This window comes from Lathamus discolor, chromosome 1, assembly GCF_037157495.1.
Source record: "Lathamus discolor isolate bLatDis1 chromosome 1, bLatDis1.hap1, whole genome shotgun sequence".
In the NCBI taxonomy this organism is placed as follows: domain Eukaryota; kingdom Metazoa; phylum Chordata; class Aves; order Psittaciformes; family Psittacidae; genus Lathamus; species Lathamus discolor.
Window position 1 is genome coordinate 140,615,790 of NC_088884.1, and position 107,939 is coordinate 140,723,728.

The window sequence follows — 107,939 nt, forward strand, 5'->3', positions numbered from 1 at the left end:
TTCAGGCAACTGCACTGGAAAACTTCACCTGTTCTCATGAAAACCATAATAAAAGGCATAAATAGGAAAAATCTGAAATGATTAATAACTAGTCCAATAAAAGCAAATTCAGCTCTACTGCTGGGTAGGATTTTCTATGCACAGTGAAGTCCGCGTTTACCTTTAACACTTCAGAAACAACAGAGGCAAATCCTGCCCGAGGTCCCCCTTGCTGCTTGATTTACTCAGAGAAATATTTTCTCTGCTGTTTCACACAGCACTAATGAGTTTAAAACCCAGACAGTTCACACAGCTGAGCAGTGGCAAGAGCAAAACCCTGAGCTGTACCCAGCTTCAGACTGCCTGGAGGAGAGGAGGGAAACCCAAAAGCACTTCGTGCACTTGAATGCTTGAAGGAAAGCTGTCTAAGGGGTTGGTTTAAATCACAGCTGCCTTCCTGCACATCAGTGCTCCTGCTGCCAGCTTTCCTGGGCTCTGCTTGCCTGCTGCCTCTGTGCAACAGTGCTTTGCGAGTAAAGCTCACCCCCAGCACAGGAGCACCCCTGACGGAAGGTGCCTGGGTGCCCCCCTAACACAGTCAGCAGGAAGCCTGGAAATAGGTGAATAGATTCCCTTGACCACCACACACATTTTTCAGTGCCTTTTAGAAGGCTGCTTTTGCTGAAAAAAAAGAAAAAAGAAAAAAAGAAACCCAAACAAACAAAATGGCAGTGAAGGAGAGGCAAGACATCAGGAAATGCTTTTGCTGTCTTGGTGTGAAAAAATACTTTCCTTATCCAAAATGGCAGAAGCAGATGAATAAGCCACTTCATCACCTTCCTTCCTTTCCTCTCCTCTCCTCCCTCTCTAGGCCTTCTGCCTCTGCAATAGACATTTTTTCAGCCATTTGACATCCTGTCTGACATATTTATTAATGATATATTCTGTTCCATGGTCAGCTCCTGGGAGCATTCAAAACGGTGGACACCTCTTGGGTAGACTCCTACACTGCACCAGTGGGCACAGCGAAGCCTTCTGCTTGAATCGGTCACACACACACATGGTGGTTACAGGATTTTGCAGTATCACAGAAACAAAAGCTGAAATAGCTACAACTGGGTTTTTTTCTGGGATTCCACGTCTCCCCATTACAGTCTCCTACTGCTTTACAAGCAGTAAATTTGTGGATCTAAGCCCATTATGCTTGAAAGCACTGCATACTGCAAAAATTCTTGCAGGAATTTGAGTGATTTCTGCTAGGAAGTGCCATTCATTGCTCCCATGATCACTCTTACAAACTATGATCCTAATTAAAAAAACAAAACAAAACACAAAAAGTACCTTTGTGTTCAGAATCCTGGCTCTTTGCTAGCATAAATGATTATTTCCTTCCTTTCTCCTCTGGATTTCTTTATTCTTCTAAGCCAACACAGGCAAGGAACAGAGCTGGATCGTTTTCCTGCAATACCATACGTCAAGAGGAGCATCATTCACCTGTACAGCCACCACTCCAAGCACTGTGGGCCCAACATGGTCTCCAGAATCATAATTAACAGTGATGATTAATGAACAAGTGTCTGTCAGAAACAGAATTGGAATAACTGATCATTGCTTTAGGCAGAGGGATGCACAGGATGACCTTTCAAAGTCTCTTCCAGCACTGTGACCCTGTGATAACATGAGGAGAAAAGGACCCTAGCTTGGTTTTTAAGTAGTCAGCAGTTTGCAGGGCTGCAGCTATCAGCTAGGAAATAAAGCATCCTTCCCTCTGCAAGCAGAGTCCATTGATAGGCGTGCAAAATTCTCCTGCCATGGAAAATTTTCAGGAATATTATACTATTCTCTTCCAAGTATTACCACACTTTATGTGTACTATGATGCTACCTGCTAATGGCAGGCTCCCTGTTCAAAAAGATGCTTTTCGTGGTATCTGTGTAATGCATAGGTCTGGAAATGAAACCTGGATTGCAATATTGGCATTGGTATACTATCACTATTTCTTTATTATCTCTGTTTTCTTATCTGCTTCAATGGAAACAGATATATATTAGAGAAGAATGTAAACACCGCATCTCGGAGATTTTTGTAAAGCCATTGTCAGCATGGTTCTTCTTCCTATGTTCCTTCCACAAGAAAACTGAGGACAAGAGCACACTGCCAGAAAAATTTCATTTGTAAATAAATCTCCTTGCTTTGAAAGGGGTTTTTGTGTGGTGTCTGCCTGCAACCTTTCCACAGGTACTCAAAGCCTAGTTCTAGTTTTCTCCACTTGCTCATGCACACTGCCTGTTACTCATCTCTACCCTTCTGGGTAGGGTGTATGACTTTTTGCTACCTGCAAGTTAAACTGGTGAATTTTGAGATAAACTGGGGCTGTATGTCTGGGGAAAAGAGGGGGAAAAAAGAAGTGAAACACAATAAAGATTACAGAAGTAGAAGAAGAACAAATTAGAAGAAATCAGAGTGCTACTCAGGAGGGAAAAAACAAACCAAAACAAAACGCAGAAAGCACCTTGGCCATCACAGTAGAACATGCTGCTACCAACACAGTTGTCAGCATTGGCTAGAGGGGAGGTGCTTCTGACTCAGTGCACCACGTTCCTCTTCATCTCTTCTGCTTAAAACTATTCTCTCTATAATACCAGCAGATATTTTGGCTTTGTCAAGGTTATTACTAACAAACCACTAATTACTAAGCTAATAGTATTAAAAAAAAAAAAAACCAACCCAAAAAACAATTAAGGCCTATAAAATTCATATAAATCCTCTGCTTTTGTAAGAGCAGTCTGGCAGGGGTGGCCGAGTCCATTACACAGCGCTGAAGATGGCTGGCTTCCAGGGATTGTAAGTCATCAGGTCTGTGGCAACTTGTACTTCTCAGCAGAGGTGGGAGGGGATATGGAAAACTGCTTGTTGCAAGATAATAAAAACTAGTTTTGAATTTGTATTTGATTTCCTAGGTGAAGGAATGTTCAAGTATCGATTACTTTGACTAGTAATAACTCTTCATTAATTAAGCTGAAACAATTCCTTCTGATATAGGTTTCTTTCTGGTTAATTTACTTAAAACAAAGAAATGCTCACCTAGTGAATTAACAGATGAGTTAGTACGGGTACTCTCTGAACTTCTAGGTTAAATGTAAAACCCTTGGCATCACCATCTACTCCATGTCTGCTTCCTGCCACCGCTCTTTACTCCACTCTGCTTCAGGTTAATTATCCCATTTGCCTTCTCAGCTGGGCAGGATGCAGCTTCACAACCCATTTGCATTCCTCATTTCCTTCTTTTTTACCTTCCTGTTTAAAGCTTTATTTTCAATACAGACCAGACCTCAGTGGAAGCAGCACTGAGACATCACCCCCATGGCTTCTAGCCATCACTGACAATGATGTCCCTCTAGTATGGCCAGGACCTGGAGGGTAATGTATGAAATAACACTTCTAAGTGTCAAAGCAGCACTGCATTTGTTGGTAAGAGGCTATTTTAGGGCACACAGATATATTTGGCTTTCCCTTACTAAAACCAGCCATTAGTGTTTTCTTCTAGTGAACCCTATGAAATCAGCTTGCCAAATATTTCATCAGTGTTCCTGATGAGAAAACCCATGGAGGATCTAATGGTTTTTATGATCACTAATAGAGCTTATCTTATCTTATCATAGGGCTGGAGGGACTTGGTCTTGAGTCAGGACCTTGTTACGCCAAACATGGCTCACATTGCATGTTTTTCCCCACAGAACTTATCACGTGAATAGACTTTGTCTTCCTCAGCAGAGAGTACATCTAGACTAGAAATATTACACAAGAATTACCTTTTTTGTTATTATTTATACTTATTCAAAAGTCAAACCAACTGTAGCCATGACCCTGTTTGTGACTGGGTCACAAATTTTTCCACTTACCATGTACGTATGTATAATCAAAGTCCTAGTTCTATTTTTGTCTTGTCCTTATTCTGTATGAATCAATATATGTGATGCTAAATATTGCTTCTAGGTTGATTTCTTATGGAACAACGAATTGCTGAGACTATTGCAACTAAACCTTAAATAATGCATGAATATTAATGCACTATGTCCTTTGTGCATGTATGTACAGTCTGCAGTTCTCGCATAGGCTGGGTAAATGTCACTTTTATTCTATACTTTTTAAGGAATTTTCAGAGAGAGAAGCTCTTTAGAACTGTCTTGTTTGAACCCTCAGATTAAGCTGAAAAAATGCAGTGAACTTCCGAAAAGAGGAAAAACCAGGAGCATACAGATGTTCATCATTAGCCAACCATGGGACACTACAAGGAAGTTAATTGAACTGGGAAATATGGGTTTTGTATAACATCACAAATCAATGTTCTTCTTCATCTTGCTGCCACAAATATCCAGGGGCTGGTAGGTGTAGGGGCCCCCTTCAAATACTGGAACAAGACACGCTGTACTGCTGGTATGCAATTACCATGAGCATTGTCTTGCATCCTCTGTTGTAAAATTATTATCATAGAAATGATCAAATCAGGACCTTGGTGCTCCTCAGAGTGTTCCTGCATGAGCAGGTCCCTCTCTCTAGGTTTCAGGCAGGCTTGACAGCCAAGCAGTGTTTTTAACTTTCCCATATGTGATTTCACTTACACGCTTATTCTGAGTAAATCCAACTCTCATAATGACTTGTGGTACAGTTTGTTCTTCAATGCAAGATGTATTCATTTTGTGGTCCTTGGCTCTTTTTAAAAAACAAAAGAGAAAATACTGTGACCTTGAGAAATTCCCTGTCTCATCGCTTCTGTCCCTGCTTAAGAGCAAGGTGTGGATATTTTGTAATGTTTAATTACTCCTTCCATCCCCATTGCTGATACTTGACCCTCTTAGTAGTCTGCAACTTACTCTTCCTTTTTGCATCACCAGTTATTGATTTCAGCATCCTTTTGGAGAGAGACAGGCAGCCAGGTGCTGGTGCTTGTGCAGCCTTGACGTTTGGGAGTTCCTCACCGGTGGGGGACACCTGGGATGAGGAAACATGAGTTATGTTTGACCAAAGGTAGTCAAGGGCCCAGTATTACTTTTCTTTTTGCCTTATCATGGCCCCATGTAAATATTTTAAGGAATTACTTCAAAAATTAGTTAGATCTCATGGAAGTTGGTTTGTGACATCTGCCACTTGCCACTGAAAGTAGTTGTTAGAGGCCTTCAAGGTCCTGTACCAGAGTGGGTCTTAGAAACAAGAAGAGTTTCCAAAATACCGACATAGAGCTTTGCTGAAAGCCAAGGCAAAATCAAAGATAACCATAATAGCCTGCTGAAATTCATCTTTGGGCATATGTCCTTCTAGGATTAGAAGTTCAAGAGCATTACTTTTGGGTGAGTGGGTAGACCGGAGACAACTAAGGGCTCAGAAGCTGCAAGCTAATGCACAGAACAGGGAAGAAGCTGGACATTGTACAGCAGTGCAGGTAGACAGCCTACCAAAAGCATGTAGAAGGGCTTTCTGGTTTAGTGTCATCTGTTCCTGCAAATAAACTATTTAATGATTATGTATTGTCTCCTGTGTCCAAGAAATCACACGCTTAAGTATTTTTGCAAGTAGTCTGAACTACAATGAATGTCCCTGGTTTTGTTGCAAATTGCTAATTAAAAAATTAGAAGACACTTATTTTCACCTACTTATTCTGGTCAAAAGCAGTTTCAGTGTTTATGAACATAAGGCTCTTGTGGGACAGAGATCCCGCTGACCTGGGTAGCCTTCCTGTTAGATGGGTTCCTTTTAATGTGTTCCAGTCCCACGGCCTGTGTCCCGTGTCCTCCTGGAGTACTTCTGTCCATTGGAGAGTGGAGGGGTTCAGCTCCCACCACTATTTTCAAGTCACCGAATCATTGGAGTACAATTTTTTTTTCCTGCTAACCACCCATGACTATTATGGGATGTGAGTGAACACCCCCTTCCTCCCACAAGCACAAACCTTCCTAATTGTTCCCCTGACCTCCGCACAAGCTTACACCCAGCCAAGCAAGCGTCTACATGTGCTGCAGTGATATCTGATGTTGTCTTGGGGGCCTCTCAGTCCTTCCTTCTTCTGTACGCTGAGAGACAGAAACTGTGAATTTAGGCAACTCATTTTGTTTTCTTTTCCCCTTCTACAAGGATTGATAAATGGGTGAATTCTACTTGGCTTGATTTTTGTTCTGTTCTTAGAGCTTGTTTCAGTACATAATGACAGTTTCCTGCTGAACTGCTTCTGCTGCACTCTGCCTGTTTCACTTCCCTTCCAAGAGAAGTCACTTCAGAGTAAATACCAGACCAGCACTCAGTGTGTCTCCTAGCCAGGGTTAAATCTGACCACACAGCCTTGTGATTTTACCCAGCTTCTGATTTCACCAGCAGTGATGGCTTCCAGTTTTGACCTACAGAAATGTATGTTTGCTATGAATAGAGCACCCAACTTTTCACCTGTAAATTCTCAACCATCCACAAAGCAGAAGATGTCTCCAAGATCCCCTGTGAAAACTCTCAAGTCTTCTAAGCTGAGAAATTAAGAGAGAGTTTAAAGCATGACAGAAAGAAGAGCAATAATACAATACAAGAGTTTTACCCTAGCATTTTCAGATCCTCATTTTATTACGAGGACTGGAAAACCACTTTGCATATGTATCATGCTCAGCATAATAGAAGAAATGACATTACTATTATTATTTCTGTTCTGGAGGAGGTGCTGCCTGTGGCTATGTGAAAGGGCAGAGCTCTCTTCCCTCCAGAGCTTGAACAAAACCAAGAGGGAAGGAGAGCAGCAGTTTGTTGCAACACCCTGTGAGCTGTGGGTTTGCTTGGAGGAGCAGTAAGGGTTATCTAAGAGCATGTTCACATGCAGCCGAGGTACATTATGCAGACACCCCTGAACTAAAACACCCCAATGTACCTCTCTGGCTCCAGGAGCCCCCAAGGTGTATTTGCTGGCTGAATGCAGCAGGAGCACACAGCATACCAAGCATGCCCGCTCCTCCATGTAATGGACTTACCTCAAAGGTAAAATAAGAGCCACTGCTATCCAAGACAGGTGTTGATGCGACATCCCCACACTAGGGCTTGCTGGGGGCAGAGGGAGCCCGTGGACCTGCTGTGGCTGCACCTCTGTAGACAGGAGCTCCAAGATGCAGTGAATACAAACCTCGAAATCAAAAGACTGCTTCATACCCAAGGAGACAGAGGTTATGCAATTAGGCTGCACGGAGCTATCAGACAGAAAACAGTGCAAGTGAGAAAATATGAGAGGACAAGAGGATGGGGGAAATCATGTCAGCTGCTACAATTTCTTAGTAATTCAAATTATAATATTTATACTTTGGATTATCAAGAATAATTCACGATGTTCCGTTGAACTGCATTCAATGTGATGAGATTTTTTTCACAGCCGCTTAAGAAGAGGAGGCAAGATTCTTCCTCTACCTATAAAATATTGCTGAGCACATTCTTATGTAAAGTCTATGATGCCTGTCGTGTGTCTGGATTTGATCTTTGAAAGGAAATTCATTCTCTTAAATTACACTCTTTTGGTGTTGGTGGAAACTTATCTCAAACCGAGCCAATTTTGTCAGTAAAAGGCATTTTATCCAAGCCACAGGATCTCTGTGTGCATCCTAAGTGATAGGTTTTAGTTTAATAATTCTGGACTGGTACACTAGCAAAATATATGTAAATATGTTCTGACGAGAAGTGGAGTGTGTACAATGCAGCTTTGTTGGTAAGAGGCATTTAAACCTCTAGCCAGAGCCAGCTCTGACACTTTCAGCTGTGCTGACAAAGGGAAGATTTTTTCATCCTGATGCTACATTGGCCTCCGCCGGCTCCCAGGAGATTGGATGGGACGGAAAACAGGGTGGTCCTGGGAGACTGAATCATAGAATAGTTTGGGTTGGAAGGGACTTTAAAGCTCATCTAGTTCCAACTCCCCTGCCATGGGCAGGGACACCTCACAATAGACCATGTCGGTCAGGGCTCTGTCCAGCCTGGCTTTGAACACTGACGGGGATGGAGCATTCACAGCTTCCTTGGGCAACCCATTCCAGTGCCTCACCGCCCTCATAGTAAAGAACTTCTTCCTTGTATCTAACCTGAACTTCCCCTGTTTAAGTTTAAACCCACCACGCCTTGTCCTGTCACTACAGTCCCTAATGAAGAGTCTGTTTCCAGCATCCTCATAGGCCCCCTTCAGACACTGGAAAGCTGCTATGAGGTCTCCACGTAGCTTGTCTTCTCCAGGGTGAACAGCCCCAGTTTGCTAAAGATGTAAGGGTTTTGTTGAGGCTCTTTCATTCTGCTATCCTCCTCATCAGCTGCCCTTATCTGTCTCCTAATAAATGGGTCCCAGATCTGCTCCCCGTAAGACACCTCTGGAGGATAAGGTACTATGTCACACAGATTAAGCATACTGAGATCTTTTAGGTAGGAAATGACAGTATTTCACAGGCCACTATGAGAAATGTTCATTCTCCAACCTTCAAATTTAGCTGGTAATATATCACATACCATAAGATGACTGAGTTAATTGCAGACTGTCTTTGCTTATTGAATTGTATCCAAATATTTAACCCGTACTAGGAAACATTGTGTGTTAGAAAGCTTAAACAAAAAATTAGAGTTGAAATAGCGGCTATTAAACTTATTCTTTTTACAGAAGTAACAAATATTCTACTTCTCCAATTAGTTTTCTGATATTTAGAAATTTTACTCCTGAGTAATACCCCTTCTCACTTGTGTTTTTCATAGCTTCCCAATTGGAGGGGAGAAGGTTTTCATAATCTCCTGAATGAAATGCAATTGCCAAACCTTCAACATGCAGTTTCTTGCTGCAGTAAAGTCAGCTCTTGGCAATAGTGATAAACTGTACAATAGGTATTACACAATTGATACCACAATAAGCCATATTCAGCAGGAAGCGTTACAAACTGGGAAACACCCTCCCTCCAAAAAAGAAGCCAAGCCCCCAACGCTGAATGTCCATAGATAGACAACTTTTATCACAATTTTAAGATCACTTCTGGAGGACGCCTTCCTCAATCAAATGCTCTTGCTGTTAAAGATTAGTGTTCACCGCCTAATCATGCTGCACTTACCTTAATTTGCTTTGTTACGGACTCATTAAAGTCTTTTGGTCAGAAACCCTACCAGGGCTTGGCAGAGGAACAGGAAATCTCTGCTCCCTGCTACAGGCTTGTGACTGCTCTTTCATTTTAACCCACAGACTGGAGGATGCTGCAGCAAACTGCAGCTGGGGCACTCTTTCCTTCCTCTGTAAAGAACTTAAATGCTCTTCCAAGCACTTTGTCAGCTGAACAATTGGGACCTACAGAGGGAGCAGAATTATTCTGATGTAAAAAATGGCTCAGACTGCCAGTAGATCAATTAGATATGATGTTTAATTTTAGATGACCTGAACCTTTAACAGCAACAATCCCTGTAACTGATCACAAATTTCTGAGGATGCTTTCATCCCATCTCAGCTTGTGGTAGATCCAGCATTTGGTGGTCAATAAAAGGCTTCCCTCAGTTGCTACTGTCATCTGCATGGCTGCTGTACACTGAGAAAGGAAAGTGCACTTCAGGAACAACCTGGCAACATTTATGTTATTTGAACTGGAATTCGTGAATCAGAGTTCAGCATGAAATACTCTATTTAATGTCACAAGCAACAGATGGTAGGGATTTTGCACCACTGTTTTTTTGACAGCTGTGCAGTGTAGAAATTGCTTGCCCTTGCCAAAGTTTGGAAATCCATTGAAGAGCTGTGAGCAGCTGTGTCACAACCATCCCTATACCTGCAGGGGTGTGCAGGCAGATGTGGTACCTTGCAGTCTCACCTGGGCCCATGGCAAGTGTCGTGTCACAGACAGTGAGCACACATGACAGTAACAGGTATTGTAATTGCTAGATTGAGCTATTGCCTGGCGTTAGCTCTGACTAGACTCCCCACATGCTGTAACACTCTTCATCTGCAGCTGAACTGCCCTAAGGAAAATGGTGAACTCTTTCCTATCTCTAACATCTTCAAAGCAAACCTGTTTGAATCGTCCATCAGAAAGACATGAATTGGCTCTCAGGGAGGATGTTGAATTCAGTCTGACCAACACTGATAAGGATTGTCTTGTGGTAGGATAACTGGCATGGTTGTTACAATAAGAGGAATTTTTTGTTTTGCAGAGATGTCAGTCAGAGGTGAGACTGGCAAGCACATGTGAAGAGTCAGTAAAACAGGCAGAGCTACACTTTCAACAGCATACCTTAAAACAGCTTTACTACACTGGTGCAACCACAGCTCTTGGTAGTATAGCAGCGTCATGGACAGGACAGTACATTCATATCTCTTCCCATTGTCTACACTAGTATTACAGAGACTCTCATTTAGAAGAAGTAGTCTGTACATGTCAGCAAAGAAGTACTTCTGCCAGTAATGCCAATTTTGCTCCTTTAAAAGGAGCAAGTGGAGCATAAGCTCTCTCTGTGTGAGATGGATTTCCTGGGGACTTTATTGGCAAATTTATCAGATGAAGACACTATTGAAAAGACTCTCTTTGGACAAATGGGCCATAGATGATGCTAGAATACTTAAGAGATATTTGTACCACTGAGACCTTCATTAGTTACTTTTCTGAGCTATTTTTCTTTAAAGAATTTAACTGTATGGAATGGTTGCAGCTGATGCTGAATTCTCATTTTAATTCAAGTATCTGATGACAAATTTCTCCATGATTATTTGCTCATTAATGCTGGTAAGTTCTGAAGGATTTTTATTTATTTGTTTATCGATTGTGCTTGATGCATTTGCTAAAACTGAAATCACACCCTTTTATAAAATTTTGGATGCAACAGTCTGAAGAGAAACATGGCTAACTTGAACTTTGCAGCATCTGGCTGTGTGGTTTTACCTGCTATCCCAATAGTAGTTTCATTCATTGGTTACTGCCTGAAGCAGAATTCTTTAAAGGAGTCAGAGTGGATTTGCTTAGGTAAAACCTGTGGGATGAATACAATTGGAGAAATACATGTTTAGAGAACAAACTGCTTTCAAAAATCACAGGTAATAGGACAGTAGCAAAGTGGTGTAGTGTGTAGTCAACTCTGAATATTTGTTCTAAAAATAAGAAGAATTAAGAACTCTCATTTAAGAATTAATTCGTAAGCATTAATTAAGTATAATTATTTTAAAAGTTAGGAAGAATTATGAAGAATTAATTTCTGCCACTATCTTTAACCTCCAATATTATTTATTCTTGTAAGATTTAACTTGCAGGACTGCTAATCTACTGTTTGCTGGGGGCTTGCTTTGTTCTGCTATCCTAGATGAAGATCCTCCATCAATTACAGCTGTTAAGGGGAGGAACGAATCAGTTGCAGGAACGTCCTGCACAGGGAAACAAATAGATGAGTAACATCTTCAGATCGCTACTGGTGGTAAATGTTATGCTGTTAGGTATTTGCATATGCGTGATGAAACGTTGACTGTATTAAACTTTTCAAAAAAGAAAGAACTGCATTTGAACAAAAGTGACTGAAGGGAGAAGCTGAAACCTGTTTTTTTGGGGTTTTTTTACTTTTTTTTTTTCTCTGTTGCATGACAATGCGAGCAGGAATTACTACTTACAGCAAAAGAAAATATCTGCTGGTGTGTGCTTCCTGTTCCAGTTTGTTTAGTCACAAGTCTGAATTAGATCTCTCTGTTGGTTGGCTTCATTTACTATAAACAGGTCTGGTGCTTTGTTTCAATACATCAAAGCCCATAGCCAGGCACAGACAGGTAATGGAAAAGGGGGTGAGAAAGTTTACAGTCTTGCTTCGTTGTTTCTTTAAGAGTTCCAGACAACGGTCAGAGGGATCACTCGGAGGTTAAAACAAGGATTGGCTGCTCCTTATTTTTGGGGGGGTTGGTTTTGGGTTTTGGTGTTTGGGTTTTTTTTTTTTGTTTTTTTTTTTTTTTGTTTTTTTAATAAACTGGTTTCTCTTTTGTTCCTTTTTTAGAAACCACATGTAACTTTAGGTCAGAAGAGTAAAATGTGGCACTTCTTTAACCAGCAGTACCTCTGCTTTGGGGTGGCCGGATCAGGCAAATGTGTAGCCTTCTCTCCCTGCTATGCTGATGCTGTCCTTCAGGTGAGTACCAGCGGTTTATTTCCTTTTCGAATCTCCACTCACCTGGAGGATACAGACGGCTGATGACTGACACTGCCAAAAAGACTCATCAAAAGCTAAGGGTGGTTAAAGGTTTAGCCTTTTGGCGATAAAAGGGAATCATTCGCTCTCATAGCATTTTTAGTAAAGCTGTTCTAAAAGTTTGCTTCCTCACAGCCTTTGCATCTCTCCAGGTTTCCTTCTCTCTTTTCTTCCTTTCGTCCTTTTTTTTTTTTTTTATCTGCCCTCTTAAAACAACAGGAATGCTGCGCTGGCCCGCAGCCAGCCGAGGCTCAGTGAGCAGGGTAAAATTTCAGTTCAGATTTACGGGAAGGTGTCGGGAGTAAAAATCTGGTTTGGTGAGTTTAAGGCGGGGAGTAGACAAGAGACAACCTTGCTACTGTGAGTGAGGAGAGAAAGGGAGGAGGAAGGGGAGGGGGCTTAGGAAAAAACCACCCAGGCTGGGGATTACAGACCAATTTTCCCCCTGTCCGAGTTTCAGAGCGTGTTCTTGAGCTCCTGCAGCCTTATCGAGTTTGTAGGCAGAAAGTCGGGTTTAGGAGTAGAAGAGCAGCGCGGTGCCGGCGAGGAGCTCAGCGCCCTGGAATGTCGACTTAGGGCAGGGGCTTTAGCTTAGCTGGTGCTAATTGCAGGTTTCAGTGGTCAAAAACCTCGAGGGGTGGGGGTGGTGGGGGGGGGCGGGGGGGTGGAGTAGGAAAAAAGCAAACAGCCAAGAGAGGGGGTTAAGGCTTGGGAGAGCTGTTGCTCCAAGCAGCAGTGTGAGGAGTTGCTCAACTCTCCTTCGGCAGCGCAGTAGAGAGGAAAATGCATTAGGTTGCTGCCCCGAAACGTTGCCGCTGCTGCGAATGGTGTTGGGCGCTGAGGTGGGCTCCAGGTAGGTACTGCCGCTTTTCAGTTTGCTCTGCTCTTCCTCTGTCTTTACCTGAGGGTTCACTCTCCTGTGATTGGGTTGACAACGTAAGAGGACACATGTGCGTTCAGAAAACGCGTTTAAAAGTATTTCCAGGGGGAAAAGGCAAGCGGAGAGGACCGCAGAGGTCTTCAGTGAAGTTTTGGTGCCTCTTTCCAAGCGACAGATTTCTGGTGATTCTGAGGAAAGATGACAGATGAGAGGCAGAAACGGGTATTAAAAAGTGAGAAGTGAACTGAGAGTTTTAAATTAAAAGGTGTGTGTTTCTCCATGTCCAAGATAAACCACAGCGCGATGTGCCTAATGTCTTTGGAGTAAATTTTGGAAGGACTGTTTTGTTTGTACGGCTGTTTCTTCTTCCTCAGCATTTAAAATGCTGTAGTTCGTGCAGAACGAGGAGCAGTGGCACAAGTGACAGGGAGGTGACAACGGGGCTCCAAGGTAGGCTGCAGTCTGACAGTGTGTTTATAGGTATTAGCATATGAATGGGATCTTATCTGGGAAGAATTTCTGATGGCCGTTTAGAATACATGTATCAATCAGGAGGAGGTCAAGCGTCTCCTTCACTCTGAGATATGTGTGATTAGATGAGAAATTCCAGGGACTCCTTATTCGTCTTAAAAGAAATAGCTGTTGGTTTGGATATTTTTTTTTTTTTGAGGGAAAGGTACACAGCTCATTTCTTCTTCGGAATTTAAAACAAAACTTTGAGCTAAAGCCAAAGTATTATTACAATTAAAGATTGGCTGGGACCTAACAGATCGCAAAATCCCTCCTGAATGTTATCAGCAAAACGGGGCTGACCTGGCAGAGGGCAGGATCGTACTGCCGGGCTGAAGCGGGCTGCCTGAGGCTGGCACAGATGGATCATCGGTGCATTTGTGTGCCTCCTAGACCTCGCAAACGGTAACCCGGGCAAGCCCGCAATTACTCGTTACCAGCCGGGCCCAGCTCGCAGGCTGCGGGAGAGAACCAGGCGCCTTTCGCAAGCGAGGAGGCACCGGGCGCAGGCCGGGTGCCAGGGGAATTGCCGGCGGGCCGTACGCCCAGCACGCCGCAGGTGCCAGGCCGCGGCGGTGAGAGGTCGCCCGCCGTGTTAAGCAGAGCCTGGTATACAGCTGGAGAGCTGGAAGGCAGCATGGGCTCTCGGAGGGGGAGCGGAGATAGCGCCGGGAGTACGCCGCCGTCCGGTGTCCGACAGGCTTGTAGCATGGGTGCTAAAGGGTAACAGACTGCTGTCTGCGAGATGAATGAAGACGCAAACGCTTCCCTTGCGCATTCGTTCTCTCTCCCCCCACTTTCCTGAGTATTCCTGTCCGGGGGAGGTTGCTCTCCCGGCTCGTTTTAAAGCTGCGCATCCCACCCGGAGCTAAGGGCAGGTGCTCCCACCTCACCTCCCTGCCCATGGAGACCCCAGCTCCCTCCCCTGCTTTCGGGTACCACCTCTTTGAGTCACAGACGTCTGGCCCTAGGTGTTAGAGCTGGCTGGCATATAAACGCAGTTGCTGGTCATTTCTGTGTCCCAGTGGCAGCCCGTGGTGTGAAACCTTTGAAGTTTTCGAAGGTAAAGGAATGTGCTCCCTTCGATACATGAGATTAGAAAAACATTGAAAACTTGGACTGCAAGTATTTAATGTAAGCAGCGGAGATGGCAGAGCCTTCAGGCAGTACTGCTTCAGTGGCTGTTTGGTCTGAAACCTTGCACAGGCACAGGCTGCTATCAGCAGGGCTCTTCTCAGCACTGGGGTCTGCTCTGGAGCTGCCCAGCTTTCAGGGCCTTGATTTCCTCACATGCTACCACTCTGTGAAATGCTACACTCTCTTCTGCAACAGCTGTGAGAGCATCTGACAGAAGGTAGGGAGGTTTGCTTTTGCTTATTAGGGTACATCTTTTCCACTGTCAGCTGTTTTCCCCTGTGAAAATTAAGGCCACTTGGGTAAAAAGCTGGAAATGATGCTTTTTTGGTAGCTGATTAAAAATACGTAATCCCAGCAACATAGGTGGCAATTCTTACTTCAACCATTACAGACCTGTTACTGCCTCTGTCAACCAGGAATTGATTTCTATGGTTTTAAGTGTCTATTGAAATCCTATTCATTGGGTTAGCAGTGACATATTCAAAATTTATTAATATCCTACAGCTAGAGGAGAAGATCCAGGGGTTACTCTGGAGTGGGCATGCAAGCACCTGTTGGTTTACCATATGAGCCCACAGCACTGTTAGAGCTACAAACTCCAGCAGATGTTATACTACACTTACAGGTGAAGCAATAATATAATCTTGGCTTTTTCATTCAAACCACTGGCCCCAATCATCTATGTATGGTTTCCCAAAACAACATTGCTCTGATTTTTTTGAGGAAGTTAATAGGGGAAAATATGTGCCCTTTGTGAAGAAATGTTGCCAGATCCTGTTCCTGTTGAATACAAGAAATCAGTGACTGGGATGACTGTAAAGATCAAGTTTGCTTTGCAGCAAGGAAGCACATCTGACAGACTAACTACGAGGAATTACCTCCATGTCTGTGTATGGGTGTATATAGTTGCCTCTTCTCTCAGGAAGTCGAGATCTCCAAATTACCAGCAACTTAACTCTGCAAATCCTTCCTTATATTCAAGCAGTAGTTGAGTCACTTTGAAACTTGTCTCATACAGGGATTTTTAGGTGCAATTTTCAAGGTCATAAAATGGATCCTGTGAACAGGATTTTTTTGGGTGCTGCTTTAGCAGAAGGAAGGACTCTGACCTTCATCTTTCCAGTAAGAGGCTTAAAATAATATTTCTTTCTGCTATTGTAAATTTTTTGTGTTTTCAATAAAATGCTTCTGGTACTGGTACACCTAGCTCTTGCCAAGATCAGGAACATCTCAGTAGCCTTGATGAGACAATGCAGGCTTTGTATAGCTATGGCTGGTAGGGTTTTGGTGACACAGTAAACTCAACAGAGCAAAGCAACTTCTTAGCAACTGCAAAGCTGACTACCTGATATTTGAGGGCATTTTTGTCCTTTACAGTCTTTCATTTGCTATGATCACAAGCAAGATTTCATTTGAAAAGAAGAGAGAGGGTTTTGACATTTTTAAGGGTGTGTTTTAAAAAGCATACTTAGAGTCTGGATGTTCTCCTTTACCTAACTAGGTTATAAAGCTGAGACTAAGTCAGCACAGATGGGCTTATTTGGCGCAAGAAGGAAAGAAACTACTAATGCATGAGAATCCTTGACCAACAATCAAGACAGTGGTAACTTTCATCTGTGTCCAAAGTGCTCATGGCTTAACCAACCACTGACAACTGGAGTGCTGTCTGTCCTATTTGCTGGTGTTGGGGCCATTGGGAGATTTACTCTTGAAAAGCACCACCCCAAGTGTTGTAGCTCAGAGTTTGCATTCATATTTTGCCTTTTGAGTACTCAATGAGTGTGCTTGAGTTCTACCCTTGAAATAAACTGAAATTTGTATTTCTGTCTTTCATCAGAGAAGATCCACCACAAGTCAGGGTGTAGGTTCCACCTCAACAAGTTGAGCTCTTGGTATCATTAAAGATATCGTTAATTATTGCACTGTCATAGACCTGGGATCCCTGACCTGGGTGTTGCTGCTGTGTGTGTACTTGCTCCAGAGGTGGAGTAGAAGGACTGTCAGCACCATGTGGAGTTTATGCATGAAATACCTGGCAAGAAGCAAGAGATGGGTCAGACACAGGGTGGAGCACAAGCAAATGGTCAGCTGGGTAGAGAGCAGGCACAGCACGCTGGCAGCCTGGCCATTTCAACAGCAAGGGAGAGATTTTAGAAGGAATTCAGGAGCAAAGCTTCTCTGCAGTTGTGACCAGGGAAATAACTCCTGGGAGGAATTACAAGGGAAAACAGGAAGGTGCTTGATGGGAAGTGTGAAGTGGGTGTTCACAAGCTGCAAAAGGCACCCATTTGCCATTCAACTCAGCCTGCCTGCACAAGTGCTGTGTATAAGGGCATCTTTAATTTTATTTGTTAGAGAATGGAGTGGTGGTGAACAGAAGCGCAAAAACGAGTGGCACACTCAAAGCATCAGACTATGAAAATTGCCCCTGTAATAGTATTTGGAAGATGAAATATCAGATCAAGGCTGCAACTATGAAAGCAGAGCAAAGTTTATAACAAAGCTAATGCTAGGGCGAGACCCAAGAGAACTGTTTCAGCTATGAGGGCAGATAGAATAGGCAATGTCTTTGATGTGTAAGCAAAACGCATCAACTTAACTGTACCTTAAAAGCAAGGCTGCCCAAGTAAGACCTGTGCCCTACTTACAAGAAGAATGGTAACTGACACTGTGGAAAGGAGAGAAAAGAGATTTGGGTATCTTTTGAGAGTGGGGATATTAGGGACCATGCTTTACCCACGTTGAGCTGGAAGTGATGGCTAGGGTCTCAGCAGACAGTCTTTCAGAAGGTAGCAGAAAAAGGGGGTGAGGGGCATCGGCTGGCTGGGTATTATGGGAAAGCAAATTGAAGGAAATTGAAGTATAGGGAGAATTTGCAGTTTAACTTCGTAGAAAGACAAGTTAAAAGCAAAAGAGAAGTCATCAGGGTTGATGGAGTGGAAACTGAAGAAAGGCTGAATGGTGGGACATAATGGGGGAGGCTAATGGACAGTGCTGAATGGGACCACTTGAAAGTTAGTGCAGGGAAAATTCAGTTGTAGAGAGCCTGGAGTCTGAGCAGTGCCTGCCACATAAATGGTCTTTCTTTATGTGTAAAAGTAAAGGATCATGAGAGCAGAGGAAGGGAACAGGTGAGATGGACACAGCATGACAAGGGAATGATATGGGTCATCAGCAGAAATCAGCAACATTGAGAAGAGAAAATTGGAGAATAAAAACCAGAGCGGGAGGGTAATGGACTTCCTTGGAGGTGAGGTGTCTGTAGGGCTGGGAAGGGAGTAAATGAGAAATAACGGATCCTTGTAAAGAGGAGGAGGAAGAGGGAGAAAGAGGGGAAGAGATCACCTCACTGAGTACAGTCTGATCTCAAAGGAACATCTGAGACAGAGATGCCCATTAAGGCTTGAAAGCCTTGTTGCTGAAACACAAGGGTTCAGGACCTGGAGGGAGGGAAGTATGAAGAGGCTGTGGCTAGCTGAGGTCTTTAAAGGTGCAGCATGTGCTGGAGTGAGAAACAGAGGGCATGAAGACTGGGCAGCACGCAGGGTGCAACTGTAGGAGCTTTCATGTTTGGGGAGGGAGGAAGAGTCAGAGTTCAGGGGAAAAAAGGGCACGAAAGGCAATGAGGGAAGGTAGAGTCAAGCATGAATGTGCACGCAGGGACATGTCCTCTAGATGCTTTTACAACAAAAGAGTACGTTCAGCTCACCGTAATAAAATATTCACATTATTAACATGACTTTAGGCCATGTCCACATCATGTGCATGCTTCTGGCAGTGAAATTTCTGTTGGCTGTGGATGCTGCAATTTCACCAGAGTTCATGCACTGGTACCCACATCCTAATGTGAGTGCTAGTCCTCACACGGAACATTTCACTGTCACTAGTATTAAATATAGCACTAATAAGGTTCCTGAAGCTCACAGGAGCATAGACACAGGTAAAGCTGCAAGTAGAGGTAGATTTAATGGGTGGATGTATTCAAAATTTTGGGATTGCAGTGCAGCCTGTGGCTCTTGAAGACTGACTCTGTCTTTGGGTTCTTGGCCTTCTGAAGCAGGCAAGAAAAGACCCAACTTAACGACTTTCTGAGTGCACACATCAGTGGATGGGAAGCTGGAGGTGGTTTAGGTTGGACCAAGGAAAACTGAGCATGCCTTTTGTTGCTGCCATATGTGGTGACTTATTCAGTGTTTACAAAATAAACAGGGTGAGGAGATGCTGTTGCTGAGGTTGTCTGCTCACCCTGAGTACGCAGGGCTCACCCAGATGTACCCAGAGGTGCTGCACAACCTCAGAGCCCAGGAGCAAGCTTTGACCTGGGCATGGTTCAAACAGGCCATGGTTGTCCTGCAAGGGAGGAAAAAAATGTGATTTTCATAGAAGCTAATTGTACTGAGTAATAATAAATGAAAAGGCTTCTACATGCTGAAGCCCCAGGTCTCATCTTACCTGTGTGAGTCACAGGTGACGCTGTACGTGCACACAATAAATCTTTGCAAGCACCACAGGGGTATCACTGGGGAGGGTGCTCTGCCTCCCAGCTGTGTGTGTGTAAGCAGCAGGAACGTGGTCTGAGACAGGCAGTGGGTCCTGAACACGTCTCTGGCTGCTCTGCTTCTTTCTACCTTGTAACAAGCCAGTGTATAGCCTGCTAGAGCCTTTCCGATATTAGAAAATCATTTCTCTAACCTGTGTTTTACCACAGGTGTTTGCAGTTCGTTATTTGAGATGCCAAGAGCAGAGACCATGCCTTCCTGTGTTCAATTTTTATTTCTCCTGAAAATGCTTGTTTTCTGCAGGTATTTGTCTGCAAGCTTACATTCCCAGTAAGCAGCAAGACAGACTAGCAAACAATTTCAGTTTTTACTGTCTGCTGACCTTAAGAGTCTAAGTAAGAAAATTCCTGTTGAAATTCCTGTGCAAATTCCTGGCCATTCTCATGGCCACCTGCCTCAGTAAAGTTATCAGCTTACTGCCCGGTTGATATATGGGGCACTGTACAAAAAACTACAGCTCTGAGGCATGTGGAATGAACTGCCAGAAGATCTGAGTAGGTGCAGACAAGTATTGCTAAACTGGAGGCACTGGTAGTCTTAGTTGTTGGCTTTCTCATGAGAATGAGAAAAGTCAAAGGCAAGAAGCTGTTTCATTCACAGAGCACTTCCAGGGCTTTTCCCCCCTCTGTCTACAGCATTATCTGAAGTTTTAACTGTGGCTTTTTGATTCCTTTTATCTCCCAAATGTGGGTTTGTGGTGGTACACCAGCAGGAAGAGAGGCACCATCAAACCACGGCAGGGGTTTGAGAGGTGTGTTACCTGCAGTCTTGCTTGTGGGGTTGCTGTGAGCAGGCTCTTGGCACTGTTGTGCTGTCCATCTCATCAGTAAAGCAATCCAGGAGAGGGATGAGCCTGTTTGACCAGCCCCAGCTTGGGGCTTTCATGAGGAGGTTGAAATTTGGGACAGATCCCGGCATTTCCATCTGTAGATCACTGAGCTTAAAAAAACCAAGGAAAAGTATATTATTTATATTTGCATATTTTTTAAAATAGATAAATATTTATATTTTTATTTTATATATTGCTATGTTATTGCACTCCTTGTCCATCTACTAGCCTCTCTTCTACATTGGTATCAGTCATGACTGACCTGAGTGAGGACAGTAGAAGAGCTCTTTACCTCTAAAGCAGAAAGAACAAGACTTCGGTTAACTTTATTTGCAGCTGTTTGGGGAATACCTTATTGCTTCTAAACAGCTGTAAGCTTCTCTGTATATACACAGGAATATCAACACAAATCAGTGTCAGCGCTGGATTTTTAATTCCCAAAGCACTGTTAGTCATCTGTCAGAGTTTAATTACCATCTTTGTCTCTGGTTTGGAGGGATGATCTAGATGAGATCATTTTCCTTCACTGTGCCATAGCTTCCCCACCAATAGATAGGAAACACATTTTATTTTCTCTCCCTTGTGAAACAGTAGGAATGCACTCTTGAGGAGTGCCACAGGAGACGGGCTGTTAAACAACATATACAGAGGTGTATGCAAGATATACATACCTTGAATCTCTCCTCTTTGTATTTTCCAATAGACACAAGAGTTCTTTCTAAATAAATGTTATGTAAAAATACATGGTCTCCAAGGAAAATTAAAGCAAAACTGCTGACACTGCAATCTGCTTACCTATGGGCAGTGCAATAAACTTAGTTTTATGAAAAATGCCATGTATCTGTAAGCCTACAAAGTTAGATTTGCAGTAGAGTTTCATACTGGTAATAGTGAAAATCAGTTAAAGACCACAGCTTTTTGTGAATACTTTGGGTGCCCAAGGTACAGACTGCACAGGGGAGTTACGAGGTGGGTGTAAGTTTATAGTATCTTTGGACTCATGTTTTTAATGTGTAAGCAACTGTATGTTCTTCTCTTATACTCCAGAGTAATCAGAGAGGATCCTGCTGCAGTTTGCGAGCTGTAAGTATGCTACCACAAGGCAGATAAAAGGCTATCTGCACCCATGCATATATCCATACTCTAAGAATACCCGAAACGGGTTGGAAAAACCCTTTCCAGAGATAAGACCAGTGCAAAGAGGATTAGAAGCTTGATAGTAATTGTTGTGCAAGTTTTTTTCTGAGTTCTGGGTTCAAAACAAAACTTGGCCAAAACTGCAGGATGAAAACTCCTTGGTGGCTGGACTCCATCCACACGTTGCAATATGGTAACCAGCACACAGTGCCTGCTCACTGGTTCCCCATCCTACGATGTCTGCCTTCATCTTGCAGTACAGGTGCCAGTTTCTGGGGCTTTCAAGCTCTCCAGTTGCTCTGCCTGTGTCCATCAGTGAGTCTGGGTCTGCAGCTGAGGATCCTGGAGCAGGATGCATGTTTACAAAGATGCAAAGTGATGGGCTGCTGAGCAAAGGGTCTGTGGAGCACCAGGGCATGTACAAGCCAGTTCAGAGTGCAGCATAGCTGGATGCAGAGTTAATGGTACCACGGAAAGGCAGAAGAGGTGAACTCCCTCCCTGCAACATCTGCAGCTCAGAATGACATGCAGAGTGAAGGAAACAGGCTTTCATTTTCATTGCGTTTCTACATTATTCAAATCTGGGTTCCAGCCACAATGCCAAAATGCAGGAAGGGCTTAGCTTCTGCCTTTCCTCTGACAAGGGGGCACTGCCTCTGTGTCTTCTAAAACAAGCACTGTAACATGAACAATGTTGAGATGAGCAGCATTTTATTGCTCCTTCCAAAGATCCAAACCCTTTCTCTCACATTTCCTCTTTGTCTAATCTATTTTATTTTGCAACCCTTGCTGTGCTTCCCTATTTCCAAATCAAAGTAGAATCTTTCTGCAAAAAATCTGAAAGCTGCCCTCATTTTGAAACGCGTCCTGTTTTAAACAAAGGGCATCCACTGGTGGTTAACTCATGGGTTTGTTAATCCTTACCTGGAAAGTAACCAGTGCCAAAATCCTTGCATTCTTAAAGCTCTTGCAAATGTCAATCACTGTTAAACAAAGGTTTCTTCTGAGTTCACACATACGTATATGTGCAACAGGGTGTAGAACAGGCCAGGCAAGAAACAAAAAGTGTACAAATGACTGGTTTTGCAGGAAAGGCACCAGTATAAAGCTTAGGAAACCTGGGTTCGTGTCTGTGCCTTGCCACAAAAAAATGGCTTTGGATGAGTTAACAACAGTAAGGTGAAGTGGGTTGTTTCTGGTTGCTGTGAATGCCTGGTTTCTGGTTACTGGTCTCTGCTGGTATAGCTGAACATCCTATTGGGTTGTGGTGTTTTGCAGCAGGATCTGCTATGGTTCTCTCTTTGGAGAGTTATAGCAAATCTCAGGGGTTTCTGTGTGTTTGGCTTATGCCGCCGTTTTGAGAGGGTTGGGCAGTTGTGCATGGGCAGTTGTGCTGCGAGAGCCCCAGGGAGGGAGGAGGGAAGGTGCTTATCAGCTGGACACCTAACGCAAACCTCTGGCAGCCCCTGGGCTCCCTGCTTCAGCTCCTTTTCCTACACCGTCCTCAGCATCCCCTCAGCCCTGGGGTAAGGGGACCTTTGTGAGGTGCTGCTGGTGCTGTGTAGGTCTTTGTAATCACCAGTGATGCAAGCCACCAAGGCAGGGTGGGAGACTGCCCAGCAGGTTACATTTTGTGCTCCCCTGTGCCCCTGTGAAGTGAGAGGAGGTGAACAGTGTTTGCTGTGAAACCCCAGGGCCGCAGGAGACCTGTGAGTCCGCAGGGTGCTGGTTGTGACAAGTTTCTGCTTCAGATCACTGCTTTTGGAAAAGCAGTTTGAAACGCGCTGCTGAACAGCCTATAGCTTTAGTATTGATAAATACGCGCAACTGTTGTACCCCACTTCAGAAAATACTACGCACGCAATATAACCTACAGAGATCCAGGCCTGTAGCCGCTCCATGTGCACGGAACTTTGCAACCCAAAGTTCCCATTGTACAAGCAGATGTAAAAAGAAGACAACAGAGCAGCTTTGGTTGATAAGGATGCCCTGCATTTTCTACTAGGAGACTATTTTCATTTGCTTGTCATCTTGCACAGCTTTAAGTCCCTGGATTGAAACACTGCATGGCAAAACGTCCACCTGAGGCATGTGAATTGTTCTGCATTCGCCTGGATAGAGGCCAGAGAGTCACTTTACCTACAATGATTTAACCATTTCTGAAAATCAATGTTAGAGACTTTTCACTTTTTTCCCCCAATTTTTGCAACCTCTTCCTAGGGCAGTGACTTGACCTTTAGCAGGGAAGTGCCCCTTGTGTGGAGGTACCCAGGTTTAAGCCTTTGAAAATTGCAGTTTCCATGTGCTTAGTGGAAACTTCAACTTTTAACATCCAAGTGCCAGAAACCACTGTTCACACTGCATATGCTCCAGCCTGAGTGAGACTTCAGTTGCAGGTTTGGTATGAGGCTGCTAGGCTCTCTGCCCCTGAATTCAGGAGCCGTGTGTAGGGCAGCTAAAGATAAAGGAAGCAAAGAAACAGGTAGTGGGGCTTGGAGCTGCAAAGAGAAGTTCAAGTCTAGGAGCAAGGGAAAAGAAGAGAGAGAAGAGAGGCAAGGAAGTAGAAGAGAGAACTGTTTGCCTGGAAAAGCTGATGGGGAGTCAGAAAGATGGAACGAGGGATGTGAGGGGATAACAGCGCATTTAGGAGAAGGGTCTGACGTGGTGGGGCTGCAAACAGAGCCAGCCAGGCTGGGGAATTTGGCATGAGAGGTAGTTACCAGAGGGGGATAAAGTGTGAGGCTGGGGTACTGGTATTGGACAAGGGCAGGTGGGGCAATGGGGCAAGTCATCCAAGGAGCCTGGACCAAACCCGAGCTGGACCTCTTGGAGATGAGAATCCAGGGCTCTTTCTGGAGCTTCCTTCCCCTTGGGAAGCTGGAATGAGTCCTGCTTTCTGTCTTCTTTCCTCTGCTGCTGCTGCTGCCAGTAAATGCCAGGCTGAGCTGCTGCCCTGCTTCTGTGATTTACTCAGTGACTTCATGGAGCAGAAGTCCATGTGGTAAATCTCATGTGCTACCCCTCTGGGTGACACACACATCAGTAGGATGCCACATGATGGAATTTGGGGTTGGGTTTCATTGTCCATCAACAAAACCCAAAACATATAAGCTTAGAAAACAGTGCAGATACATCCTCTCAGAAAAAGTATGAAATGGAAAATTCAGAGAGTGCCAAATTTATAGTCTGCACAATCCTAATTCAGCTTCTGATGTGTATTATTATAGCACGATCCTGGTTTTTTTTGACACATTCCATGCTGCTGAATCTTTTGTAGGACCCTTGCCACATACCATGTATGAAAAGGAGAGGGGTCAGTGAAGGAGGGTAGGCAGTGAGCAATTTACTTGAAATGCAGTTTTTTTCACCTGCTATTCAGAACATTAATAGTTCATGCTCTTACATTGCTTTGCTCTGAAGAGAGGTTTAATGCTCTTTGCCTTTTTATGGTCTTCATCTCTATAACATTGAAACACAAACAGTAATGAGATAATTTGCACAACAAGCATTTGCTATTTAGTTGCTAAAAAACCCCAGTAGGGCACAGCCTATAAATTAGGAAGTTTACCATAGTTTTGACTGTACAATTCAGGATGCCAGGCACAGGCACAGGTGAATTTCTTTAGTTAAAGGTGGTCTTCACTGAAAAATGTGGTTTAGGGTTAACAAGCTCTAGCTATAGATCTATGTCAAGCTAAGAGGTTATTTTGCGTGATCAGAAATACACACAGGCGAATGAGTGTAATTTCCACATTTTTTTAACTGGTGCAACCACATTTTTTGCTTCAGAATGACATTTCATCTAGAAATTTGACCAAACTTTGCAATAAAATTGGGGTAGAAAACCCAGAAATGAAATGTTTACCTTGGGACAAAATAAATTGTCTCCTTATATTTTTGCACTCCAGCTAGCATTATGAGTCAGTCACACTGCCTGCCTGGTGACTCCATTTTCCAGAAAACTTGATTTTGTTTAAGATCCACACTTTCAAAATGCATTTCCCAGCAAGTTCACTTGAAGCTCTACGTCCTCATTGCTTCTGCATGCAAATTGCAGACCAGAAAATGTTCCCACCCCAAAATAAGGAACATGCAGTTTGTGACCGTCTGTACCAAGCTTGGTTTAAATGACTTGGTGAGTGGTACTCAGCATCCGTATGCTGAGTGAGGGCAGAAGACAGTAATCAAGAGCTTGTTTATCTGCCTTAGCTAAGAGTTCCCCTTTCTCACAGTGCATCGAGTGCTGCATCATCTGCAGTGTCTCTGTGACAGTGGTGGGGACAGCAGTCACTGTTGGTGCCTGAGCCCAGCTTCTCTGCTGCAACAGGGTCACTCTTTCCACTGTATGGTGGGCAAAGGAGGCCACTATCTTCCCTGAGGGTCTGGAGCAGTGCAGTATCCAATCTGCAGCACCTAAGTTCCAATTATCAGGTGCTCCAGGGGACCTCTGGCATTTCTCAGGGGGAGCAGCACATTGCAACGCTCACTCTCCCATGCCTGGGTCTGCAGCGATTCTCCAGACCTGGGCTGGCACTTTCACCTGGTAGAACATGGGGGTGAGGGCTGTGGTACTGCTTGTCAGGTTGGAGGGTGCCTAGGGAAAGTGCCTTCTGGACTAGAAAGCTTGTCTTGGGGTGCACACGCAGAAGCGAACAGCTGGGGTACAGAGATGCCAGCCCCCTGACACTGCATAGACAGGGAGCTGCAGGGCCAGGAGGAGAACCCACAAGAAGAGACATCCTTGCTGTCAATGGCTGATTAGGTTTTGGGCTGGGAAAAGGGAATCCTGTGATTTTGTTTCTGTGACATGGCCCGTTTCTGTGTTTTATCCACATCTGTGCACGTCCATGGTAGGAGCTCTTCCCGCACGGCAGTCACCCACGCTCTGCTTAACATTGTTTTAGCAGCTAGTTTCAGGACAGTTCTGGATGCATCCCTACCTGCCATGCATCCCCACTGGTGGGCTGGATAGCTGGTGAACCTGGCCCAGCATGGCAGGTAGCCTCTTCCACTGACACCGTTGTGGCTGGAATAACAGCCTGTGGAAAAGATAAATGAGGCTGGTGTCATTGGTATGATAAGAAAAGATAGGAGGATAAAAAAGGAAGGCATTATGGAAGACAAATAATGAGTGCTGAGGACTGGGTATTACCCTTGCTAGGTCTCCCAGTGTTAGATATTTACTCTTTTAGAGAACATGTCCGACACGGCTCTGACCACCACATTATACCTCTTCTAGAGATCTGTTTAATAAATATGGTTTGTAAAGGCAGGAGTCAAATGTAGCAATATACCCTCTGCTGCTGGAGTGTTGGCTCTCCTTTTCCTGGTGAATGATAATTGCAAGTGATAGCTACCTGAAGTTAAGCTGCTGTCAGGTGAAGAATGGGAGATTGGTAACAGACTGAGATGATGGGACTGTGGACTCGGAGGCGCCTACCACAGAGTGCTGTCCCTCTGCCTTGGCACTTTGCTTTCAGACAGGCTGGGGCTGAGGCACACCTCTGCAGGGGGCTGCTTCCCCTCCCTTAGAGACATCCCCAAAGCCTTTGTGACCTGAAAGGTGATGGATCAGAGCATGAATGTCCCAGCCAATGTGAACTGGCAAAGGTTAGATTCTTCTAATATATTGTTCTAAAGCAGAAGCAGACAAACGAAAGACGCCTGTTGCACTGGGTACCACAGACACCAGAGGGAAAGGCAGCCCCTGGTCAAGCAGCTTCAAAACCAGAAATGAAGCATGCAGAGCAACCTCCCTCATGTGTAGCAAGTGGCTGAAGATAAGGATGAAACCTCCTGTCCTGAGTGGGCTGAAACACAGCAGATCATGCTGCAGCCTTCATTGAGCAAGCCCGAGTTGTGAATATGCTTATGAAAACTAGTGGGTGGATGATTCAAAGAGAAAAGGACACCAGAAAAAAGCAGAAGGGTTTGTACCATTCTAATAGGGGACACAGTGTTTAAACTCTTCTCCTAACCTGGTGTAGTAGTGGTATGCCCCCTTTCACGCACCTGCGCCCGTGCTCATTGGTACTTTGTTCTTCTGCAAGGTCACTGGCTTTGAGGAGGACCTGCAGAGCATGACAATAGCTTTATTACACTTTCAGAAAGTGCAGGGCTGTCATTATCATTTCTCATCTATTCTTCTGTTCATTTAACAAGACAATCAGAGAGAAAACAAGCAGCCCTCTTTTCATCTTCAAAGCTTTGGTCAGGTCTGCAGCACAGGTGTTGGCTGGCCCATCTGCATTGGGCAGTTCATATTTAATTCTTTCTTCTCCCTGTGTTCCCTTCCTGCTTTCCCACACCAGCAAAACCAGGGGTCACTCCCAAGCATCTTACCAGGAAAAGCTCCTCATATGCTGGCCAGATTTTGCCCATATAGTCTGTACGTACAGTGTGCTGGTACAATATACAGGGAAAACACAGCCTGAATTCAGTGTGAGCCATGGCAGCTTGCAGTAGTGATCATCCAGAAGCAGCTCACATCCGCCTTGGCTGTTTAATGGTGGCAAGGGAAGCCTGGGTCTGCATTAGTTATGCCTAATTACTTGAAACCAGTGAAAATCAGCATGTGTTTCTTTGGCTTTCAAAGCTGAATTGGCATCAACCCCCTTGCAGATAACATACATTATTATTGTTGTACTTGACCAGTTGTAGGGTTTTCTTCCTCTGTATTCTCTCTTGAATATTCCTCCTCTCCTTCTGTTTTGGTTACTCTGTGCCCTAGTGCTTAGAGCTTCCCTGCCTGTATATTGAAAGCTTTTAATGAAGAATTTCAGCAACACTGAGTCACCAGTAAAAACCTCTGCAGATTTTGACAGAAGAAGGAGTTACATGAAATTACTTCTAATCTCTTTATCCTTGTCACACCACTCTGCTATGCAGTAATACACTAAAGAATTTCCAGAAAGCAAAGGTTGGCGACTTACAATACCGACTGGCTTGGTTGAAAAAATAAATAATAAAGGAATTGGGAGGTGAATTCAATCTGCTGCTGTGTTAGCTGGGGAACAAAGGAGGGGGAAAGCGGAGGGAGAAGGCTGGAAAAAGTAAATGCTTTCTCAGTTTAATTAAAACAAAGCAAAAACCCCAAACAACTGACCCTGAGGCCAAACAAGTTATTTCCCTGCAAAGTTTTGATCATGTTCTGAAAGTTAAAAACCAAAGCATTTTGGTTGACTTTATCACAGCAGCTATCAGTGGCACATTGTTAATCCCTGTTAGAGTGGCAAAGCTGCAGAACAAATAACAGTATGTCCTTGAGTGCACCACTTCTGTGCCTGACAGGTTTCCATTTTTCACCCAGTTGCATAATGCTGGCATGCGCATATGACACGTAGCGTACGAAACTTTCTGGGTAGGGCTTGATCCTGCCTCCATTCAAGTCAAGGGCAACACTATTCCAGTTCTCAAAAGAGGCAAGGTCATGGCGTGTGCTGGAGCTAGCTGCAGTCCAACTGGGAAGCCAAGCGGCAGTATTACAAAGCACGTCAGCTGTCTCCCACTCCAGTCCAATCCACGTGCACTTGTGCAAGGACTTACCTTTTCAAATCCCATGGCAGCTAATAGCTTTCACCACTTGCCTGCTGTGTTCTCAGATTTATTTCCTTAAAAGAAACAAAAATAAGGAAACAAAAGGGAAAAAGAACCCCAGCTGCTAATTCTGCCAGAGATACACACACACAGAGAAAGCAATATTTTGATCTTCTTGTGCTGTTTTTGTCAGACTTAGCCAAGCATTGTGTGTAGGTGTTATGTGATTTTAAAAATGAGATGAAATATGGGTGGGACTGAAAATGCAGTTGCTATTATTCATCTATTTATGCCATCATACGCGTGTGATCAGGCTGTGCCAGCAGCCTAGGAACCTACCAATTGCTTGAATCATCCTTCTGTAAAAGGGCCGGCAGATGTGTTATTTAATCCTTTGACTAGATCAGCAAGATCTGTATATACTAAATTTGTATTTCAAACCTACAGCCAGCATCAGCCCACACATGTGATGAAACATCAGCATAGAAATCCATACCTGTACTTTTTTCCCTTGCAATATGCAAGCTCCTCAGGATTCCATCTGGGGGAAAAAATTGTGCAAACTGCACACTTACCAAAAAGTGGAGATTTTGTAAAAATAAAAACTACAGGAGGAAATTTTAATGAAGCACTACAGAAAAGGGAAAAAAAAAAAAAAAAAAAGGAAAACTTAAATTGATTTTTTTAATTTTGTTGAGAAGAGCAAGGAAAAAGAATCTTTGCTATTGTCACTTCCAGGGTCAACTTCTGGTAGAAAGAAAAAAGGTTGTTTACACAACTCCACTGTTGATACTTTCACCTTCCCAGAAGGAGTAGAACTATGGCACTGGCACTTGATGGCCAAGCCATCCTCAGCTGGTTGGAGGGGAGAGTTTTTACACGGGATTTCAATCCTGAATTCTCTTTCAGCTCTGTGGAAACTCACCTGTGACATACACAGACCATCCAACAATATTACCTATAGATCCCTTATCACACTTTTCCAGACTCAACAGCATTCCTGCTTCCACAGAGAGCGATTCTTCTAGCTGCAGGCGGTACAAGCTTGTTGCAGTGCTAATTATATGATCATCTGCCTCAGTATTTCCAGTCTCTACTTTGGCTGTTAAAGAAGAGATTTGGTTTTCTATCTCTGTTCCCCATTAGCTAGATCTCTGCTAATAAATTAAACATGCCCAGAATTGCTCCCTGGCACTGAGGCCGATTTCCTCCAGAGAAGGATGCTGTCTTGCCCATCAGATCTGAATGGCTGAACCCAAACTGTGTGTAGGAATTATCCAGAGCTCATCTTAACCCCTAGCCTGTGCCTGGGAGAGTGGTGTTTGCCCTCTGGTTTGGGCAACAGGTATTTAAATGATGTGGGCCCAAAGTGTGTCAGGGACGGTTCTGGTCCTTACAGAGTGCAACTGGTTTCCAGCACCCAGGAATGTTTGCTGATGTGATTTAACTCAATTTACTTCTGCAGAGGTAGTTGTTACATCTCCCCTTCCTTATTGGCACTGATCAGCACAACAGCCTCTTTCAGAGGCTCCAAAGTCAGGTGTATATTTATTATGTCCCCAAGTAAAGTATTTACATTCAAATAGAAATATAATTAGTGCTACCAGCATTAGCAAGTGTTCTAGAAGGAGGCTGGTAGGGAAGAATGGAGCCAAGATAAAACCCTGGGATCCGTGGGATGTCTGCCCAGGAAGAAGCAGTGAAACAAGGCAAAATGACAGGTAGCAGCAGATGCTGATGGTGAGGGCTGCTGGCTGCTGCCGAACCGAACAGTCTCACTGGGAATAAAGTCCAGAATTTCTGAGCAGGCGTAACATGAGAGTGTTTTCAGAGGGGAACGAGGAGTCTGGAGGCTCTAATAGCCTATTTTTGGTAGGGTTTTTTGGTAGGGAGGAAACATTTGTTCAGCACAAATATGCTGTGGATCTAAATTCCATTTTCCATAATCTATCCTTACTGGGGATGCTATTGCAAGCAGTTCCTTATTGCAGGAAGTTGAATTCTGATTCCCATGGAAATGCAAAAGAAACCAATTCTTTATAACTGAGACTCCCCCTTGAAGGACAGGGTGGACAGGCATTGACAGCCACTGACTTCCCAGCTGGTCAGTACAACAGCAATGAGACTCAGCTGCTTTCTCAGTTTAGTAGCAGACAATATTTCTGATGAGAGTTTGGAGTTACATTGTCCTTATCCAGCTTTTGACACTATTTGTATGTGTTTGTATAGCCAGTGGGCTATGCTAGTAAACCTATAGGATAATAGAAAATACCTACATTTTCTTTACAAGAAGAATACTGGAGAACAAACAATTTTAGTTAAAGCTGGTTTTGCCTTCTGTATGTAGAACAAAGTCTTCCTGTTATGTGACAATATTGAATTCAAGGGAGACTATTTTTTTCTGCAGAATATACCTGATTTAGCTGTCATCTGAGACTTCTGTCTCACAAACTAATTTCACTATCCACTCCTTTCACCCAAATGCACTAGGGTAGCATTTTTAAGAATTAACAGCAACAACTCTGTTTCTCAGTTATGTCTAGTTTAACTAACATCTAATCCTCTTAGCTTTTATACTTTCACAAACAGGGATTTGTTTGGCTAAAAACTTTTAATTAGCCCAATCACATGGAGCAGGTATTTAACAACCCCAAGGCAAACCTGTTTCAGACATGAGAGGTGTCTCACCACCAGATTGGGAGAGCTAATTCTAGGAGCCCTTAGCTACAGGCTGCAGAACTTGAATAACAGGGTCAGTGAGCGGCTGGCACCCAGTTTTTCTACATAAGTGGGCAGCATTCTTTACTGCTAACTTGCCGGTTCCAAACAGTGTTTCATGATCCTTCACTAGCCCTCTCCCTCCAAAGCAGCCCTTTGGTTTGTGGTTGCACATATCAGGTCAGCTGTAAAGAGAGACAAGGATCTTCTCATGGGTTTGGTAGGACTGCTGGTGACCTGGTAGGTCACTGGAACAAATCAGTGTGTTAGCAGACTGAGTGAGGATTGAACCTGCTGAACTTTTGGTCTTAGTAATTTGAATCCAGAAGAAAGGCTGCTCGAGCAGCATACAGGTCCTAACCCAGGAAGCACGGGGTCACTGCTGCAGGGCAGGGGAGTCTGGGAAGGGAATGCTGCTGCCCATGGGACCCATGCTCCTGCAGCGCATGAAATCAAATGAGGAAAGGAGTGGCTATCACAAAGCGGAAGAATGGACACCAGTGAAAAAGTGGGAGTGAATGCTTGCATAACATGCTATACATGTAATTATTAACTTGAGACTAGCTCTGCTGCAGAACCAGGGCTATGGCCGTGCAAAGCGCACTGATGATCTTACATAAGGGATTCTCAGGCCCGGGGTTTTTCCCCAGCAGTCTCTCTCAAGGATCCTGTAGGGCTATGAGGAGCATTTAGCACTGCCCCTCAGGCAGGTCTCTGGGGGAAACAAGAGCAGTAGTGTGATCAGCAGAGATCAGAGGAAAGGCTATGAGTGGTGCTAGAAGGAGTATTGCTTCATTGCACTTTGCCAGTAGTAATGCTGTGTCTGTCGCTGTGAAGTTTTCTTAACATCTGTGCCAGTAGGGGTGATGCTGACCAAGTCACCCACATTGAGTTCTTTATGGCCTATGTTCTCATCTTAAACTAGCTTTGAAACATTCAAAATGTAGTAGACACAATCTGTTTAACTTTAAAGTTGCAAAGACGTGAGCCTTCGGCATCTACCACTTTGAGAAGCTCTGACTTTGCAAAGGCGTTGGAGCTCGCATAGGCATCAGCTTTAACTGATTGACAATTCACCTGAGGTCCACACATTTTTCACTTATTCATTCCTGGCTTTAGCTACTCCTCTTTAGGATGTCAGTGCTAACTCCCAGAGCTGGGTGGCCCTGCCTCAGCAGGGGAGCAGATGCCTGGAACATCTACTTAGTGAGCAGGGCATGACCTGCTCTTGAGAAGCCTTAGCACATACAGCCCTGTGAGGAATACAGCTGGCCAAGCTGTTTTTTACAGGTGTGGTTGTGATGAGCTGCCCCTGCTGTAAACAGCTAAAAATGCCCTCCTGTCCCAGTATGGGAGGAAAACCAGACAGCTGTATGGTGCATGTGCAAATGCAGGGTATCTGCTTTAAGTATATTTGGTCATGTTCCAGCTAGACATAAAATCAGTTTTTAAAGCAAACAATTCTGATGAATGGATGTAAAATCAATTGAAAACATTTTGCCTGAACAAGACCTGCATGATCAGGCAGAATTTCCATTACAGACCACTTACTGAGGGAAGTTAAAATAGCAAAACCATGAAGTGTTAGAAGTCATTCCGTAGGGAGAGAGATTTGAAAAAGAGTGCTGTTTGGGATCATCCTGAACTTTTGGCTTTCTGAGGGCAACTGAAAAGCTCACAGAATCCAGTCAGCTGGGTTATTTATCTCAGTAGGATCACATGCAGACATTTGCAGATAATGTTAATTATATGAGTGCTCACAGTGTTGATGTTCATATCATCAAAAAGTCCACTTTCTGGATGACTCTTACAGCTAACTGAAAGCAAACCATAATGAAAATATGGCAGAAAGATGTGATGGGAGACATGATGTCAGGTAGCACAATTAAAAGCTAGTTAGTGCATCTTAGCTTGAACAGCCTCAGTTTAGAACACCAAGTAAAGCAAAATCTTTGCTACTTCATTGAGTACCAAGATGAGAGCACACCAGCGATTAAATATTTGGGATCACTGGCCCACACCGAGCTTTGCGTGACTGGTACATTCAGTATGTTCAATATACAGCCAATCAGTGTGGGGTGAAGTTTTGCAGTGAGGATCTGCAAGGAGCCTGGGCAACAACCACACTTTAGTAAATTCCCTAATCCCTTGGAAACGAGCAGCCAAAACATACGTGTGATACTCAGCTTCTGGCTGAGTAAGCTCAGGCTCAGGCAAAGAGACCACTGAGGGGGTCTGTTTGATTCAGTTCTATAAAACCCAGGGTGGTGTGGAGAGGGTGGTGGAGGTGAGCTGCTCACGGTCTCATCCAGTGCAAGAGGTAGTGGCTGTTAGACAAAGCTGTCAGAGCCATTTTCAGAAGAAAAGAGGTATTTTTCATGTAGCAAACACTAGATCTGTGAAACTGTTTGCCAAAGGTGTGATAATTGCAGCAGGTTTTGCAGGGATTCAAGAGGAGACTTGGAAGAGAGGTCCACCACTGGGCAAACTGTATCAGGCTCAATGAGTCCAGAGCTGAAAATGTTTGAAGGCTGATAGAGGACTTACAAGAAAGGTCATGTATGTTAGTCCTGCTCTTGTTGTGCTGAAGGGCTCAGTTTGTGGTCACCACTGTGGACACGTTTCTGGGCTACATAAGACCGCAAAATCTGAAATAGTAACACTGTTCTTTTATTTGGATGAGAACCAATTATGTGCTGGTTGCTGAGGTATAGATGAATTTGGTGCTTGCTCTTCCCATCTGTGCCTGAGCTGGAGGGGAGAGCACTGCAGGGAGCTGTGGTACCACAGTGCTTGTGGGGAAGTAGGTCTCTTCTTCACCCATAGGTATCAGATGCAGAGGACAGTAGGGCTCAGTGGCAGGAGCATTGCATGATGGTGTATGTTAGCTGGGGGTCCAGTAAGGTGCAGGCTCAGCTCTCTGAAGTCATGCTACCCATATGTGCTGCAGTGTTCACAGTTATTTACACTAGGAAGGTTTTTTAACCCTGTTAAACTAGTCTGACAAGATTGACTTAGCCAAGAGCACCTTCTTTTTTTGTGTCCTTTATCCCTTTTGTCTCTCTTTTGTGCATACGAAGACTCAGAATTGAGCTCTGTGCTTTCTTTTATGAAATTAAAAGAATTTTAACAAATGATCCCAAGTTCTTTCTTTATCCCCTGAATAAGTAAAACACCCATCACAGCAGTACAGCAAACCTTGTATTGTCCTTGTGCTTGAGAACATATAGCAGGAAACATTATACTAAGTAGTTTAAACTAACTTGCTTCCTCTTTTATGCCATAGCAATGATGAGCACTTTGTTTAAGCATATTGTATCACTGCAATTCCATTGCCTTAAAGTCTGAAGCTGTGAGGAGGGAAGACTGACCAGCTCATTCTGGCCCACTGTGTTTTATAGGTTCATAACCTGAGTGCCAACATGGCACAGTACAAGCAATATATGTTATGAAATCAGAAAAAAAATCACTCTGATATTCCTACTGCTTAGGAATTTGTTAAAATCATTCAAATACTATTTTTTCATTTTAAACTACAAAAAGTATTTTAAAATAATCAAAATTTGTTTTAGAAAGAGCATCAAAAGTGATACTGCAGATTTTGTGCACACATCCATGCAAAAAATCATGAGAATTGTGCCAAATATGTGCACAAATGCCTGTCATTGGAAGCTGTGAGTTTCCTTTCCATGGATTCAGGGAGTTAGAACATGTTTCCATAAGGACCTTTTTCAAGACCTGTACGTACCTGCTCTACCTGCGATACAGGCTTTTACAAAAAGTTTTATAAATATTATCTGCATTTTTAAAGTTGGACTAACTGCTACAGCATTTTATTGGTTTTGTCTCAGAGGAGATAAAGCAATTTATTCATGATATTGGTCACATCACTTAAAGCTCTACTGTGAAGCCCTCAGCTGATAAGCAAGCTGTAAGAACATGTCTGAAATAGTACAGCTACCTTGACTGTAGTGGAATTATGTTAATTTGCTTTAACAAAGAATGCAGACTCATTAGGTTAAAAGAAGTTTCTCAAATCATAATCTGATATCCCAGACGACTCAGTGGGTTCTCACTGACATTTGTGCATGACTGAGCACTGTATCATTTTTCTTTATGTTAGAAATGCAGGCATTTATCTTGGGTATTGCTTCAGCGTCTTAGTCACAAGGCAAAAGAGACCTTGGAGACACAGGTTTCTAAAAGAATGTCACCAATAACATGAAAAGGCTGAAATCTCTTCTGAGTGACTGCTGTAGTCCCACCATTTCCTTCTTCACTCAACTGGAATGAAATCAGTTGACGATTTAATTTGTTGAAATCAGTTTCCTAGGGATATGGATTTTTAATGAGGCCATGCAAAATTCCTTTCACCTTCTTGGGAACATCATTGATCGTCTTTTCTTCCTTGCATATAGTACCTCATGTGGGCCTACAGATGGCGAGGAAGGGATTTTAGCAGAATTAAGGCAATGCAACCTCCTCGTCTCCATTTCCAGTTACAGTGTGGAAGGAATTGAGCCTCTAGAACTAAACAGACATGGATTCCCTGCATTGGCTTATCCCATATGGCTCTCAAGGGATGCTAACACAGGGCATGGGACATGTTAGACTGTTTGCTCACTAGAAATACATTTCCTCAGAATACCCACCAGCAGCTCTGTGGCTACAGAAGCCCAGAAGCTAGCAGAGCTCCCTACAGCCAGCAGCACGAGTAACACAGGCATGGAGGGAGCTTTGTTTGAACAACAGTAATTCCTTGTTACAGGTTGGGGATTTAAAATCCATCTCTCCCCTCAGAGATACCATATCATGGGTGGTAGGTCTGCACTCCAATGGAGCTGTGAACTATTACTTTCTTTTCTGTTCCTTAACAAAGAGTGCAGGATGCTAACACCGAACGTGTTAACCAGCACATTAATGAAAATGAAGTTTCCGCAAGTGTTAATCCATGTGCCACTTTTTTGCAAAACATCATTGCAGGCTCTGCAGTCCACAGTCCACTGACTGGCTCATAGCCTGGAATTTCAGGCTTACACATGGTGCGATCCCACAGGCTTGTATTCATCGTGACTCAGCCTGGTGCATGTTTCTTGTGGTCTTAGGACCATAAGAAAATGTTGATTCACACTGATGATTTACTTAACCTCAAGCAAATGAAATTGTATTCAACATATCAATAAAGAGACATCAGCCAAGAGCTAGAAATGGGCTCAGAAACTGGGATTCAATCAGTGACTGAACCACAGCATCTATTGTAATAGCATCTAAGTGTCACATGCACACGTGAAGAATAGCATCAAATCCAAAAGGTGCAATTTTTCCTCCGTTTGTGCTTCTATTTGTTTATTTAGATTGGCTAAGTTGCCCTCACTTGTTTGTATCTGGGAGTGACATTGTTCCAACACGCCATTGCCTTCATTCCTGAGGGAAGCCTGGCGTGAAGAAACACATCACCTTTCCCCTGAATGTGCTGGAGTTACTGCTCAGCACAGCCGGGGCAGCATGGGACTCCCCATCTGCTGGCTGCTCTGCTGGCATCCTCCTGGCCACACTAGAAGTGAATGCCGTGATGGGGGAGGACTGCAGGAGACTGTCCTGGTGCTTGAACTGGTGCCCCAGCCCAGAAATGAGCTTGCAGGGGGGAATGAGGCTGGTTGGAGGTGCGGTAGGCTGGTAGGGCAGGCTCTCACTGGCTGCATGCCACAGTGTCTGCAAAAGACACTACAATAGCACTTCTCACCTTGGCCTAGACAGACCCAGTGTCTAGCAGGAGATGATTTATTATTTTCAGTGAAGCAAATATAAGTGGCAAATAGGAAGTTTGCAGACGCAGCCTTGCCTGGCCCCAAACCAAACATAGCAGAGACTTTATTCTTTGTTGTGTTGGACCTGTTCTTGTACTTCACAGTTTTTCGTTTTCAGACAGTCATGTGTCCCTACTGCCTACCCAGGCAGTGGATGAGGGTATGCAAACACTATTTAATGGATAAAAGGATCTAGGTCCTTTTTTTATTTTAATAATTTAGTGTGTGAGAGCTTTCTGACTTTTTCTAGGATGAATCGTGCTTGCTGCTGGTCTCTTGGAGACAGTGCTGTACTTTAGTAAGAAGAAAACCTTTAGAAGTGGCCAAGATGCTCAGTTCCCCAGGCACACCCATTCCTACATTTTTGACGAGTACCTGGTTAATGTATGAGATCAGATAAATGTGTTCTATCGCTCAAATTGCTTACAATAACTTCAGTGAAACCAAGTATACTTTGAAATTTCTAACTTTAATTGCCTCAGTGTTCTTCTTCAGAGCTGACTGTATATCAGAGGAGGTGAAAACACTATGTGAAAATACAAGCGAGATGGAATTCCTTCCAGGGAAAGACTAAGCAAGTGTAAGCCATTAAGAGCATTTAAAATCTTGCAAGTACTTAACTGTAATATGAAATACTGGCTATCACTGCTCAATACTTCAGGATTATTCCAAAATACCAATAAAATTTAGGTTTGGAATCAGGTGGTAAGCTGCAAAAGAAAAAGCACAATCAATCGTGAAAACCCCTGTGTTCATATTTGCATGTTCATGTCTGCAATACCAATCTCACACTTGGCAACATTGCCAGAATGCTGTTAGTTTTGGTTCAGAATTTGATATTTTGATGGTGATCAATTGGTGATTGGGTGACTGTTAGACTGCTGCCTAGAAATCTTTCTAAGGCATCTTTTAAGACCTTTCTCATAATCTGGTGATGCTTTGAGTCTTAGTAATCATTAAAATCTGATTTGTCATTACTCTTCACAATGGTCTGTAACATCCGTTTAGGCCTCTGAATGTGTGTTATTTCAGAACAACAGTTCAATACATCTATTCCCTTGTGTTTAAGAAACAAAATATGTAGCTGTCCATGACCAATGTGAAGTACCACACATTAGTGCCCAACAGGATTTGTGCACAACACAGGCAATTCAGTGCTCTTCAACATCCACACAGAATGAATGGAGTTGTGTTGAATGAAATGAAATAATTCCAGGTGTTTAAATCCTCACTGCTTAGGGGACTATTTTGAACCCACAAAGCCCAAGCGTGCTCCCTCAGCAAATCTGCAGATGACACCAATCTGAGAGGAGTGGTTTGGATGCCACTGGAGAAGTGGGCCCATATGAACCTCATAAGATTCAACAAAGCCAAATGCAAGGTTCTGCTGCACCTGGGGCAGGGCAACCCAAAAAAGGCTGGGGAAAGCAGCCCAATGGAAAAGGACTTGGGGGTACTGATGGATTCAAAACTGACGGTGACCCAGCAATGTGCACTCACAGCCCAGAAAGCCAACTGCATGCTGGGCTGCATCCAAAGAAGTGTGACCAGCAGGCTGCGGTAGGTGATTCTCCCCCTCTACTCCACTTTTGTGAGACACCACCTGGAGCACTGCATCCAGCACCTGGAGCAACTGCATCCAGCTCTGGGTTCCTCAGTGCAGGAAAGACATGGACCTGTTGGAGTGGGTCCAGAGGCGTGCCACAGAAATGGTCAGAGGGCTGGAACACCTCTCCTACAAGGAAAAGCTGAGAGAGTTGGGCTTGCTCACCCTGGAGAAGAGAAGGCTCTGGGGAGGCTTTATTGTGGCCTTTCAGTACCTAAAGGGGCTTACGAGAAAGATGGGGAGAGACTTGTTATCAGGGCCTGTTGCGACAGGACAAAGGGTAATGGCTTTAAGCTGAAGGAAGGTAGATTTAGATTGAGCATAATGAAGGAATACTCTGTGATGAGGAGGGTAGATTCAGACTGCATATGATGGAAGTGATCTTTTATAAGAGTGCTAGAGACACTGGAGCAGGTTGCCCAGAGTAGCAATAGATGTCCCATCCCTGGAAACATTCAAGGTGAGGTTGGACAGGGCTCTGAGCAACCTAATCTAGTTGGAGATGTCCCTGCTGACTGCAGGAGGGGTTGGACGAGGTGACATTTAAAGGTCACTGCCAACCCAAATTATTCTATGATTCAATGATTCTTAGGATTTGGCTCTAGTACAGATGCAGCTCAACTCATATGCAAGCTGCTGTCCTCAGAAAGGTTTTGTTTCAAGCAGAAGTCTTGCAAGAACAAGCTGGTTCTGAGAGTCCCTCCATCTTGTGCAAAGGTTAGTGAGAACAGACTGTGTAATTCCAGTTTTAACATAAATCAAGTCCAAGCCTCTGAATTGTAGTCTGCAGCTAAGCAGGACTGAGACCCAGCCAACAACAGATATCTGCCTCTGTGCTTAGAAATAGCACTTTTTTCACTGAAACACATTTATCCAGCAGCTCCTGATTTCATAGTATTGAGCAGAGCAGGGTCAACTCTCAAAATGCGGTATCTGCCTACATTGAAAGATTAAAATGTAAATTTTCCAGAATCCAGAAAAGTCTTTTGAACTCTAAAAACATGTGTAGCAGTAAGATGGATTTTATAAGTTGGGAGTTTGAATTGGGATTTTCCCATTAGCTGTAAGCTTCAGGACAGCTGGATTGCAGATCAATTTGCTACTGATCTCAGAAAATGCATCAATGTGCTTGCTTGTCTGGGTAGGCATTACAGATACTCCCTCTTAAATCATTCCTTTGCATGGAGAAGCAAATCCACTGTGAGTGTTAATGGAAGATCTAAAAAAAATAGAAATATCATAAAACTACCCTGGGAAACTAATCTACTGGCTAAGCGCTGCAGCTTTCTGGTACAGAACATTCCGTTACTCAGTTCTCCAGTTTTCATACAATAGATGGGAACTGTACAAGCATAAAGCATGACTGGTTGTGTGTGGATAGGAGTAAACGATATCTAGTTTTAGTCCTTACATAGGGAAAAGACAAGTTTAGCAACATATTTCGTTTGCACATGTGATGTAGCTGCTGTAGAGAGGATATTTCTGGTTCTCCTGGGCTCCTTCTATGTGAAGGTTTTTAATTAGTATGAAAATCTACTTGGGGCTACTTTTATTATGAACAGCAAAAGGGTTCATTGTTACATTTTTCTCTGAACCATTACCCCTGCAGTGTCCACTCCTTTCACCCTGACAGTATTGTCACCCTGTACAGTCACCCTGACAGTCCTGTCTCTCCCAGCCCTGCCTGCTACCTAGGCTGCTGCCTGTGCCTATCAGCAACATCGCTGCCTTTGACTCTGCACTGCTGTTTGCCACCAAGGGACTGCTGTGTTCTCAGGCCCCTTCAGCTTGCACCCAGCAATGCCTCTTTGCTCCTCCTGGTCAACCACTTGCAGACATCCTGCTCCCTGTTCTCTCCTTTCCCAGATTTTACACCTCAGGCTCCCTCCAGCCGTCCTGGGTATCCCTTGTTTCTCAGCAGAGCGGCTGCCATGCAATGTCCCACATGCCTGTTAGCTTTCTACCTTCTTAGCTTCACTGCTCTGCTTCACTTCATGAGTTATTCTGGTCACAAAAATGCCCCCCAGCTGATCTTTAAATCTCTGAGCTCTCATCACATTGGTTTTTCCATCAGTTCCTTTTGGGTGGTTTGCATCTTGCCAGCTGCCCCATGTCCAGCTCCACCACACAAGTAATTTTGGCCCTAACTTGCCTGATTCTCTGTGGCTGGGCTCTGTTGTGCTGTCACCTCTGGCTTTTTCATCTTCTCTCCCTAGGTGTACGGCGTTTCTTCCACCTTTGTTGCAACATGGCTTCAAGCACCTAGCACAGTGGTTGAAGGCAGATGATCCACCAATTCTTCCTTCACCCAGGGATTAGCTGTCCTCTTAGTTATGTTCTTCCAACACACTATTGTTTTACCTGACTCATATGCATTTCTTTACAGCCATCGTCTGCAAATCCTGTATTTACTGCTTCCTCTTTCCAGTTCAACCGTCATTTTCTCCCTTCTTCTATGTCTTATCAGTTGTCCCTCCAAAGCACCTTACCCCACCCCAGCAGCTGGGTTGCCCCATCTTATTTTTAATTTCCCTCTAGAAATTATTCATTTCCTCCATCTCTTTTACACCCAAGATGCCTTCCACCTCTACCCCACCCTCCTTTCCAGCCATCACCTGCCTGTAAGCACTTCACAACTCCTCTTCCTCCTGAACCATGCCTGTTAATTTCTGTGATTCTCCATTAACTTCCTTGCAGACCATTATCAAGTCCCTGACTCCATTCCAAGCATCCTCAGTATTCTTCCTGGTTTTGTGGTTGCCCATGTAGCTCCAGCTATGTTTTAGCCACACTGCTACTTCTAGGCACTGTATTCATTTCAAGCTGTTTCTGTTTCAGGAAGCCTCCATCTACCTTGGGGTTATCCAAAAAGGGAGGAGCAAGAGGCAACTAAACACCTCTCATGGGCAGTTGACAGGAAGACCACAAAGCAAGAGGCCCACTGTGTGTGAATCAGCCCTTCATCCCACTCATCTGCAAATGATGAGGTGGAGGTGCTATAAAAGGCATCTGTGTGAGGGGTGGTTTTGGTAGCATGGAGGTAATGAAGCAATAAATAATAGCTTCCAGATATTTTAGTACAGTCCTCGGGAGCTGGTGTCACAGAGATCTACATCAATACCTCCTAAGATTCTGAGCAAAGCAAATAAGAACAAGAATTTCATTCATCTACTTGGCAGTATCTGCTGGAAAGGCTGATTCAGCCCCAGCTTTTCCATTCAGCTATAAAATCTCCATATGTACTTTTTTCTTAAGCATTATTTTAAAATAGAAACGTTACTTATCTCCTGGGAGCCATTCAAAGTAACTAGCTGCAGTTACAGAGTCTGATGAAGATGTTTCATGTCATCAAATGTTAGGTACTGGATTAAACGGCAAATATTTGCCCAATTTAACGTAAGTTGCTAAGGATGGTGTTAACAAGACTGCTCATTGCTAAATGGCTACAGGCTAGTTTCAGTTCCAATGTTAAACCCCACTGTTTACAGCTCCACATACACAATCAGAACTTCCGAAGCATTTTAAAACTTAATGTGTCTTTATAGAAAGATAGATAATAGAGAGATAAATAGATATAGGCATTATCTGGAAATCATAGCCCATTAAAGTTGATTTAAATACTCTCCAGTATAAAATAAACAATTTCTTCTTATCTTAAATGAACTACAGGGGAAAAAAAAATCATGTAACAAGCTATGGCTTATAATTTTTTAAATCATACACATAATAAGTCTAGTTAACCAACTAATTAAAAATGTCTTAACTGAAATGTAGGTGGAAGAAATTTCCCTTCCTAGTCATACCCCTTTAAAGGAGAAAATGAGTAAAACCACTATACTGACACTAGGGTTGGTTAATTTTTCAAAGTTAAGCAAGGAACAGTCACAGAAACCGATCAGTACTTTGTTCCAGTACATTTTCTACTTGTCCTTCAGGTCTGGCAGCGCACCTCTGTGGCACATGGCGCCCACTGAGAGGGACTCCATGAGGACCCTGCCCAGGCACTGCAGGTCAAGCATTTGCAGTGCTTGAACACTGTCTGAGAGGCAGCAGCTGCCACACCAGCCTTCCTGGGAAGTGGGCTGATTTATAAACTCTCTCTTCTTTGTTGCTGCTCTTGTAACACCTGTGCCCAGGTAATGGCTGTTTTCTGTGCAGGCTTATTTTGGTGCCTAAAGTGAGAGGTGGGCTCTTCTAGAAATGTGGTTTAATGCATGTTTTTCCCCCTGAAGTAGTAATAATTCTCCACTGTTCTGAAAAGCTGTCCAGCTTTGCCAGAGTATGATTCTGTCATGCTGCCTACACACCAACGCACTACAGACACTGCTCTGTGCAATCAGTGCCATCCTCATGGCAGTCCAGAGCAGATGTGCCTGCCAGGTACTCCTGATGCCATCAGTGCTCCTGAGGACATCTCCCCTCCCAGATCACTGCCAACCTGCCCATTTGCTCCTCTGTCCCTGGTCTGTGCAGGCAGAGACAAGGGACTAGAGACACAAGGGGGACATTGCTTAAGCACCCAAACCACACGGACCCCTGACTGCACAGTAGGGATCCCAGTGAGCACCACTGAAGCCTGAGCCTGAGATTCTCCCTGTTCAGAAACTGTCCCATCAGGGAAATCTGAGGAGCAGCTTTCTTGAGCGGCTTTTGACTAAGATCAAACCCATGGGGAAAGCACATCTGTGATTTTAAACCATTGCATTTCCAACCTGATCCTTTCCTAAGAGTGGCTGTGGGTGGCATCATGCAATGCAGCAATACATGTGAGAGCAGTTCAACAGCTATGAAGAGGGGAATATTTTGAAATACTTGTCTGCAGAGTGAAGTTGCTAAATCGCTGGGGTAATGTGGCCTTTCAAAACACAGATAAAATAAAAATAAGCAGTTCTCCCTGAAACCTCTGGATGATAAAGGTTTGGAATACTATTTTTGTTCTTTCTTTTTTGTTTTTTTTTTTTTTTAATGGGTTTTTTTTGTTTGTTTGTTGGTTTTTTTTTTTAAAAAAAAAAGCACTGTAAATGAGGGAGTGACCAAGAAAGGTGGGATGGGGTGGTCTGTATTTTGAACAAAGCCTTTTTTTTTAGGGGAGTTTTCTAGTCTGGCTGGGATTTTGTACCAGCATTGCCTGCAAATACTCCCTGCAAACACTTCCCATCAACATTCAGTTTCCCTGTGAACTGTGAGCAAGTTTTCCTATGTATCTCGTGTATTTTTCAAGGTCTGGTCCCTCCAAGGGGACAGTGCTGACTGAAACTACCCAGTGAAACTACCAGCTGTACAGCTCTGGGATCAGCTAGCAGAAGCTTGTTGTAAATAGTCCCCTTGCTACCTCTTTTCTTTTGTGATCCAGAGGAGCACTTTGCCTGTCCAGTGCTTAGGACTCGTTCTGCAATAGATGATGATCTACAGGGCATTTTGCTTTGAAAACTCAGTACAAGATCCTAAATCATGGACCAACGGGGTGAGTAGGTTTGGCAGGGCTGTAGCCCTGGCACTGCTGACATGGCCAGGTGTGGTTTCTGAGAGCCCAGCCAGCCAAGCCCACAGCTGGAGACGTGTCCTCATGTGTGCCATCTTCAGGCCACTGCTGAAGGGCCCTCTCAAGTCATACTTCACATCTCTGCTATTTTCCTGTATGATAAAGATCATCTACAGCTCACAGTGATTATTTTTCCCCTCCCACCTGTTTCTTTTGCAGCAGGTGGTTGCTAAGCCTTCTGCTCCTGAGGAGGGGGCGGTCGGTGCTGTACCAGTATTTCCTGGGGAGGTAGTTTCAACACACTGCTTAGGGATGGGTCTGAACATATTCCTGACAGCACCATGTGCTCAGATGCAGCAGTTCTTTACTGGGAATACAAAGTTTTCAAAACCTCTGCAGAAGCCCCTCTGGATCTGTACTGTTTCCCAAAGCGAGTGTTGCTGTTCAGGGTGAAATACAAATGCATCTGTTGAAAGAGAACTGGACACAATTAAAAGCCACTTAAGATTCACAGAAATTTCCCCTTCTGTTACCTGATCCCAACGTTTTAGTTTTGTTGTTTGACCTATGTGTTGTTAAGTCTACTAACACTTTGTAAGTAAATTGTTGTTTCATTGAAAGTGCCTTTGGGCACACAAATCTTAGGTGCTTTTTCACTTTTAATATCCATATCTTTTACTTTACTTGCTCCCAAGCCAGTCTGAAGTTATACGGTGTACTAAATTAATGTTTGACTTTATGGTCTGTGTGCTATACAACCCAGCACCTCCTCCGTTTGTAGTAAGTAAATACACAAGTGTTACATTGCCCTTGAAACCTGTGCTCTGTGACAAAGGTTGTGCACTGCGACTGAAACACAAGTTCCCCTGGGTCGCAGTCCCTCCTATCAGCAGTGTGTTAATCAGAAACCCAACCCCTGGTTATCTGCGAATGTGTGGTGTGGGGAACTTTGGACCAGGTGACACAGAGGCAGACTTGGCCTCCTGAGAAGCATCTGCCTCTCTCCGAGCCCTCAGCTGTGAAAACCTCATCTCTGAGACTGGAAAATAAGGAGAAGCATGTTAAATTCAGTTTGGCCAGAAGCCGACCACACTCGTTTCAGGGACATGGGCAATGATACCTGCAGAGCTGACTGTGGATGTAGTACTGTCTTGCTGTGTGACCTTTGGGAAATAAAAAACAGCCTATCCCAACCTGCTGAAGAGCCAAAGGCATCAACGCTTCAGGGAAATGCATCACAGTGGTGCTTAATCCAGTTGTTCGTGTTCACAGTGTGCTTTCATATGTAGCATCCTATAAAGTCCTATAAAGTGCTATCACTTTCTTACAAGAAAGAAAGGTATAGGTCATTATTTTTTGGATGATTTTCATTTAGAGGTTAATCTCTGAAAACCAGAAAAGGGTTTCACAAGCTTGTGTGAATGAAAGACTGAGTTTCCACAAGGTGGTAGCTGTGCAGAGGTATTATAGGGAAGATGATTTTTTTTCTTATTCCTTGTGCAACAATATAGATATATATAAAAAAATTTGGTTTCTGTTCTATTGTATCAGCTTATCTACAAGGGCATATTTAGTGGGAGGACCCATCAAATTTTCCACTATTTCTATTTGTCCAAGGTGACATGATACAACTTCAGCTGTAGCATAGTAGAGCCATCATTTTTCTGTGGTAGCTACACCTGGTAGTTTTGACTGATAACTGAGTTTCCTTGCAGTCCTTTGGTCTCAGTGGGTCAATGCTACGGTTTGACTCTGTTATGCCTGTACCAGGCTAATACGCTTGCACAAGTATTAACACCATGGAAAAGTGAGTGTTTGTACAACCTTCCCGTAATAGCCAGTGACCTTGTCTATGCTGCCAGGCAAACTAAATCTGAACTGGCTCCATAACCCAAGTACCAGTGTGCCTCTCTTCTACTTCCAAATCTCACCACTGCAGCCTCGGTTTCCAACCTTGCCAAAGACCAGACCAGCACTGTCATGACATGAAACACAACGGTGGTAAAAATATCGATCTGATCCAGATGAGTAGGCAGCGCTCCTTCAGAGTCTTCTGTTTAAACTCTTCTGCAACCAGGAAACACGTTGCCAAAAGCAGACCTTTCCACAGAAACACGGTCTCCTCAAACCAGGTTTTGCTGGGAAGATCTGAAAGATCTTGAGTGGAGCACTTATCCAAGCAGGAGGGGGAAACAGGATGGGTGGACCTCCCCTCTTGTCCACCTAATGTACCCCTCTGGGAGCAGGACTCAATATCAGGTGGAGCAAGACTGCTAGGAGCAGCTTCTGCTCCTGTGAGCTGGTTAGGCAGGGTCTTAAGTGCAGATAAGCTCTTTCAGATAAGACTGTTCTTTCTGCCTGGGGGTCTCAAAGGTGATAGCCACAGCTGAGACTCCAAGCAGCTCTGTGGAATAGCAGGTTGTTATTTCCACTTACAGCTGGGGGGTCAGCTGGGAAGCTAACGTGATGTGGCAAGTGTCCTGCCGCAAGCCTGAGAAGCTGGCAGAAGATGGGTCTCTTCCTCCCTTGTGCATTCATCACATCACTCTCGCTCACAGGTTGAAGCAGATGCTGTAAAGCAGCTGAGAGGGTTTTTTATCTAGAGGGCGTACCAGCTGATGGCTGGGAATTAAAGTCTTATGCAAAATGCATTGCCAAGTCTTGCATGTTGTCCTACAGCAGTGGGATTATGTCTAGCAGCTGCAGGGAAGTCCGTATGCCTTCTCTGCTGGTGTCAATGGCCTGTCCTACCAGGGAGTCACAAGCAGCCACCATAGTGGCCTTAAATACCAAGTCTGTGAGAGAATCCTCTTCTGCCAGTCCTTTTCCAGGCAAAAGGAGAGGAAAATGGAGATCAGCAGGAGGGAACACCACAGCTGAAAACACCCACAGCAGACAGTGGCACCTTGGAGAGCTGAGCAGGCTCGTGTGCATTGGGTGAACCGGACATGCAGCACAGGCTGATGCCATAGGGCTGTCCATGCATTGGCCCCTGCCGGCTTGCCCTGGGCTCTGAGCTCTGAGGAAGGCCCCTCAGGTGTCCTTGCTTTCAGTGACACATCTGCTTATGTGCCCAGCGGGCAAAGAAAGCCTCTCCAACATGACCAGATTCAGCTGGTGTCCCTCAGCCCAACACCACTGAGCATGGACAGCCCCATCCCTGTGCAAGGCCATACAAGATCCAGATAGAGAGCAAACCCAGCAATGGGCATGTTCCTAGTTGCACGACATGGCAAGTTTAGTAGCTAACCCAGCTAGCTAGAGGAGATGGTGATGTAGATTTTTTCCTTAAACACGTGCAGTAAGATATGTACTGCTCAAGTCAAGGATCCTAAGATTAGACAAAAGGAATCACTCTTCCCCAAACCAGGACTGAAAGGCCATGGCAGACGAAGCAGAATCACAAACTCAGGACACACAACGTAGCATAGATTTTCCCGTTGCTCCTCCATGATTATACATCTGTGTCCCAGGTCCAGAAAGGGTCTCCAAGGTTGAGAGCAGCCACCGAGTCCCAGCCTCCAAGCCTTTCCCAAGGCTGTCCTCTTGTCCTCAGGGAGTGGCAGCAGTACCTTGTCAATGCTTCATTCAGCTGCCAGCCCGTTTCGCCTGCCCTCTGTTTGTAATTGTTAACTTTCCGGGAATGGGAAGGCTCCGGTTAGTGCAGGTAGAGCTTTAACTCTGAGGCACTCCCGAGAAGCCAAGAGGCAGGAGCAGAGCGTCTACCTGCAAGGTAAAATGTCACAGATTGCCTCGGTCATTTCTTTTCCCCGTCTTTGTGTTTAGGCTCCCTTTGCATTATTAGATCATGCGGTTTCAGGTCTTTTTGTTGCCATTTTGAAGTTTTAGCTGTGATTTGGATGACTGCTCTCTCATGACAAAGATTTATGTGGAAATTTATGTGCTCCCATAAATTAAGCATTCCCTCTCAGCTTTCAGCCAGGCACGCCTTGGCTTGCATGCAGCCTTAGAACAATACAGAGAAAGGTCATCATGATTTACCTGCCACAAATTATCTATTAATAGCACATTTATGTACCTTTTTTCCCCCTTTGTTGCACACTTTCCCTATGTCCCCCTCTTTGCAGGTTTCCCTTTTGTATGTGCCTTGTTTTCCCTGCGGAGAACAGGGTGGGTAGAAGAGGGGAAACCTTTTTGGCACTGACTCTGCACCTGTGGCCCAGGCTCTGCCTTCCGCCACGGGGTGTTTGCAGGGAGGGTGGGACAGCGGGTGAAACAGCCTGGTGAAACTTTGACCCGCGCTGGCAGCACAGGCCACAGAGCTGCTGAGCTGCCCAGAGAGGCAGGCAGCAGGACCCAGCACCCACGGGAGCACGCCGGCTTCTACCCAGGTACCGATTTCCTCTTCAACCTTCCCAGCTGTGAGAGGCAGAAGGGCGATGGTGCTTGTTTCTAAGGTTTGCCACAGGTTTGCTCCCTAGAAGTCAGAAGAAGGGTTAGCATTGCTATATTGCAGTTTTCTTGCATCAGCTGTAGTTGACTGGATGGTTCATCTAAAGCAGGGGTTGGTTAACCCATGCTTGCTTGGCTGGTTGTTTTATTGTATCTTCAAGGAAACAAACAGAATTAATGCACAGTTGCATTTGAACACTTTGTGGTTTTCGAATAAAACTCAAGCCAGCTGGCTTCTGCTCATCTTCTAACTGAAGAGAAGGAACAGGAGTCAGAGTTTCTAATGAGAATGCATAACCCAATTATTGCAACAGGGATGTGGGCAGTGACTCATGCTGAAAAATACTCGTTGATTTTTGAACGAGCTTTGCAAAAATAGTCAAAGTGACTAATTTTTTCAAGTCTTTTTCCGAGTTCCAAGACAATAGACACAGAAAAAATACCAGGATTGAAGTTCCTGGTATGCATATGCCGCTAAGAGATGTGAAGCTGAATAGATTCAAATAGTTATTGGAATTTTGAGTTTGCTCAGGGACTGAATCTTTCTACCAGATGGTGAAACCTCACTCGTTCATGCAGGAGCTATCCTCTGTGTGTGCTTTGCTGGTATGGAAGTGTCTTTATATAAGTACATATGGTGACTCCCCAGAAATTACCTTTTACATCCCAAATAACTGCCAAGTAATATTGAAGAGGGCTCAGTGTGAAGTGACTGATGTGTAGTCAGTATTCATGTTTTGTGTGCAAAATAAAAGAAAGAGATTTTTTCTTAATTTGTGGCTTCCATTTTATCAGTGTTGGTTCCTAGCTGTGCTTCCTGCTCGCTTCAATCCTCCCTGATATGGCAGAGATTTTCTTGATGTGTTTGCTAACTGATATACGTGATATACTGTTTATGCTTAGTAAATGCTCAATAGTGTTAGGCATTACTGAAGTGTGGCAACACTTTTACTTTATTAAAAGTACTGTAAGTGCAGTTTCAGTTCTTAGCAGTACTAGAACTAAAACAAAGTGCAGGGGAAAAAAACCATGGGAGAACAAAGCAACTAGATTTCCACAGGTGTCTGCTTTAAAGGACTGAAATATGATTCAAGAGACATTTTGGTAAAGGCTGCACCATACTTTCAGAATTCATAGATGTAGAGCATGACAATGATTAAAACCTGTGATTTTCATATGTGCCATGTCTGATGTGTGATTCTTATCATTTGCTCCCAGGACTGGTGGTTCCAGTATTTGGCAGTATGTTAGACTGATTTAGAAGTTTCTTTTCGGTTAACTAAAGAGGTCAAATCTAATCTCAGAGCTCATAGGTCTGAATTTAAAAAATGAATATCTAAAATGAAAGACAGTGGTGACAATGTTATCTTGCCTGCTTTCATACAAAGGTAAGGTTCTAGCTGGTGACTATGAGGGAGATTATGTAGCGTAAATTGAAGGAGTAGGACTGTTGACAAAATCTGTTCAGTCTTTTGAATCCTGTTTGCACTACGGAGGCCTTCTTTCAATGCCAGCCCCTTTCTGTCTCTGAATCAACGAGTCATTAACAGTGTCAGATAGACAGATTTCAGGGTAAGGGGGTTGTAAATATCTGTAAATTATGGGCAAGTTAAATTGTTTCAGTAAATAATAACGTATGATTATGTGCTAAAAAAATCCAGCAGGTTTCATTCCATCGCTTGATTTCCAGCACAGCTGTTTACCAAGATTCAGTTGGTTAAACCTGTGTACATATGCTGAAAGGAACAGGGCTGCACAGGGATCACGAGGACAGCCTGCTCTGACAAATCTTTTTCTGTATATACAAGGTGGAAATGACCAAGAATAATGCCTAGCCAGGGCCGGTTAGAGAGTCACTAGTTAAAAAGAAGTCTTCCTTCACCTTGAAAGGCAGTCCCTGTAAAATAGGCATTACTGCTAGACCTATGCAAAATAAAATATCATGGATCCCACAAATGTTCCAAATTTCCAGTTCATATTTGAACCAGAAATGACCATATTAAAGGGATATATTAAAATGGGAATAATCTCTTCAAGTACTTTGGAAGGGTGTGATTCTCTTAATAGAGATATTTGGATGGCCGAATATTAGAATGGCAAGAAAAGAGAAACCCTGCCGAAAAAAACCCCACCACGACCAACTCACACAGCCAGGATTGCAGAAGAGTAACAGGGGCATGGCAAAACTCTGCTGTCTTCCCCCCAGAAAGTGCCAGAGGAGTTCCCAGCTTGGTCATGTGCACCGGGCCCTGCACATTGAGCAGTGCCCTTGCAGAGGCAGGAGTAGCTTGGGTCCCCTCTCTCCGCAGGAGGGGACAGGGCTGTCACTGCGAAGGTGCCACGAAGAGCATCCAAGCTGTGAGCTCAGGGACCTCATGCACTTAAGCACTTGTTCCAGCAGTATTCATTTGTTTATTGTACTTGTTCGCGTAGCAGCCATCACACCACTGGTGAGATCTTGCAATCACTTTCCTTGACTCTCCCACTGCAAAGACAACAAATCACCTGGATCACATTGGTTGCCTTGGGTCTGCTACGCTGGACCTCTTTGTTCAAGACCATACCCGGAGTGGAGACTTTCACAGATACTATTTTTTATCCCTGACACAGCACCTGAATAAGGCCATTGTAGATTCTTTACGACTGAGACCGAAGAGCAAATGGCCCTGTGGTCTCTGGCAGTCTCTTTCCTTCTATGAAGATGAAGCTCTCTGCTTTTCCTTCTGAATATTGGAAAATATTTTCTATAGCTGTCCAGTTGTAAAGCACCCATACAACCTTTGTGTTACTTTGGAAGCAATTTAAAATATTTAAATGTGAAACATTAGCATTTAAGTAGTTTATTTCCTTAAGGCAGAGGTATGAATTTCACTGGGTCTATTATAGGAGTAAGAGTTTTCGGAGGGAAATTATTTACCTTTTCAGAGCCAGCTGCAGAAGCATATTTATGTGACAATAAGCTGGTTTTCCTTTCTGTTGTAGTGAGTGAAATGATCGGGTAAAATGCAAGCCTTAAAGGACAGTGATTAGAGACAAGCAAGCTTACTCTTGCTCATTTCCAGCTCAGCATAAGTTGTAGCGACGCATTGAAACCCCAGCTTTTCAATTTTGCTAAAATAACACAAAGTGTTAACCTATAAATTGCAGCTGAACATGAAATATAATTTCTGCAAAATGAAGTAACTTTAATTATTTTAATTACCAAAATTATTTTCTGCTGGATGCATGTATATGCAATTCCCAGTGATGTCAATGAGAAACAAATGCTTAGATCTTGATTTAGTTTTTAGTTCTTTGCAAGGTGTACTTTCAATTAGAATATTTCTTTATGCAATTTGTTGCTTTCAGTAATAACTTCCAGAACTTTCATCTCATCAGAAGTCAGATGTCGCACAGATCAGAGTGCAGTATATAGTTGATGATTAAACATATCTATCCAAATGAATGGCAGCCTGCACTCCCCTCCCCGGTGCTGGGTCCCTTTACTTCCAATGTTTAAGAACAGCTGTCAGTATCAAACAGTATTTGCTTACACACTGGAAGGCAAAATTAGAAATAATAACCCACATAGCAGATCACTTTTTTTAATGGCTGACTAAGCGAAGGCAGACTTCCCGTTCTACAGTATCCTGAGTCATGTGGTCTTCTTCCCTGCATCTCCCTGCCCATGAGAATGAGAAACAAAAGACAGTGAGCTAAAATTGCAGTGCCATTTAACCTTCATATTTGGAAGGAATCAAGCTTGAAAGGTCATCAGATTGCCTTTCTTGTATCAAGAGTATTTAACTAAAACCAAAACCACATTGTTCAAACAAAGCCCTTTTGAGTACTGGCTGAAGGAAGTCACATTTTGCACTACTACATTTTTTCTTTTCTGAAGAGCTGCAGACAACAGTCATTATTCCAGTCCTTCCTACCTCCTGCAAATATATTAGCAGACAAACACTGTGGCATTATAGCAGTGATGTAATTTCTTAGTGGTCTCCAAGAAAAAATGCACATCTTGCTTGGATCTTTCCTCTGGACAGTTTCTTAGACAGACTGTCATCTGGGATTATGCTAAGCTTTACTGAACTGAACACTTGCACCTGAAAAATCGAGGATGCTTTAAAGGGAAAACTGCTGTGTAAACGTTCTGTAATGCATAGAAACAGCTTTTTCTAACCTTGCTTATGGCACTTTCGTTAATACTTCCCCCAAGCAATACTCAGGGCAGTCACTCTATCATGGAGGTCTTCCACTTGAAGATGAGCTCCCAGAGGTGCTCACATCACAGCTCTGTGTGGGCAGACAACTTTAAAAATAAAGCTGAAACTAAGGATCTGACAGCAGAAAATTCATGGCTAGGCAGCTTCAGGTTGAATTTTATAGGAATACTCAGTCCATTGGCGTTAATCAATGGAATTGATAGCTAATGTTGCTTCTGCAAACCCTTCTCTATCTGGTACTGTATTTACTTCTACTAATGTTATCCTTGGGAGCTACATTGCCATTATGTACTGCATATTGAAGGGGCTTCATCAGATAATGCTTATGAGTAAATGCTTTATCTGACAGGGCTATGACTGCCCAGGCCACTAATGGCAAGGAGAGCTCTGAATGGAGTTCCGGGTGAAAACACTGGTGCCTGTGGACCTCTACAAGTCTCTTCAGGCACCATATCTGCATGAAAACGTAGAAAGAGTGCTTAGGATTACTGCATAGAAAGATTGTTAGGCTTGGTGTTGGGTACCATCTGTACCATTGACAGGGAGTGGGTAGAGTGGAGGTTACTTGAGGTAGTACAACAGTCTCATTTTTACTTGAAATGCCTTGTAAATCAGTATCAAAACACAAAGCTCAGCGTGGCATTAACAGTCAGGTGGGAATCTCTTAGCAAGGGGGACATTGTTTGAAACTGCAATGCTGTAAGTACAGGCATAATCACAGTGGCAGCAAAACCAGTACTGTAGGTAGTAGCATGAGACATCAAACGTCTCACAGATGAGCACCATCGATTCCAGAGCTCTCTGTGGAAAGTGCATGAATGGGGGTGGGCACTGGGGAGCCCTGCTGCCCTCTGCCATGAAGAGGAGCAATATCGCAGAAACAAACCGAGGGTGGTGTGTGAAGGGAGCGGGGAAGCCATCTGGACATTGAAGGAGCTGCCTGTCTCAGAGACTTATCACAGTCCATAGCAGAGAGGGGTCATCCAGGTGGAAATGCAATACAACAGTTCTGAGGAGCAATAAAAAGGGCCTAAGCAAGCCTGTCTTCTTGATTTCTCCCATTATTTTGTCTTCCGACTTCTGAAAGACCTTATGCTTCAATGTCCTCTGATATCCTCTGTACACCAAAATACCAGAGGGGGTAGGATTTCCAGAGGCTTACAGGCAACATGCTTTTCACAATCTGGAGATAAGGGGAATGGTCAGTAAATCCAACAGAAACATATCTGACAGGCTCAACAGGCTACCGCCCCCTTTCACAAAGTCCCAGGGGGGTTTCACCCTGGACTAAAGTCATCAAAGACCCTCACAGTCCACCTTGTGCTGTGCAGTTCTCCAATGAGGCTGAAAAGAATTTCTTTGAGATCAGCCAGGGTAAAACCAACACTGTGATTCTGTACTAGCACTATAATTACGGAGAGCCCACATTAAAACTAGAGCCAGGCACAGCAGGATAGTATGGTGCTGTTCTACACACTAAGTTTTTTCACTCTAGGCAGTAATACATTTTCTGCTACAGAATATTCTGATATAAATGGTTGGTGAGTTAATGCTGATGCTGGTTACAAGTACTACGGCTCTCACCAACTGGAGTTACGTACATGTCTGCAGCTAAGCATTTTTCAGTGAAGAATGTGTCTATTTCTAGTCAGTTTTTAAAATGGCAAATAGAAAGGTGAGCAACCCTTTATAAACAGAAGCAAGATATATAGACAGCTTCCTTTTAAACCTCATGATGAGACATCTCCCCTGTGGAAGAAAAGAGGAAAGGCTTGGAAATGAAATCCGGTGAAGACATTTCAGTTTATGTTCATTCAACACTGTAGGCTCAGCTCTGCTCTTCGTTTGCATTTAAACAAAGAAGTTTCAATAGAGAAATTGTTGAATTGCTTGAGAGTGTCTTCAAGGCAGAGTGAAAACAGTGAAAGCTCTACTGTGCATCAACTGTAGTGGCAGGGAGGCTATTGAAACCTCTGGCTACAACTGGGGAGAGGCAGGTGGGGTCCACCCCAGCCAGCACATGTATCATTTTAAACACTTAGGAATTGTGTTAATGTAGGTGAGATTTAAACTGTTTTCACTTGCTTAGGTACTTTGCTGCATTGGGAGTCTAATTAAAGATTTGTTTCATGGAAAACTGAAGAACAAGGCTAAAAAGTCAAGATGGAATTATCTCAAACCCATGCGTAATAATCATTCTCAGTCAACTCTTAGAAGTGCTGATGGACACTAACAAAACTGGCAACTCTCAAAACTCTTCCTTTTCTTCCTTTATGGAGACGAGTAGCCTTCTTAAACTCCAGTCTGATGAAGGGCAGGGTCTCTGTGTTACCGTCCCCTAACAGCACTTCATGGTGCAGGTCTCCATTAGTGCTGGGTAGCCCTCCAGCAACCTCACCAGACTTTGTCCAGAGTCCATGATTGCTCTGCTTTGGCAAGTTATTAACTGACACTTAAGTTTATCATGGTGCTGCACTTTGAGGCCTGATGGGTTTATTCTTGCATGTACTGGAGATGCATGTGGAAAAAAAAAAAAGACTGTTTTGAAGAAGTCAAATTTTGACAGTGTTTTAGGAAGTCACATTTTGTCAGTGTTTTGGGAATAGAGTTGCGCTAACATGCCAGGCGATGGCCTGATATGATCTTTGTCTCCTCATTTGTTTTCCTTCTTGTTCAGTCCAGTTCTAGGGACTTTGCTGTTTTGTTTAAACTCAGGTTTTCCAGAGTTCTAGTTACATAAATTACTTAATGTTATGGTTTTGTGAGTGAAGTCCAAGTAATTTTAAAAAGGGTTATTCTAGCTTATAGTCTAGTTTCTGCTTTAAGACAACAGTCACATCTATCTTAAGGGAAGCAAAACCCTGAAGATAACTATCGTTTGTGTCCTTCAGACTGGCAGCATGCAAGATCTGTGAGTTTGTGTAAGGGAGGGCATCTGCAAGGATCTGACAAACGGATCTGCAAACAAGTCAATGGGTGCTACCTCCCTCTGTTTCTCCTCTTTAATCCTGCTGACCAGCTTGACTCTGGAATACAGTTAATGCTCAATGCTCAACATTGCAGGTGGAGTTTTGATATTAGAAATGCTGGCAGTTCCTGAGAGAGGAACTATTGCACATAGCTCAGCAATTGGCATTTGGCCATTCCAAATCTAACTTTCAGCTAACTACCCGCCCCCCTCCAAAAAACAAAAACCAAAACCCATTACTTTTTTAATTAAGCAACTTTATAAATGTTATATAGTTTTAGCTGTAAGGGCAGCTTTCTGAGGCCTCAGAGAAGCATATTATATTGGCGGTATTTTTCTGTGCAGCAGGTTTTCCTGTTTGCTTAGAAAAATATTTGAGAGTAGCATTTTTTAGTCCTATAGTTCATCTACAGTGTGTGTAAGTCTCCTGTCATTTCTGTCAGTAAGAGATGGATAGGGTCAGATATTTTGGTGGGGTTTTTTTACAAAATTCATGTAGGGTTAGGTCAAGAGTCTGGGAGGATTTTTGGTTTTTTTAAGAAAACCATCACCAGAACAAATGTAACTGTTGAAAGTCAGCTTTCGAACAGGACTCGTTTCTGGTTCACTAGCATGCTTTATTTCTCATTTATTTTTCTGGCTGCTCATGTGTAAAAGAGCAGGCACACATACCAGGAAGATGGGACCCTTTCCCCAGGCCTAGAAACAAGCAAAATGCACAGCAAAGGGCAGGAGAGCCGCAGACCAGCTCACAGTCCCAGCTGTCCTGAGGGCATGTGTATGGTGGCTCCCTACCCAGGTCCATCACCAGATAGATCCAGTGGAAAGAGAGCAATTTTTCTTGCTGAGAGGGACACAAAGCAGAAATATGACTGGTGTTGACTGGTCTAGTACTGGAGGCGGAAGCATTCAACCTTTTGCAGCTTCTCAGACTATTATACAGCAATTAAAATAGCTCCCACCATGTAAGAACACATCGTCAGATAAAAGGACATTCTGACTCATTATATACCCTTGCCAAGATCGTTTCTCAGGGTGTTCCAGTTTCTTGCTCGGGTCACAATGTTAAAACATTACTTGTATTCAAAATCTATGAGCCAGCTACTCGCTGGTTGAACAGACCCTTAAATACAGCTGTGCTGGCGGCTACTTATTAGAAGGGTTTCTTCAAGCATTTGGCTTGACTGTTAAAAATAGCCTGTTTCTTTTGCACAGCCTCCCCAAAGCACGAACCCATCTTGTTGAAATCTGATTGTGAAAAACACCTTTCCCATTTACCTGCTAGCAGTGGGATGCTTTCTGTATGAGCTGGGTAAAACAACACAGCGTTCCGTTCGTGTTGTTTGGTGATTTGATGCTGTTGACAGGCAGGCTGTGCCATGAGGTGTCTCTCTGTCTCGTCTTCCTGCCTGTTTCTTCCCAGGGGAATGCTCCATTTTCATTTGTGTAGGGTTTGTTTTAACCACTTGCACTGCAAATGCCCGTGAGAGGGAGGCAGGAGCAGGGATATGTATGTTAATGTTTACACCTCCCTCAAAACGCTCCAATCCCAGATTGCCTTGAGCTGCTCCCAGGATCAAAGCAAGCAGAGGGTTTCACCAGCTTGGACAATGGAGAGGACACATGCATCCTCCTCTGCTCTCTCAAAGGCTGAATTGTGGAGCAGAGGTCCAGCCCTTCCTCCACTGGGAACCTCTTTCTCCTTCCCCTTGGAATAAATGTGATTCTCCTTGAGAAGGGAGTATCCGCAGCTCCTCCTCAAGAGACAAGAGCTAAGAAGGGGTTACGTGTTTATGTTATGTCTTGTTGAGACTACTTTTAAATAAAACAAAAAAAAGTTTTGGTGGAGGACATTCGTGATTAGAAACAAAAGTGTTCTGAAGAACTCACAGTTTCAGCTAAACTCCCATGTTCAGGGTGTAATTTCTTGGCCAACCCAAGAGAAAGAACTGCTCTGAAGCAGCCAGGAGGTCAGAGAACCCACCTGACATGTGAGACCCCCAGCAGCAACCTGTGCCCCGCTACATCAGGTGGGGCTCTCGCATGCCACTCTGCCACTAACTTCAATGTATTCATTTCCCCAAACCACATCTCCAGCTGTCAGTTCCTCTTTCTGAGCTAAGAACTGAAACAGGAGCTTGTAAAACACTGTTCTTGCAGCTTGACAGGTACTTGCAGACACTCCTGACAGGTAGTGATGGGTTCCTTTTGCTTCTATTATAAATTTTCCCTGCTTTCACTCCGTTCCTTATTTTCTTTGGTAAGCTCAGTCTAAATGTACAGTTATACTCATTCTGGCTGTGCAGTTGAACAACTGTTGGCTTCCCTGCTCTGATAAGAAACAAGAGCATTGTTTGATATTAAACAGTACATTGTTTTGGTGCTTTTGCTGCTTGTGAGAGTAAGGACATCAGAAACAAAGCCCTGTAATGGGATAATAAACATACTGGGGTTTTCCTTCACTGAAATAAATCCACAGTAGTGGGCAGTACATTAACTGTCAGCGGTTTCCAAACCACCAGGCAGACAACTAGTGGGATTGTTCCCTTACACGCCCGCCAACTCTTTAGATTTATTTATGCCTGTCCCAGGTGCTTCTTCCTTGTTTTATTAGGTCAGCTCTTCCTGAATATGTCTCCTGTTGCCTGAAAACTGAACACTGTTATAAAGAGCGACTGAAAGATGGAAAAAGATAAGAAAAGAACAATTTCTCCTTCAAACCATTCTTTCTGTGCACTGTCATCTTTGTAGAGAAGGAGAAAAGGAAGGAAAGCAGCTCTCTCTGGAGACAATGCTTCTACTAATGAACTGAAACCAGCAAAACCAGCAGCCAGGATTTTCCATACATGCCCTCCCTTTCCATGAGTGCAAAAATCAAATTTTTCTCACTCTGCTGTGGGTTACTCTTTTAGATGTTTTCATTACTTCTGTGACATTCCAGTAGCTTTACATTAGTATCTGTAGGATACTTAGAGAAGCCTTGGCAGGGGGTTAGACTAGATGACCTCCAGAGGTCTTTTCCAGCCCTAATGATCCTGTGATTCTGGGAAGCCTAAGTTTAGTGGTTTTGAAGACAGGAGGACTGGTTTAGGGTCTAGGTTAATGAAAAAATGTCGTATGTTTAATGGAATGGAAGTGTAGCGCAGTTTCAGAAACTCGATTTTTACTCAGGGTTAGAAAGTAACTGTGTACTTGTTGCATGATTTTGATGACGTTTCTGTGAGTTGGGCAATATAATGATTAAAGTTTGTGTATGTTGCTGTTTTAAGACATGGGTATTTAAAGTCAGACCTCCCCAGGACAGTATCTAGGCACTTACACAGGCTTCAAAGGCTCTTGAGCATGTTTAGTTCCTACTTATCTCAGTGTGAATTTGACAGACAAGGACTTGAGGATTTAACATCATTATAACCAGCTGATCTATGAATAGCAGACTTTATTAAGTCTGGTTTTCTACAGTATCACCATAGGAATGCAGGGCAATTCCAGCTCTGTTCTGTGTCCCCAGCTCCTCCCACCGTTTGCACTCCTCCCTTGCTCCTCTCTGCATCCCCTTCCTGCAGGTGGGGTGGCTGCTGTGGGCACGGGTGCCCTCACCCACAGGCTGTACAGCCCTGCTGGCACTGCTTCTCAAGATGGGGAAAAGCTGGGCTCTAACTGCCCTGCCTCAGTCACATACAAATTCAACCTGAGTTAGCCCCGGCTTCCCTAAAGCTGTGTGAGCTCTGGGACATCCTTCCATCTGTGTGCTGCAGCTGGGCGGCAGGTCCACAAGTGGCGAACAGAGCGAACAAGGGCACTGCTTCAGTTTGTACGCCTCGGGTGGGGTGAGGGGCCATTTTTAGGAAATCAGGCTGGGAACACCGCACATTCAGCAGAACCAGGAAGAGTGTTCAAGTGCTAGAATGTGCAAACAGTGAAATGAACTCCCAGGCAAAGACAATGAGTCTATTTACTGCCTGTTTGCACAAGTTACAGCAGCAAATGCCGTTTGTCTTCTGTGCTGAAATGCGCTCCCTCCCCTTTCAGATTTTACAGTGGGAGTTTTTTTGTCACAGCAGATTTAGCTCTGGAGCACCAGTGGTAAACTGAAGTGACTTTAGCCATTTAACTGTGAGCTACTGATGGACTTTGTTCACTTCAAAGTGCTGACCTTTGGCCAGCAGAAGTAGGAGAGAAGCTGGTTGCCCTTGGCAGAGCACGATCACAGTGTACCCAGGGAGGAACCTTTTGTAAGGTGCCCTTTAATCAGCTCCGGTTGCGTTAGGGGTTGTAATGATTTAGGTTCCCTTGATAATTAGAAGAGCATCTGAAACCACAAGGTCTGTCCTGCTGTTTCTCTGTGACCTACGAAGTGCCAGGCTGAGGTCTCGAAGCAGTGACTGGTGCTGGGAACACAACAGCGACAGTGGTACCAGGCACACGACGGCTTAGTGGGGCACAAGCCTGCTGCTGCTGGCCAGCTGAGGAGCAACCTGTAGGTTAGTAACCGTCACCTGTGGCAGCATTATGGTCATGGCTGTATTTCCTATGCTATTCAGAAGGGATGCAGGCTGCATCGAGGCAGCCTGGTCAGTGGGGCACTTGTTTCAGCCTCCTGGGCAGTAGTAGATGCCTTAAAACACATTGTAAGCGTTCATAGAGGAGGTGGTTATGGAAAATCCTTGTTTCAGAGACATCTGTTTTCCTAGTCACTAGATGCAAGAGACTGGCCTATGCTTTAGATGGGAAGTTTGTTTCTTTTGTGAAGCTGACTGTGATCTAAGTGAGCATCTCTGTTAGAAATGGGCAGCCACTGGAGTGGAGCCTCTGGTTCTTCCAGGTTGCAAGAGTCCTCCTGCGCTGTGGAGGTGTACAGAGTATGCCCAACAAATGGCATGCTGTACTTTGCAATTGCTTTTTTAACATTGTGTTTAATCTTCTAAAATGATCAATAACAGACCAAAAGCAACCTTTTACATGTATAAAGTGGTCTTTTGGGGAGTGAACGCACAAACTCAAAATACTACATTTTTTCCTTTCTGAAATGACGTACCTTAGTGACTGCAAAAGGAACTACTTTATTTTTTCTCTTGGCATCATCAGTATACTTAGGAAATTACATGCAAGGCAATTTTAATCCGCTTTGGTTTCATTTTTAACAATAATTGTTCCCAAGAGAATTGAAGTTACCAAAGAAAAGCAGTCCAAAGCCTCAGTATAACCTTGCTACTCTTCATCAGTCTTGCAGCTTGTCTTCAGAGATTTTGCTTCATTTTACAAAGCCAAGGATAAAACCCAACAGAACATCACCACCTGATGGCTTTTTTTGTCTTTTCTGAGGCACACTGTCTCATACATACCACCAGTATCATGTCATGGAACGTATAGAAAGTCAAATTAAACCCCTGATGTAACATTGCTGATGTCAAACATGATGATGTGGCACCAAGAGTGAGTTGGCTTCATTCAGATAAACTCACACACAATAAAATTTCAACCATCTCTCCTCACTCACCCCTAAATATAAACAAATAATTCCTTCTACAGATAGCAAATTCAAACCTCAAGATGAGTAGGTCTAAGGACAGGTGAAGGAGAGGTGACAACCTGGTTGTTGCCACATTAATCTGTGTACCAGGCAGCAGTATATTATATTTTCATATTCAGAGATTCTGTGCTAAATCGTGTCCTGTTGATTCAGATGGGGCAGGACTGGGACAAGCTGCGCAAAAATGTCTTCCTTTTTCTTTCAGAACAATCTCCAGCAATGTAGCAGGAAGGGAAACATCCTTAAACATAGCTTACCTCCAGTGGTGCTCTGAAGATGGCACAAAACCCTAGACATGACAGATTGCAACCATTTTAGATGCACTGAGACTGCAGAAGGGTTTTTTCTGGATATTTGATATCGGGCTTACCTTTAAATGCAACCTGTATGTATTCCCACCAATTTAATGTGCTTTTCTCAGGAGTTTACCTTGCATGTGTTTGAGAAGGGCAAGGTCATTGACCTTTCAAAGCTCCTGTGAAGATTTTAACCGTTTGGGTTTGTGTTTGGTTTTGATTTTTAAAGAAGGGAGTATCTGCACAGGGTTGTGGTCATTTGTCACCTGTTAACCCCCGGACAAGCTGCAATTTCCTGTTTAATTGCAGATGCCTCCTTGCAAACAGCTAAGGTCTCAGGTGCACAGTGAGCGTTATTTATGCCCAACACCTGAGGACAGCAGTTCACATCAGTTACATCTCTGCTAACAAATAAACTGTGCCGCGGTTTCTTCCCTGCACCCAGAGGCAGCACAACAGACAGTCTTTTACCAAAGTCTCCTCCTTCCCCTCAAAGCAAGGTGGACTTGCCCACAGTGCCTACCCTGGGCAGTCCCAGGGTCTACATGCACCCACCCTGCAGAAGAGCAGAAACACGAGAGATAAATAAGGCAGAGCTGAGAGTGTGGACACTGCTCAGAAGAGTTCATTCTGTGTCCCAAGCTCCTCCATTAGCCAAAGTAGAAGGATCTTCCTGTCTCAGACCCTTTTCATGCAGCTTCTGGGTTCAAACTTAAGGGTTTGGTTACTGTCAGTTTGGGAATGTCCTCTGGAAAATATGAACCTTCTTCTAGAGGCAGGAAGTGTGGGGTTTAGGTTCATTCTGAATGAGACAAATCATCACTCGTGTTTTTAGTGGCTCCAGAGCAGCAGATCCTAGGTCACTGTAGAAATATTTATTTTAACCAAGTAAGGGAAAGAGCAATTTAACTAAAGGATTTAATATTGCAGCCATTCAGACCATTCTCCTCATGCCTAAATGTGTCAGCTGTTATTGATATCACAGACACTTTGTCTGGTTTATCTTGTGAAATATCTGTAGAGGTAAGTTACGTCAACAGAACTCTGAGGTCTTTCTTTGAGAGCTAAGTGTCTTATAGCAGATGTGTAGTCCTGTAACAAAATCACCTTCCTGTGACTACTGAGAGCTGCCCATTAACACAGCCCTTGAGTACTTTCAAGTTTCCTTAGGCTGGCTCTACCCCTTGGGGTGACCTGGGGCAGCTCTGGCAGTCAGGGGTATGATGCCCAAGAGCCCCACACCAGCAGTGGGCTCTGGTCCAGGTGCAGTCATGGAGGTGAAAGTGCTCTTTTACTATTTGTGTTTGGTTACAGTGGGTATTTTTACCCCAGGGTTGCAAAGTTCATACCAAGAACCACTTGTGTTACACTTGTGTTTCTGCACCGTTCAAGTGGCTCAGTATAGACATAGCTCTAGGGCTTGCCTGTGCTGTAGATAATGTCTGGTGGTGCTGTGCTGGCTGCTGAGGAGAAAGCCCAACTGAAGGCAGTTTTGCAGCCCAGATCCTGCCTGCCCGTAGAGAGATCAGCAGTGGGAAGGAGCAGATAGAATGCAGACACTGTGAACAGAGGGGGAGTGGAGTGCTGGTTGAGGTTAGGTAAGGCGAGAGCATGTGACAGCATGGGCAAATCCGCACTGGGCATGAGGACAAAGTGCACCATGCAAGGCAGGGAAAGGGCCAAGAGGTGTTACCCTGCTCCCAATCCATGGCAGCACACACCACCGACAGGTGACTCAGTCGCAGCAGCTTTTTACCGTGTGAAGTCCTGTCCCAGGTACTCTGGCAGCACAGGATGGTATAAAGCTTGGTCTGTTTAACACAGACTTCTTTGATAATGATGCCTTCTCTGTGCATGGCAGTTCAGACTCTGCCGACACCATCAAAAACTGCTTGGTCTAATCCCGGCAATAAATCAGGGTTCTGAGACATGGAAGTTGTGAATGTGTAATAAAATGTAAGAGACACCTGAGTTAATGGACACAGTAAAGTCCTCTGCAGCTCATTCAAACTCCACTAGTCTAAATTTTTCCTTCACGTTACTGGGAGACAGAAGAATAAATTTGTCTTCCTGAAGGAAACAGTCAGTTCCCTTAACCTATAACTTCTTTTTACAAACAATTTCCAAGTGATGCTTACTGTCTTATTTTCAGTAAGACATTAAGGACTAAAATAGAAAAGCTTATGCCCTAAGCAGAGATGACACCCATTGGCTGGAAGAAAAGCTGTTTACTTAATATTCTCATATTCTACTGTGACCTGTAAAAGGGCAGAGCAATTTCTGGAAGAGAGAGGAAATGTGGATTACGTGTGCTAACCATGCTCACTTTCATACCTTGATTCTGGAAGCCTCCTGTAAATATGAGTATGAAGGTTTTTATCTTCCCACTTGTGAACATGTATCATGAAACCCTGTGATGCTCTCCTTTGCAGAAAGGCCCTAGAGGGAACAAGTGAGAAAGTTATTTGCTGGGAACCTTTTAATTACCAAAATTGTTTGGCACATGATTGGCTTGTGCTGCCTGGATATCCCTGCTAGCCACAGGAGGTGGCCACCGGATGCCTTTCAGTGACCCATGAAGGTCATAGTACAGGATGTACCTCCCTCCTTGATTCTTCCAGTACCTTCAGCCTCTTGTACGTGCAGCAGCAAAATTCACTGGCTGCAAAACTTATATAAACTTATAGAGTAATAATTTGGTATTGCACCCTCTGATCCCTCTGGATGCTTCAGTAAGCTCCTTGGTGCTACAGAAAGGCTCTTACCTACCATTGTGAAATCTCATCGGCTTGTCTAGAGCAGGAGTTGTGTTGTGGCACTAAATTTAGCAAGCTTCAAAGGAAATCTTTCCCTGCTTTCCCATGGATTAGCTCAATGCTGCTGATTAGACAAATGCTTAAGGCAGCAATGCTGACAGAAGGACCAGTCCCATCTTCTCCTTCCCTTCTGCCCATGCAGTTGTCCAGGTGGTGTGTGTGTGCATGGTGCAGCCTCACAAATGCTCGTGGCAGCACAAGTGATGTCTGCGGGAAGGATAGAGCAGGACCCGATGTTGGCAGAACTGGTTCAACGTGTCTATGAGACTGTGGTGTGAAACACTGGTCTTGAGCAGCCACATCAGGCTAGTGAGGGCCAAACCTTTTCCCCTTAGAGTGTTTTTTTTGCCCAGGGGCTGAGGAACAATCATCATATTAACCTCCCTTGTGGATATGTCTGTTCAGAACCCACCCTGTATTTATTTTGACTGAAAGCAAACATGCCACAGAAATGTAATGGCTGTGGCTATATGAAAAATCTTTGGGTTTTGCTGCTTTCCTTCTGTTTTTATGTGCTAACTAAAATCCACTGCACTCCGTGGGGTTATTCAGTATCTGTCATCTCACATTTTGGAACCTAAAACCTACTTTCAGGTTTAAATGAAAGCACAAAACTGCACATGGGAAAACTGAGCCTACGCACCAGGGTGATCTTCTGTGCTGATTTTTATTGAAGAATGATAACTCAAGTGTTCAATGAAAATAAAACAAAATCTTTGTCTAGTGGCTGTTCAGGTTATCAGGGCAACTCTCACTGCCCATGAACCAGAGAAGCCTAAGTTTAAAAAACAGAAAGGGAAAGCCTGAGGCGTCCTTGGCCAAATTTCCCCTTAGTGGCGTTTAACCTTCTGGGCTGTGAATTTGTTCTCTCTATGCTGGGATGGAGGATGTGCCTGAGGCTGGCAAAGCAGAAGGGGAATCCATCTTTGCAAGGGTGTTTACTGGGAATCCTCTCTGATGTGGCAAGATAAAGAAAGGTTAGAGCACTGATGTCGGTTATGCATTGAAAGTGCTTTGGTGTGAGAGTACTTGAAAGCTGTTGTCTCCAAGTGTCTACCTGAATACCTCTGAAAATCTCTTGAGATGATACAGTGAATCTATTTTGAGACATACAATTATATGTGTTTGTTGTATGTTATCCACTGAAAAAAACCCAAATGTGTTATGGTACCTGTTACAGACTGGGGGTTCTCTGAAGGATGCCTCCAGGTTTGGTCTGCAGTATCTTAAGAAAGTCAGGAAATGACAAACTGTGCTGTATTAACTCACATTGTGTAATAACAGGTATAAAATAGCATGTTATTCATTTAAATAGAGTGGTGTTGTCCCTTAAAACATTCAAATAGGCAATAAAATGGTTCTACAAACATGTGGGAACCTGTTCCACCAAACACGAAGTAGTTTTGTTAAAAAGAGAAGGGAAAGAAATAAAAGAAAGAAAGGGCTCCCTGTTACAATATAAGATCCTATTTTTTGTGACTGTATTTTGGCTGAGGATGGGCTTATGTGTGAATATACTGATAAACCGTGAAGACTTTCTGAGACTGAGATTGGAGACATTGCAGATCACTCTTAAATTCATGAGTCCTTTCAATGAAAAATTTTACTTTGCACATTCCCTTCTCATTCTACTACCGTGTCTCAGTAGTTTTCGCAGACCAAAAATAACCATAAAATCCAATCCACCACTCACTTCTTACTTTCCCTTCTCCTTTTTCTTGCTCATGTGCCTCATACGATGCTAAGCTGCCACCCTGAAATATGCCCTGAAAGATTATTTCTTACCATGACCATGAAAAATCCTCACTCTTATCCAGATAATGACACTACCCCAGTATAATACTGAGCCTGTGGTCAGCCTTTAGATCTCCCAGAGCATTCGGGACTGATCTTTCTAAAAATCTCAGAAAGCAGATTCAATGCTTTGTTACTGCACGTGATTGTGTCAAGAAGCCCAGTGCACCCAATAACAGAGGTCAGATTGTGTGTCTGCTTCTAGAAGAAACACAGCCAAGGGGAAGCTCACTGTCTCCTTTCTGAGTCAGGGAGAAGGTCCCCATTGGACAGGCATTTCAGTATTTCTCAGTATTTCCCCTCAAATTTCCAGACTTTTCTATCACTGTATTCAGTAGAACGATTATTTAGGAAAAAACCTTTCACATGTAATCCCACTACAGGAAAAACAAAAGGAAATGGAGGGTCTATGGGAAACACAGGCATGGACTGGTCTGAATGGACTCTTCTCTGCACTGTTCCTTTTCACAGCTCTTAGGATTTAGACTCTGCTTAGCTGTCAATCATCAAAAATAGGAGCAAACTAAATGCCTATGGTATTATTGTAAGAGAGGGTGTCAAGCTGTACGTTAAGAGAAAGTGTGTTTATATCCTCTACCTCAGAGTAGTGGATGCTGTATTAGGAGAGGAGCACACGTATGTAAAGAATCCATCCTCCTTGCTGCTTAGCTGGCTCTGCCCTTAACACTTTTCCACTCCGCCTTAGATGTAGTCCTCTAAGGATGCCAGTCATCATAAAGAGGCATATAAAAAGTCATGTAATTGTCATGAACATGGTGTGTTTGAAGCCTAAGAGAGGTAGGTGTCCAGTGCCAGGGAAAGCTGGGGGACACACTTGCAGAATTCTGCCCAATTTTCTGAAGTTCCCTAAAAACGCACAGCCTGCAGGAAAAATAGTATTTTTTCAAATTCTCATATTGCCCATACTAACACCTCGGAATACCCTGCAGCAGCTTCAACTGCTGATGTTCATTGCTTTACACTCAAATGGGAGTGGAACTTAGAAACTAGTAACAAGCTGGAACTAAAAGTGAAAGTATAAAATGAAGGTCAAGGGTTTGAGCAGCCTCCCTACGTGATCCTGATTAACATGCTGTAGTGAAGAGCCTTCTAAAAATGAGCCTGTGTGCTCACTAGCACTGGCACTTTTTCATTCCACTTACACCAGAACAGTCTTCCCTGTGTATGCAAGCACATGCACAATTGTAGCTCATAAGATTCACTTTACAATGCTTATGGTTAAAAGTTTCATTTGTTTTGCAACAGAAAAGTTTAAAGTAAGGAGAAGGATACTGACTTTAAACAATCAGTTAAGCTGGTGGATGGGAATTTTGTGAGCTTATACTAGCAAAAAATATTTTGTACTCACTTCCCTTTGTATAGATCAGTGGGATTGAGGCATAGATCTGATTTTGGCAGAACCTCTTAGGTTTTATCCACAGATTTGAGACTGATTCCTTCCATAGTCTTGGCAAAATCACTAGATGCTACAGTTTCCCTCCCTGCACAGCAGTTACCTTCTTCTCTGCAGGTAATAAGACAACTGCAGCTCTTGTAGATAATGAGTTAACATTTGCAGAGGAGTTCTGATGAAAGGCTTGCACAGTAGACTTGAGCTACAGGCATTCTGGGACCAGGATCCAGTCTGCAGGTGTGTTTGTACAGTGCCTAACACTTTGTGGCCACAGTACTGCGGATAAACAAGTATAAAAAGCCAGAACAGAGCGGTTGCAGTCACCCTCTGGGTTTGCAGTATAAGTAGAGCAGATATCTTTCCTGTTCACTCTCAGAAACCACCACAAAGATGCTTATTTTGCCAGTCTTTACCATCTTCCACATTTCTGTCTCTCACTTGGAGTCTTCTAGTTTTAGAGCTCTTATCTTTACACACATTGACTCTCTTACCCCTCTTCTCTATTCTCCAGCCTCTGACTCTGCAGTACAGGGATATCTTTAAGTTTTATATGCCCGGATTAAAGCACACAGTGGGAAAGAACAAATTATTGTGTAGGATCTTCTGATACAAGCTGACATTGTTTCCTCTGCAGAACCCACCCCCATGCATGGTTTGTCATTGAAAGGTTAAGACACTTCTCCTTCCACACAGGGATGCCCTTAGGTTGCTGCCTGTGTGCTGCTTGGCCAGAGATTAGGACCAAAATTTACTTTTTGGAAAAATGAGAAAGAAGATAGGAAGGTTTATTGCCAGTGAAAAAAAGAAACAAACAGAAAAAAAAACCCAAACACAAAACCCAAAACAACTAGGAAAGAACTAAAAGCTGTAGTTGTTTTGCTTCTGCAGTATGATGTTTGCTTTTCACCTTCTCCTTTCCCAGAAGTGAGCCGTCTCCCAAGGCATGCCCTGCTCCCTCTTCTCCCGCCGGCTGGTCATGCACATTGCTCTCCAGTCAGGCAAATCCATCATCCAAAGAGTGTTTCAGTGCAGTTCCTCCTCTTGGCTGCTCGAGAAGGTGTGTTGTTTGCTTTGCCTAAGTGCTCCTGGGGCCTAATGCTCCGTTGTTATGTACAGACCATTTCTGCTGTCATGAATCATGTTTTACCACCCCTGTGCTTTTACTTCTGCACCAGGCTCTTTTTTTCCTTTCAAGCAAACACGTTTGAGTTTCCGTGTTTGCTGCTGGAACCGTGCACGCTGGGTACATGGCACAGGCTGAGTTATTTCTACCATCCTCTCGCTGATGAGATCAGTAAACCTACCTCTAGCTGCCGACCATTTTTTTTCTTACAACCAAAGGTAAATTGATTCAGCACAACCTGAAATAATTTATCTAGGCACATATAAAGGAAAAAAAAATCCCTGAAAAAACCTCATGCCGTCAAGCAAAATATGCTCTTATCTTATCTGTTGTGAGTAACTCAAGCTATTTGCACAACGCCTTGTGCTAGGAAGGAGTTGTTTGTACACGTTTCACTCCCTTTTTCCCAAGTTTTGAATTTTGAATGAAATCGTCGTCTTCAGATTCCTCCTGCAAAAATGTCATGGTTTCTCTTCCCTACGCTTCCCTGAAGGCTGGACCCAGCCCTCCTCCAAAGATCCCTTCCTTGCAGATGGTTTTCTATTAATCTTCAAACCGCTCTGGAGAGCTCTCTGCGTCTGGCAGTGCTAACATCCCCTCTCCCTCCCGTCCCACCCACTTAGCCTCAGCCTAAGAGCCCTTAACAAATGACTCCCAAGGAATTTAAATGGCTAACGCTCGCTGGCCAATAAAGAGGTGCATAAACTGTATAACCAGGTTACACGGCTCTTGCCATTAGGAAGAAAGGTTGCTCAGGTAAAGGCGTGAGTCCTCTTAACCTGTCGCACTTCGATCGTGGGACCGGAGAGGTAAGGGAAATCTTGTTTGCTCTTTAGGGCTTTTTATCTGATTTTCATTTATCTGGGATTTGAGACCAAAAGAATGTCATTGTCAAGGTTTCAAGTTCAGGTTTTGCCATTCTTTAGAGGGTCCTAAAGAGTCATTTGAGAAGGAAGCAATTGCTTTTAAGCTTGAACTATGAGCTCAACATGTGAATATCTAAAAGATTTTGCATAGCAAAGAGCAAAGTGAACGTTGGAACAGTGAAAACTAAACGACTGATATTTTTGACAGGAAAACAAATAAACTGGTGTCTCTGAGATAGTTTTTCTACTGTGTTAAATTAATGAAGTGAAAGGTAGCCATTTGCAATCGTCTGACATGTTTTTAATCGGTCTGTCTCTACGATCATCTGTTTGTGCTGCCTCATATTTTGTTCTGCTTTTTCAAGAAATTAACAAAATCATTCTTTACAAGTGGGTTATCAGCTTTAGGTACAGACTGAAGGTGGCTAGAAAGGTTGAGCAGGCAGGATATATATTCAAGTATTATTAATACAAATTAATCTATATAACTCATCTACATACAGCAAATTTGACAGCATTTTAAGAAAATCAAGCTCTGATATTCTGTTCATATTCTACTTAAGCAGCATGTGAAACATTTAAGGCTTGTATATGACATAAGACACATGACATTAATCTGTTCACCCTTATTTAATTATTCATTTATTGCTTCATTGGGGTCAGTGCTGATAATAATAGCGAAGTCTGAACTTCAACCTGGACAAAGTCAGTTGAATTTAAAACCTTTTTTTTTAAGAAAAGAAATGTAGTTGTTGTGAGTAAGGTTCAATTGTTGGACAAGATGAGCTCCAGAGGTCCCTTCCAACCCTAACAATTCTGTGATTCTTTCTGTGTGATTCTGTGATTAAAATCAACGACAAAATTGTCCATTTACATGTGGAGCATATGCAGCAGTTGTGATAGTTGTGTCTTGTCCTGAGCTAGGTGGGATTGACGCCATACATCAAAATGTGCGTGTAAAGAACTCCTTCACCCTTTGCACCCCAACATGGATGACAGCCATTGCTCAGAGCATGCGAGGGATTGTCACAGCAAAACATTGCTGCCGTCCCTTGCAAAGCTCCATGGCCTGACAGGCTGGGTTGCAGAAAGGGCACCTTTTTCAGTCATATTATTGCAACTGATCTCTGAAGGCCTTCGCACTCAACAGTCCACAGTGGTGCATGTTGGTGTTAGCTGATGATGTCAAACCAAAGACCTTGCCAGTGTCTGAAATAGTCAAGAGAGGTTTTTAATTACATTAAGATGGTTAATCTGACAGAACTTCAAAACATGTCCTTTCTGCTCATCAAGACAAGGCCATATGACTGCCTATCAGGAGCTTGATGTAATGTTGTTGGTTTGATTATTTTTCCATGGGTTTCCCATATAGCTCCCCACTGTATAACTGAGGTTAGATAATGTGTAGGATAAAAATAAAGTTAACAAAGGGGGAGCCATTTTGCTACTCTTTTTAATCATTTCTATTCAGTTCTGCATTTCAGCTCCATTCTTTGCTGAAGAAATTATATTGAATCAAATGCCGCTTGTCTTCTTTCATCAGCTTTTCATTTAGGAAAAACATACCTCAGTTAAGGTCAACAAAAAGTGAATTTCAAATGACATCTGTCTCAAATCCCACTCCTTTTCTGAAGCATACAGAAATTTCATTTCTAAACCCTAGGTATTTCTAACCGAGCTGTAATTACAGTAGACTTAAAATGTCTTGAATTAACCCAGCACAGGAATGGTGCCTCCTGAGAGAGTCCCTGCCTTGGTTAAACATTTTTTTTCTTTTTAATCTATAATATTAACCCTGGACACAGGTAACGAGTACTGAAAATCTCTTCCTTGTACTTGTAAATGTTGTTTCTCAATTTCAATCTGAGGTTCAAAGGTTTGTACAAACTTCTTAGATCAGAGGTCAGGTACAAATTGCTGCACTTTGCAGCTCCTTTCTGCCGATATGACAGAATTTCACAGCAAAGATGACTGCCTTTCACCCCCCTCTCCTCCTTGCACAGGCAACGCCAGGCAGTTAAAAGCGTGACATGTACAAGTCAGCCATTGGTACCTGAGTTTAATAAATAACTAACTGGGTTTCAGTGGTGCAAGGTGCATATTATAAAAGGGGTCAAATGTCAGTGCACAAAGGAAAAAAAAAACCAACCACCCAGCCACTGACTAAGCTAAATGCTTTGAGTTTAATGTGCTTTCAGCAGCGAACATTCACATCCCAACTGTGGTTTGCCTTATGCTGATTTTCATTTCTGTGACCTGAGGGGGAGGGAAGACGTGGGGCCGCTTTCAGGTTTCCCTGAGATCTCTGCCTCCTGCTGAAAGCAGGGTTGCAGGTTGGGGCCCTTGTAGTTGCAGTGTTCACATGGGGAACACAAAACTGAGACTGTTGCAATAAAAATAGTGCATAAGATTAGTGTGAACCGAAAATCTGAAGCTATTTTTATAGTTATAAAATTGACTGAGTAGAATTTGTATGAGCAGGCAGGATGTGTTACACTTCTCTTCAGGATCTCCAGAAGAGTTAGCTAAAAAAATTAGATCAGAAAAGCTGAAGAGGGAACTGTAGTTTATGAACTTTTTTAGGTACTCTTGGTTGCACTCTAGAGGGGAGCATGTTACTGTAATATTTACATAGACAGACAGACAGTGTTCTGAATTACAATCACAAAGAAAAAATCACAAGCTCATGCATGCATATTGCTACTCCACAGAGTTCAGCAAAGCTTTCACTAAACATTTTAGATGATTAAAACACTGTGTTCATATATAAGATTTTCCTTCAGAGAGAGGCAAGAAGTGAAATAGGTGAATGTCTTATCTTTCTGGTGTAATAATTAACAGATGAGTCTAGCTGTGGGTTTGTTTTTCAGTTGCAGAAGATTGTTTATCCTGTCTTTCTTATGAAAAAAGGTGCAAGCTCCTAGTCCATATTGAAAGAAACACTTCTTCTTTTCTTGGTAAAAATGCTTTTAAAAGCAGACAGTTAATGAGGAAGACACACTTACCTGTATCAGCCTTTTTGCAGTGAGCATTGTTTAACTGCATTTCTGGCAAACATATGCTGCAAAAACTATACCATCAAGTACAGCTCATCCAGAATAGGAAAGACTTGTTACATACCAAGTGACTACATTGCACTTTATTTGTGTCACACATTTTCCTGTCTGGCCGTGGTAATAATAGACTTTGTTGACTAGATTGAAATATGGGCATTTGGGGAGAAGGGGAAGGTTGTGTTGTTACCTGATTTGGAAAGCTGATAAGAGCTATTACATAACACATCTCTCATCTTCTCATCTTTCCTTAACATGTGGCTTCAATATCTTGCAGGATAATAACTTCAGACTGAGCTAACAACTGGTCCTATTGAAATATCTGAGAGTTATACAGTTATTTTGAGTTGGACTGGGTAAAAGATGGAACTGGGGCAAACAGTACAACACACAGGTTACACAACTTGTTGGGACAAAGTTCTGAATGACTTGCAACAAAGTACGTTATAAAATAAGGGAGGAGACGGGGTTTCGCTTACCCAAACTTCCTTCAGAAGTGATTTAAGCTGAAATGGCTGGTTTGGCACTGGAGTAGCATAAAAACACTCAAGAAACAGAAATTGCATGGACAGAATTCACATTGCAGAAGTAGCGAAAATAACTATGTTGGTAGGATGCTCTAGGTAGTGGTAGTGCTTTGGCACATCAATAAATTTTCATCAGCATAGCTTCATTCTCGCCATGGGAAAGCCATGTATGCGTGAACAGAATTTTCATTTGTGGTCATCAAAAAACAATGGCAAGAAGTGCTGTGCTCAGGAAAGTCTTCTCACTGTATTATTTGAGATATTATCATTAATATCCCATTGAATACTACTTTTGCAGTTTCCAGGCCGGAAGGTTAGGTTGTTGAGGGACCTCCATCCTGGGAACGTTCACTGCTGGGCACTGATAGTGCTAACTAGTAACGCAAGTGGAACTTTCGACAGCCTTTGCAGAATTACAGTCCAAATTAAATATGCCTTAGAAGGGTGCAGAGAGGGTTGATAATAGAATAGACCGGAAGTTTGCACAGTACAAGGTAGCTTAATTTTGTAGAGGAATCATAATTTCAGCTTCATTTTTAAATTGTACATAAAATTGCTGTGAGGTAAGATTATTATGTCTTAAGGGAAGTGGTATGACGTGGCTAAGAGAATTAGATCTGTGATTGTTATTGTTCTCAGTGGTGAAAATAAGAAATTTAACCTTCAAATCCTTGTCTGAAATTGTAGCCAACGGTTGACTGTACAAATTTGGAGTTCAATTATCTGACTAGCATTCAGGTTTTAACCTGGAAAATTCCATGATGTTAATTTACAGACTAATTTCAGGAGTTTTCCTCCTAAACAGGCGCAAGAAGTAATACAGTAATTTTTTTACAGTTTTTAAGTGAAATACATTGCTTTTGATTGGTGCCTGGAGGACATACCCAGCCCTGAAAGGCTTTTAATGCAGTATTTTCAGTAGTGCTCATCACTGTCTAAACTGTATCTCTATATAAGTCATTAGAATTTTGTAACTGATGTCAGGGGGAGTAATGCTAGATATTGAGTATTGTTGGAAACATCACCCTTAATTTTCTGTTTCTTTATGTTTCTTCTTTGAAGAGAACACAAACAGAAGATGAAGCCAACAATTTTCAGTGTTTTAAATGGAAACAACCATTTTTTACACTCTTACCCCACTCTAGAATGAATTTAAGCAACTGAGAAACATACGTGGATCCCCTCTGCAGGAGCTCCACCCAGAAAACTGCTTTTCAGGCCCAGACTATTAACTTGCCCCACAAAAGGGAAACATGGCTAACTGACCAGAGTAAAATTGAAGTTAAGCTTGAAATATGAAATCTTCCACTGAATCAGTGCCCAAACCCCTGATAATAGGCCCCAGGTTAGGATGCCAAGTATCACCATTAGCAGAAGCGGGAATTTCAGCAGTTAGTCTGGTGATTTGGTAGGCCAGTCCCATCCTACCCCTTAGGTACTTTACGCTGCTTCTCTCTACGTTTAAATACAGTACTTCTAGTGGGCAGAGAGCCACTTCTGTACGTGTTCATGCCTGAACATACAAGGAAAATGATGTGGTGCAGCAAGTTCTGCTGCAAGTGTATGTCCCTGAGTCCCATGCTGCACCTGAGCCAAAAGGTTTCTCCCAGGTGACTCCCTAGATGGGGACAGACAAGTTCAATTGCCTTAACACAGGCACACACATGATGAAGAAAATATGCAGTGCTTTAGTGATGCTGACATCAGGATAGCTTGCGCAGCAGACAGACATATTGTTGTCAGCAGCTAGTGGTGATCTGAACAATGAGATTACCCTCCCAAGCTACTCATCAAGCCAATGTTCGTGTCCCTTCAGGTCTGCTTCACAGTTCACTGCTTTCTCCAGAGTTTTGCCAAAAAAGATCTAAATTAAGAAAATCCACCTTTTCAAAGCTTTTAATCCAGCATGGGGCAACATCTTCACCCAGTTCAGCTGCAGGTAAAGCAATGTGCCTGACACACTGCAGGTATTATCATAGCCTGTTGACCCCAGGTATTTCTTCTTTTTTTATTAAAATTTTTTTAATTAAAAGTATGAAGACATCCATCAGGAGCTAAGCCTGCTTAGTTTAAAGAAGAGAAGACTGAGAGGGTTTATTATCATCATTTATATTTGCAGGCATCATTAATGCCTATAAATATCTCGAAGGTGGGTGCCAGGAGGATGGTGCCAGACTTTTCGTAGTGCCCAACAACAAGACAAGAAGCAACGGGCATAAACTAGAATACGGAGCACTGGAACAGGCTGCCCACAAGGGTCATGGAGTCTCCCTCTCTGGAGACAGTCAAACCCCCCCTGGACATGTTCCTGTGTAACCTTCTTTGGGTGGCCTTGTCTTGTCAGGGGGTTGGACTGGATGATCTCCAGAGGTCCCTTCCAACCCAAACCATTCTGTGACTGCTAGTAACCTTCCCTTTCCTGTATGCAGGACTTTCAGGTTACTAGCCAGAAAGCTGTGCTGAAAATGCTGCGGTCTCTTGCACTGACCCACCACAAGTTTCAACTTGAGATGCTTGCATTTCATTAGTGACAGCAGATAGGGAACCAAGCTGTGATCCAGCTCCTGTTGAAAACTACACCGAGGACTAGCCTTTGATACTTGAAATACAAATTAATTTGGACTCAGGCAAAGTCTTTACAAGGATTTTCCATCAAAGATTGTCCCTTTTTTTCATGACACCTGCTGCTTGCCTGGCCTCTGTCCTCACTGTGCATGGAGAGGAGCTTGTGCACAGAGAAGCAGCATGGATGCTGCTTCCAGCAGGATGTCTCCTAAGCTGTCTGCAAACAAGGTGAAGCACATGGGATGGCATCAAGGGCTTGTGGGCTCAGCTTTAGTAACAGCCCCAATAGCACCAGCTTTGCTCAGGTCATTTATGCAAATAAAGAATAGGAAAGGAGAGACAGTCTTGCCAAGAAAACTGATGTATAATGATACTGTAGTTATCTTTAAAAGAGCGGCTAACTTACACACTGCACTTGAAGCAATGCTCATGACATTACCTTATTTCGAATTGAGGAGGCCCCTGCATTTTCCTGTTCAGCCGATATATCTGTGAACAAGCAAACCAGGGTTTCAGCAAGAGCATTGCTGTGACTATGCGATGTCTGTGATGAAGTTATGCAGCTGTTCTTAGTAAGCTGCTGTTGTTACATACATTTTATGTATCCAAAGTCGCCATGAGAAAACAGTCAGCTTTTAAAAATAAAGTGCTTCAGTGGCAGCCACGCTGCTAGAACTGCTGCTCAATGTCAGAAGCAGGATTACCATTTGCCCTTATTATTACAGCTAAAAGCCTGGGACAGTCACATTTAAACCAGTAGCTATCAACAGGGCGTATTTAGTTAAAATTTCAGTGTTTGTGGTGTCTGTGTGGTGTCTGTGAGGGCCTGTGGTGTCAGCTCGGCTGGAGTGTGTATGGTCCAGGGTCTGCAGGTGGGACATGGGCATCCCCATCCCCTCCTACCTTGGTTAGCAGAGAGCTAGCAGGTCTCCCTGGGCTCTACTGCTGCCTGCCGTGGTGCTGGCACCTCTCCTTATGCTATGTGCCTGCCGGTGGCTGTGTCACCCTCAGAAGGACACATGATGCCACTAGTCTATGTAACACAAAACTGGAGGGATGAATTAAGCACAAACATAAACAGCCCTGTTTTATAGGAGCACGTGAGTGGGGTGGACACGTGGCTGCTGCCACAAGGACACTGGCTGTGTCCCCGTGTTTGTAAAAGCCTGTATTACCACACCAGGATCAACAGAGGAGCAGGTGATGCGTAACTTCACAGGGCACTGCACAGTGCTGAACAAGCCAGGGATAAGCCCAAGTCCAGTTATATGGACTGTGGGCATCACTTTCTCACCAGGGCCCTGGGCTGCCCTTGCCGTGGTACAAGGGACATCCGAGTTTGGCCCTGTGTTGCTGTTAATCAAGGTGTGGTATTTCTGTGTAAGAAAAGACCTGCCTCAGGTAATCAATCCACTCACAGTATGCTTTAGGTCAGTCACTTGACAACACATTTAATATTCTGAGCTGTGATGTGCAAAAGAGGTTAAAAAAAAGGTAATTAATGTTTAGGGTAAGGATTATTTACACCTGCCAGACTGGCAACAGGGCAGAAGTTTTGTGAGCAAGAGGAAGTGAAATGTGAATGGTTTCAGTGAAACGTCTGCATGTGAGAGTTCACCTGCATGAGGGAGAGGCCTTGGAGCAGAGATGCTGAACCTAGGGCTCACAAGCCTGGCTTCTGGTAAGCTGGCAGATGCTAGCATCCCTCTGATGTGCCATCGAATAATCAAGACTTCACTGTTTTCTGAGAAGAAAAGAAGCCATTCTTGTTTCAGTCCTGATAATGAGCCATTCAAAACTTGGTTGTCCCAGAGCACAACCTTTCTCATTAGCAATTAATATTTTTGTCTGTCTCTCTTCTATGAATCTTTGTTATCGAGATCAGGTGCACCTTCCCCCTCATAGACCAGAAAGCAAGCACTTATATTTCACAAGACACTACATTTTAATATAGATTAAATTTTTGACTCTTCTAGCATTAATCACACTTGGTGGATGTATTGAAATCAGTCTGGTTTTATTAAGCCACTAAACCCGCAGTATTAGTTCATGCCTTGTGTACACCCACAACACATGGTAGCAAGTTTCATGACCAGTTTACCACGGACTAAAAGTATGCACAAAGTAAGGTTGAACACTCTGGAAAAAGGTTTTTTGGAAATTCTGGAGGGTGATTACTTTTAGACATTACAAGGTTAGGCTGTGTCCGCAACCTGTTTTGTAATGCAACAGCAACAGGAGGAGAGGGCATTCACACCAGATACGCCTACATTTTTTCTCATCGAGGTAGATGATATCTAACCTTTGTTAAGGTATTGATTGTGTCATGTGGCAATGAATGTTGTTAAAGTATGTATTTAGCTACATCAAGTAGGACTACATGGGCTCTGTAATTGTCTTAGGTAGTACATACTTAAATCCAGCTCTATGGAGCTGCACAAAAAAAACAAAACGTCAACCCATTTGATCATGAATCTTGATTCCCAGTAAATTACATAGGGACTAATGCATTTAAAGTTCACAAAGAATTTTTAATTATTCACTGTCACAAATGATGCATGGTAGTGTTCGCAGCAAAGGTGGCCATCAGCACTTAAGTATAACTTTCAATACTAGAAATTGTCCTGCTGGTGCAATGCAAAGTGCTGGAGAACATGCCAGTTCCCTGATGGCCACGGAATTACCAGCTGGTTTCTGGCAGGCAGGGGAGGCTTTGCTCCATCTCTGCTTTCTCCACAGTCCTTTTGCTTATCTGTAGGTTTCTAGACTATAGCCCCAGTGACTGTGCTGTGCAGATAACAGAATACAGAGTCTTTTATTGTGTAAGCTGACCTAAAACTGATGGTAATGACTCTTTTCTAAACTTACCCAAACCTGCGGCAATAAGTAATTCACTTGCCAATAAGCGGCCCTAGTAACGGCAATGATTTTTCCACAGTAAAGTGCTCAAGTAACAAGCTTTGTTTTCATTCAGGGAAAGGTGAAGTTCCATTTTTAGGAAAAAATTGTCAAGTGAAAAATGAAAATGTTTTTCTCTGCCTTATTATTTTTAGTTATGTCAAATAATTAAAAATAATAGTGTCTGACTGTGACACGTTAAAAACGGGGGAACATTTGAATCCGAGATATACATGTTTATCAATAACACTTCAAAGCAAGAAGCTGTCAAAACTGATGCAGTTCCACAGAAGACCTGAGTTCAAAGAAATTATATATTCTAAAGTATTGCCTGGGCATCAGCATCACTACTACTGCCCTCCATTCTCTCTGCCCCTCCCTCTGCTCTCCATGTTTTCAAATTGAAATGGCTCAACAGCATCAACATGTAACACTAACAGCCCAAACACACCTGCATGATTAGGCCCAGCCACAGACTGAGACACAGATGTCTGGTTTCCCAGCGTCAAATGCATTTAGGAGCTGAACCAAGCTCTGTGGTGTTTGCCCTGGCTGCTGCAGAGGCATCCCTGGATACAGACCAGCACAATTCTGGGCAGCTCAGGAGCTTTACTGAAAAGAATCTGAGGTGCTAGAGTTTCTAGGATTTAAATGGAGTTTTGTAGACCATAGAAATCAGGTGCTTAAATTTTTCACCCGTATTTCTGAGGACTTGGACCTACTTTACACTAGTAGGGTATACCAGTAGTGTACTACTGTACACTAGTCCATACATAGTGACCAGTGCACTGAAAGTGGTGAAATTGTTCTAACAAAGGGTATGTATCAGAGTACTTCTGGCACAGGGAGAAACCTGCGTCGGACTGAGTAATACAACTACATAGAACAAACAAATCTGGCTGAATCTGTGTTCTCTTTTTGGGGGGAAATAAGCCTGTCAAACCATTTCTTATGGTGGTTTGCAGTTTCCTACAGAGGCCACTGTTTTTTGACAGTTCCATCAACAAACTGGCCATGAATGCAAATCATGGCAAATAAATTGGTAGATGATACAAAGACTGATTGAATTGTGAAAAACAATGAGAAGGAGCCAGTGGTGTAGTACTCAGTAGGTGGGATCTACTGAAAAGGCAGTTGAAGTAGGGCTGAACATGAGGCTGTGGCATTTAGGAACAAGAAACACGAGACATGTCTGCCATGTGGGGCATAACCCTAACAAGTGATGCTTCTGCAAAGGATGTGGGATTAGAATGGACAAAAAAACTCCACATGGTTTGCTAGTGGGAAGGTGTGGAGAAGCAGGCCTCGGCGATACAGAGACGTGGGGAGAAGAAAGAGGGATGATCTTCATCTCTGTAGACAGCAAGGGTAGAAAGGCCCGAAACTCTAGAGAACTGCTGAAACTGCCCAAAAACAATTTTAGATTTAAAAAAATTACTTCTTGTGAAGGAATTCAGGAGTTCAGCCTGCAAGTTCTAGTAAAAAGACAGTGTTGCTTGATTACAAGACAAAAGCAGAGGTCTTGAAACACTTAGTCTATCAGAGAAAGGTTTAACAAGCAACACTAGCTGGAAGCAAAAGCCAGACAAATTCTCATGAGAAATACATCATGCTTGCTTGTCTGAGGGAGTGATTGGCAAACAAGCCATAAAGGAAGTGGTGGGGTCTACAGCTCTTCGATCCCTTAAAACCAATGTCCTTCTGTAAGACACAATGTACTCAGATAGATGTTATAGGACTTGATGTGCAAATAACAATAAAATGTAATGGTCCATGTCATATACTATCACTTCTATTAGATGGTCTGATGGATCTTTCCAGCTTTAAAAGTCAATGAATTAACTACTCTCAGAGTCCCAAAATGTCTTATTTAACTGTGCTTAGAGAGGAAGTCCACTGTCTTGAAGTTGCGATCATTAGCATGGTCATCTCCTCCTCTACATCTGCACTTCCTGTTCTCTGCCTGAGTTCAAATACAGAATGAAGTTTCTGAAATTTGCCTTCCTCTTGCTGGCTTGCAGAGCTGTGCTGGCTGCTTGCTCTAAAGCAAATTGTGTGTCTTAAGGGAACGATTCTCATCATTTATGTGAAGTCCTGTTGCAACAACAGAAGAAATAAACACATCAGACATTGTACCACAAGCAGCAGGCAACTCAGAGTCTTCCCAGATCGTCCTTTGCATAAGAGAACAAGAATTGGTCCCCCCTGAAGATAAAGCTCATTTATTATTTGCTGCTTGACAGTTACTGTGAAGGTCTAGAGGAGTGAGGGGTTGTTGTCAGATGGAAACTGGGCTTCTCATGCATTTGCCATCTTTCACTGTGGAGTATGGCATCTGGCACTTGTGCTGTTGAGTAGATGGACTAAATGAGGAATGACTGCCGGGGGGGTTCTGGAGGTGGCAACCACTGGCTTCATTTCCCAATCCTGTGTCAGCTCCTTCCTACACTTTTAAAGAGGAGACAAGCCTCCCTAGGGTCTTGAGGTTTTGAGGTGTTTAGTGGTATCCATTCATGCAACATCAGCCTCCTGTGGCAGCAGCTCTTGGTGCAGGGTTAGTATGGGCAGGGGATCGTAAACCACTTCCTTCACTGTGCCCTTCATCTGGGAAGCACTTGCCCTGCAATACCAATGTTCAGGCTGGTGTGGGTTGTTCGTCTGCTTTTCTGCAGCCTTACTCCCAGTTTGAAAAACAAACCTGCAGAACTACAAGAAGACAAAAGAGAGGGGTGAGACTCTGGTGGTAGCTAACAGCTTCTAACACGTATCCTCCTCTTTCCTTTGCTCAGGCTCTATCAGGCTGTGAATGAGTTTGACACCATGACCGCTGAGGACTCCACTGCAAGGATGAGCAATGATTCCTCCAATGTGGCTACTACGAAAGTCCCCGAAGGTGTTGCTGGTGCCCCCAATGAGGCCGCTCTGCTGGCGCTCATGGCACGCACTGGATATAGCATGATCCAGGAGAATGGGCAACGCAAGTATGGCGGCCCTCCTCCCGGCTGGGAGGGTCTACACCCTCCTCGCGGCTGTGAGGTCTTTGTGGGCAAAATCCCCCGTGATGTCTATGAAGATGAGCTCGTCCCCGTGTTCGAGTCTGTTGGCCGCATCTATGAAATGCGCCTGATGATGGACTTCGATGGGAAGAACCGTGGGTATGCCTTTGTGATGTACACACAGAAGCACGAGGCAAAGCGTGCTGTCAGGGAGCTGAACAACTATGAGATCCGCCCTGGCAGGCTGCTGGGGGTGTGCTGCAGTGTGGATAACTGCCGGCTCTTCATCGGAGGCATTCCCAAGATGAAGAAGAGAGAGGAGATCCTGGAAGAGATCGCCAAGGTGACAGAAGGTGTGCTGGATGTCATCGTGTATGCCAGCGCCGCAGACAAGATGAAAAACAGAGGCTTCGCCTTTGTGGAGTATGAGAGCCATCGAGCAGCAGCAATGGCCAGGAGGAAACTCATGCCAGGAAGAATCCAGCTGTGGGGACACCAAATTGCTGTTGACTGGGCAGAACCAGAGATAGATGTGGATGAAGATGTCATGGAAACTGTTAAAATCCTCTATGTGAGGAATTTAATGATTGAGACCACAGAGGACACCATTAAAAAGGTCTTTGGGCAGTTTAACCCTGGCTGTGTAGAGCGAGTGAAAAAAATACGTGATTATGCCTTTGTGCACTTTACAACCAGGGAAGATGCCATTCATGCCATGAACAACCTTAATGGTGTTGAACTGGAAGGCTCCTGTCTGGAGGTTACCTTGGCCAAGCCAGTAGACAAGGAACAATACACTCGGTACCAGAAAGCAGCAAAAGGAGGGGCCGCAGCAACACCCGAAGTAACTCAGCAACCCAATTATGTTTACTCTTGTGATCCATACACACTAGCGTATTATGGATATCCATACAATGCTTTGATCGGGCCCAACAGAGATTACTTTGTGAAAGGTTAGTAAGCACAATTAGGGGATGTGATGAGGAGGTTTGCTCTCAGGCTGGTGCGACCTACCCAACGTCTGCTTGAACCAAAGGACAGCTGGTGCTACGCACTTTTTTTCTTAAACACTCCTTTATAAGTCTTTTTGCCATATTTTTGTTCAGTCTCATTTTAATTTATGACAATACAGAGTGTATTTATCTATAAATAGTTGCCAATGTAGAAGCTAGTGTGAGCGGGCATCAAAAATACAGTTAAGAATGGGCTAACGGACCAAGCATGGGATGGGGAAGAGAGGGATCTGGTTTTTATGAGTGCTGTAAAAAGTCTGAGCAAATCCAAGGACTCCAGCTTCTGAGGCCTCCTTCCAAAGAGCTGAACCCTAAGTATAAGAGATCATTTTTTTGTCTACTCCTGGAGGTGTGGTTACGGTGACCTGATCATCCAAAAGGAGGGATGTCAGCGAGAGCCTCAGCTGGAAGCTCTCCAGGTGTCATTTGCTCTCCACATTAAAGTGACAGTAGTGCTGTGTCCTTTATAAAGTCATTTGAGAACTACTAGCAGGAAGAATCATATGAGTGCCAAATAATTATTTGATTATGTATACTTTAATTAGTTAGCAGTTACAGTCATTAAAAATTAACCAAAAATCAGTTATTCATTAAAAAAACCCTAGCAGCTATAACTGGTCTTATAATTACAATTATCCTGTACTTACACAAAATATAGTTTCCTGAAATGCAGTGTTTATTTCCGTATAACAGGCAGCCTAGCATGAATATATTCTTAAAGCACCCATATAAACCAAGAAATATTTTTAACCCTAGCTGATCTAGAATTTCAGCTTCTTCTCAATTTCCAGATTTGCACTTGCAATGAGCTACAAAGGAATTAGCTGACAGTCTGAATATTCAATTAGACCATCACAGACAGTGCATTACTACCACAGTGTCCAAAGCATGTGCATGGAGTCTCTAGGATAAATATAGGCAATTTTTTTGGAGATGGGGTATAATCACACTACTAGTGAAACAGCAAAAACAAGAGCAGCAAAAATACAGGCAATTATGGGACAAAGTTGATTAAAGGCCAGGTACAACTTCGGGCCATCTCTGCAGGGTACTGTCACAGCCAGCTGAGAGGCTGGGTCTTCTCTGGGGGACAGCTAAGAGCAGAAGCTGTTCCTACTGCATAGAAATTACCTCAGAGGAGCCCTTCTCTCTCTACAGAGCACATTATACCCATAACACCAGCCACGAGAGTTGCACTGGTATAAATAAGCAGTTATTGCATGGCCAGAAACATCAAGAGCAAAACTTGTATAGGCTTACTGTGTGCTTCTAAGGCCAAACTCTTCTATTTTCCTAAGCTAGGTCACTAAGACTCAGATCAAACTCAGATCAAAGCACATGCCTCCAAGCCTCAGCCTGGGCCATTTGTGCTCCCCACATGGCTGTTGCTCTCTGTTATTCACCATCCTTTTCTATGTTGTTATCATAAGCAGGCAGCATACGAGGCAGAGGGCGAGGTGCAGCTGGGAACAGAGCCCCCGGCCCCAGGGGCTCCTACCTGGGAGGATATTCCGCTGGCCGTGGCATCTACAGCAGGTACCATGAAGGCAAAGGAAAACAGCAAGAGAAAGGGTACGAGCTGGCACCCAGCTTGGAGTTACCTGCAGTCAACCCGGTGGCCATCAAGCCTGGTGCAGGTTAGTATGTGCAATGGGGGGAGGAAAGCAGAAGTTGTGGGTAAGACCCCACTCCAAGCCTTGTGTCAGGCACACGGGGACCCCTCCGGGTCAGTGTTCCCCTGTGCTAGATGCTTTCTAGCCCTGGCTGGGCTTTCTGAAACAAGAGGCACACAGTGGGACAGGGGACATGGACATCCAGGAGCTCTTCAGACCAAAGGAAAAAGGGCTGAAGCTGTGCCCCCCACTCCTGTCCCCTTTTGCACCTCCTTAGGAGGAAGCTGATGTTTTTCTCTGTCTGGTCATGCACACTAGAGCATGGTGACTAAGAGCAATCTTCCTCCCTTTTAATTTCTTCAAAACTAATTTCATCCTGGGAGAGTACCACCCCGAATTTCCAGCCAGGCCAGAGCTCTTTCCTGCTGAATTCCTATTGCTTTGGTACTACAAGGTTGGGAAGAGGACCAGGGGCTTCCCCATTGCAGGAAAGTCCCCAGCTGAGGCAAGCTTCTCCAACACCATCAGTGGCATGGGGAAGGAGCAATGCAGGGAGCCCTCAGGATTCAGTTTGCAGCAATGCAGCACCTACAAGAGAGCTCTCAGCTCTGCTGGGCTACAGGGAGCTAGCCCAAGGGCTGGGGCAGGGACCACCCCCTTCTGCCTTATCGGCAGCTGATAAAACAGTCCTTGTCCTTCCCAGGTGAACAGGATGAAGGATGGAGTCCTCCAATTGCTCAAGATCCTGACTGGAGAGGTTTTTAGTTGTAAAAGCAGCCCGAGGAAGAAGGTTCTTGCAAGTGAGGGGGACAAGCTCTCTTGCACAAGTCCTCAGGTCTTCTCCCCATTCCTCTTCCCAGGCAAATTGTAAGTGCAGGACCTAAGCAGTACTTAATAGAGCTGCAGTGGTTTCCCAAAACATGATCCATACTCTCAGTGGAAACTACAGCTTGCATCTGACGAAGGCTGTGAAAAGTTCTTCGTAACAGCTGGATGAGACAATGGGAGAAGAGGTCTAGAGACAAAGGCTAATGAGATTAGAGCCATTTCCAAAGAAAAATCAGACTTCCTGAGAACACTGCCCACTCACAATCAGAAAATATTGCCACTATGCCTGTTGGTAAAGATACTTCAGGAATTCCAGGTATTACTAAAGGATGCTTGAAAAGTGGGCTTTGAAATACACGGCTGTTAGTGGTGTCTGTAATTAATTCAACTGACAAAGAAAAGCCTGAAGCTCAAGTTCAACTCTACATATTTCCACACTTGAAGCATGTTAGAATTCAGAGTTCTTTATTGGGTCTTCCTCTCTCATTGTTCCTGCACAGCCTCTGAGCACAGGAGCCACCAGTTTTTCCCAATCGAATCAGACGATCTAGTAAGAGGTACCACATGCAAGTCGTACCTCTGCTACTAGAAGGGTCTGACTCTGAAAACACATTACCAGAACCATGGACTAGAGATGTACCAACTCTGCAAAGCTTCCTGCCACTTAGAGCAACCATTTCTTGCAAATGGTTAAAACACTCCTGAGAATTCACCCCAATACCCCAGCTGCCTGTTACTGTTTTTCTGCCAGAAGTTACTGCAGAATGGAGCACGTGAGCTGTCTGCTTTTGCTTTGGTGAGAAATTATCCAGGTTATTTATATATTTTATTTAACCAGAAATTATCTGGTTATTTAACCCAGGAATTATGCAGGTGAGAAATTATCACCGGGTTATTATCCTGGTGATAAAAGTAGTTTGAGCTGACCAGGTGGACTTGGTGTAGAAGGAGACTGGAAAAGGTCATGCGTGAACATCTCTGCTTGACAAAACAGTGGTAGTCCGCTTACAGTAAAAACATCTCTGCCTGAAAGATCAGATCCCTTGTTGCAGTCGCCAGGATTGAAATGAGCGTTCTGTTTGCTGGCACCTGTCCTTCCCACAGGCAGAACTGCACACATCTGCATTGTAAAGTTTCATCCCAGTGAAAGAAGCCTGTGTGCGTATTTGGCTTCATTTCTTTCTTACTGGCTGCACCTCCCATAGATGCCAGCATCACCTCTTAGTCCACCATTGTCTCTGTTTTCCTTGTGAATAACCTTACTGCTGAAAGGCTCACAAGCTGAATGGTGAAGTGCGTATTATGAGGCAACAATAGAACAGTTGGGGTCATCATAGACAGTTTGGGTTGGAAGGGACATTTAAAGATCATCTAGTCTAATCTTCCTATCATGGGCAAGGACATCTTTCACTAGACCAGGCTCCCCAAAGCCCCATCCAACCTGAACACTTCCAAGGATGGGGCATCCACAGCTTCTCTGGGCAACCTGCTCCAGTGTCTCATCACCCTCATCATAGAGTATTCCCAATCTAAATCTACCTTCTTTCAGTTTAAAGCCGTTACCCTTTGTCCTGTCGCAACAGGCCCTGATAACAAGTCTCTCCCCATCTTTCTCATAAGTCCCCTTTAGGTACTGGAAGGCCTCAGTAAGGCCTCCCCAGAGCCTTCTCTTCTCCATCTCTGAACACTGTTATTCTGACCCAAGCTTTTTTTCCTTTGCCTGAAAGACCATAGCTCTAATTATTTTGCCTTGTCCAATTTTGGCATGAGGGAGAATTCCCTAAAGAGCAATTTTTTGTGTGTGTGTGTCATTAAACAGGCTGATCCTGTAGCATCCTGAGGTGGGATAAAAAGTATTTAGCCAAGTTAGTCTTAGGAAATGCATAACGGCAAATCAGCTGATATTTTGCAGGATTGGTCAAAGGACAACATATAGACTGGACCAGCTGCTGTCTGCAACATCTGCAGTACAAACCACACTTTTTTTTCTGCAGCAGCTCTGCCTATGGCAGCTACACATCCCTTGATCTCAACAACTGGAGCAGAGACCCCACCAGGACAGTACATGCTCCCACCTGCCCCTGTGCTCTTGGCCAGGGGGGAGGACTGCAGTGGTCGTCAGAAGGGGCTGTGAAAATCCGTGTCACAGTTCCTGGTCCCCAGTAGGGCTCTGGCCCTGGTACACCATGCCAGCAGCATGGGCAGAAGTGCTGGGCAGAGCAGGCAGCATTGAGCCCATCGCTGTGCATCAGCCACAGAGCTCCCACCCGTGCGGAGGGCAGAGGTGCTGCCATGTGTCCTGCCAGCACAGGGGGCTACCTGCCCTGATAAGAGCAGCACGGGACCACTGCTGGAGGGCTGGTGCAGCCAGAAAGCAGGGCTCTGAGGTGAGATCCTGGATACCCTCTCCCAGCCTATCTATCCGATGTGTTTCATCTCTCCTAGTGGCCATCCCTGCCATTGGTGCCCAGTACTCCATGTTTCAGGCCGCACCACCAGCCAAGATGATGGAAGATGGCAAAATCCACACTGTCGAGCACATCATCAACCCTATAGCTGTCCAGCAGGACCCGGCTAGTGCAGCAGCTGCAGCAGCAGCCGCAGCAGCAGCTGTAATACCAGCCGTCTCAACGCCTCCCCCCTTCCAGGTGAGTTCATCCTATCCTGCTTCCTATGCATCCTACCCTGCATACCCAGGGTGGGGGAACAAACCTGGCCTGCTCCCACTCAGGAGATGCTGTCAAGGGTGTAACAGTGTGCAGCTGTCCTGTTGCTCATCTGACATCTCTCTTTGGACAACCACTCTCCCTCCTACGGGGGGCCCAAATCTGGGAGGTAGGAAACAGCATCCCATGGTGGAATAACTCTTACTCAACAGGTCATGCAGTGCCTACCCTCCTGTTATCACCTCCCATTCTAGAGGGTTTGTAATTCAGGAGGTGCATATGGGCTATTGCAGCAATTTAAGCTCCTTTTTTGAGGTCTGACCCCAATACTTTCCTCCCAGGGCCGCCCCATCACGCCGGTGTACACTATGGCTCCCAATGTACAGCGGATCCCCGCTGCTGGGATTTATGGGACAAGTTATGTGCCATTTGCAGCACCCGCTGCAGCAACAGCAACGATAGCCACGCTACAGAAGAACGCTGCTGCCGCCGCTGCCGCTGCTGCCTATGGTGGGTACGCTGGATACCTCCCCCCAGCATTCCCAGCTGCGACCATCCAGGTCCCCATCCACGATGTCTACCAGACGTACTGAGACTGACAGCAGAGGAGGGTGGTGGAGAAACACACACTGAAGGAACACTTTACTATTTATGAAGAAAGAACCTTCTGCGAAAGAGGAAACATTTGGGCTTGGTGAAACTGGTGCAGAAAGTGAAGAATGTCAAAGAAAAATGTGTTTGGAACGTTTTCTACGCTTGAAGTTTTCACTAACTTTTTTAGGCTATTTTTAAAGTTTAACATGTCTGTATTCATACATTTCTAAAGGACCTCAATGCATCCAGCCCGCCGCTGAAGTCATTTAGAAGCATCGTAGTGGGGTTGCATAGGGTCTTTTATTATTATTTTTTTTAGCAGTTATATTTTCAATATATTTGTGGTATGAAGGTTATTTTTTAGTAACTTCTGCACTCCAGAGATGTCTATTTTGTAGTGCCTTTAATAATATATCAGCTATATATTAAAAAGCACACCTGAGCAGCTAGGGAAAGTTTTAACAATATATTTTGAAGAATATATTCAATATTTAAAGAATATGTACCTTAGACTTTTTTTAAGAAAAAACAACAAGTATCTTATTTAAAAAGTTATACTGGAAAGTGCAATTTGAAAAATGTGCAAGACCTCCTCATTTTTGTGCTGGCATTAACACAACCTGCTCGCTCTTATTTCAAATCAGAAGTAACTAATATTGCCCATTTGGGAGAAGGAGGTAAAAAAAAGCCTCCTCATGCAAACCTCTTCACAGTGTCATTTGCAGGCTTGTGCTAAGTAAGGAGAGGCTCTGAGCTTTCCTTGACAACTGGATTTTCTATTTATTGAAGCTACTTGTGGTTGGCGCACGTGCAGAAACAAGTAGCCGCTATTTCACGCGAGGTGTCTTGACTTAGGTCTTCATCCAGTATAAAGCTTAGGCTGTCTTTCAATGCTTTATTTTATTCTTTGAAGTATATGTTGTAGTGACTGAGAATGTATGCTGCTGCCGCTGAGAGGATGCACAGCATTATTTGCCCATCGCTCCATCATATTCCGTGAGAAATTCCGGAGGTACTAGGGGTGGTAGTGATACTGGAATTAGTGAAACAGGGCTAGCCTCCCTCCCAGCCTCCCTTCCATGCTGTATTCCTCTTCTCCGCAACTGGAGTTGTACCTGCACATCAGGGATGGGAGCAATTAGACCTGATGATTTCAAAACATAGAGCTTGTAAATATCTTTTAATATACATTTTTGAAGTCATTTTATGTTGCAAATTTACATGGTATGTGGTTTGCCACAAAACAAAAACCTTTTATTGCGATGTTATAAAAAAGTTTCGTTTATTAAGAAGTAAATATATTATTGCAGTGTTTTGTGGCCTGTTTAAAGGCTTTTATTTAGTAGTGCAGTGAATGTAAAACATAGTAAAATGGTAAAGAAATATCTTGCCCATTGTATGAAGTGCATCAGCCCTGCAGACACAGCTCTGGTGACACGAGGTGTGAAGCAGGGAGTGAGTAAACAATGTTCCTTTACCTTTTGTGGTGTAAGTACCAACCCAAGGGGGGTTGTATTTGGGTATATTTTGACAATTGAACCACTTCCAGACCACGTCCAGCTCAGTTAAGAGACCTTTTAATACACTTTTCTTCCTTGCCTCAAAATGGAGCGGTTGTTTTTTAGGTGCTCTTGCTCAGCCGAGCTGAGTTCTCCTCAATCCTGTTGACCCGTTAGCGAAAGCACTGTGAGGTTAACCATTAGGTTGGACTCTGCCCCTCCGCACCCCTTCCCAGGAGAATTTATTGTCTGTCCCTGCGTTTCTGAAAGCACACCCATATCTTAGCCCTGAGGCCCTGCCTCTTAGTAGGGCAAGAGGAGGTGATTTGGGCAAAGCCCCAAGGGGGAAGCCCCCAGCAGGAAGGCTGGTTCTGCCTCCTCTGGCCCTCTGGCTACAGCCGTGGGTCCATGGGGTCTGTACAAACACCCAATGGGTTAGGAAAAGGCAATCTAGTGGTTTGGGTCTCTGCCAATGCCTTTCCAGCCCCATGCTACTGCTGACCCAGAGAGGAGAGATGAAGGGTGATGGGTTCCTTCCGGCTCATCCAAGTTCCTACCGGCAGGATGAGGGACCTGCTGCTCACAGAGGTGTCAGGGAGAGAAAGTAGCCAACAAGGGCAAACCCTGAGGTGCCCCATGCCACAAGATGCTGCCTGTGCCGAGGCAGAAGCAGGCAGGGCCCAGGAACACAGGCAGACAAGTCACACTGAACCTGCCGCCTGTGCCTGTCTTTTACTCTTGCTTCTAAACCATTTCATGTATATTACTACTGAGGTAAGTCTGGTAACTTGAAATGTGAACATCTTTAGGTTAAGAACAAAGTATACAAAGAAAAAAAACATAAAAAAATAAAACAAAACAAGTGTGCCTTATTCTCAAAAGAGCTGATATTTTAGGTGTTTTATTGTATCTCTGTTCTCTGTACTGTCAGAAGCCTCTGAGTTTATTTAGTTCTGGCTCCATTTACGGTACATTTCTAGAATGTAGTGAATAAAGCATTCTTTAAAAATAGAGACTTTTATTTCATTGCAAGTCCCTGCTGCCGAGTTAAGCCACTCCACCAAGGCTGTGCTCCCCTCCAAGCTGGGAAAAGGGTGTCTGGGGCAAGAGGGGACGCGGGGCACCACAGCCAGCATCCCCACTGGCTCCTGCAGGGAGGGAAGATGCACAAGAAACACTGTCCCACTGGCTCCCCCATTCTACCACCTGCAAAGGGCAGTAACTTTCCCAGCAGGCATACTGGACATCCCACCATTCTTTCAGCAGCCTCTGATCAGTGTAATTCTATTTTCACATTCAGTCAATGCCTGGATGTGGATGGTGCTGAAGCTGGCATCCCTCTGTGCTATCCATCCACCTAGCACATAAGACCCTTGTAGCTCTGCTGCACGTCCTTGCTGCAGGACAGAAGGACTGGCATGTTGTTTTTGTTTCAACTTGCTCCACCCTTCAAGCGCACAGAAAGCTAAGCTGCATCTCTCAGCAGTAGCTGCAGTCCTCCAGAACCCCTAGCTGTCTGTTTCCTAGGTGTAAATCCACCCAGAGAAAATCTGCTGCGAATACCAAGTCTGGAGAGAAGAGCAGTGTGAGGGAGCAGAGGTAAACTGAGGCAGAGCAGAGAGATTGGAGAGGTGCTGGCCACCAATGCAGAAAATAGCACTAGTGAATATCCAAAAGAGAAGGAGATCAGAGCAAATATTGTATGAGCTTCTACATCCCTTATAAGAAAGTGTCTGCAGCTTCCTACGTCTAGCATAATTTCTCATATTGCGATTAGGACAACAGACTTTATGCCAACATGCCTTGGGTTTCCCAAAGGACACTAATCATGAGAGGTTTCCCTAGCCCTTTTTTTAGTGAAATGAAATGGAAAGACAATACATTTTCAATTGTTTATTTGTAGGAATTGAGGGTGGGGATAGAGACTAATTTTACCTGTTTTCCCTGTATAAACATTGCAGGTTTGGTTTGGGAGTCTGTGTGTCCCAGAAATCATAGAATCATAGAATCATAGAAGAGTTAGGGTTGGAAAGGACCTCAAGATCATCTAGTTCCAACCCCTCTGCCATGGGCAGGGACACCTCACACTAAACCATCCCACACAAGGCTTCATCCAACCTGGCCTTGAACACTGCCAGGGATGGAGCACTCACAACCTCCCTGGGCAACCGATTCCAGTGCCTCACCACCCTAACAGGAAAGAATTTCCTCCACTTCCAGGTCAATCTGTCTTACTCAGGGCATGAGTAATCAACATGACACCAAAAACAGCCTTGAAAGAGGTGTAACCCCATTAGGACTTCACCTGTCAGATAAATCATCAAGTCGCACAAGACTAACCTCCCTGCAGTTCATTGCTGGCCTTTCCACTCACTTGAGGTCTGCCTGTGTCCACTTGGATGAGACAGAAATGACCAGCAAACCATGGCTCTTTACAGGTGCTCAGACGTGAGACATGCCATTTGCAAAACCAGTATTTTCCGTTTGAGGTGAAGAACCGTGGCACACTGAAAGTGTTTCTGGCTCTTTCCTCTTTCCCTTTATCCCCGCTACCCAAGATTAAAATGAAGCCATGCAGCTTTTTCTAGACACTTTACAAGATAATTCCTTTATTTTCCTAGACGGCTGGTTTCTGACTTCAGTTTTGCAAGAAAGATCTTAATTAATGATTAACCCATCATAAGGTTGAAATATGCAAGTCATTCTCAGGATATTAACATAAACAATGCCAGAGAAACGCAATTGTGCTTTCAAGACGACCTTGCTGCCTTGGGAATGTCAGGAGCTCTGCTGAGGCCTTGGGCACTGCGACAACTCAAAGCACTGCCAAGTCAATCCCATTCCCTTTCTGAAAGTCTTTCTTGATGATCATGAGAAGCAGACATGCATTTCCCTGGCTGTTATTGACCTAAATCTCTAAAAATCAGCTTTAACTTTCTTCAGGAAACACCACCCATTAACACAACTATGATACAACTGCTGTATAAACAGATTAACAAGAAATTCAAGTGGATTATCACCACTCTGATATTGCGACACCTCATTTATATAACCACTAAAGCTCAAAGTATATGCAAATGCATTTTTGATATATCTGAAAAGTTATATGCGATACCCCATGTCCTTCTCTGGGGCTGGTGTTACACCCCTAATGTCTCGTCTGGTTGGGCCCTGAGCACCTACTGAGCTCTTTGCTCCCTGCACACCTATCAGCCACAAAACTGGCACATCATGCTGACCTGTAAAATAAATAAATCCCAGATCTGCCTTGTAACAAGAGAAACTACCTCTACTCTGCATCTGAAAGTGAGCAAAGGCAGGTTTTATGCTCCAGTGTGTCAATTAAATGCTGAATTACACTTGACTGAGTTTCAGGGCCAAGTCCTGCCTGGCAACAAAATGGTCGGAGGGGTGTTGCAGGGAGAAGCTGCAAGTGAGGGAATAAATAAAGGCAGTTTTGTGACATCAAGTCCCAGGCTGTGCCATGCAATGACAATTGTTCAAGATGCTAAACAGCAAAGAGACCATGGAAATGTTTACAAGTTTGGTACTGTAGAAGTATTTCCATACAAAGTATTTCCTGTCAAGCTGATGAATTGGGTCAGATATTTTTTTCCTCCAGCCGGAAGACCAGGACTGGGGTTCCCTGGTTTCCTAATCAAAGAAGACAGAAGCTCTGCCTCACATTCCTCGCTTGGGCAAAACTGTAGATCTTGCACGTGGGAGGTGAGAAGTCAAGGACCAAGTCTTCACCAGAAAACTGTACGGGGAAAAACATTCAGGTGTGCTCACATTTGCCCCAAACAGCCATGTCTGCCCAGCAGGGTGACAGATGTCACCATCTAAAGAGGCTATGAGGGTCAATGCTCTGCCCCAGCAGCAGGCCCTGAGGCTTTGCCTCCATCTGCCCGGGGCTCTCCATAGCCACCTTTCCTTAGGGCATTTGGAGAGGCAAGATCACAAACTAGGGCTGTGGATTTTTGCCCACCCTGTGCAGGACTGCTCTGCACTTCTGCGTGCAGTGGGTTTGCAGGGTGGTTGTCACGCTGAAGGAAGCTGTATTGCTTTCCATCGTCTGCTTGCCCATAATTGCACTTTTACTTTGAAGCGGGGTATGCTTTTGTTCATTGGGGTTTCTTTCCAAACACACACATATCATTTTTGCTAACCAGGTTGCACTTTGAGCCTGGCCTTGTGCATTTTTGCAGTGTCACCAAAGTTGAGTGTTAGCCCAACCGCTGCCTGTGATACATGCACTGGTGAGAAGCAGGAAGCCACAGGTAAACCAGAAGATCTTCCTGAAGCATAAAAACACCTCTCTCCAAACAGCCTATACAAGCCACAGGACTGACCTCAAGCTAACCAGCAGAGAGAGAGATTCGTCTAAATCGGGCAGAGGTAAACCAGCCTACACTTAGAGGAGTTCCTTTGTTCCACAGCTTTGAAGGAGTAACTACAAAGAGCAATTCTCATTCCTGAAACAAACCTGTAGGATATGGATGAGGGTGTCTCGCAGTCACTCAACAGGGTATGCAATGACAAGGGGCTACTAATTAAACTTGTTATTCATGCACTGGATCTACATGGGGCATCCACAGTTTCTCTAGTCTTTGACTTTTCAGTTGCTATCCCTCACAGGAAAGGCCATGTGGATAAGCTGATTCCCTCAAGGCTTGGCTTTGCTCCAGGCAGACAAATCCTTTGGCTCACCAGCCTTTGTGCAGGATGCAGAGGGGCTCATCCTAGTCAGCATCTGCAAGCTGGTATCCAAGCAGCACCATGGAGGCTCTTGTTCTGCAGTCCTCCAAAGCAGCAATGGTGCAGCTGCTAAGAGCTCAGCAGAGCACTCAGGAGGGCTCTGGCAGGCAAAATGTTGGGGAGCACTAGCACCTTATCAACGTTCAGGTCACAGAGGATATATCCAAGCAAGAAAATGCTGGGTAAGTTCTCACTACCACCCAAAACATTGCAGTACACTCTTTCAAAAGAAAGACTGTGCATCCCTGTATCCACACTGTGGAGTGCTACTGTCTGAGAGGGCTGTGGCACGCGCCACGCTCCATGCAGACACACCAGCTCCTGTGGTGTGCTGGCAATGCTGTTGGCCACCCCCTGACCCCACAGCGCTGCAGCAGGCCCTGGAGCACACCCAATGTTCTCATGTTGCAGATGAGCCCCAAGAAGCATGAGGTGAAGTACATCAGGCTTGGCATGCATGTCAAAAATGAGAGGTGGGGAACGGCATTATGTCTGACTCAGACTTTCAGCCTGAGTCATGGGGTGTTTGATGATTTACTGCTGGAGATGTACCTGGAGAAAGCACTGCAGTCATCGTCCATACAGACTGGAAAACTGTAACCATGGGGTGGCATCCTGAGGCCCTGGCCTGTCGGAAAACTGGTCAGAGAGAACAGGCATCAGCCTGTGGCAGGGAAGAGATTGGTTTGTGTCCTTAATTTGGACACACACACACTGGCAACAACGACTTCAGCTGAGCAAGGTGTCAGCACACCTTCAGCATTCACAAGCACTGCCACTGTCCAGAAGCTATGGACAAGGACTCCCCAGCTGCCAGGGCTCCCCCAGGCAGAGCTCGAAGCAGTGCATCCTCAGGAGCTGCTGCAAGCACAGTCAAGATGAGCCGGGCGCTCGTGAAAAACAAATTGTGGAAAACTGCTGCAATTTATACTTGGGGGATAAAAACCCAAGTCCTGTTTCAGCACTATGCTGTGTGAGTCCCAGACTCCTTTACACCCATCAGCCCTCACTCGGGAGCCAAATCCCCAAACACTGATCCAACTCACCAGCCTCCTCATTGCTCTGGTGGGCTTTCGCCAGGTTCAGCCACCTTACCTTTGCCTGAGCTCCCAGGCTACTTCCAAGGGGCACGCTGATAACCCAAAACCACAGGGAACTGCATTGCTACTTGCACAAGAGGTGACATACTGCACGAGGGCCTCCTTCTGAACTCACCCAGCATTAATTTCATTAGTGTGACTGAGATCTGTCCCCTGTCCCTGCAGCATGTGTGGGGTATTGAAACTGTTTTAAGTGACTTTGTTCCACTTTTTGGTGTTTGCATGAGTTCTTCTCAACTCTTTTGGGGCTGGGAGTAGGACAGCACTGAGGTTTTAAAAGATTAGATTAAAGAATAATAAACGCTGCTCTAAATTGATTTAAAAAAATATCCACTCCCTGGGAAAGCAAACTTCCTTGTCTCTCTGTGGCATCTCTGGGAGCGACAGGAGGGCAGGGAGAATACGGAAATGTACAGCACTTGGCACCGGGTACAGCTCAAACTCGTTTTTCAGCATTTTACAGCCAGCGCTGGCCATGTGACCTATGTGGAAAGATAAACTGAGACATTTAATCTTTTTTTTTTCCTTACCACAAGGAAGTGAATTTTATGTGGTTGCGATCATTACATTACAGTAAATGATTAGCCCACAGAGAAAAAAAGAACGCAACAGAGCTGGGACAAGGCAGTTGTTCATGACCAAATACCCTTCCCTAGCTTGAAAACTCTCAGTGAGCTTCACTTTTCCTCTCTGGCTGTGGTATTTAAGGACATGTCAACTCATTGCAGGTGAGGATTGACCACCATTTGCTTTTGCACCCTGAGGATGAATAACAACTTTCCAAAAGCCAAGTCTCCTGAGCTAAAGCAGCAGTAATTGTGCACATACAAGTCCTTAGGAAGTTAGTTAACACCATACTGGAGAGTAGCAAGCTTTACACCTTTTGCTTCACACCCAGAATGGCATCAACTTTTGAAGTGAAAGCTGGGTGCTCAGTGAGCTGGGCATTCCTGTGTATTGGGATAGAGAAAGCTGGTTCAGCCTAAACAGTGGCACAGGTCTACTGCCACCACCCTGGACCAGGACCGTCCTCCCACCATTTTACAGGCAGTGTGAATCACATCCTTGGCATGGAGATGCCGGGTGAACTCAGTGCCTCCCTTCTGCCGGAGCATCCCTGGGGACCAGCCTGCATCCCCACAGTGACAAGGCCAGCCCACGTCCCTTGAGACTCTTTGAGCTAGGTGGGGGAGCACCCTTGGTGAGGTAATGGTTAGTCAGCATTGTCAGCCAAGATGAGGCACAGGCTGGGAAAACATTAATGGAAACAGAAAACATGCAAGACACTCTGCAGAGCGTGCCCATGGGTCACCCCTGGCGTGGCCCGTCCTGCCCATGAGGGTATACACGGCCGTTCTCCTGTTAGCACAGAGAACCGCCCTGCGAACCACTGACGGGTGCGATAGGGGCTGTCAGGGTGCCAGTCACTGGAGGTTGCTCTCTGCAGCACCGGGTGGCATGTTCACTGATTCCTGAGAACTGTGGGGTTTTGCTTTTGTTGTTTCTGCTTGGCTGCACTCCCACATATTAACGTATAACAATACCTTCTTTAGGGCAACATTAGTCTTGACTATTTAAACAGCTTTTTACTTCAGTCTGCTCAATGCATGGAAACTATGCAAGATAACAGCTAAAGCTGAAATATACCTCTGTAAAGGCACTGCTGCTATTCCCTAGGACAGGCTAGCTGTGCAGCTGCACAGGTTAAGCAGGGGGTTTCATCTCAGGTGCTACAAGAGCATGACATCCAGACTGGAGATGGCACCGTTTTGAACAGCCCAGAGCAAAAGCAGGCAAGCCACCTATCCCAAGCACCCACAGCCGTGCCCGGAAAATCACTGCTGCCAGCTGGGATGGGCTGAAGTGGAGGAGCGAGGACTTGTGTTTAACCAGGCTCAGCTTCCTTGTGCAGTCTGCCATGTCCCCACATGAACCATTGCACTGGCACAGGCAGGCACCAGAGGGGAGAGCCCCTGCAGCCCAATGGAGCTCCCCAGGAGTAGCCTGGTGTCTGCACCAGTCTCAGCTTGCCCCCATCCACAGGGCAATGGCGAGGGCACAGTGGCAGGAGCAAATGAAAACACACAGTTAGCAATGTCCTGCACTGGTGAGTGTGGCTGAGCAATGTGAAAGCCCCACCCGTGGCACAGAAAACATCCTGTAGATGAAATTGGGCAATAGCACTTCTTAAAACTGTACTGTGAATATTCCTGTGGGGCTGCTCAGACCCAATATTTCCTACTGAGAATAATTTTTAACAACTGGCAGCTCTCCTGCTCCTATTTATTCCTGTGAGTAGGTTTCTTCCAAAGCTAATTCCTGGGCACAGCATGGCCCCACGATCCCTGCCAGCAGCCCAGCTGTGTTTCCTCTGGGGGCTGCTCCACCAGCCTCTGCTCAGCTGGTCTCCTGACTCTACCCTGTTGCTTGCCTAATGGCATTACACCGCTTAAGATGTGCCACAGGGCCAGCAGCAAGCACCATCAGTGAGAGGAGGATTAAGCCATGGTTTTGGGATCCTACTGATGGCAGCTCTCCCACAGACAGCACAGTAACCCCTTCACCTTTAAGAGGTTTGACTCCAGTTCTCTTGAGAAAGGGGTTTTCACACTGCAAACAGCGAAAGCTGCAAGGAGAGCTGCCCTGGCCGCTCTGATCCACAGAGTTTATATTGCCTTTGAATAAAGAACAGACACCAAAAAGAAAAGAAAACCGAAAGGTGAACAAGTTTCCTGTGGCATCACCTTTCTGCATGTCTGATCTGACTGGTGCCGCTCAGACTGTGCAATGTTTTCTCCTTTATTTTACCACAACCGCAGAAAATTCCTACAGAATCACAGAATCACAGAATCCCAAGGGTTGGAAGGGACCTAAAAAGATCATCTAGTCCAACCCCCCTGCAAGAGCAGGGTAACCTACAGTACATCACACAGGAACTTGTCTACCAAGAAGCACTTCAAAATTTGACTTTGACAAAACTTAGGAACACCCTGAACTAGCCTGTATAAGGTGAGCAGTAGCATATAATACTTAATAACCTTAAATACTGATAATCAATGACTGCGGATATTTCGAGATAAGTCTTTAAGAAGAAATTACTAAAGCATCCTGACACCACACATTACGCTGGGGGGGAAAGGGAGGGGGAAAGAGAACATACCTGCCACAAAGATATTTCAGAATAGCCTTCTGATAGTTCATTACGAACTTAAAAACATTATTATAAGTCATGCTTAGCAAGCCTTCCCCAAGTCCCTCGTATTCTCCTATCATTGATTCCAGTCTTACCAGAACAGCCTTTTTTCTTTTTCTATTTTTTAAAGTAACTGTTGACTGTTGACTGTGTATTTATTAATTAGGTCAATCCATAATACCTGAGAGGTTTAAACCCCATTGTGAGTAGAAAGGGTGGGAGTATACTCATTATCTGACAAAATGGTATCTACGTGCACTTCCAGAATGTTTTTCCTTGGAGTCTGACGTTGCAACCCTGGTGTGATGGGCAGGACAATGTCACGGGGTTGGATTGGGCTTAGAGGTCTCAGGTCTTGTTCCTTGTAAGTTTTCCACTTCTGTTGGGTTTGACGTGAAAGCAGTACAAAAGGGCCAGCACATAAATGTGCAGGGGAACACACACCTCCTGAAACAGAGATGAAAGCTACTCTTTGAATGAAACCAGAAGGGGAAAGGAAAAAAGTGGAAGTCAATGAGGGAAACAAAGGGCAGTTTTATGCAAGCAACTATTTCACTTCAGAAATGGTAGGGCTGGCTATGGCACTGCTGCCCAGTGTTCTTAGTACAGAATTTCAGTGTAGTTAGGGCTTTGCTTGTAGCAAGAAGATAATGGCACCCCAAAAGATAAGATTTAATAGCAGATGGGAGGATGGAGAGAGAGAACAGACAAGGAAAGCAAAGGACTGCTAAGGGAAATGGAGGGGATTCTTTACATTTTATCTTTCTGCTTTAATCAGATGGAACAAACGTTTTTGATGACTGTTCTAAGATCTATTGATCAAAACTGAGAGCCAGGTCCAAACGAGCCAATGTCCCTAATCGAAGGGTAAATAAAGCAGATTACAGATTTCCAGGAAGAAAGCAGCTTTTGGACAACTGGGGACTGGCATAAGAAAGCACTTTTCTTTTTTCCTTTTCCAAAACATGAGGCTCAAACTGATGAAAGCCAGAAATAGACATGTTTAAATAGACATAAAAGGATCGGTGTCAAGGATGAACTGATGCAGGAACAAGCAAATGATAAAGCTGGGCAGACCGTTATGAGTTTTCTGCCAAAAAGCAGTTCAGAGGCATCCACTTGAGCTGCTTCCCACGCAGGACAAACACACACACATTGAGCGAGCAGCACAGCATTGTGCAGCTGCAGCACAGCATTGTGCAGCTGCAGCCTCAGCCCCTGTACTGCAGCCCTGGCCCCTCACTCCCTTCTGCTCCTGCAGGATGGGACATGTGAGTTCACGCTGCCAACACCTCCCGACTTGGTAGCATACTTACCCTGGCAGTGGCCGATGACAGCCTGCTTGCAGTCTGTTGCCAAAGCATCTGCTCACGTGAGATTCTGATTTTTGGTTGGACATTGCCACTCTAAGGAGACTCATGTGATGGCTGTTCTGGTCCGACATAGCATGTGGGGGGTTTGCCATAAGATAGACAACTGTGCTTACTTTAAACTCTTTCATTTCCATGCTTGTACAGCCCAAACTGCAAAGTAGCTTGAACTTACCAATCTTGCTTGCTACTACAAGGGATGCTAAGAGAGAAAGCAGTGTTTCAAATCAGCCCAAGATGAATGGTATAGAAGCAGCAGAGTGACAATATCTGTTTGCTTGCACACCATTTACAACCTAGCAGAGAATTCATGAATTCCCCAGGACAATCTTTCCATCTTTTTTAGCAGCTGCACAGTCAAAACTTATGGGCAGCTATGTAGAGTCTGATGCAGGATCTATTCAGCCCAAGATTTAGTCTCCAGCAATGGCAGAAGTCAATAGCCTGGGAAGAAAAAGAACTGGGTAAGTTCATCTACTGCATCCAAGCACTTCCCCAGGCACTTCCAGCTCAAGTGATTTCTGCAGGTGAGCATGTTTTCTGTTTATTTAGTAACTGTCAATGGACATCTGCAGCAAATACTCTCGCATCAAACTGAAGACAGCTCAGTCAGCCATGCTTCCTTTTCATTTTGCTTAGGTACTTTGCACATTATCCTTATGTCACACAGTTGCTTCCATTTAAACTGTGCATTACTTTCTTGGGCCTGAAACATAGGAGAATAATGTCTCATTGTGGGGAAGGTATGAAGGAGCATTCACCTTTGGAAACTGTGGCAGATGATCAGTGTTTCACTCCCAACATGCTGACCTGTCCAGCAGCCCCTGCTCTTCAGTTCTAAAGATTTTACAGTGATGTGACCCTGTAACCTCATCTTGATCACTTTTGAAAATGTCAGGTTTTGTTGCCATTGATTTTAAGGAAGGAGTTACGAACGAAAGAGCTACTTTCCACAGGGCAATTTGAGATTCACATATGGAGAAATAGCAGCCACGCTTTGCCTACACGAACAATTAAAGCTTACAACATACCCAATATTGCAGAAAGCGATTTGTTTTGGCAGGTAGATAGTATCTTCAGTGCCAGGGGTTGCCATAGGTGTCCAGACTATTCAGATGATTCCTGAACACAGTCCTGGTTTGGAATATAACCTGACAGTTGGCAGGAATGGAGCAGATGTGATGGACTTACTGGCCATAGTATTGCTCACATATCCAGTATGTCCTGTGCAGAAGGTGAAATGAAGGCTGGCTTCAACTGGGAGCCCCATCTATCTGAGATCAAGTACTGCAGACATGCTGCAAAGGACTTCTGAGTCAGGAAGTGATGAAGCAGAGCAGTTGTGAAGTTGAGCTTTGGAAAAATGATGTGCAGTAACTGAATTAAAAAGGAGAACAGATGAGGACTGGATGCTCTGTAAAGGGAAGGTAGGCAAACGCATTTTTTCTTAAGAATAATTTTGAATGTTTCCTTCAGATCTTGTCTGGAGACCCCCTTTTTTCTCCTAACGCTGCTCTAGCTTCCACCACATGCTGCCTGAAAAGCTACTTCAAGGTCCATTTGTCACTGCATTCGTACTCTGTGTTAAAACAATCCAGCAAAGGGGCTGGAGAGAGCTGAAATCAGCTTTTCCGCAATACAACAGGACACAGGGTTACAACATATGTTCCTTCTCCAATACCTGCAGGCCTGGACTTGCAGAAGGTGAGCTGCCAGGGGCGTCCAGCCCTGGGCTTGAGCACAAAAAGGGAAATAACTGAGCCTTGTGGCTGGACTGACTGCAGGTAGTGGTCTTCTCTGCTATAATTGCTCTGGAGAGCTTCCTAAACTCCAGTAAGCCTCCAGCACACTGCTACAGGCAGCAATGCTGCAAGAGCTCCAGAAAAGCTGCGATGCCACCTTTGTGATGCTGTCCAGCGGAGGGGTTACAGGGATGATCATGGATCAGAAGCACCTCCCTTCTGAGGAGAGATTGCAGGAGCTGGGCCTGTTTAAAGTGACAAAACACAGTAGGACCACCTCTGCAAAGAAGGGGACAGCATACAGAAAAGACAGGGGCATCTGCTTCTGCGCATCCTCCCGTAACACTGCTCGTAGCATCTCACGCAGAGAGTGGATCTGCAGGATTTGGAATTAACTCAGCTCTACCTGCCATGCTGGACTCTGCCAGTGTGACTTCCAGAAAGAGCAGAGGAGACGGGCCCTGCATTTCAGTGCAAGTGAGCAAATGATAAACAGTAATTCCTGATGGAAGGAGCAGGGCAACCCCCGGTTTCTAGGAAGATACCCTGGTGCTAGCTTGCTCCTCATTCTCTCAGATTGGAACAGGTTGGTATGGGGCAATGGATTCCTTACTTGTACACATGTGGGGCTTTGGAAAGTGAACCTGACTCTCTGAAACACACACCTTCATGAGCGAGTTGTCTGCGGGGGCTAGCTAGAGTGAACACTGAGTGCTGGCTGGTGCCACTTTGGGCACCAAAATACAGTTGTCTTATTCTCAGACTTTGTTCTGATTTCATCAGCTTAGAGATGATGCAGAGGCAAAGACAGAAAGTGTAGAGAGAAAACAAAAGCAACAGCATGTTTCCAAGTCTCATGAGTTAGGGGAAGGCATCCATGCAACAGACAGCTCAGTATAAGGTTGGCCTGACAAAGCTGGTTCTACCATCTGATTGCACTCCAGTAAAATTAGAGGTTCCTAACCCAACTCTGAGATATCATGTAAAAATGGGGTGGAAGTGAACTACAAAGGCAAAACAGTCTTTCTTCATGATGAAACCTCAGAAGAGTAATTTAATTGGCAGACTTCAACACCGCCTTTCATAACCTGAGATGTACCAAGAGGTTAAGCTACAGGGGCCAAGTTATCTTTGTGACCTTTACCACCAGGAAAAATTACAAACAGCAATTAGCAGATTCAGAGGCTGAAAAAATTAACCCAGATAGAAAGCACGTAATAAATCTCTGGCATTTAACTCTGTGAGGTTGAAGCAGAAAAGCCAAGACAGAAGCTAGGCTGTGCAACAGCCACTGACTGCAGTGAAAGGAATTAGCATTGATCTTCTCATGTGACATTTTGCAAACCTCCTCCCATAGTTATTATATACTCAGGTCATAAAAGTAAACCCACTTATTTCATGCAGGATCTAGAGCTGTTGGACAGTATTTGAGGGAACAAGAGCAAATTACAAGTGACTGCATAGATCACTGATAAGATGCTTTTTCAACCCAGTTTTGCTGTGAACCTTGGAACTTCTAGCTTGGTACAACACTGAAACCCTTTTCTCTCAATAGCATGCAATAAGGTTAATTACATGGTTTAGATAAAGTTGCTCTTTGGAGGGATATTACTTACAGTGAGACAGCACAATCCATAGAAGTGATAAGAAGAGGGCACGCTCACGTATCAGGTGAAGACTAACGAAATTCTAACAGAGCTGGGTTTTGGTGGGCACATTCTCCTCCCCTACAGCTCTTCCTGGATTACAGTAATTCTCCAGTCCCCTTCCCTGCAGATTTAATCCATTGTAACAGAAATCTTTATCTCTGTAATACAACTTGCCTGTGTTTATTCAGCAATAATGCTTGAGTGCACCTGAAGGGTCAACATGTGAGAACTGCAGAGCTGTAGGTAAGCCTGACACACCTCTGGGACACCTCCAAAGCAGTGGTCCTGCTCCCAGGGCACGAAGTACCCACAGGTGCCAGCAGCCTAGGTGTCAGAGAGCCAGAGAGTCTCAGAGAGAGGGGACCCTCTTTCACTGTTGCAGTGAAGCAGGTTATGATTTTAGTTGTAAAGTCATAGTGAGAGCAAATGTTCTTTCTTCCATGTCAGGGATGTTGCCCTATCCAGTCAACATCCGTGGCTAGTGAACTCAAGGAGAAATTTGACAGGCACAGGGAGCAGTACCGTCATGCTGAAGTTATAGTGGGTATGGTCATAATCTAGGGCACAACACAAGTCTTTCACTCTCAGAAAAGAATATAAGGATTAGAGGAATAAAGCAGACAGAACTCAGAAGAACAAGATCAACGGGGAAAAAAAACATCTACATAAACCCTCTTTTTTCCAAACTACTTGAAGTTAGTCAGAAAACCTAAATAGCCACATCTCTGCTGACCTGGCCTAGGGCTTGAGTTCCTCCTGTCATAGCACCAAATGCCTTCAGCAGGCATTTTCTCTTGGTCTCAGCAATATGCCAGACTGTCCTGATCAGATGGTAGGGCCAATCTCCACCGCTTATGAAGCCTTCAATCTGCAGTAGCTGGAGGACTAACAGACTACCTCAATCAGTTATGTTCATAAGACTGTTAGCCCCTGGATCACACTGTAAATTACAGCATGGCTCCTGAGGAAGCCAGGAAACTGCCTTTCCGAACAGCAGTCTTCGCACTTGTCCGTAGGATGCCATTCTTCATTAACTTACACCTTAATCAAAGGTTAGCAGGAGCAACTCTGCTAACAGGCTACGTGACTTGTTGCACCTTGGAGAAAACAGAACACTGGGGGTTAAGCGCAGCGTTCTGGGGTTTGGATCGTTCAAATTTGCTTACAAGCAGGGCCCTGAAGCACGCCAGCAACCAGAGCAGCACTTGCATGACCCCTAGAGGCCCCGGGGCTCCGGTGGGGAGCCGGCCCCACCGGAGGAGCTCTGCGGAGGGCTGGCTTCCGCAGCGGAGACTGCGCGGCCCTGGACTCGCTCCCACCAGCACTCCCCACCCTCTCCTCCCCGGGGGCAGGACCTCCAGGCTGGTTTGCTGCTGGTGCCTCAGGAATAGAGGGTCCCAGTGGAATGCTCCCAGTGACACAGCACTTGCTGGCTGGAAGCACTCCTGAGAATTCATGCAGCTCAAGGGTGCTGTGCCAAACAAGCACTTGTCCAGCCCCCTCCACTTTGAACCATGGTGTTGAGAAACCCTCTTTGTTATGGCTCAAAAAACCTCTGCAGGGCAGTGAATGTGGCAATCAAACACAGAACTAAGGCAGCTAACCTGAAGGTGACTCAGTTTTGCCCACATCTGAACATAGCCTCGTGCTCACCTGCAGTACAATATTGGTTCAGTGCAAGGGGTTGAGGAGTCAGTTTACCCTTGGGTTTGTGATGTCAGTATCAAGCTTTTATGCATAACTCCCATCCTTAAGCTATGGGGAAAGAGATAGTCTTATGATCATCATTCTGTTTCCAGTCTGCTAAAAACACTAGATAAAAGCAACACATTCACCACAGATATCAGCAGTCACTTAGAACACTGACATGCTAAACAAAAGTGGGCACAAGCTGCAGGACACAGGATACATTGAAATGCCTCTGAACCATGCCAGGCCTCCTGTGGAGGAAGCAAATATAACAACTTTGTGAGAAATCAGGTGAGCTGGACAAAAAATGAGTTGAATATGCATGGGTGCCAGAAGGAGCCTCAGGCTATGAAGTAGCCCAGAGGAAACATAAGGGTTCTGTGCAGAAACTGCATCTGGATTAGACCACAATCTCCACCCTACCACACTCCCGATCAACTGACATCCTCTTCAGTTACTAGATTTTATTTCATCCCATTGCAAAGGTACCCCTGACTTGCCTTCTCAAACACGATGGCTAGAACTATGCTTGGAGGTGCAGCAGTGTCACAGCCAGCCAAAGCAACACAGGACCCCACATGACCAAGAACAGGCATGACAGGTAACAAGGAGGCAGGCTGCAGCACCTGAGAGACTAACTGTTGTGGTAAAGAGACCTGGGAGCACCTTGTGCTCTTGACAGCTCCCAGGAGCTATTACAGCTTGCAACACTCAAAGGAATACTGGCACAACAAATGCTTTGATAAATTCACTGCCCTTGTTGTCCACCCAAGCGGCTGAGTTGGACATGGTAGGGTGGGTTAAACCAGTACAGCTGACAGAACAGTTGCAGTGTATTCCTGGTGGCCTTGCAGACCTTCAGTAGTCGGTGGCCTAGAGTAGCAATCGAACACACAAAAATATTTAATGAGAGACAAGAACAAACCTGAGCTGGGTACTTGCAATTTCAGTTATTCCTTATGCCCAGCAATGTAAAAACAGTATTGATCATTGCCCCCTTGCAGAATGGAGGTCTTAAAAGGTGTCTGGAGAATATAAAGCTCTAATTTGCACAGCACAAGCTAGATACAAACTCCTCTGCTCCCTTCCTGTCCCTTCCACACAGCTGGACTTGTCTCTAACACAGATTTCTCCTTATTAGCGGACTTCAGAAACAGTGAGAATAGACATTCATCTTACTGTCTTCGTTTAATTGAGTTCTAGGTAACTCTGCCTGCAAGTACAAAGGAGGCTGTTGCATACAAACTTCATAGGCCACCTTTGGAACTTTATCTTGTCACTGATGAAAAAGATTTTAAGAAGAATCAATGTATTTTCTTCAACAAGTAACAAAAGTTTGTAAGACAAGATGGATTCTTCCCAGTTTTATAAACAGAATGAGAGGAATCCCCTCTCACCTCACACTCCTTTTCCCATCTCCTAAACAGTTGCATTACAGGTCTTCTGCTCCTCCAGTGGGGACACAGACACACAACCAGGAATTCTTGCCACACTCCTGAGCTGCTTGAGAAACAACTCTCAGACACTTGCCGTACTTCTGGCAGAGTCAGAGAACAAAGTTTTGTTAACCAGAGGATGAAACATGCAGATAGATTATCATGTAACATCTGAACTTCTGAAACGTTGTGAAACCCACTTCTCTATTTGAAGACATTATTTATTGTCCACGATGATCCTTTTGGGTTTAGCTGGAATCTTCAGGCTGCAATCTCCAAAACCAGAAACAGATTTCCTGGGGTAGCTAAGAACATCTCCTACCTTTCTGCACCACTGGAAACTCAACACCTAAACATCCCATCACACTTCAGTTTTGCAATTCTGCTCGTGGAAGAGAGCACAGTGAAGGTACCACAGGATGTAACTTATTCTTTCTCCTAGTTTTAAACACTGCAATGACTCAATACAAGAGAAGAGAGGTGGTACAACACCAAAAATAAATAAATCTGCCAGCTGAATAGTTTACTCCCTTTCTGAATACTTTGCTCCCTCACCTTTTGGAACAGTATTTTTTTTCCACAGCAAAGAACAAATAGGTTTCCCCAAACAAGCAGTATAAATGCCAGACCCTGAGCTCCATGGTAAATGGGTGCAACCATTTTTCTGCACAGTGAGAGTGAGCAGCTTGTCTTCTAAAGGAGTTATTCAATTCAAAGTTACCCTGGTTGACTAGGAGCTGATAATATGCACGGAACACATGAGCCTTTCACATGCTGAGTTTATTCTTGGCTAGCCACCCAGTTTAGCTTTACATTAAAAGCTGGACTTTAAGGCTTGCATTATGTATGAGAATCCAGATAAGTTTACAGCATTAATTATTCCACACAAAAGAAAACCTGGTAGTAACAATTCAATGCATCATTTACATAATAATTAGAAACACCTTACTTCCAAT

The 107,939-nt window shown here is 44.2% G+C and overlaps 1 protein-coding gene and 1 long non-coding RNA gene across 12 annotated transcripts; one reads left to right on the plus strand and one right to left on the minus strand.

Moving 5' to 3' along the window:
* Positions 1–3,880: 3,880 nt before the first annotated feature.
* Positions 3,881–9,132, minus strand: LOC136007394 (uncharacterized). 2 transcript variants are annotated; one of them, XR_010609678.1, is made up of 4 exons: positions 9,075–9,132; positions 6,981–7,193; positions 4,854–4,971; positions 3,881–4,692 (listed from the first exon to the last, which is right to left on the minus strand). It is a non-coding gene; the product is annotated as an uncharacterized LOC136007394 (long non-coding RNA). The 2 variants fall into 2 exon arrangements; XR_010609677.1 differs by having other exon boundaries at positions 3,881–4,971.
* A 1,336-nt stretch (positions 9,133–10,468) lies between these two features.
* RBM47 (RNA binding motif protein 47) lies at positions 10,469–91,057 on the plus strand. 10 transcript variants are annotated; one of them, XM_065698487.1, is made up of 8 exons: positions 10,469–10,727; positions 11,299–11,409; positions 11,974–12,105; positions 21,128–21,163; positions 81,627–82,786; positions 84,277–84,483; positions 87,733–87,935; positions 88,295–91,057. In XM_065698487.1, the coding sequence occupies exons 3-8, from the start codon at positions 12,086–12,088 to the stop codon at positions 88,544–88,546; spliced, it is 1,878 nt and encodes a 625-aa protein (XP_065554559.1). In that variant the 5' UTR covers positions 10,469–10,727; positions 11,299–11,409; positions 11,974–12,085; the 3' UTR covers positions 88,547–91,057. The 10 variants fall into 10 exon arrangements, with proteins under 10 accessions (XP_065554559.1, XP_065554579.1, XP_065554569.1 ...); XM_065698507.1 differs by lacking the exon at positions 11,299–11,409; XM_065698497.1 differs by lacking the exons at positions 10,469–10,727; positions 11,299–11,409 and adding an exon at positions 11,542–11,620.
* Positions 91,058–107,939: the final 16,882 nt, after the last annotated feature.

Coding starts and splice junctions, on each gene's coding strand:
- RBM47 (XM_065698487.1), top strand. CDS start 12,086: ATGCTGATGCTGTCCTTCAG. Junction 82,787..84,276: donor CAGAGATTACTTTGTGAAAG/GTTAGTAAGCAC, acceptor TGTTATCATAAG/CAGGCAGCATACGAGGCAGA. Junction 84,484..87,732: donor GGCCATCAAGCCTGGTGCAG/GTTAGTATGTGC, acceptor CATCTCTCCTAG/TGGCCATCCCTGCCATTGGT.